Consider the following 121,973-nt stretch of genomic DNA (forward strand, 5'->3'; position numbering starts at 1 on the left):
TTAATTTACCATCATGCATATAACGATGTGGCAGGAGAAGAACTGAAAAGACAGAAACAATGAGATACTGTCTTCCCAGCGTGTCTGATGACTTACCACGTTTGTCAGAATGGGATGACTTATTGGTGGAAACTGCAGCTGCTGCCCAGGTGTGAAACTCATACTAATCTCAAGCAAAAAAGTGGATCACTAATCAACTGGATTGGAGATATTTTTGATAGTGTGATCATAATGATCTGGCCAAAGTTCCCACTGAAAGGGAAACAGATCTGGCACGCTAATCTTCTAAATTCTAAATGTCCAATTATTATAGTGTATTTTCAGACTAGAGAGTTTGCAATCAATAAATACAGTATCTTCAAAAAGTAAATACACCCCTCACATATTTGTCAATATTTTATTATATCTTTTCATGTGACAACATGTAGTAAGTGTATGGCCTGTATAACAGTGTAAGTTTGCTGTCCCCTCAAAATAACGCAACACAGCCATTAATGTCTAAACTGTTGGCAACAAAAGTGAGTACACCCCTAAGTGGAAATGTCCAAATTGGGCCCAATTAGCCATTTTCCCTCCCTGGTGTCATGTGACCAATTAGTGTTACAAGGTCTCGGGTGTGAATGGGGAGCAGGTGTGTTAAATATGGTGTTATCACTCTCATACTAGTCACTAGAAGTTCAACATTGTACCGCATGGCAAAGAACTCTGAGGATCTGAAAAAAAAAAAATTGTTGCTCTACATAAGTGCTGCCAGCACTGGGGAGCTACAGTTTATTGAGGAAACCATGAATGCCAACATGTACTGTGACATACTGACACAGAGCCCTTCGGAGATGTAACATATTCTTCCTCACTTTGCGGTATTTGCGCCCTGCGGCCGTGCGTCTGTATAGCGGACTCTTGCAACATGTTGATGGACGCGGGTCACTGCAGATCCACGCCAAATTATACCCCCATGTCCGCCCACGTTAATGACGACGTTGGTGTGCATGTGATGTCATGCGGGAGAAGCATGCACGATTTGGGTTAAAAGGCCATTTTTGGCCATTAAGAACTGTAAAGCACTTATTTAAACCCAAATTCCCTTTTTCTCTTTGCGCTGTCGTGGTTTCCTTAGTGGTTGTCCGAGAGTGTGTTCCTGAGCGTTTTTCTGGTTATTGACTTTGGCTTTGTTTGACTTCCCTGTATTCTGGTATCCCGGACTTATGGCTTTCCCTTATCGTTGAGTCCCATTCTGTATCCTCCGACCTCGGCAAGTATCCTGACTATTCTTTGGTGCATTAAGTCTGGCCATTCTAAGGCCCGGTAATACGTTGCCTTTTAGTCCTAGGTGTGACACAATTCTACGTGCTGGATCGATTAGTAATCCTGACAGGAGACTGGTCCGCAAGGCAGTATTCCAACATGATAACGACCCCAAACACACCTGCAAGACAACCACTTGTTAAAGAAGCTGAAGGTAAAGGTGATGGACTGGTCAAGCAAGTCTCCAGACCTAAACCTTATTGAGCATCTGAGGGGCATCCTCAAACAGAAGGTGGGGGAGCACAAGGTCTCTAACATCCACCAGCTCCGTGATGTCGTTGTGGAGGAGTGAAAGAGGACTCTAGTGGCAACCTGTGAAGCTCTGGTGAACTCCATGCTCATGTCTCAATTTGGACATTTCCACTTAGGGGTGTACTCACTTTTGTTGCCAACGGTTTAGACATTAATGGCTGTGTTGAATTATTTTGAGGGGACAGCAAACTTACACTGTTATACAGGCTGTACACTTGCTACTTTACATTGTAGCAGAGTGTCATTTCTTCAGTGTTGTCACATGAAAAGATATAAAATATTCACAAAAATGTGAGGGGTGTACTCACTTTTGGGAGATACTGTATATAATATTTAGAAGTTTTGCTTTTTTTTAAATCTTATTAGGCTAGTAGTCTGCCACCTTTGGTGTTAATCACATGAAAGCAGACCACCTAAAGTCCCATACTGATTTAGAATATATTTTTCTCTTTTTAGATTTATTTGGTCTGTGTACCATAACCATTATAGCTCAGTAGCATGTAAGTAACTATATGACAATACCCATGTGGATACAATATATCTCCTGGGGCAGCTGTGGAAAAAAAACTAGTTCAGATCCCTGGCGAACCCACAATCCCAATGTGAGCGACAGGTATGTTGAAAGTATAGGGGTATATTGCATGCAAAGTAAGATTTGGAGGAGTATGTATCAAACTGCAGATAAAGTGATGGTGTACTTGGCTAGAATGTCATCCCAATTCTGTAAATCCTGTATGTGGGTTGGGTAATGCAAACGGACTAGAAGTTATGACAGAATTAGATCTCAGACAGTACCATTAGTGTATGTTTGTATGGACAGGGCTTTAAAAGATTATTCATGCTTGGAGGTAAGCATGGGTACGCTGAGAACTATGTTACACCCAAACACTTACAGATTATCTCTCTTCATAAGAGTTTGTAACAGTTTAAAAATAGTGCAATGAAGAAAGTATTGTCAAAGACAGGGGCAGGCAACCGTTTACACTCCAGATGTTGTAGAGTACATCTCCCAAAATGCTCTTGCAGCCATAATGCCGCAAGACCATCAGGGGAGATTTAGTCTACAACATCTGGAGTTCCGAAGGTTGCCTGCCCCTGGGTGGTTTAATGTACCATACATCGTATGTAGAAGTAATACAAGAGTTGCATATTTCCCACATCACACTTAGCTGTCCCAAATATTTCCTCCTAATATCGTCTTACCAAATTCAATTCCCTCTACCTCTCTACTGCCGCTGTACTGCAAAACCACTTGATGTGTTATATTGTAACCAAGGTTAACATACCAAGTGCCTAAGCATGCAGTATTTAAGTGGAACTACAGGACTCATTACTACCCTATAGATAGACATCAATTTTATCTTTGTGAAATATAGAAGTGCCAGGTTGGACCTGTGGCATAGGTTCGCCATCACTGATCTACACCATTTAACTTGACTGAGTAGCACTGGAAAGCTACAATCTCTGAGTGTCTGTGTTGGAAATTTTCATATACCCCCAAAGAAAACAAGGAGATAAAAATAAATGCATGATTTCCTTGGGGTTATATCTACTAAATAGGGAGACAAACGCCCATGGAGTGTTCCTTTAAAAACAATTAACCATTTTTGGATGGAAATTTGAAAACCAATCACAATGACACAGAACCCATTTACACAATGTGTTTCTCTACATATACCATTTATTCTGTAGTCTGGAATAAAATAATCTGTTAAACAAAAACAATCATCTGTAATAAAAACAAAGCGTTTTGGAATATATAAAAACCTATTTCATAGATCCATTTGGATAGATAGAAAACAAGATATGTTTAACAGGTGCATAACATAATATAGTTTACCACCAGTGTACAATAGGTATAGGTATGCCTATAGCTCTAGACCAGTGGTTCCCAAACCAGTCCTCACAATCCACCAACAGTCCAGGTTTTCTCACTATCTCAATTGGAATAAAAAAAAAAGAAAAAGAAAATGCATAAATCCTGGATTATTTGTGGGCAATGAGGACTGGTTTGGGAACCACTGCTCTAGACTATACAATGTGTCTAAAGCTGCATTGTCCACCCAGTACTGATTACATATATACATGTTATATATAGCTGATGTACAGAATTACCGGGGCGATAAAACTCAACCAGGGTAGAACTACTCCCCAGCGCTCACTAGTCCTTATTAGACCGTTCAACTATATAGCAAGGAACACTATTCGAAGTAGGATGCTTGCGTTACATCAACTATTGTTTTATAAAGATAATGGCTGCTGACAAAAGTCTAAATAAATAAACTGTTTTTTAGTAATTCTAACAGGAATGGATCACGCAGAAAAAACAAAACATAATCAAATCACTAGTTGGGTTTTTGACCAGAACTGGAAAAATTCTGTACATCAGCTATGCTATTGATATTCACTTGAAATTCACACTTTAGTGTATAACCCTGTATGTGTTGTTGTGTATATCGCGCGGTGTATAAATACTCTGCAGGCAGTAAAGAGGTAACGCAGTATATTATATAGGAAGGCACTTGTCCCTGTAACATTAATTTGTATATATACATACAGTAACAGTATATATATATATTTTTATCTACAATGAGCTGCCGTTATAACACAATTAAAGCAGCTCTGTCACCTTCATGTTTCTTGTATGTAACTCAGTGTGTTGTGAATATTGTTAGTTTTAAAATTAACACAATGTACTCACAGTAAATGCTGCTGTAATCACTACTTGAAAATATGACCATTTCAACAAGAATTGGAAAAAGACATGCTCATGAGTTCATGGGAGTTAAAGGGACACTATAGTCACCCAGACCACTTCAGCTCAATGAAGTGGTCTGGGTGCCAGGTCCCTCAGGTTTTAACCCTGCAGATGCAAACATAGCAGTTTCAGAGAAACTGCTATGTTTACAATGCAGGGTTAAGCCAGCCTCTAGTGGCTGTCTTCCCGACAGCCACTTACGCTGGAGGCATATTATGCCTCCATCGCGCAGAGCATCCATAGGAATGCATTGAGAAATGCTTCCCTATTGACCGCTTGAATGCGCCGCGCATGCGCATTCGGCTCCGCTGACGTCGGCGGGGGAGGAGAGGTCACCAGCGCCGTGGGAGCCCGGCGCTGGAATAAGGTAAGCTGCTGGAGTTTTAACCCCTTCAGCGCCTTGGGAGGGGGACCCTGAGGGTGGGAGCACCCTCAGGGCACTATAGTGTCAGGAAAATCACTTTGTTTTCCTGACACTATAGTGATCCTTCAAGCTGATTAGGTCCCAGCACTACACAGGGAAGGGAAAATACAGTTTGTGGACTGCCTTTGCTATTAAAGTTCCTGGACTTTTGAGAATACAGGACAATATATATTACATATTATATATATATATATATATATATATATATATATATATGGCTTGCCCCTGCTATTGATTGCCACCTGCCTGATCCATCATTGTATTACACTGCTTCAAAGTGTGTCCTAACCACACTGCCTGGTGTAGTGTTTCAGCATGGTTTTAGACCTAGTTTAATGTCCTCTTGGGTGAGCCACCACCATACTTCATATATTATATATATATATTTTGTTTAAAAAAAAAAAAAAAACACCAGCTAAACAAACTCAAGAAACAGCCAGCTAAGAAAAAAAAAAAAAAAAAAAGTTAATTGGTGCAAAGAATAATAATTTAAAGGACCACTATAGGCACCCAGACCACTTCAGCTGGTCTGGGTGCCTGGTCCAGCTAGGATTAACCCTTTTTTCTATAAACATAGCAGTTTCAGAGAAACTGCTATGTTTACATTTGGTTTAATCCAGCCTCTAGTGGCTGTCTCATTGACAGCCGCTAGAGGCGTTTCCGCGCTTCTCACTGTGATTTTCACAGTGAGAAGACGCCATGCGCAATCAGGAGGAGAGTCCCCCGCCCGGTGCTGGAGAAAGAGGTAAGTTTACCCCTTCCACCCCCTAGAGCCCGGCGGGAATGGGACCCTGAGGGTGGGGGCACCCTCAGGGCACTATAGTGCCAGGAAAACGAGTATGTTTTCCTGGCACTATAGTGGTCCTTTAAAGGTCAATCTAAGCACTGTATACACTTTTTGTCCGTGCAACTTCATGGTGCTTAGAGTTCCCTGATCCCATTGTCTTTAATGAAGTTGGGATATACCGACAGTGAAATTGTAAAAATCCCCACAGTTATAAGACCGACCACCAGGGTTTTCAGTATGGTATTAAGAATGTTCTATATCTTTGTAACAATGTCAGGGAACACTACTTTTTACACATTTTCCATTTGTAGTAAACAATCTCATGCTATGAAATAATTTGCAGTATTAAAGAAGAGAAATAAAAATGCCTGGTAGAAAAATCCTTTGGCTCCAAAACGTGCAGGAAATGTGCAGGACGCATGGTTCACATTGGAATTTGATCATTAATCCATGTACAAAAAGCCATGCTGACAAATTGTCCCTTAATGCAAGACGTGACTGCCTAAATATCCGCCCTTTAACAGTGGTATTAAAATTAAACACATATCCAGGTGGTCTCATAATAGTACATCACTAGGTGTCCTAATAAATGGGTCCCCTCTTCACGAAATATAGTGATGTCTGTAAAAACTACAAGCTGTTTTTCCCCCTTCTGTTGTTGTTGAATGTAGAAGAATTGTCTGAATAGATTGTAGTCTTAGGACATGTTTCCACAATATGTGACGCACACAGGAAGAACAGGCGTGTGTAATAAAGTTCCATTGTCCATGTGGCTAGTTTTAATAGGAAGACAAGTTGGCATTATATTTTGTTGCATGTCATATGAAAAATTGGGACCTTACAGTATCTTCACAGGGTTCAACCTGAAAAAGAAAAGGCGAAACAACGAATTTTAGTTATACATTTTAAAACATAAAATAATTTTTAAATACGCTGTAAATAAATATTTAAAGGGACACTTCAGGCATATAGTTCATCTCATTTAATGGTTATAATGCATGGAGGTCACTAGCCCTATCCTTCACTTCAGTATTAAATCACTATGAATGGCTTTAATGGGATGTTCTAAGCACAAAAACTGTAGCGAATTTAAGCAGTTTTGGTGTATAGATCATGCCCCTACACTACAGTCTCGCTGCTCAATTCTCTGCCATTTAGGAGTTAAATCACTAAAGTTTCCTTTTATACAAACTTAATCACACCGCCACTGGCTGTGACTCACAGACGATATAGAGATATAGTTTCATTTTCAATTAGGACTTACAGCATAGTGTTTACTTTAAAAGGCTGAATTTGATGCACACGTCTCTTTACAGCATATGTAACTGTGTAGCTGGAGGTAAGAAATTCTATATTGAGCAGAGCAGGGCTAAGTTGCAGTAGCAAATAGAGAAGAGGCTGAAATGGGTTAAACTGAAATAGTGCTCCCAAATACAGTCTCTATACACTGAATACAACGGCTCCCCTAGTATAGAGCAGTAATTTGCTAGTCTTAGGAGCATAAATAGAACTAAAAAATCATAAATTTTATTGAACCCCCTTAGGGGATGAAAAAAGACAAAACGATCAAAAATAGAAAATAAGTAAACAGTGATATTTACAAAAAATTGTGAAAGAAGGGGTTAATCCACTAAACCGTGATATAATCACTCTTGAGGTTAGAAAAGATAAAGGCTATAGTTGATAGTTAGGATGAACAAAATTACCTATAGCAACAATGTTTAGTATAAATTGTAAACTAAACAGAATACAGTGTAGCTTGATAAGGGAGCGAATAACGGTAATCCCTTTGATAAAGTAACGTGCATACACTTGCACTTGTAAATGTAGCTTTGATGGGAGCCACACTGGCAATTAAATTGCTTCTTATGGTGGTGAGGACTCTAAAAGTCAATAATATACAAAGAGGGTGCAAAAAAGCATTTGGAGTGGAAGACGGCAATATTAGCGATCTCCACGCTTCGTCGGCACCCTAGTATATAGACTACCTAAATACAGTGAGAATGGGCAGTATAATAGGTCCGGCCGGACACTTATAAAAGAAAAACAAAAATCTTATGCCCTATACACTGCCTACAGTTTCCCCGTAAGGAGCATTTGTCAGTAATAAGGATTTGGTCATTGAATACTCAGATAGAAAGGAAGGTGCTCGGTGGAGTCAGTGTACCATATATGGGTATATTGCTCTTTTATCGCCAGCCTAAGTAGATAACAAAAATTCCAGCAATTCCCGGTATGTCAGTAGCCCGCACCCTACGAGTATAGATCTCTAAAGTAAACCAGTTCCTGAATATTACAAGTTATAGAAGTCCCCAAAACCAGACCGAAAATAGTGATAAAAGCGGATATCCTAATTAAAGTGCATAGTGTACAAGGTTAAACTCAACGCGCGTTTCGGCGCTAACCTGCGCCTTTGTCAAGAGCTAACCAGTTATGAAAAAAGCGCCACTTTTTAAACCCTCTACTGCCAGCCCCTTTTCCCGTGACGTCATGGTAGTCTTTAGATGGCACTAATAGTGGGCGGGGCTAGGGGAAAGATAAGCTAATTTCGGCATGAGGGGAGTTTAACCCCCACAGTGCCAGAGAGTGGTCTAACATATTATAGGTCCCAAACCAGGGGATCAATAGTATATGTATGTATATAGTTCATTTGTGGGAAAACAAATTAAGCTGATTAATAGATGTATATAGTTTTAAAGACTGAGTATAGAATGGATAAAAGGTGGATTATAGGTTGTAAATAAAACACAGATCATTGTCCTTGGTATCCAGTGTGGTCAGTATTGATAGGACTAAAACAGTATGGTAAGTTGTACAAGCCAGATTTATAATGAGTAAGATGTGATATTGCTCAAAGCAAATTCACTACATACAAATTGGTTACAACAAATATAAATATAAACTGGCCACTCAGATAAATGATCCATTCTATGAAAGTACTCAAGTCCACAGATCATACACTATATACTCAAAATTATTTGGATAAAAGGTGCAAAGGAAAAACCTTCATTTAGCCCATTGGGTTGTAAAGTTTTAAGACGGTAAATCCAGAAGCTTTCACGCTGTCTAAGGAACCTGTCATAGTCACCTCTTCTTTTATCTTGTTTCACCAATTCTAGACCACAAAACTGTAAGCCGTGTGATTTGCCTGAGTGATGTTCCCTTAGGTGGCGAGCTATTGAAGTTTCAATGCTAAGTTTAGGTGACCTGACGTGTTCCTTGATCCTTTCTTTGAAAGGGCGAAAGGTTTTGCCTACGTACTTGCAATCACATTCGCAGGTAAGTAAGTACACTAAGCCTGCGGTGTTGCAGTTGAAAAATTAGGTGTTATTAAAAATTGTTTATTCTCGCTGTCAGATACCATTTTAGAGTCCCGTTTGATGTACTTACAGGCGGCACATCGCCCACATTGGAAAGAACCAACAATTGGAGTGCTTAGCCATGTCTTCGTATTGATGCATTGTGATTGGAAATGGCTGGGAACTAAGAGGTCTCTTAGATGTTTTTCCTCTTCGTGCTGTCATTTCCACTCTGGGACCTAGGATCTTTTTTAGATGGGTGTCACCAGTTAGGAGGGGCCAAAACCTCTGGATCCCAGATTTCATATTCTCCCATCCTGCGTTGTAGGTTGCAATAAGACGTGGAGGAGGGTTAGTGGGTGTAGGTGGTTTATTGTCGGTCAAAAGTGTCTTTCTATCAGACTCCAAAGGTCTCCTGTATGCCTTTTTCAAACAACGGTTAGGATAACCTTTTTGTTTGAATTGCTGTCGCAGGATATTAGCTTGGATTTTAAATTCCTGGATAGTACTACAGTTCCTGCGTGCCCTAAGGTATTGCCCAATAGGTATACCAAGTTTTAAGGGCTTAGGATGGAAACTATCCCAGGTCAGGAGGCTATTGCACGCTGTTGTTTTTTTTTATAAAGTGTTGTCTGGATAGACCTTTGCTTGTCAATTGAGACTGTCAAGTCTAGAAAATTAAGAGATTTTCCACCAAATTCGGAGGTAAACCTTAGGTTAAGATTGTTGTCGTTAAGAAAAGTCACAAATTGGTCAAAGTCATTGGACGTACCTTTCCACACAATTAGGATATCATCTATGTACCTAGCCCATAGATGTATCATGGAGGTAAAGTGTGAACATTTTTCTGATCCAATGATAGTTTCTTCCCACTTTCTTTCATAACTGGTTAGCTCTTGACAAAGGCGCAGGTTAGCGCCGAAACGTGCGTTGAGTTTAACCTTGTACACTATGTACTTTAATTAGGATATCCGCTTTTATCACTATTTTGGGTCTGGTTTTGGGGACTTCTATAACTTGTAATATTCAGGAACTGGTTTACTTTAGAGATCTATACTCGTAGGGTGGAGGCTACTGACATACCGGGAATTGCTGGAATTTTCGTTATCTACTTAGGCTGGCGATAAAAGAGCAGTATACCCATATATGGTACACTGACTCCACCGAGCACCTTCCTTTCTATCTGAGTATTCAATGACCAAATCCTTATTACTGACAAATGCTCCTTACGGGGAAACTGTAGGCAGTGTATAGGGCATAAGATTTTTGTTTTTCTTTTATAAGTGTCCGGCCTGACCTATTATACTGCCCATTCTCACTGCATTTAGGTAGTCTATATACTAGGGTGCCGACGAAGCGTGTAGATCGCTAATATTGCCGTCTTCCACTCCAAATGCTTTTTTGCACCCTCTTTGTATATTATTGACTTTTAGAGTCCTCACCACCATAAGAAGCAATGTATTTGCCAGTGTGGCTCCCATCAAATCTACATTTACAAGTGCAAGTGTATGCACGTTACTTTATCAAAGGGATTACCGTTATTCGCTCCCTTATCAAGCTACACTGTATTCTGTTTAGTTTACAATTTATACTAAACATTGTTGCTATAGGTAATTTTGTTCATCCTAACTATCAACTATAGCCTTTATCTTTTCTAACCTCAAGAGTGATTATACATTCTGTGATTATATCACAGTTTAGCGGGTTTACCCCTTCTTTCACTACTCTTTGTAAATATACTTATTTTCTATTTTTATGATAGTTTTGTCTTTTTTCCTTTTATCTTCCCCTAATGGAGTTCAATAAAATGTATGATTTTTTAGTTCTATTTAGGCTCCTAAGACTAGCAAATTACTGCTCTATACTAGGGGAGCCATTGTATTCAGGGTATAGAGACTATTTGGGAGCACTGTTTCAGTTTAACCCATTTCAGCCTCTTCTCTATTTATTACTTCTTTGGGTTATGCCCTAATGCCCTTCAACCTATACATTCTTGGTGATTGACCATTTGGGTCATTTACTTCGACTGTACTATTTTTTTAAGTTGCAGTAGCATATCTAAAGGGGGGGAGGGGGGGGTACCAGAGCATGTGCCGTCCTTCCACGGAGAAGCTAAGTCAAGGCAGTCAGAGTCTCCCAAGTTGACTCATGAAGGTGCACCATGGTTGCCATGGGGAGAACAGCTGCCAGGACCTCTGATAATGAAGGTAGGAGGGAGAATTTGGGCTGAACAAAGTTCTCTGCTCCTTCTACAATATCAGAGCATTGCCGTGTGTTACCATGGTAACGCTATCACATATTACCAGGCGGTGGTTAGAAGGAACAGCCTCTGCCTGCAAATACATGCAGATTTAAACTGGTGAAGGAAGACACTAATACTGATACACATACTGCTATTGAGAAAGACCATCATTTTTATACCCTAGAAAAAGGTGAAAATGTAATTGTTTGTCTTCATATTCACCTTGGGAATGCAGCATGATTAACAATGAAGTATGGATGCTCCCAAGCACAGGGTTATATGATAGTTGTGTTAGAAAGCAAGTACGATTACCAAGCATTGCTCGTGTTAAAAATAACCTGTTATTACTGATTATACCTGTTGACTTATTTGTAATGGCAAGTGAAAAGAAAATACATATCTTTTTTTTAGAAAAATAATAATTCACATAAAAGTCAAACAACAGCTATGGCCTGACCTCTTACAAACCTTTCCGGTACTACTTTAAATGCACAACAATTTCCTTATTGTCTTATCAGTTGGTACAAGACTTAGGAACGAGCAGGTGGTTTAGATGCTTTAGAACCATACATACTCTTCACTTCTAAGTCTTGCCAAATATTTTCAAAAAAGACTTCCTTATCAGCATAGGTACAGAACTCTGTAGAGGTTAATATGCAAAAAGTTGTTGCAATTGTCTGATTATCTCAAACCATTTACTAGAGGTCTGATCAAAAATGGGTCTTACTTTAGCACACCGAGCCTGGCCCTCCTCTACAGCCTCGTAGATAAGGAAGAAGTTACTATTTCACATTACCCACCTTGTCAATGATAAGATGAGAGCTTGCAGCCTATGTCTGCCATCTAAGATTGCATGGCTTTGGTCAGATTATACATAAGTAACATTTCTGATTATCTGAGCAGCTACAGAGGAGATGAAATGTGGGTGTTGATTCATTATTTTTGTGTTTTCTTTTTAAACTGCTTTGAAACTGCTTTTACAGAAAATCTGGAAAGAGCATTGAAAGATTCACTGCACCATAATTTAACCAAATAACTAGTAGTTTGGGTGTACACAGTGTCCTTTTCATAGATGATCAATGTACAAGTTCTGGGTTCAGCTTGAATTCTGTAAGGTGTAATTTTGCATTGGATCTTACTGCTACATAGAGTTTAAAGGGACACTGTAGGCGCCCAGACCAGTTCAGCTCATTGCTGTGCTGTGTATCTTTTGCACTTAGTGTTGCAAAGTTAAACATTGCAGTTCCAGAGAACTGCACTGTTTACATTGCAGCACTAAGTCTGCCCTCAGTGGCTGTCTGCCAGACAGCCACTGGGGGCGCTTCTGGAATTGTAATTGACTTTTGTTCCGTTATCTGCTCTGCATGAGAACCTCCGGCGTCAGATTTTTCCCCATAGAAAAGCATTGATTCAATGCTTTCCTGTGGGGAGGTCTAATGCGCGTGCAGCATTTGTGGCGCATGCGCATTAGACCTAGCTCGTCACGGGGCAGAGGAGGGGGCGGAACTTCAACCCAGCATTGAGGGACATCGGCGCTGGGATCAGGTAAGTAAAACATGGGTTTTTAATCCTTTATTTACTGGGGATGAAGGGGGCAGGCAGAGGGATGGGTAGTGCCAGTACAGTATTCCTTTAATTATTCTGAATATTACCATTTGTAGAAAGTGTAATTCTTATTTTTAAAAGAGTGTAACTGCTGCCTACATGTAACTACAACTCTTAACTTAGTAGACAGGTCCCTCTCTGAAGCTAGAATTTATAATTACAGGAGTACCAAAATACACAATGACCAGCTAACAGCACCATTAAAAAGCCTAAACTGCTGTGTTAAAACATTAGCCCCGTCATATACATTACAATCTGCTTTTAATACAAACCGCACCTTCTAGCATAGTCCATCCACATACAATCACGTTTAATATTTGCCTAATACTAACAAGAGGTTAATTAGTAACCCTCAAGTTCTCTCGTGTGGAGATAGGTAGGGGCGTAATACAAGTGGAAAGAACAGATTGCACAAGCAAATTTAATGCAGTTCGCTTTATTGTGAGAAGTCACGCAGACTTTTGGATCAAATTAAATATGTATTCTTGGCCACTTGAGCGGAAACATTGAAATCTTTGGATGTGGCTTTTTGCTGAGTGCATCATGCCACAATTGTAATGAGTAACCTAAGTGTTGGTTACAACTTTTAGCATACCTACCAAGTGTCCCTATTTAGAAGAGACAGTCCCTATTTTGGGCCAACAGCCTAATGCCCTTATTTTTTATGAGCTCCATATTGTTGGTGTGTGAGTGTATAACAGAACTTTACAGCAATGATACTCACAGTAACATACCTCCCAACACTGGTCCTCTAAAAAGCAGGTTGGGTGGGCAGAGTCCTGACAGGGTGTCACCAGTGATGCAAACTGTGTCACTAGCGATGCCCACAATGGGCAGGCCGCCTTGAATAGGGGGCTAATCTGATCCAAAATGGGGTGGGTCAGCTTGCCACCTGACAGGCTGTCTTGTCGACTTCCAGCTATTAGGATCATGCAGAGAGCGCTGCTAAAGCATAGTCCTATGCAGTGTGAGCGCGTCTAACAATACACACACGCGTTGCTGTTACCAAATGCGAGACACCAGGGAACTAAAGCTGGAGGCCAGAACAGCACTTTAAATTGTCACTATCCTGCTAAAAATAAGACACTTGGGAGGCAAGCAGTAATGTATCTTTACACTACAATAAATTTGTTCAGAAATCTGTCTGTGTAAATAAAACCTTATGTTCTTGTTCTAATTTACATTTTATTTGCATAAATTATTAAGTTACCTAAAATTTCTCAGAAAAGCTTCGCCCCTGGTCACACCTGCATTCATACCCCTAAAATGAAAATTTCCCTCTTTGTCCATTTGAAATGTTTGGCGTATAATTTAAGTTCCCACATACCTAGCAGCTCTAAACATGCCGCTCGATGGATTGGATGTTATGATTTAGGGGCATCATCCACAGGTTTCTGAACTCCGAAGGCCGTAATGAAAATGTTTACAACAACAATAATGAATACGAGGCCCGTGGCGGCATTGTTGAGGTCATCCAGTTTAGCGTGTTTAGCTGGATTGTTAAGGTCATATTTCACTGCAAAATAAAAACATGGCATTACTCTTAAATTGAAAAAAATTCCAGTGGTAAAAAGCAATACTCTGAGAATGGACCGATATGAAACTAAAGGCACGCTAAGAAGTAAATCTGCATGAAAATGTATCAACAGTAAGCATGACATGACACGAGTGGCAGTCTGAAGTTATACAACTAAATCTATACACTGTATTATCCATATATTTATCAAATGCATAGATAATGTATAGATTTTGCCCCTCAATGGATATTATAAAAGTACTATAGTTCAAAAACATCGGTGTGGTTGCAATTTAAATCTGTTGGCACAGAGGTATGAGCTTCAAGTATGGTTGCCATATCTTTCAATCCACACAACAGGAAGCTCTTCCATTTTTCACATTACATTTTAATATTTACCTGTAATAGACCAAATTATGTCCCTGTGCTTGAATTACCTAGAAACAAGACTCTCGATGGTGTACAAAAAAAAAAAAAATACATTTGCTCGTGATTTTAATGGCCATATACCTTTACAATCAGCTCCAAGGCAGGATACACAGAGTTATTAATTAAAGTGTGAATTCAAATAATCGTTCAGACATTGACTTTTTTTGCTGTAATATTTGAAATTCAGCCTTCAGTGAATAACCCTGTAAATATACATTGAATACCAAAAATAAACAGACACGTCCATGTAAAAAAATGTTTTTTTCACTTTAGCGTCTAATGATAAAGCAGAGGTAAAAATAAATCAAAATAATATGACATTAACCCCTTAAGGACACATGACATGTGTGACATGTCACAATTCCCTTTTATTCCAGAAGTTTGGTCCTTAAGGGGTTAAAGTCCTTCTAACATGTATAACTGCACTTGCATTTCAGACACCATTCTGTCAGGTACATATAGAGAATGTGTGAGTTTATGGGAGTCTAGGGGTATTGCATTTGGATTAGGTCAAGGTTGGTAGACAATAGACAGACAGATTGATACCAACCAATGAAGATTAGGAGAACGCCCACCACAATTTGCAATACGAGTGAGAGCGATATAAGGACGATGAGGGGGACGTAGAAGCTGAAAGTGGGTCCTTGATCTATGACTGCTTTCAGCTGGGAGGCGTTCGCCATGAGGAGAGCTATATCCAGCATACTTTCTGCTGCACTTTTTTTGTTTGCGTAATGATTCATGTTCAGCTCTCTGTGACGTGTAATGCGGGAACCCTGAAACAAATATAAAGGAAACACATTAAGTCATAATACATTGAGTAGAAGTTTATCAGACACACGGTTAGAGGTGATAACTAGCAAGGCAAAAATGGGGGCAATGGGCAAAGTAAGGAGCAATCGCCATGGACGTCAACAGAATGTTTCACAACATAAAGCTCCCCCCCCCCCCCTATTAATTCTGTGGATCGCCTCTGCACCATTTCTAGTTCTGCAAAACTGGTGCCCAAAATAGCATCACATATGCAATGTTGGGTTCTACACCCTTTATTCATTAGCAGAAATGGGAAGTGATGGGAAAGTGACGAGTATGAGAAATAATCATATATTGCATCAGACCTGCAATTGGTAACAGATAGGAATGTATATCCCATGTTCTACAAGCAGATTAAATTTTACAGCAGCAGGCTATTAAAGAATTCGGGGATTTTTACTTGCAGCTTACAAAACCCCTTTGAAAATGTCAAACACTTTTTACTGTAAAAATAAAGTTAGATTGATACCGGAGAAACTGACGGAAGCCAAGCACAGAGAGATGGACACAGGTTTCTTCAGGAAGGAAGAGATTCTTTATTGGATCACCGATCGGGACTCAGAGGGACTAGCGTCACCAAAATACAGCAAAGTCTGAGTACTGAATACATAGAGTACATTCCTTATATAGCACTGTAGCTCCTCCCACAATTAACTACACCCACACATACCCTTAACCTATTTAATAAATAGAGTCTAAACTCATCCATCCGGTCTAACCACGTGGCTCATCTGATACAAAGGAGAGGGACGCGTAATTCCAGTTCTTACATTCCTGCACCTGGTCAGTACAGTGATAACAGTATCTTAGCTACGTGTAATTAACTAACTGATACTACAAACACATATACATACATATGCCTTGTGGCAATCTTAGCCTGCTAAACTTGTATTTTACTGGAATTACATCACATTCCCCCCTTTGATGCCTCTGATATTTCACAATTACTTGAGGCATCACTTAACCTTGGTTTGCATATACCTCAGGTTACCATGAACCAGACCAGACTTATCTTATGATGTGAATCTTTTAACACTCATCTTCCTGCATTGGTTCTCCTTGATCTAGAGCCTTATACTTATATATCGCCATTATCTGTGCAGCAGCCTTCCTCTCTGCTATACTTCCTATCAGGCTTTGCACAGACCTAACTACTAAGGGTATAAGACACGGTAGGAGTAGACACAACAGTAAAATCAGTAGGACTCCACCTACCACTGCCTTAAGCCCTCCAAACCACTCATACCAGCTACCAAACCAACTACTTGGATTGTACCCTTTCCATACCTGAGTAGGCACATGCGCTAGTTTAACCATATGGCTAGTAAGCTCAGCTATTGCTTGCCCTTCGTCATCTATTTGAAGACAGCAATTACTTAGGTTAAACTTCCCACATACACCTCCCTCTACTGCCAAAAGGTAATCCAAGGCTAATCTATTTTGGTACACTGCTGTCCTCATCCTGGTGTTATGCTTCGCTAGAAGATTGAGCGCTTGTGATGTCTCATTTGTGATAATCTCAACCACCGCCTGTAATCTTATAATACGGTTGAGCATATAAATAGGGGTTCTATAACCAAAGGTACCATCCTCAGCCCACGTGGCTGGCCCATAGTAATCTATAATACGCTGGGGAGGCCATTCATCATCTTCCCAGGCGCCTATCTCTATGGGTCCCCTTTTCTTCCTATGATTCACATCATACACTTTAACACCTAAAGTCTCACCTGTTTCAATCGGTAACAAGAAGAAGGATGGTTTGAGCATACCCAACACACATGCCCCTTCCCAGTCCTGTGGCAGCTCCGAATAGGCTTTCTTACCACAGATCCAGTACAAATTTGCTGGGGCTCTCCAAGTAGATGTGATGGATAGATCAAACCACACATCCTTTAAATTGGCATATCTAGCAAACGGGTTAGATGGTTCTGAGACATTTGAAGCCGACCACCAAGTTGTATTCTTTGTATCATCATCATAAGCTTTTTGCCCTAGACAAGTTAATTCTCCTACAGAAGTATTATACATTATTCCTTTCCTTGCTATGCAAACATAACCTATGATGGAGGTCTTTAATCTCCACTCAGATTTACCTCTAACACTCAAATGATAATCGGCTTGTGTAGATATTAGTTGGTCAACTGCCTCAGAACCGGACATTACCTCCTTTGCTTCCCAAGGCCATTGGTCTCCCATGTTAGTACCTCCACACACATAGCAGTTGGTAACATTAAGACTACCGGCAATACTTTCAGCTAGGTCAATGAACAGGTTTTTAGCGTTATGGGGGATCTTATTATCTATACTCATCTCTTCATAAAAGGAATGGTATACTTGATGAGTCTGGGAGGATACCGTATCAGTCTCTATTCCTATAAACAATAATGTCCCAGGATCTAAACCCGTCCCGTATATTTGAAACTTATCTAAGAACTTGTCGGGGTTATTAATGAGTATATGGACTGGGTTGCATTCCATAGACTTACAATAAGGGCTAGTCGGCAACTTAGTCACTATCATGTCTTTGTCTACTGTCTGTCCCCAAGTTGCCCACCCCACACAAGACCAATATGGGCAAAAGTTATAATCTCTATTTGGGCATCTAGGACTTACATATTTATTTTTGCTACTGGGACAAATATATTTATCGTTAGACCCATACGTCCTCTCCCATCTAAGATCCCCACATACATTCCACGGCTTTCTACCACTCGATATCGCTTTACACGCATCAAATAGCAGAACACCCGAAGAATGTACGGATTCTAACACCGTTTTATTAATTAGGGTCCCCTGAGGATCTCCATTCCTGAGAGTCAACCAAATTGTACGAGGCTGATACTCCGGACTGAAGCACTTAGGTTCTCCTACTCCTAAATGGCACACACTATAATCTATATTTAAGTATCTACATCTCGATACATCTCCTTTACATTCGTATTGTGAATGCCAAATTAGGGTTTGGGAAATATGGTTACCTGTTCTCGTAGTCTTAATGCATACCTCACAGCTAGGAGTGTCGGTACCTCTACCTTCCTGAATATAAAAACACATATAAATAAACACTATCAAAAGCACATCTTTCGCCGTCATCCTCAGTCTTCGTCCGTGCGATGGCGCCTCAGCTTCCAGGATGTGAGGGGCTGCAGGGAATGGAGTTCTGCTCATCTTCACAGGTGTCCCTTCGAGACTTTCCTGGCTTATACACTATGTGTTGGTAAGCGGACAGGCTTTATTATGGCCTTCTCACTCACACCTGTAACAATAAAATTTGTAATCCACAATAATTCCTCGTTACTCCGACTGAGTAGTGCGTTTTAACCGGATCTTGCAGGGATTCTCTGGATCTGCTGTAACTTGCCAAGAATCGACTGCTGCTGGTTTAACCCTGGAGTGATGTATCCACGGAGTTACTTCGGCTACTTTTATCGCTGTAGGGGTAGACAAAAGAACAACATAAGGACCTCTCCACTTGGGCCCTAACGGTACATTATTCCACTCTTTAATCCACACTTGGTCTCCTGGATGATAACTATGAACAGGGGGATAAATATTCACAGGTAATCTATCTTGTACCCATTTCTGTACCTCCTCCATAGTCTTACCCAACTCTACAACCTGCTGCCGGGTAATTCCTTCTCCCAACTGACTCAAGTCCCCCCTTAAGTTACCAAGTACGGGAGGTGGTCGCCCATACATGATTTCAAAAGGAGAGAGGCCCATCCTTCTGGTAGGGGTACTGCGGATTCGCAATAAAGCTATGGGTAAGAGAACGTTCCACTTAAGTTGGGTTTCCTGACACATTTTAGCCAACTGGTTCTTTATAGTTCTATTCATTCTCTCTACCTTACCAGAACTCTGGGGTCTATATGCAGTATGAAGCCTCCACTTTATACCAAGCATATGAGTCAGTTGTTGTAGGCACTGATGAACAAAAGCTGGACCATTGTCCGATCCTATAGAACAGGGTAGTCCATATCGGGGTATTATTTCTCGTAGCAGGAATCTCACAACTTCTCCTGCTTTCTCTGTACGAGTAGGACATGCTTCTACCCAGCCTGAATAGGTGCACACAATTACCAGCAGGTAACGATGTCCACCCGATTTAGGCATCACTGTAAAGTCTATTTGTAGATCGGACATGGGGAGTCCCCCCATAAACTGAACTCCTGGTGGCTTTACTGGTCCTTGTCTTGCATTATTCTTAGCACACGTTACACATCTGCGTACAATGGCCTGAGTCAAGTTGGACAATCTTGGTATGTAGAAATGTTTTCTAAGAGATTCTTCAGTACTGTCTCTCCCAGAATGTGTCCCGTTGTGATAATTTTGGACAATTTCTACCGCTAGCGATGCTGGTATAACTATTCTTCCATCTTCTAGCTGATACCACTTGTTCTCCAGATACTTTCCCGGTTCAGTCTTTAACCACTCCTCTTCTTGAGCTGTATAAACTGGAGTCCATTGGGACAGTGGAGTTGGTATAAGAGCAGCTATATGCCCTACATACTCCTGTCTTCCTGATTCAGCAGCACGCTTAGCTGCACTATCTGCCATCCGATTTCCCTTGGTTACATCACCATCTCCTCTCAGATGCGCTCGACAATGTATGATACCGACTTCTTTCGGCTCCCACACTGCTTCCAATAGTTGTAGGATTTCAGCTGCGTACTTGATTTCTTTGCCTTCTGAATTCAGTAGTCCTCTTTCTTTATACAAAGCTCCGTGGGCATGAGTGGTTAAAAACGCATACTTAGAGTCCGTATAGATATTTACTCTTAAACCTTCAGCCAATTGTAACGCTCGTGTTAGTGCTATTAATTCTGCCTTTTGTGCTGATGTTCCTTTCGCCAGTGGCCGAGCTTCTATCACCTTGTCTATTGTTGTCACTGCATATCCTGCATAGCGGATCCCTTCTTTCACATAACTACTGCCGTCGGTGTAATATTGAACATCGGGGTTCTGGATGGGAAAATCACGAAGATCTGGTCTACTTGAGAATACTTCATCCATTACTTCCAAACAATCATGTTGACTTTCAGTAGGTTGTGGCAAAAGGGTAGCTGGATTTAAGGTGTTTACAGTCTCTAAATGCACTCTTGGGTTTTCACACAACATTGCTTGATACTTGGTCATACGGCTATTACTAAACCAATGATTTCCTTTGTAATCCAACAACGTCTGTACTGCATGTGGGACTCGTACATAAAGTTCTTGACCCAGAGTGAGTTTATCGGCTTCAGCTACTAGCAGGGCGGCTGCAGCTACGGCTCTTAGACAAGGTGGAAGTCCGCTGGCCACTGCATCCAGTTGCTTAGACATGTAGGCAACAGGTCTTTGCCATGATCCCAAGTACTGTGTCAATACTCCCACAGCCATTCTTCTTTGCTCGTGTACATATAAGTAGAATGGTCGTGTGTGATCAGGTAGACCTAATGCTGGGGCACTCATCAAAGCCTTCTTCACATCTTCAAATGCCGTTTGCTGTTCTTGGGTCCATAAGAAGGGGTCGTGCTCTGTACCTTTGATAGCTGCGTACAGAGGTTTTGCTAGTATCGCATAACTGGGAATCCATATCCTACAGAAGCCTGCTGCCCCCAAGAATTCTCGCACTTGTCTTCTATTCTTGGGTATTGGTATTTGGCAGACAGCTTCTTTTCTCTCTGGCCCCATAATTCTTTGACCTTCAGAGATATGGAATCCTAGATACTTGACAGTTGGCAAACACAACTGAGCCTTCTTCCTGGACACCTTGTATCCTGCCTTCCAGAGAATATGTAGTAGATCGTGCGTTGCTTGCTGACATTTTTCTTTTGTAACTGCTGCTATCAACAAGTCATCTACATATTGTAACAATACACATTCTCCTGGGATAGACTCGAAATCCAGTAGATCTTGACTTAGAGCTGAACCAAATAGGGTAGGTGAATTTTTAAACCCTTGGGGCAGTCTTGTCCAAGTCATTTGGCGTTTTGAGCCCGTTACAGCGTTCTCATTGGAAAGCGAAAATACATTGGCTTTCTGCGGCAATTCGGAGGCAAAAGAAGGCATCTTTGAGATCTAAGACTGTGAAGTAAGTAGCCCCGCCCGGAATTAAAGCAAGCAGGTTATATGGATTGGGTACAACTGGATGTATGCTAACAACCGCATCATTGACTGCTCTTAAGTCCTGTACAGGTCGATACTCATCTGTACCGGGCTTTTGAACAGGCAGCAATGGGGTGTTCCAGGGGGAAGTACAGAATTTTAGGATACCATACCGTATGAACTTATCCAGATAGGATTGGATGTTCTTCTTAGCCTTCTGCGGAATGTGATATTGTCTTAGGCTCACTGGATAAACCCCATGTTTCAGTTCAATTTTTATTGGTGGAATATTGCGGGCCAGTCCTGGTGGGTTGTTCTCTGCCCAAACTCCTGGTATGTTAAACAATGTCTCATCACTCCTAGGGTTTTGGCTAGTCAACACTGTATAAAGTCGCCACTCTTCTTCCTTTGGTACGGATAAAGTCATAATACCTGAAGGTCCATTAAACTTTAAGGATGTTGTTCCATTTGGTAGGAACGTAATCTGCGCTTGTAATTTTGATAGCATATCACGTCCCAGCAATTGGACTGGACATTCAGGCATATAAAGGAATTGGTGTTTTACTACGTGGCCTCCCAATGTACAGAGTCGACTTTTAAGAACCGGTTTTTCAGCACTTCTTCCAGTTGCTCCTATCACAGTAATAGTCCTTCCAGATGGAGGAGCAACTAGATTAGTCACCACTGAATGTTCAGCACCAGTGTCGATCATGAACGCACTCCTTTTCCCCCCTATTGATACATCGACCATAGGCTCCGCTCGACCAAGGGGGATGGAGCCCGGTCGGTATCAATAGTCCTCCATGACAGTGTCAGCCAATCCTACAAAGTCCCTACCTTCTCTATCGCGGGACCTTTGCGCTGCTGGAATATACCTGTCTTCCCTAACACTTCCTCTGTTCCCATTACTCCCTCTATAACCATTACTCCCTCCGGGGCCTCCTCTACCTCTCGCTCTACCTGTAAAGTTTCCGTAGCCTGCCCTGGGTTGGTCTCTCTCGTACTGCTCTCTTTGCGGACATTCGTTCCTCCAATGCCCTTCTTCCTTGCAATACGCGCATTGATCCCTACTCAAAGGCTCCCTACTCCATCTATTATTGCCTCTATCTGGGCCCCGTTTATCTACGCCTGCGATCGCTACCGCTAGCATATCAGCCTTTTTACGCATCTTGCGCTCTTCCTCTTTCTTACTTTCTGTATCCCTGTTCATATAGACCTTATTTGCTACCTCCATTAGTTGGGTGATGGACATACCTGCAAACCCTTCTAACTTTTGTAGCTTGCGCTTAATATCTCCGTATGCTTGGCTGACAAAGGCGGAGTTAACCATTCGGGAATTGTCTGCGTCTTCCGGATTAAAGGGGGTATACAAGCGGTATGCCTCCAATAATCGGTCATAAAAGACACTGGGCGCTTCATCGCTTTTCTGGATCACCTCAACTGTCTTCGACATGTTAATGGCTTTCTTTCCTCCGGCTTTCATGCCAGCAATTATAGCGTCTCTATAGGCTCTGAGTTGAACCATATCAGCACCATTTACGTTCCAATCGGGATCGGTGTTGGGATAGTGTGTCGCGGCCCATGCTGCTGGATTGGCTTGGTTCAAAGCACGGGCTCTATCCTCTAATGCTTTAATGGCTGCTTGATTTATTCTTGTCCTTTCCTCATTGTTAAATAAAGTCATTAGTAACTGCTGGCAATCAGCCCATGTCGGATTATGCGTCTGTACTATTGAGGTGAACAGATCAGTCATAGCTTGTGGTTTCTCAGTATACGAGGAATTATGGGTCTTCCAGTTTAAAAGATCGGTTGTGGTAAATGGGACATATACGAAGACTGGGTCAGCGTGTGCCATTTGACCTGCGGCATCGATATAAGCTGACCCGGGATTCAGACGAAGAGGCATCTGATAGTGCTTTAATTGTTGGGCACCAGTCAACTGTCGGGTTTGGATGGGGCTACGTAGAGAGGCGTCAGTCATGGGTTCCGGTCGGGGAGAGATAGGGTATGGGGATGTGGGAGGTCGGTTTTGGGAAAAGGTCGTAAATAAAACACTTCGAGCCGAGCTAGATGAAGCTTGACCGGAAGTCTGAAGTGGCGCCAAATCAGGATATTCGTTTCTAATGGGGGTGGATTCTGGTTCCGGAAGGGGAGATTTAGTACGAGGGGGGGTGGATCCTGTACTGGAGGAGGAAGCGGAAGTGGATGAGGGTAATGAGGGGAGGGGTGCAGGACTTCCTGCGTTTGCGTCACTTCTTCTTAACGGAAAGTAAGGGGGCGGCAAAGGGATCTCGGACTCAGGGGGCGTGTCCAAAATGGGCCTAACACCAGTCCTAGTGGACGAGCAAGTCCTAGCTACCATGAGGCGACACTGCTCCTCGTGGCATGTCCGGAGCCATTTTGGCGAGTCATTTACGGCCTGTCTCCAACAATCAATATAAGGAAACTGGCCGTAAAGTTCAGGCCTACCTGATACAGCCACGTGTAAGCGCTGTACCAGAGTTGGATCCAAACTGCCACGTGGCGGCCATGCCGCAACCAAAGTAGGCCACTCCCTAGTGCACAAAGTGACCAAACGTACAGGGGACATCTTAACCCCAAAATCACAAACTTTGAATCCCTTTTTAAAATTCTTAACCATACATCCTAAGGGATCCGGAATCGTTGACTGCGACGCACCCATATTTAACAGTGGAACGTCGTCGACAACGATTACTATACACGCGTACTATTCAACAGTCACACCCGTTTCCTCTGGCAACAGCACCACGTGGTACGGTTACCAAGTGAAACGTACACAATAACAATAAACACTCAGGGAATTCCCGTACACACACAGCTGCTACACCAGTCACTATATAATCAATATTATGCCCTTTGGCGTAACTATACAGTCACCCACGCTATAATTCTCTATATACGAATTACCCGTCTATAACACACCCCAGTAACATCGTCTTTTACAAATAGCGGTTACAGTACGGTTAGCATAGGTCAAAGCACAAGTTAAGGTCACAATACAATTATTAGTGGTTATGGTGTTAAACATGCAATGGACGACAATGATTAGTACTTATTATATAATGTCAGTAAATATACAGGGTTATGGTACCGTGCACTATAATACAGCAACACACTATTAACACTCTCGCTAGACGGCTGAGCTCGCGCTATCTAACAAGATATACACTTTACTAAAACAATCGTTAACACATTTACAATTCCCAACTAAACTATTGGCCAGTACCTTGAATGGACTACCTAAAACTATATACACCCGTTTTGGTTAGCCACACTGCCCAATCACCACATATACATAGCGAGCTAGAGAACCGAATTTACACAGGCGCCTCTTAGTCGCACTATACAACGAGCTAGAGATCCGAATTTACACAGGCGCCTCTTAGTCGCACTATCAAAAGTCTAGTGGGTTCCAAATTTACACGCCTTCCCACTTAGCCCAGATAGGATGAGAACTAGCGAACCGAATTTACACAGGCGCCGCTTAGTCTCCCGGTCCCTCCGACCTAGCGAACGTAATATACACCCTAGAACGCTAGTCTAGACAAGACACCGGTGTCCGGCTAGGGCTATCTTACACCAGGACCCCGCCTGACTAACCAAATCAAACGGTCTGACTAAAGAGCGTTCGATCGAGCGGTGCGCCTTCGCTCCTTCCCTCCGACAGAGGGGGCAGATACACAGATTCAAAACCCCTTTGGGCCTACCGCACAATCGGTATACCCCTAGTGGGTCCTGCCGTCTAAAACAGCAGTTGTCTTACCTCCTCGTTCCTGAACCTGAGTTCACACTCATCGACGGGGACACCCCAGCACTTCTCACGTAGAGGCCGATGATCTCCTGGACAACAGACCAGTGGCGCCGAGACGAAGGGAGGTCCACGCAGAAGTTCAGGGGTGCAGCCGTAGAGAACGTGGGCAAAGATAGACCGTCTCACGCCTCTGCCTCTCAGCTACCGTTGAACGATGAGCTTCCCGGCCAACGCACCAAATGATACCGGAGAAACTGACGGAAGCCAAGCACAGAGAGATGGACACAGGTTTCTTCAGGAAGGAAGAGATTCTTTATTGGATCACCGATCGGGACTCAGAGGGACTAGCGTCACCAAAATACAGCAAAGTCTGAGTACTGAATACATAGAGTACATTCCTTATATAGCACTGTAGCTCCTCCCACAATTAACTACACCCACACATACCCTTAACCTATTTAATAAATAGAGTCTAAACTCATCCATCCGGTCTAACCACGTGGCTCATCTGATACAAAGGAGAGGGACGCGTAATTCCAGTTCTTACATTCCTGCACCTGGTCAGTACAGTGATAACAGTATCTTAGCTACGTGTAATTAACTAACTGATACTACAAACACATATACATACATATGCCTTGTGGCAATCTTAGCCTGCTAAACTTGTATTTTACTGGAATTACATCACAAGATATCCACATGATGGACTTTAAAATGTGCTTTTCTTTGAAGCGTACATAAACTCAGCAACTGCAATGTTCACAGTTAAAAGGGGTGGCTAAACTTCATGTCTCTGGGAGCCTCATGCTAAAATTGTGAAATATTCAAGACCCACAATTTAATTTATTGGAGAACCAATTTCATTCCCCCCAGCCACCCCACATGTCTCATTTACCCATTCCCCCCACGTCTCATTCCCCCTCAGCCCTTCTATGTATTTCATTCTCCCCCAGCCCCCTTACGTGTCTCATTCTCCCCCAGCCCCCTTACGTGTCTCATTCTCCCCCAGCCCCCTTACGTGTCTCATTCTCCCCCAGCCCCCTTACGTGTCTCATTCTCCCCAGCCCCCTTACGCGTCTCATTCTCCCCCAGCCCCCTTACGTGTCTTTCTCCCCCAGCCCCCTTACGTGTCTTTCTCCCCCAGCCCCCTTATGTGTCTTTCTCCCCGAGCCCCCTTATGTGTCTTTCTCCCCCAGCCCCCTTATGTGTTTCATTCTCCCCCAGCCCCCCCATGTGTCTCATTCTCTCCCAGCCCCCCCATGTGTCTCATTCTCCCCCAGCCCCCCCATGTGTCTCATTCTCCCCCAGCCCCCCCATTTGTCTCATTCTCCCCCAGCCCCCCCATGTGTCTCATTCTCCCCCAGCCCCCCCATGTGTCTCATTCTCCCCCAGCCCCCCCATGTGTCTCATTCTCCCCCAGCCCCCATGTGTCTCATTCTCCCCCAGCCCCCATGTGTCTCATTCTCCCCCAGCCCCCATGTGTCTCATTCTCCCCCAGCCCCCATGTGTCTCATTCTCCCCCAGTCCCCATGTGTCTCATTCTCCCCCAGCCCCCATGTGTCTTATTCCCCCAGCCCCCCATGTGTCTCATTCTATTAACGCCCCATGTCTTATTCACTTAGCCCCCCATTTGTCTTATTCCCCCAGCCCCCCATGTGTCTCATTCTATTAACGCCCCATGTCTTATTCACTTAGCCCCCCATTTGTGTCTAATTCCCACAGCTGCACATGTATCTCATTCCCATAGTCCCCCATGTCTCATTGCCACGTGACTCATCTTCCCAGCCACCCCATGTGTTTCATTCCACCATTCCCACCCCCATGTATCTCATTCCCTCATGTATTTCAGTCCCCCATGTGTCACAGTCCCCCAATGTATTTAATTCCCTTAGTCCCCCTATGTGTCTCATTATTCCAGCGCCCCTCAAAAGTGGGATAACAGAAGCAAAGTTGGGATGGCAGGAGAGGACCAAAAAATAATGACTGTCCCGCTGATATTGAGTATGTTGGGAGTCATGTAATGGTGTTATATAATCTATACATTTATTAGCAATCTTTGAGTAGATGAAATGTGATATAATTTCATAATAAAGGAACACTCCAAATCCCTAAAGCAATTTAGCTTGCTGAAATGCTTTATGTGTGACGAGTGTGTCCTCTTAATCATTTTGCAAAACGAGCAGATTTCAATAGAAATTGGCCCTTTTAAAATTAACCTGGTACACCCCCATGGCTTTCAAGTAGACTGCTAGTCCTGTTACTTCCTGGTTTGGTTAGCTCAGAGGAGTTAAACTCAAGAGGCAGCAATCGCAAAGACTTCTCATTGCGCTGCAATGGAAGTCTGTGATTGGACAGCGACATAAAGCATTGGCTGGCTTAGTAGGGGAGGGCTGGAAAAGGCTTCAGGCCAGAGATCTGCAGATTTTACAAGCTGTTTTTAGATATACATGCAATAAAACAAAATGCGTTTTTTCATTTGGGGTATGTAATGGATCCCATATACATCGACTGAGTATATCTGTGAAGAATCTCCCAAAATCCAGGCATAGAAGAAGTTGTAGTGATTATAACTCAATTCCCCAAACATGAGCCAAGACTTCATGAAGGGATAAAGCAATGTGTTTAATGGAAGCCAAAGCTGGCCTTTTATGCAGGTCCCTATGCAAGGGGCACTCCACCCGGAGAGGGGACAGCAGTACAAAACAATCACACAATGACATTGACTCTCAGGTCCAGGTCCAGGACACTCCCACATACAACAGTATAATTCCTCCTCTGTACCTGGGAGATAATTGGGTTAAGTTCTGTATTAAACTCAACTATCTCCAGGCACAGAGATTATTTACTTTTTCACAAAACTCACAAAACACTTACATAAAGTCATATTTTGCATAACCGAACCCCCATAGTCTACACATCCCCAGATAGCTTGGATCTGAGCGCCCAACATATCCGAAAAGCGCTCAGATCCCACGAACATAGTTGAATCGCTCCTGGGGTGAAGATTTGACTGACCGCTCTGGAGATGTTTACCCAAAATAGTTCCATAGTTTTAGAGGTAGCGGTCGGTCTAGTTTGAGAGTTTTTAAACAAATAAAAAGGTGAATTGATAAAAAGGTGAACGGATCCTCTGTCTCATAGGGCAGTGTTTGTTCGGGAGATTCAGTTGAACAAACCTGCCGAACAGCGCTCTCCTGGCTTGCCGCGAACAGAAACAGGCGTTCGTATGTTTTCACCAGGGTTTGGACCGTCGAGTGGCCGCCTCAGAGTTCCAGGCACTCAACGACTAAGTCCCGCTGACTGCTTTCGTGCGACAAGATGGCCACCGTTTTCTCCACCATGTGGCGTTCAGTTATATAAACGGTGGCCACACAAAGAGAGCACTGAATTCTTGTGGTTTGTTTGAACTTAATGAGCCAGGGCAGGTGTTCAGGTCGGTGTTGGGTACTTAGTCTCTTTGACTGGTATCAGAATAGAGGAATATTAAGGAAGTGTCCGAACTGAGTAGGAGAAGGACTCTGGGGAAAGCAAAATAGGGATTTTGTCAAAGGGTATATCTACTAAACAGTGATTATATATATTTATCTATTTATTTTGGGAAGTGGAATGTCCCTTTAAGTTGTGTAACATGACGGATACATTTTAAGTGGTAAAAAATGATCAAATAGAAAATAGCATGGAAAGAAATCAGAGCTCCCCACTAAATTAGCAGCAATGTACATTTTTACATCCTATATAAATGAGCATGTTACTTAATGTACATCTACTATATGCTATTACTTCTGCATTGTTGAGAGCTAGTGAGTTTCCTGTTCCAGATATAAAATACAAAAAATCAACATAAAACCAGAAAGAGTAGCTTCAACGAGGTTTTGTGCAACTGTGAAATTTGTAGGTTTCCTGTCGTGCATAGAAAGGGCAGCAAGTCTAAAAATTTAGAAGTCGCAACCTCAAACAGGTTTTTCGCAATTAAGAGCACTATAAGAAAACACATTATACCCAAATATCAGACAAAAGGGGAAGGGGTTGAAATGAGGGTGGAGGGGAACCTAATGACCATATAGTGCCAGGCAAGCGAGTTTGCTTTCCTGGCACTATAGTGGTCCTTTAAGGGGCGGAGCCTGGAAATGGTTAATGGTTATTTGGTTTTGGTTTAAAGTGATAGTTGATTATTATTAATATTATTATGGATGTTTAAATTGGAATTGTGAAATTCGTAATAAAAGTCACGGCCATTCGCTAAATGTTTTAAATTATCAAAATAAACATATTAAAGGTTGTTTTGTGTTTTATTTATACTTTGCATCATTAAGAATGCAACATTCAAACCCCATGTGCCCTACACACTACATCCCTAACCCACCCCACACTGTGTCCTACCCATGCTACATCCTTATCACCCCACACTATGTGCCCTACACCCCTATCCCACCCCACACTATGTGCCCTACACACACTACATCCCTATCCCATACTATGTGCCTTACACACTCTACATAACCTACAAACATACAAACTTCATCCATATCCCACACTATAGTGTGTTCCCTATATCCATATCTCACACCACATAACCTACACACTACATCTCTATAATGTTATGGGCAAGTGGGAATATTACAGGTTTTAGAATGAAATGTTGTATTTCTTAAACTGTGTACTTTGTCTTTAAGAGGTGTTGCAAACTGACAAGGTGTTAGAAATGGAACATATTGTTTTTCATAACTGTTTCTTTAAGCAATAACCTCAGTGCATAATATGTTTGCGCCATTTTGTCCCAGACGAATTACAATAACAATAATGCATAAACAAGCTTCAAGGCTATTCTACGAGTCTTTCAGTACACAATATACTGTGGTAACCCCAAGTTAATGGAACTTCCCCAAATCCGGGAATCTACCACGACTGTGCACTTACGTCTTAGTATAAACAACAGATAAGCTATTCAGACTTTAAGATGCCATCTTGAACTAAGTCAGGAAAATTTCCATGACGTATACACCCTTTAGTTATGGACTTGTATTTTTGCCAAGTTAAGGGAGGTCCTAAAATTAATAAAGTAAAAAAGTAACTTTTTCATATATGAACTACAGTGACCGTAAAATGGCGACACCTAAGGGATAAATAGGTGTACTTTTAAAATGTTAAGACACAGAGGAGAGACTTAGAGACAGATGCTGCTCCATCTTAAAATGACAGAGGCTGACATGATGACATGTTCAGAAGGGTATGTTAACCTATTAATGATATTTGCAAGCATTTAATTTCATCTTATAAACTCTGCTATAATGGATTTGATGTGTCTATATTTATATTTTTATATAATAAATATCTAAAAGACAATCTATTGCTTCCAAGACAATCCTTATTTTATATTGTATTCTCAATTATTTATATATGTAAGTAGAGGATCTCTTACTAACTATATAAAATTATGGCTAAGATATCTGTATGGTTAGCCCTACTAAGTTCTATGCTTTAAGACATTATAGTGGTAAATAAGGGAACCGCCAGCGGTTACAATTGGCGACCACGAAGGGACTTGTACTTGGAAGCTTTAACTAAAAAATAATAAATACCTAGGTAACCTCTTATACGTAAGAGAAGACACAATACTTTTGTCATGGCACAAGTCTTGAAATATCAGGAATCTATTGAGCTATTTTTGTCCAGACTCAGAGAGAGATCTTCATCATGAAGAGGTGATTGTAATGTGAACTTGTACAAGGCACTTCAGGTGCCAGGTACATTGTAATTAGCATACAATGCTGAAATTTTGTGGATCTTAATTAATATCATAAGAGAGCAAATGTACATAGTTGGTAAACTTCCTAATATGCCTAATACACCAGCATAGCATGGTCCATTAGTTCCAGGACAGTGGATTGCAGGCAGGGGGATATGTTCTCTTTGTAGCTGCTTAGTATGCATGCGCAGGAAAAAGATGAATGCAAAATGTTGTCAAAAGAAAAGTGAAAAGACAGAGCGATGACATTTGAAGTCTAATTCCAAGACTGCAAAGAAAATTGCATTATGGCTTAATGAAAACATTCATGACACAGAAGCGACAGACAGACAGTCCACTATATAAGAAAGGTTTTATAAAACAGTGATAATTTCCATATTGTCAGTTACGCTAGCTGTTCATTAAAAAATCAGGAATTATAACAGTATAACTATTTTTGGAGTCTGGAGTCTCCAGCCAAGGTTGCGGAGATACAGAGACATGTAAACATTCCAAGGAATTGAGAAGTCGTCGTTTTTTTATTCCAAATTATGAACAACATTATTACATACAGCCATAAAGAGAAAGACATGGCTTTTAAATAAATTCAGTGCAGTACAATGCAGTACACTGCAGCATATAGTTTAAATACTATATGCTAGCTAGCTTATATTTTTCTTAAACAGAGTTGAAATTATACTACCCTCCTAGAAAAAAGGGCAACAGGTGGTTATACATGCCCTGCAGAAATAAATATTTATAAAATAATTAAAAATAATATATATGTCAGATTAATCAGGGCAAAATAAAATTGAAAATATATAGGATCTCTGATAACCTTTAAACTGAAATTATTAAAGGCTTATTTAAATAAAATGTTAAATACATTTACAGCTTTAAATGTGACCAAAAGATACTAAATGATGTGTTAAGCAGCCAGCCCTATTTACTAGAATAGCATAAGTATTCAACTATTGAACGTGCACAATTCCTGCACATAATGACTTTGCTTACTCAGGTACAGTCTTTAGTCTATTGCAGGGATAGGCAACCTTCGGCTCTCCAGATGTTGTGGACTACATCCCCCATAATGCTCTTACACACATAATGCTGGCAAAGCATCATGGGAGGTGTAGTCCAAAACATCTGCAGAACCGAAGGTTGCCTATCCCTGGTCTATTGCAATGGCAGGATTAAAGTCCACCAATTTTAAAAGGGAAAGCTTACTTAAATAAGTGGAACTATCCCACTGTACCTGTAGTGCTAGCAGTAAGGAAATTAGAACAATGATATTGTACTACTGACTGTAATCAGATCAGACACATGTAATCTCAGTGAATTTCATAAGCTAGGTTTTCATAAAACATAAAATAAGATTAAATATCAAAGTTGTTTATATATAAATGTATATAGACTAGGTAATAAGAGCATTTACATGCATTCAGCAGCCTGCTCTCTCAGAGCCAGAAACGGATTTATACAAAAAAAATAGTGAATAAACCCATCAAATCACTGTACATTGCACATTTAATAGTGTTTCTGAGTTTCTGAAGCAGGATGATGCCAAACTACTGAGGAGTGCTACAATCCTAGAGAGAGCCCTTAACTGGGTTACATAATGGGAAATCCCAGCATTATCCCAGCAGTACGCAGCTGTTTAAATAATACCATGGTAACACTAAAATAGTTTGCCATAAACTGCTCAGGTTACATAGTCTGGGGCTTTGTAATAAGCAGACGGGCGTTACCCACTACTGCATTAAGTCATCCAGCATCTCTGAATTGATACTGAAACTGCAATATCTTGGTAAAACGTTACACGTTGTTGTAAAACGGACATGTTATTGTCAGAAAGGTCACAAAGTATTATATTTATAAAGGAGAAAAGGAAAGCATTGGATTCACAGATTCCAGCAGCATAAAGTAAAACTTAGGATGCAGCATACAGAATAAAAATAATTTTAAAACTATATTATTGCCTGCTGCTTGCCCATACCTCTCTCCAAAAGCCTGTACACAGAGAGCGAGATATGGACTCAAACATATCAGACAGGCCTAGCAAAGTGGAGCACCATAACCACACCATAACCACATTCTGCTAGGTGTTTGGTACCAGTGTTAATTTTGGCGGCAAATTTCAATTTAGTTTTAGTCGACTAATTCTCCATTACATTTTAGTCAGCACCACTAAAATCTAATGGGTTAGTTAAAGCCTCTATCTGCATCTTTTGCCCCTTTCCAAGCCCCTCTGTGTATCTTTGTGCTGCCCCAGGTGTCTCTCTTAAAAGCACTGGTCTGTCTCTTTTGACACTTCCCCAGCCCCTCTGTATCTCTGTGTCCCCTCAGCCCCTCTAGGTGTCTCCCCATTTAGTTTTAGTCAATTCAATCTCCAAAATGTTTGTCGACTACTTTTGACAAAAATATTCGTTGACAAAATGAATACTGTTTGATACCGTTTACCTCTAAGTTTAAAAGCAGTTGCAGAGACCAAGTATAACTATCATTTTATTTTTCATAAAGTAGAAACCATAAGGTATTCATCTAGTCCAAGCATGTCAAACTCGCGGCCCGCAATGAACATCTTTGCGGCCCGGCGAGCTGCGAGTACATGCTTAGTGTTAACACTGCTTTCTCCACATTGCAGGTGCCTACTCTGCTAAAATGTACCCGGCAAGGGAGGGGAGGTCGCTAGAGCTGCTCAGTTTTCCTGCTCCTCACTGCTCCTTCGCACGCCCTGTCTGTAGTGATGCCAGGTGCAAGAATATGATGTCATATTCTGGCACCCGGCATCACTAAACTGCACGCGAGGGAGCAGTAAGGAGATCTCCACTGGACCCTAGGGAGAGCCCGCACACCAGCTCCCAAACGTAGGGAGCAATAAATAAACTGATGTGAATGTGTGCAAGAATGTGTAAATGTGTGTGCCTGTCTGTGTGTGAGTGAGTGAGTGAGTGTGTCTGTGTGTGTCTGTCAGCAAGTGAGTGTGTGTGTTTGTGTGTGTCAGTGAGTGTGTGTGTGTGGGTCAGTGTTGCCATGGAGTACCTGCCATGGAGTACCTGGAGGTGCACGGAGGCTAGAGGGGGGTGCTGGGATTTAGTATAGGGGGAGGACTGGGATTTTGTATATGGGGAGAACTGGGATTTAGTATATGGGATTAAGTATATGGGGGGGGGAACTGGGATTTAGTATATGTGGGGGACTTGGATTTAGTAGAGGGGGGTGTTGTGGTTTAGTAGAGGGGGGTGCTGGTTTTCTTCTACTGTACTTTTAAAAATAAACCTACGTTTCTATGAAAATGTAAGGTTGTTGTTTTTTTGCGGCCCACATAAACTTAAACCTTGTTTATTTGGCATGTGCTATACTTTGAGTTTGACATGCTTGATCTAGGCATACATTGACACCTTACATATTGACACCTTGACTCATCCAGCTTTTTTTTCAGCAACAGTCAATCATCTCCTCATTCCCTTGACATGGTATTAATCACTGAAGTCACACTATAAATACTGCCATCACCTGCAATTTCCTCTGCTACCTCTTGTCTCATGAGATGTTACACGACAGATAGATACATAGCCATTTAATTTCAAGCTTGGACTTTTTGAACAGATTAATTTGTTAAAACTATGTCTTTGGCAATAGGAATGGTCATACAGTCCTTTAAGGTTTAGATTTACCCTTAAAGGACTGTATGACCATTCAGGGCTTTAAAGGAACACCTTCAATCTCTGCAGTCGGTTCAAAGGAACCTTGAGGACACTCCTGCCCTCCTACATGATGGCAGATGTGGTTGGTTTGGCAGTGGCCATGTGGCAGGCACCACCCACTGAGCGTCGATGGGATGCCTTTTATTCCTTATTCTCAAACTTCTGACTGATGTTTGAAACCTCACAAGAGTCTGCAAAACGAGCACTTATACCCCAGCAGGCCATGCTGACACTTTACCCAGACACAGGACCTAGACCTACTACAGCAGCACATGATATACCAACGCTTCAAAGCAAACACCACTGTAGTTCTGTGAGAGAGCTTTCAAAGGGTTAATGCCCTAGCCCCACCTCCACTTTACAGAAGCCTACGCACATTGTGCTTTAGATCACCCATTAGCCTAGTGGCTGGTTAGTGGTAGCTTCCTGATATATTTACCTCTGTGGAAACCTGGGACTCTCGAGGCCAACTTGGGGACCGACATGGACTCATCTCACATTTGGGAATTGGCTGATCTCCTGTATGGGCCAGTGGCAGCTATTTTCATTGTGCATACACTGTACCACTCACTGGACTCACCGACTTTTATTATGCTCATCTTACTCTGCAGATTTAACCTTTTCTCTATGATTTTGGATTTATGCAACCCTCGTGATATAGGTTTTCCTGTCTGAATTGATTGTCAGTATAACTTTCTATTCATAACTAGCGAACCGCTTAATACTTTTGCATCCTCCATGTCTCCTTTCCTCTGCATACATCTATCCAGTCTAGCATGTATACATGTTTTCTTATGTTTATTCTTTTCTCTAAAAATAGTGCTGTAATTTTGACCTATGCTGATATAAATCTTCTATGACCAGTATTTATCAGAAGTTATGTCATTACTTGCTTGTTGTCTGATGCATGCAGTACCAATATAAAGAATGCCAAAAAAATAAAGACAATTTCTAACCCATGTTTTCAGGCTCAATATGTATAGTGTTGTCTATCCTTTTCATAGTTGCATAGGCTAACAGAGCAAAAGAAAGGAAATTCTAAATTAAACATACTGAGCAATAAGGGAATCTAAAACATTATAACTGGTTTCCAAGAAGGGCGTAGGAAAGCTGTGTGGGTTTTAGACATGGGAGGAGTGGCTAGGTGTGAATAAACAAAAGTGATTTAACTCGTAAGTGGCAGAGAATTGACCAGTGAGATTGAGGGCCATGAACTACACCTAAACTGCTTAAGATTTCCTTATTGATATATGGAATTCTACTGTCACATTGTACATTGTTTATGTACTGGAATCAAATTTTCTATGCACGAAAATGTGTTCTAAAAAAATAAATCAATAAAATAAAAAAAAGGTAGCCAAATATTCTGATGGTTCTTAAATCTGTCCTTATAACCAGCAGTGGTTTAGGTGGTTTAAATCAGCCTCCATACAGGCGATTTAACCAGGATCTCTCCATTATCAGGCCATGCAGCGTCTGAAAGCTCAATTTCTACAAAGTCACCCCTCTTACAACCAGATGGTTCCACTCACCTCAGAAGTCAAGGAAGAACTCTGATGGTGGCTCCTCCACATGTCCGCTTTGAACGGCAAGGCAATCTTCAGCCCCACTCCGGACTTCATTGTGGAGTCGGACGCAAGCCTTCAGGGTTGGGGCGCGCCAGGCCCGACCACCTCCAAGACCGGCCCATGGATGTCGGCGGAGAATACTTTCCATATCAATTGCCTGGAGTTGATAGCAGGCATCTACGCTATCCACAGCCTGGCCGGCCATCTCTCAGACTGTTGCGTTCTTCTGTGAATGGACAATATCTCTGCAGTCCAATATATCAACTGCCGGGGCGGGACCAGATCATGCACTCTCTCCGGAGTGACAAAGGACATCTACAGATTTTGCTTTAAATGTAACAATACTCTGCAGGCCGAATGCTTTTACAGCAGACTGGTTTTCCAGACATTGGAGGGATGCCAGCGACTGGGGACTTCTCAGGTCAATTTTCCTCCACATCTCACAGTTGAGGGAATCTCTTTGCATCTCAGACGAACCACGGTTCTTCAGCTGGCTCCCGGACCCAGAGTGCTTAGGAGTGGACACCTTCCTGCAGGACTGGCTGAGACTAGTGGCTTACGCTTTTCCTCAATTTGCAATGATTTTCAGGGTGCTCTTACAGCTTTGCTGACAACGGGTCTCTATCGTCCTCCTCTCTGGCAGTGCCAAGCTTGGTTCACAGATCTCCTGGACCTATGGTGGCAAGATCCACTCCTCCTACCTTCTAGTCCAGACTTTCTCTTGGATCCCTGGGGACAACATTATCCCATGATGGCACAAGGCCACCTACACTTAGTGGCTTAGACTCTTTCTGGGGAACTCAGAATTTCAGCGAACTATCGCAGACATCTAAAACACAGCCCAAATGCACAGTAATTGTTATTTTTCAAAATAACACTTACCCCCTCCTGCCATTTAGCCACATTGGATTGGCTTAAAATCGGCCATTTCAATTATGTCACAAAGGGGGCGGGACCAACACAGGTGGACCCGGGCGGCGCTGGAAATAAGGTGAGTTTTAAACTTTTATAGGGGGGCTAAGGGGGGACAAGCCACCTATATGGTGGGTTTAGCACTATAGGGTCAGGAATACATGTTTGTGTTCCTGACCCTATAGTGATCTTTTAAGCTCCACAGCAGCATGATCACTATAGGGTCAGGAACACAAACATGTATTCCTGACCCTATAGTGTTAAACCCACCATATAGGTGGTTTGTCCCCCCTTAGCCCACCTATAAAAGTTTAAAACTCACCTTATTTCCAGCGTCGCCCGGGTCCACCTGTGTTGGTCCCGCCCCCCTTTGTGACATAATTGAAATGGCCGATTTTTAGCCAATGTGGCTAAATGGCAGGAGGGGGTAAATGTTATATTGAAAAATACCAATTAGTGTGCATTTGGGCTGTGCTTTAACACAGCCCCTTACCATTCGGTCAAACCACACGTTACATACATATATACAGCTTGACTTTTTTTTTTTAGCTGATTTTATGACAAAGTTCTCAAATTATGAGTGTCAGACAGGGCCGGCCTTAGGCCATTAGGTGCCCTGTGCGAAAAGTCTTCACGGTGCCCCCCCTCCCCCTCCAGGTTGCCTGTATACAGTCACACACACAGGCACAAGCAGACAGTCACATAAACAGTTACAAGCAGACAGTCAGACACACTCAGTTACAAGCAGACAGTCACACACACACACAGTTACAGACAGACAGTCACACAGCCAAACACACAGTTAAAGGCAGACAGGCAAACAGGCAAACAGTCACAGGCAGACAGTCACACACACTCCATTACAAGCAGATAGTCATACACACTCTGTTACAGGCATGCAGACACTCACGCACAATGATAGGCACACACACACTCAGTTAAAGGCAGATAGTCACACACAATGGCACAGCTACAGCGACACACACAATTGGAGTCACACACAGGCAGACAGTCACAAACACACACAGGCAGTCAGACAGACAGTCACACACACACACACAGGCAGTCACGCACACACACACAGGCAGTCAGACAGACAGTCACACACACAAGCAGTCACACAGACAGACAGTCAAACACACAAGCATTCACACATAGGCAGGCAGTCAGACAGACAGTCACACACACAGAGGAAGGCAGTCACACACAGGCAGGGAGACACATGAACAGGCAAACAGTCAAAGACGTACCTCTTTCCATTAAGGCTGGAAGGGGTAATGGATGCAGTTGGTTGTTGGGGAAGCAGGGACGCCTTCCTGCTTCCCTATTCTTGTGCAGCTTCAGGTAGGTATTACCAGGAGCTTCGGGTATGTATAAGCCCCGCCTCCGTCTCTTGATAAGCCCCGCCGACTCGTTTTTTGTTTTTTGTTTTTTTTTAATAGACCTAAGTGGAGAATAACGAAATCCTCCACCCAGGTACCTGTTTTAGCTCCCCTGACAAAAGCCATGTGCGAGCTGTGTCAGCTGTCAGGGCGCCCCCTTGTCTATGTCGCCCTGTGCGGCCGCACAGCTCGCACACCCCTAAGGCCGGCCCTGGTGTCAGATGTTTGGACATTGCACGTAAGGGGGGCACTTTCAGTAGACACGCCTCTGGACACTTGAGAAGTATACAGAAATTGTGACTGTGCGGTTGCATCTGGGACAGTTTGCAGATATGATTACACAACCAAGAATCTTCCATAGAAAATTCACAGTAAAGAAGAACTCATTTAGTAAGACGCCACTAAATGCTATGTATAAAAAGAAGGCCCCCCTATAATTGTAGTATAACCGCAAAATTGATTTTAAATTCTCTGCATATCTGTTTAGTGAATAAACCCATCAAATCACTGTACATTGCACATTTAATAGTGTTTCTGAGTTTTGAAGCAGGATGATGCCAAACTACTGAGGAGTGCTACAATCCTAGAGAGAGCCCTTAACTGCGTTACATAATGGGAAATCCCAGCATTATCCCAGCAGTACGCAGCTGTTTAAATAATACCATGGTAACACTAAAATAGTTTGCCATAAACTGCTCCGGTTACATAGTCTGGGGCTTTGTAATATGCAGACGGGCGTTACCCACTACTGCATTAAGTCATCCAACATCTCTGAATTGATACTGAAACTGCAATATCTTGGTAAAACGTTACACGTTGTTGTAAAACGGACATGTTATTGTCAGAAAGGTCACAAAGTATTATATTTATAAAGGAGAAAAGGAAAGCATTGGATTCACAGATTCCAGCAGCATAAAGTAAAATTTAGGATGCAGCATACAGAATAAAAATAATTTTAAAACTATATTATTGCCTGCTGCTTGCCCATACCTCTCTTCAAAAGCCTGTACACAGAGAGCGAGATATGGACTCAAACATATCAGACAGGCCTAGCAAAGTGGAGCACCGTTAACTGTGCATTTAGACCACATTCTGCTAGGTGTTTGGTACCAGTGTTAATTTTGGCGGCAAATTTCAATTTAGTTTTAGTCGACTAATTCTCCATTAAATTTAGTCAGCACCACTAAAATCTAATGGGTTAGTTAAAGCCTCTATCTGTATCTTTTGCCCCTTTCCAAGCCCCTCTGTGTATCTTTGTGCCGCCCCAGGTGTCTCTCTTAAAAGCACTGGTCTGTCTCTTTTGACACTTCCCCAGCCCCTATGTGTCTCTTTGTGTCCCCTCAGCCCCTCTAGGTGTCTCCCCATTTAGTTTTAGTCAATTAAATCTCCAAAATGTTTGTCGACTACTTTTGACAAAAAATATTAGTTGACAAAATGAATACTGTTTGATACCGTTTACCTCTAAGTTTAAAAGCAGTTGCAGAGACCAAGTATAACTATCATTTTATTTTTCATAAAGTAGAAACCATAAGGTATTAATCTAGGCCTAGCATGTCAAACTCGCGGCCCGCAATGAACATCTTTGCGGCCCGGCGAGCTGCGAGTACATGCTTAGTGTTAACTGCTCAGTTTTCCTGCTCCTCACTGCTCCTTCGCACGCCCTGTCTGTAGTGATGCCAGGTGCAGGAATATGATGTCATATTCTGGCACCCGGCATCACTAAACTGCACGCGAGGGAGCAGTAAGGAGATCTCCAGAAAGGAGATCCCCACTGGACCCTAGGGAGAGGCCGCACACCAGCTCCCAAAGGTAGGGAGCAATAAATAAACTGATGTGAATGTGTGCAAGAATGTGTAAATGTGTGTGCCTGTCTGTGTGTGAGTGAGTGTGTGTCTGTTTGTGTGTGTCTGTCAGCGAGTGAGTGTGTGTTTGTATGTGTCAGTGAGTGTGTGTGTGTCGGTCAGTGTTGCGATGGCCACTGCTAGACAGTGGAGTGCCTGGAGGTGCACGGAGGCTAGAGGGGGGTGCTGGTATTTAGTATAGGGGGAGGACTGGGATTTAGTATATGGGGGGGGGAACTGGGATTTAGTATATGTGGGGGACTTGGATTTAGTAGAGGGGGATGCTGGTTTTCTTATACTGTACTTTTAAAAATAAACCTACGTTTCTATGAAAATGTAAGGTTGTTGTTTTTTTGCGGCCCACATAAACTTAAACCTTGTTTATTTGGCCTGTGCTAGACTTTGAGTTTGACATGCTTGATCTAGGCATACATTGACACCTTACATATTGACACCTTGACTCATCCAGCTTTTTTTTCAGCAACAGTCAATCATCTCCTCATTCCCTTGACATGGTATTAATCACTGAAGTCACACTATAAATACTGCCATCACCTGCAATTTCCTCTGCTACCTCTTGTCTCATGAGATGTTACACGACAGATAGATACATAGCCATTTAATTTCAAGCTTGGACTTTTTGAACAGATTAATTTGTTAAAACTATGTCTTTGGCAATAGGAATGGTCATACAGTCCTTTAAGGTTTAGATTTACCCTTAAAGGACTGTATGACCATTCAGGGCTTTAAAGGAACACCTTCAATCTCTGCAGTCGGTTCAAAGGAACCTTGAGGACACTCCTGCCCTCCTACATGATGGCAGATGCGGTTGGTTTGGCAGTGGCCATGTGGCAGGTACCACCCACTGAGCGTCGATGGGATGCCTTTTATTCCTTATTCTCCAACTTCTGACTGATGCTCGAAACCTCACAAGAGTCTGCAAAACGAGCACTTATACCCCAGCAGGCCATGCTGACACGTTACCCAGACACAGGACCTAGACCTACTACAGCAGCACATGATATAACAACGCTTCAAAGCAAACACCACTGTAGTTCTGAGAGAGAGCTTTCAAAGGGTTAATGCCCTAGCCCCACCTCCACTTTACAGAAGCCTACACACATTGTGCTTTAGATCACCCATTAGCCTAGTGGCTGGTTAGTGGTAGCTTCCTGATATATTTACCTCTGTGGAAACCTGGGACTCTCGAGGCCAATTTGGGGACCGACATGGACTCATCTCACATTTGGGAATTTGCTGATCTCCTGTATGGGCCAGTGGCAGCTATTTTCATTGTGCATACACTGTACCACTCACTGGACTCACCTACTGCTGAAGGCAGGGACATATTAGCCGCGAGGCAAACAAGGCATTTGCCTTGGGCGGCATTTCCCCCCCCCCCCCCAGCATTTCCAAAGGTAAGGAGGCTGGGGGGGGGGTTACATTTAAAAAACAAATATGTGTTAAATATGTGAGTGTGTGTGTGTATGTCTGTTAGTGTGTGTGTGTCTGTTAGTGTGTGTGTGTCTGCTAGTGTGTATGTATGTCTGTTAGTGTGTGTGTATGTATATCTGTTAGTGTGTGTGTGTGTGTATGTATGTCTGTTAGTGTGTGTGTGTCTGTTAGTGTGTGTATGTTAGTGTGTGTGTGTGTCTGTTAGTGTGTGTGTGTGTGTCTGTGTCTGTTAGTGTGTGTGTGTGTGTGTGTGTATGTGTCTGTGTGTGTGTGTGTGTTAGTGTGTGTGTGTTAGTGTGTGTGTGTGTGTTAGTGTGTGTGTGTCTGTTAGTGTGTGTGTGTGTGTGTCTGTTAGCATGTGTGTGTGTCTGTTAGCGAGTGTGTGTTTCTGTTAGCTAGTGTATGCGTATCTGTCAGCGAATGTGTGTGTGTGTATTTAGAAGGCGGGGGAAGGGTTGGGTGGGGGTGGCGAGGGAAGGGTTGGGTGGGGGTGGCGCGGGCGGGAGGGGGGCGCCTGAGTTTTGTCCTGCCTAGGGCAGCACAAAACCAGGATACACCACTGGCTGAAGGCTTTTATTATGCTTATCTTACTCTGCAGATTTAACCTTTTCTCTATGATTTTTGATTTATGCAACCCTCGTGATATAGGTTTTCCTGTCTGGATTGATTGTCAGTATAACTTTCTATTCATAACTAGCGAACCGCTTAATACTTTTGCATCCTCCATGTCTCCTTTCCTCTGCATACATCTATCCAGTCTAGCATGTATACATGGTTTTCTTATGTTTATTCTTTTCTTTAAAAATAGTGCTGTAATTTTGACCTATGCTGATATAAATCTTCTATGACCAGTATGTATCAGAAGTTATGTCATTACTTGCTTGTTGTCTGATGCATGCAGTACCAATATAAAGAATGCCAAAAAAATAAAGACAATTTCTAACCCATGTTTTTAGGCCCAAAATGTACAGTGTTGTCTATCATTTTCATAGTTGCATAGGCTAACAGAGCAAAAGAAAGGAAATTCTAAATTAAACATACTGTGCAATAAGGGAATCTAAAACATTATAACTGGTTTCCAAGAAGTGCGTAGGAAAGCTGTGTGGGTTTTAGACAAGGGAGGAGTGGCTAGGTGTGCATAAACAAAGTTATTTAACTCGTAAGTGGCAGATAATTGACCAGTGAGATTGAGGGCCATGAACTACACCTAAACTGCTTAAGATTTCCTTATTGATATATGGAATTCTACTGTCACATTGTTTATGTACTGGAATAACATTTTCTATGCACAAAAATGTGTTCTAAAAAAATAAATCAATAAAATAAAAAAAAGGTAGCCAAATATTCTGATGGTTCTTAAATCGGTCCTTATAACCAGCAGTGGTTTAGGTTTTACCTGTAACTGCTTGGTAATCTTTAAATCCTTCAATGCTGCCAGTTTTCAATTTAAGGAACACTCTAAACAGTGAGCAAGTCATCCACATCTTTATCTGTTGTTTAATGTTTCCTGAAAGTCCCAAAAAAGAAAATGATTTCCTCAAACATTTTCTTAAAGTGGAAGTTAAAATGTTTGGCTAGAGCTATGGGTGAGGTTAAAGGCATTCATCTGAAAGTAACTGGAGGGGGTTATATACTAAATGGTAAGTTGTGATAAAGTGAATACAAATTTGAATTTTTTTTCTACTGTTAAAGGAACAATCCATGTACCATACCTATTCCAGTGTGATCTATAATGCCAGGATTGATTTAATGGAAGTAGTCAAACCGGTGTGACATCTTAACTGAGGTCCACCAGATGCTACTTGCTACCTCTACTACCATCTGAGTTAAGCCTAGTGGATCACGATTTAGGTCATTGGCTGAGTTTCACCAGTAGGAGCCTCTGGCTCTGCAAACAAGAAGAGGGAAAGCAAAGAGTGACCCAAGGAGAACTTCAGATTAAGAGAGAAAACAGTTTGCTGTGTGTGTCTGTGCATCTGCATGTGTGTCTGTGTATCTATACGTGTGTCAGTGTGTGTCATTCTATCTGTCTATCTGTATGTGTGTGTGTTTGTATTTGTATCTGCATGTGTTTGCATTCTTGTGTCTCTATACATCTGTATGTGTGTCAGTGTGCATATCTGTATGTCTGTTTGTGTGTCAGTGTGTGTATCAGTGTATCTGTGCAACTGTATGCGTCAGTATTTCCATTTATGTGCCTGTGTATCTGCATGTTTGGCAGTGTTTGTATATGTGTTTCTGTATGTGTGAGATATATATATATATATATAAATAAAACAGATTAAAAGGAATCCATGTTTAAAATGGAATGAGGCAAAAATGTGATTCTTTGTTAAACTAATTTGCATATGCCCACCCAGAATCCTTTGCGGTTGTAACATCACTGCAGATTTGGATTTCTGTGGGAAAAGCAAGTCTTATTTATGGCTCGACTGGTGTGCAGATTTCTGTTTAACATTGTATTAATTTTTTATATATATATATCATCCCCCCATGTTTCATATATATATATATATATATATATATATATATATATATATATATATATATATATATATATATATATATATTTGGGAGTCTAGCCAACTCCTTGGTTTTGCACCCCTCCCTGTTACAGGTGCCTCATCTCATGTCCCTATTTAGCCTTGTACTGCAGAGAGCCTCAGATGGAAATTTTTCCCAAGTAAGTGGGTTAATCTCATAAGAGCAGACATTAGACTGAGAGTAGGACCTGCCAAAGATGGGGTACATTGACGTTGTGGCAGGCTTATGCAATGTATGATCATATAATGTAACTAAATCCCCATTATATTTTTTTTGCCTAGATTAGGTGTTTTTAAAAAAACTTTTAAAAAACTAATAAAATCTGTCAACATTGAAGTTGCTGTTTAGTAGATAGGAGAGTGCGCTGGATCTTGTGTATTGTTTATTGTAAGATATGGCCCCCAGCAGCACCCCATTTAAGCATGTTCAGGTGAGTGCAACCATCCCCCATGTTTCATTGTTTATGTTATATCTGTATAATGCTTTCATATTCCCTCTGAGGCTGAATTTTTCTAAACTAAAGCGGTTTAAATTTGTTAACCTTTCTTCATAGCTAAAATGTTTCATTACTTTTATTAATTTTGTAGCCCATTTAATATATCCAGAATTATTGGTCAGCAAGTCATTCTTAAATAAATTGAGTGTAAGGAAAGGGTGATTAGAAAATATTTTTATATAGGAAATAAAATAATAATAATAATAATAAACTAGAAATGCAAAACTCTGGGTAAAACAATCAGGTTCTCTCACTATTTTTGTAAAACTTTTATTTTGCATGTTAAATGTATGTTTTGCATGTAAATCTCACCAAAAGCGTGTCTTAAGTAAATCATTTAAACTCTATCCCACTTACCAACTCAGTAAACCAAAACATTATTATCTAATGAAACATATAGAAATAGTACAAAAAAACTGAATTCTACAAAGCAGAGAAATGACTGCCTAGTCCACAGTCACATGTTCCGAACTTCTGTCCAAGAGTAAACAGGTTCTGTGATCAGTCCCACACATGCTCCCAGAACACAGAGGGCAACAGGGTAGGATCAGGAAGGGAGATAGGAGAGATAGGTGAAGGGGTAAAGAGAGAAGAGAGCATGGACTAACCCACTCCTATCAGCCCCAGTCTACTCTCACCTTCGGCACACCAATTACATGTAAAAGTGTCAGCAAAGTAATTGCCCCTGTTATTTTTTTAAATAATTGATTTCTATTGAAATCTGTACTTTTAAAAACTGTTAAGAAAAAAACTGACTACAGACACATAAAGTACTTCAGCAAGGGAGTAAAAGGATACTGAATGCGATTCCACTGCATTAAAGGGATTCTATAGTGCCAGGAAAACAAACCCATTATAGGCTCCTACAGTGCCCCCCTCACAGTTGCACCCGCCCTCCCCCCCCCCCCCCCCCCCCCCCCCTGTGCTGAAGAGGTTTAAACCCATTCAGTCACTTATCTGAATCCAGCGCCAATGTTCCTCAGTTCTGGGTCAGGTTCTGCCCACGCTCCTCCCCTGCTGACATCAGCCGTCGGGGAAGACGTAAAGTGCATGCGCAGCAATGGCCGCGCTCGCATTAGGATTTCCCCAATGGAAAGCATTATTCAATGCTTTCCTATGGGGAAAAATCTGATGCTGGAGGTCCTCATGCAGAGCGTGCAGATGTCCAGCATCAGATAACGGACCAAAGGTCCCTCTAGTGGTTGTCTGGTAGACAACAAATAGCAGAGAAGTCAATCCTCAGAGGTAATTATTGCAATTTCTCAGAAACGGCAATAATTACCACTGTATGGTTAAGGGACATGGGACATTGCACCCAGACCACTTCAATGAGCTGACATGGACTGGGTGCCTACAGTGTCCCTTTAATCATTATCACTTTGTAATGACCTAGACCTAGACTGCAATCTACACTAGTTAACTAAGTGTTAACCTATACCAGATTTAACTACAAACTGCCCAAAATACAAACTGTTTTATATATGCACTGCATCTTTTAAAACCAGATATTGCAGCATTAACATCCAATAAAGTTAAACAACAACAAAACAAACACCCACAAAGTGGGTACACAGTATCACCCACCACATCCTGTCCCTTTTTCATAGTAAATTCTAAAAACAAAACAAAAAACAAAACCTGTAGCAACTGGATTGTGTAACAATCACAATATATCCTTATCAAGTGACAGAGCAGCCCTGTTAAAACACACAAATAGTACTCACATGATGTTTAAAACGTAGCTCAATAAGGCAATATACTCCAGGTTGTTTTTGGTTGCAACTGGAATTCATACATACTTACATAGCTACCTTAACTAAATTAGCTAACACCAAATTAATGAATACATTTGACAATTTTCCTGTGGAATAAATCCTTAACCCCTTCAGGACCGGCCTGTTTTTGCGATGTTTGTACGTTAAGGACCAGAGCAGTTTTAACACTTTTGTGGTGTTTGTGTTTAGCTGTAATTTTCCGCTCTCTCATTTACGGTTCCCATACAAGTTATATATTGTTTTTTTCAGGACAAAAGGGGCTTTCTTTACATACCATTATTTGTATTATGTCCAATATTGTATTTAAAAAAAATAATAAAATATGGTGAAAAATTAAAAAAAAAACATGTTTTTGGACTTTTACTTGAAAAATCTTTTACTTATCTACAAAAGCTAATGAAAAAAACTGCTAAATAGATTCAGAATTTTGTCCCAAGTTTAAAAACACCCAGTGTTTACATGCTTTATTGCTTTTTTTTGCAAGTTATAGGCCTATAAATACAAGTAGGAAATTGCTGTTTCAATATATATATATTTTAAATGTATCAATAGTGACCTTGTAACACCGTTATCTGTCATAAATCCCTGAAACACACCTAACATGTACATATTTTTTTAAAGTAGACAACCCAGGGTATTCAAAATTGGGTATGTCCAGTTTTTTTTAGTAGCCACTTAGTCACAAACACTGGCCAAAGTTAGCATTTATATTTGTTTGTGTGTTAAAAATGCAAGAAACGCTAACTTTGGCCGGTGTTTGTGACTAAGTGGCTACTAAAAAAGGCTGAACATACCCCATTTGCAATACCTTGGGTTGTCTTCTTTTGCAAATGGTATGCCATCATGGGGCTAATTCTCATTCCTTGGCTACCATACGCTCTCAAAGGCAACCTAACCAATCCGACAAATTTCAATTAAAAAAAAAGTAAAATCAAGCCTTATATTTGACCCTGTAACTTTCACAAACACTATAAAACCTCTACATGTGGGGTACTGTTATACTCAGGAGACTTCGCTGAACACAAATATTAGTGTATCAGAACAGTAAAATGTATCACAGCAATAATATCCTCCGTGAAAGTGCTGTTTGTGTGTGAAAAATGCAAAAAACTTCACTTTCACTGACAATATCATCGCTGTGATATGTTTTACTGTTTTGAAACACTAATATTTGTGTTCAGCGAAGTCTCCCGAGTAAAGCAGTACCCCCATGTACAGGTTTTAGGGTGTCATAGAAAGTTACAGGGTTAAACACAGTGCTAGCAAATTAAATTATCTGGACTTTCGGCCTGGGTTGGCAGGCAGGTCCCTCAAATTGCAATCATTAAAATTACTTAATTAGGTAAAAATATTACATAAATACACATGTAGAATTTTAATATATATACATATTTATATATTTGACGTCTACGTGTATATTTATGAAATTATTTATGTAATTATGTATATGGACATATGTATATTTCGTATTGTTTTTATTTATTTATTTATACATAGATATATATATCATTACATTCTAAGTATATTTTGATATAAATATATATATATATATCTCAAAATACTGTTAGAATAAAATTGCATATATAAATATTTTTTTATAATTATTAAAAATTATTTTTATTTTTTGTTATTTATTTTTATTAACATATTATTTGTATTTTATAATAATATATATATACCATATATATAGCAATTATATATATTGTATATATTCGTGTGTAATTTAAATATAAGTGTATTTTTATATTAATATACGTATATATAAATATAAAAATACACTTAATATGACATTATATATATATATGATACATATACATATATTATATATAGATATAATACATGTATATATATCATATATATATATATATACACATATTATTATTATTTTTTTACACTGATTTTACACTGTTTTTTTTAACTTTATTTTTTTGATTTTTCACTTGCAGGGAGACTGCCTGTCAGCACAGACAGTCCCCCTGCAGGCAGATACACAGACACCTATTGCGGTCATGTGATCGAGTGATCACATGGCCGCAGGGTCCTGATCTGCCGAGGGGGGACTGCCCGGGCAGACAGGCAACCCCCCTGGACCGGGTGGACCACTGATCGCCGCCGTGGGACCGACGGCGATCAGGTAAGTAGCCCCAGACCGTTATGACGGTTCAGGACCGTCAGCGGTCCAAACGCATGTTTTACCGCTGACGGTCCTGAACCGTCAGCGGTCCTGAAAGGGTTAAATCTAATGAAGCAGTTTTGGTGTATAGATCATGTTCCTCCAGTTTCAATGCTCAATTATTTGCCATTTAGGAGTTAAATCAGTTTGTATTTGCAGCCCTTGTTACTCCTCTCTGCATGTAATCTGCACAGTCTTACTGCTCACCTAAATGTTTACTCTACCTTTCATCATTGAAAATTATGTTTATTTTGAATTTCTTATCTCCTGCTCTGGTAATAGCATGGTAGACCTTGCAGGAGCCTCCTGTACATAATTAAAGTCCAATTTACAGAGCTGGAGATAAAATATTTAAAAGTAAGTTACATCTGACTGTTTTCATGCAGGCTGTGTCAGTCACATCCATGGGAAGTGTGGCTAGTGTTGCATAAACAGTGAAACTGCAGGAGGTGTGATCAATACACTAAAACAGCTTCATTAGTGTCAGGTCCCCCCCGCTGTGCACTTAACTGGTTCTCCCTCGCCATGTCTCCATGCAGTCGGCTCCTCTATACTGCATGCCTCCCTGCATCGAGGACGGCATGCGAGACTTCCAGCAAGACTCCCTGGGCACTCACAAGCCCGTTATGCAGCACGCCGCCACATACCATGAGGCCAGGACTCCTCTTCAAAGACACTGCTGACACGCTGAAGGCTCCTTAGGGGCACGTGCGCGCACACCGTCTTTTAAAGGACTAGGGGCCTAATTTCAATTAAAGTGCCACACCACAGCTGAAAACACTGAGGAGGGAGGTGCCTCTTCTCTCCCTACAAAAGAACACCTGGTAGCCCTCCTCAGTGCGCAGATATACTGTGCTCACAGTACTATTGCCTACTATCCTGATACCTGCGTTCCTGATATTGATGCTCTACCTGATTTACTGACTTTCAACCTATGCTGCCTGAACTGACCCTCTGCCTTGTCTGACCTTGTCCCTGCCTCATCCTTGTTTGTACTGCAAAATATTTAAACTTGTCTACAGCTCTTGCTGCATCTAGGGCTCCCTCCGCTAAACCCTTACAATAGTGTACCTTTATGTTAAAAGTAGCCAAATTAAGAGCGGGGCCTGGAGACCGACCTGAACAGACGCACTTTAGATGAGCTCCTTGTCTGCATTAACGTTCCTGTTATCAGAAAAAAAAGACCATCAGGCACCTACCCAACATGGGTCAAAAATAAAAAAACAGAAACCTGATAGACCCAAGGTGCTCGTCAATATCATTGATCTTTTCCGCCGAGCACATGGCACCTATGGGCCCAAGATGGCCGTCGACCTCGAGGACTACTCTGACTCCTCAGAGGATTTTACCCTGTCTGACAACACAGGTGGATTGCTTCGATCTTACCGCAACCGGGCCCCAACACTGGAGATACAGATCCTGTGACCACAGCAACATTAAAAAACAAGCTCGGGGGGATTGCAGAGAGTACTTCAGGCACATATGGCCCAACGCCGCACTGACCTCATGGGCCTGACTGGTCACATGGGGGTGGTGGAGGCCTCCTCTGACAAACACTCGCAATCCATCACGGAGATCCAAACTGAAGTACAGACGCTCAAGATGCAGCAAGCATTGCACTATTTGAGGACCAACAATGTCACAACAATCTGAAGGTCAGAGGGGTATCTAAGGATATCCCCACAACTTGCAACTCATGCTGATGATAATGTTAGCAACTAAGCAAATCAAGAGAAATTGCTTTGGACACAGTCTTCAGGGTTCCAAAAACTCGGAGGGCACCAGAGTTGGCTCCTGGGGACCTTGTGCTATGGTTCAGTAGCTCTACAGATAAGGCAGCAGTAGTGACAGCTCTCAAGGGTACTACCTCCTATGACTTCGAAAATATGGTGCTGTCCTTCTACACAGACCTGTTGGGTGACACTTTGCAATGGTGAAGGTCCCTACAACCCTTCATGACGTTACTCAAGAAACACAATGTTCGTTATAGCTGGCGCGCACCTCGTGCTCTACAAATTCTACAGGGCCACACTGTACACTCTGTCACGATGTACAAGGAGCTGTTGCTCTGCTAAGTACACTTAACCTGCCAGAGGTCTCTCTGCCAGTAGCGGGCTTTTCAGAATTGATCGTTTGAAGGTTGTACCGTTTGTACCACGGGGTACAGGAACTAACATTTTTGCAGCTGCTTACACTTGAATCAAGGAACTTTTCTTCTACTATTACTCTTTATTAACAGGGGCTACTGTTGTTAGCAGTTCGAAGTTTCAAAGTTAGTTTATATTGTGTTTGGAACACTTATTTTATCTCAAATGTTATCTTAGTCCTCTTTTTAGCCTAATCTGTCCGCAGGGCTCCCACATCTTCCTCTCCCAAACCACAAGGCAAACCATGAAGAGCGTCTGGAGGTGTACATATGTTTAATACAGGGCCTGTTACTTTTAGTTGCATCGATAGCCTGTGCTGTATCACAGCAAGATAATGGGCTTCTAACATTAATATTGGAATCTCTGTTTGAATGCCTAATTTAGTTTTGATAATTTTTCATTTAGCACTTTCTGGCCACAATAACCCACGGTCGTGTCGGCGACCCACGACAGATACAACGTAATCGATGACATGATCATTATCAAGGTATCATAGTGGGATTTTGGCCAGAGTTAGAAGAGACACATCTGAATAGCACCTAGCTACACTAAAATACAAAACCCTCAGCTCCCCCGCTATGCCAACCTGAGATATATTATACTGTACTAATGTCTGTTTCTATTACTGATTGTTTGATCTGATATGTCCATCTTGATATATGCTGGAGGATTGAACATAAATAAAGAATGATAAAAAATAAAAAAAAATTTGCTAAATTAGAAGGCTTCTGCAAATCAGCTATGTTTCCAGGAGGAGACGGCTGGCAACCTTTGCCTTGGGAGGGCAAGTGCAGAAAGGAATGATTTTCCTGCAAAATTTACAGATCACGGTGTGGATAGTCCTGCTTGTCATACTCATCATAATCTGACAGCCATGGCAATCCAAGATATTGCAGTGCAACAGAAATATACTAGTAATCTAGTCCAGCTCTGGAGACCATTGAGAGCCACCAGTCAATCCATATTTACTGTGATATAGATTTAAATATATATAATAAAGGGATGAGATTGCATTAGGAAACGTTAAAAGAACCAGTCATACTTTTGGAAAATATTTATATAACAAGGGGCACTCCACTGTCCAAATATAAATATTTATTTAGTTAGTTAAAATCACTCTGTAGTGAATATACCTCAAATAAAAGCATGCATGCATTTAATTATGCTGTTTTTTAAATTTCGGTATATCTAAAAACAGCTTGCAAAAGTTGCAGTTCTGCCTTTGCAAGCCCCCTCCCCTTCTAAACCCACCCAGACTTTCTGTGACTGTCCAATCACAGACTTCCCAATGCAGCGCAATGAGAAGTATTTGCAAGGCAGGTGCTCTGAGCAATTGCTGCTTCTTAAATGTAGCTCTATTGAGGTAATCAAACCAGAAAGTAACAGGAGCCAATGGGGTGTAACCAGGTTAATTTATAATTTTTATTAAAATCTGTTCTTTTTGCTAAATCAAATAAATAAGACACACATATAGCTTCCCTGAAAGCTAATTTGCTTTAGGGGTCTGGAGTGTCCCTTTAAGCACCTATTACACCCTATAGACTGTAAGCTTGTTTGAGCAGGGTCCTCTTCAACCTATTGTTCCTGTAAGTTTTCTTGTAATTGTCCTATTTATAGTTAAATCACCCCTCTCATAATATTGTAAAGCGCTATGGAATCTGTTGGCGCTATATAAATGGTGGCAATAATAATAATAATAATAATAAATAATTTGCCTGTACACATATAAAAACAACCTGTGATGCAGATGTGTTTTATCTTGGCAAAAAGGAAACAGCTGGAAACCAAACATAGATCCAGCTATTTGCCAACCATTATGCAATGCTCTTACAATCAGCCTTATAGGATATATGCATAAGCCACATAAACCGCAGTTATTTAATTAGCCATCAAAGCAAGGTAGTGGGGCTCACTTATTCTAGAACGTGTTTGCTTCTTTTACTAGGTGCTGATTACACAGAGCTGTTATTTACTGCTTATTAGTGGGAGTCAACATTATGCTTATATGCTAGGCGCAATAAAACTCAAAAGATCCAAATGTAGTCCTCAAAGCCTGGCATTATGGTATTTAACCCCTTAAGGACACATGACATTCCCTTTTATTCCAGAAGTTTGGTCCTTAAGGGGTTAAATAACCTGTGAGTACAGAGCCAACAATTAGAATGGAGAATAGTTTTACTATAGGAGCATACTGTATAACATGCCAGGAACTTTTAATAACCGTACTGTGTTTGTTAAGTTTTTAAAATACTTTTGATCTATTTTATATTCCAGGAGCTTTGCAGCAGCTTTCCAACTTAAAAAAGGTTTAAAATAGTACATCTATTTATCTTTATTCCAACGTTTTTTCCTGACACTCCGCACTGCCCCTTGTGATGTCATGAAATCACATGACATTGGTCCAATCAAATGCATCTCGTTAAGAAGCATTGTGGTCCCTAGTGCACATACGAAGCTCTTGCCACAATGCACCAATGAAAACCATTTTATAGAGAATCATTGAAAGCAATAATCAGCTATTAGAAGTAATGAAAGCGTCACTGCGCATGTAAGCATTGCAGGGCCGGCGCGTCCATAAGGCGGCACAGGCGGCCGCCTTAGTGCGCACCGGCTCTGGGGGCGCCAGATTTCAGTGACCGGCAGGAGGGAAGCGCTCCCTCCTGCCAGGTCACCTTCTGGACCCCCGGCGGGCGGCAGTGTTCTAATGAGAGGCGGCGAGGGAGCTCTAACCTGTCTGCTCTGCTCCCTCGCGCGCCGTTTGCTGATTCTGCGGGAGCCGGAATATGACGTCATATTCCGGCTCCCTGCATCAATAGACAGCCCACGAGGGAGCAGACCAGACAGGTTAGAGCTCCCTCGCCGCCTCTCATTAGAACACTGCCGCCCACCGCACTGAAGCCCCACTGGACCCCAGGGACAGATCCACACCAGCTCTCCAGGTAGGGAGGCTGGGTGGATATTATTAATAATTTGTGTGTCTGTGTATGTGTTTGTCTGTGAGTGTATGTTTATGTGTGAGTGTGTGTCTGTGTGTGTGTATGTGTTTGCCTGTGAGTGTGTGTCTGTGTATGTGTTTGTCTGTGAGTGTGAGTGTGTGTGTCTGTGTATGTGTTTGTCTGAGAGAGTGTGTGTGTCTGTGAGTGTGTGTGTCTGTTTATGTGTGTGTCTGTGTGTGTATGTGTTTGTCTGTGAGTGTGTGTCTGTAAGTGTGTGTGTGTGTCCGTGAATGATTGTATGAATGTGTGTGTCTGTCAGTGTATGAGTGTGTTTTGTCAGTGTGAGTGTGTCTATCAGTGTGTGTTTGTGAGTGTCTGTCAAATCAGTGAGAGTATGTTTGTGATTGAGTGTGTGTCTGTCAATGAATGAGTGTGTGTCAGATCAGTGAGTCTGTGTCTGCAGTGACGTCTGTGTGTTTGTCATTGAGTGTGTGTGGCTGTTAGTGTGTATACACCACTGAGTGTAGCGTGGCGGAGCAGAGCGCAGTACAGGAGCTTCTGTTTTCTGTACCCGGCCAGACTGACAGGAAGTGCTCACTGAGAGAGCACTTCCTGTCAGTCCAGCCAGGTACAGAAAACGGAAGCTCCTGTAGAGGATCTGCTCCGCAACGCTACAAGACAGGTAGGAGGCACACCAGGAAGGGGAGTGTGACCGCTAAGAGGGTGGGGGGTGCACCAAGGGACAGAGAGGGGAGGGGAGAGAAACACCAAGGGACAGGGAAAAGAGGGGGGAGAGGAGAGGAACACTACGGGACTGGGAAGAGGGAGGGGCTGGTTAGGAGGCACATAGGTGAAGATGTTAATTTTAGAGAGGGGGGGGGCGGAAAAATGCATCTTCGCCTATGTACCCAAAAATCCTTGCACCGGCCTTGTGTGTGTGTTCACAAGAGGTGAGCTTATTGACAACGAGTGAAGGTGAGCTGAATTGACAATGGCTTGGGGCTTCTAAGCATCAACATAATAAAAATGCCCACCCCCCACCAAGGCTCTGCAACACAAACACACACTGCACTCATACACACACACACTGCACTCATACACACACTGTATTCATACACATACACTGCATTCATTATATACACACACTGTAAATAAATATTCAATTTTATTAAAGACACGGAGGCTCCTATTATGCATTCTCTTTCTTTATTATACTCCCAGCAGCAAGAAAAGGGAAGTATGAGAGAATCATAGAAAAAAGGAAACCATAACAATAGCCTGGTAACAGTAGCACCAATCAGCATACAGTATAATCCATATAGGTGTAGTGTTCCTTGACTCCTCCTCTTTCTTGCTGCTCCCTCAGACAAGTTAAGTACCTCATCTTGCTACTCCTGAAATTTTATACATTTACTTGTATTTAATTTTTACACATTAATTGGTTATTCACTAAATTGTGTGTAATACTTATATTGTGATATCATTATTGTTTGCTCCTGTGGTATATCCCCTTCTGGTGTCAGGAGAGTGCTTCTTGCCTGCTTCAGAGAGTGATTCCTCCCTGCCCTCACCTATTGTTTCCCTGTTAGGTGTCTGGGGCTTTTTTATTCTACCTTCTGGTGCTTGGCTTGCACCTCCGGTTTATGTCCGCGGTCTTTCCGCGGTTTTGCGGGCGGCCGCGCATGCGCGGTCCCTGAAAGTAATTTTCCCCTTTCAGCCCGGTCGCGCATGCGCAGTTGGTAGCTCGGCGGCCATCTTTTTGGTTTTATGTCGCCGGGAGTGTAACTTACACTCGCGGTGGCCATTTTACCGCGATTTCGGCGGGAATCTGCTGGGTTTTAGCTCCTACCGGCTTCTCCTACCCGCCAAGCACTCTCCTAAGACCCAGACTGGGATGTTATTACAGGTTATTGGCTGTCATATCTCTACCAAACTGTAAGTGTGGTGTGGAGGATTAATCTATCCTGACACCCTTCTTTTGTGCTGTTTTTTCCTCAAGCTAGTTCCTTTACAGGCTATATATATTGGCTAGGTACCAGGTGTATAGAGGATTTTACTGGGCCCAATATTTTCCACTATTTGAACTAGGGTATATATTTTCCCTGTAAGGATTTATCTGCTATGCAGGATCAGAGTGACAGACCCTCAGGGTCTATGTGCCCCACATCAGGCGTTTCCCCCTCTAACAAGGGAGGTTTAAGTGACGCCAGCCTCATGGCATCCGAGGAGTTTCAATCCCTCCTGGACGCTACCATGGCACAATCCATTAACAGAGCTTTAACCTCTGCGATGGGGGTAATGTCGTCCTCTATCACTCAGTCTATAACAGAGGCACTGATACAGACACAGACTAGTGGAATGCAGAACACACGCAACCCGATACCCACTAACGTGGCACAACCGGGACGTAAGGCGTTGGCAAAGAGCAGACATGTGACCTCCCCTCCAGAACTGCAGGCTCAGCCTGCATTGAATGACACGCCTCAGGCTGTCAAAGATGGCGCGATACCACCGCGCACTAGAGCCCCTGGCCGGGCAAAATCGGCCAGAACTTGGAAACGGGCACGTGCCCATGGGGATTCGTCCGATTCGGACCGGAGTGTGGAGGAGGAGTATGAAGACTCCTATATGAATCACTACAGCGCGGAACTTTCAGATTCCGGGTCTGACATCCAAACAGGCGTTGCTACCCAAAAGAGTACGGCTCAGGGCACTGCGCCTCCTGACTCTGGCGAGGGCGACCATTTGCGGGACCCACTGGGTAACCTGTTATTTGACCCAGATGATCTCCGTCACCCTCGCTCGGCAGCATGGGAGCCGCCTTCTCACATTGCGAAGTATCTCGCACTTCGGGTGCGAAAACCTTTATCCAAAGAGGGGCGTAATAAGCTACGGGCAGAATGCCCACGTCCCATCCTCCCAGACTCGGTGGAAAAGACACCAGACGTGGACCCTCAGCTGGTCCAATTCTTGAACAAGTCTGGTTGGAAACCAAGGAAGGGATTAGATTTTTCCCTCAGAAATTGTCAAGACAAATTCCTTGATACTTTGGGACCCATAACTAAACTATACGAGCTAGTGGAGTCCGCCCAATCGGGCGAAAGCGAATTTGATTTTGAAGTAGCGATAGGCTGGTTGCAGAGATTAGTCTGCATGGTGGGTAACGCCAATGCGGCTATGGCTACCGAACGCCGAAAGGCGATTCTCCTAAAAATTGAGCCCAAACTGACCAGCATGGCAACCAACGAGCCGGGCCCAGCGGCTAAAGGCTTATTATTTGGCGAATCCTTTATTAAGGATCTGGGGCTGTACGTTAAGACGTTCACGGCAATTGATAAGGCTCAGACATCTCTTAAGAGAGTTTTTTCACCACGGGTTTTTGGAGGGGCCGGCAGAGGAAGGAGCCGTCTACCCGGCCGTGGATTTCGAGGCTCAACCAGAGCCGGCAGAGGCTCCTTTAATAATCAGAGACCAGTACCAGAGAGGCACTATACCCCTTTCTTCCCTTCTCGGGGTCGGCCCTGGAGTTCCCGTGGACCACGGGGGTCTGTTTCAAGCAGACGACCTTATGGTGAGTACCGAATATCTCCGTTTTTCCCATGTAAAAGTGGGGGGCAGACTGGCATTGTTTCAACATGCTTGGAAGATTTTAACCGCAGATGTTTGGGTTTTAAATACGATACAAGGGTACATGCTGGAGTTAACCTCCCACCCGGTTCAGACACAGTTCCCTCGAGAACTAAATATGGCCAGCCAACACCAGATGATGATCTCTACAGAGATCGCAGAATTAGCGCCCAAGAACGCTATTCAACAAATCCCATGGGACACAGAAGGTTTCGTGAGCAACTTGTTTCTGGTCCCCAAGAAAGGAGGCGGGGTACGTCCAGTAATAAATCTCCGGCCCCTAAATGCGTATGTCCAGTACCACCATTTCAAAATGGAGGGTATTCATTGCCTTCGGGACCTCCTCATACCATCGGATTGGATGGTCAAAATAGACTTACGGGACGCTTATCTGACAATCCCGATCGCAGAAGCGCACCGAAACTTACTACAGTTTCAATGGCAGGGAACGAAGTGGAGGTTTGTATGTCTGCCGTTCGGCCTATCCTCCGCTCCATGGTGCTTCACAAAAGTGCTAAAACCAGTGATTGCTTTCCTGCGCACACGAGGGTTCAGATTAATAATTTATCTGGACGACATCCTTCTTCTGTCCCAATCTCAATCCCAACTTCGCATTCACCTATCCTGGACGATCCACCTTATCCAAAACTTAGGATTCTTGGTGAATTGGGAAAAATCAATTCTACAACCCTCCAGGCAGATGGAATTTCTGGGTTTCCAAGTCGACTCTGTTCAACAGAGGTTGTGTCTACCCAAAGACAAAATTATTTCGATCAAGAAGGAGATCAAACGGCTTATGCACCGTACAATTATTTCCCTCCGACAACTGGCGAGGATCATAGGACTCTTGGCATCGTCCATACAGGCGATCTTTCCAGGACCGCTACACTATCGTGCCCTACAACGACTCAAAGCCTCATATCTACGCTCTGGTCACTCATACGAAACCTGCGTCACACTGGACGAAGACTCCAGGGAGGAACTAGACTGGTGGCTAGCACACATGGAGGCATGGAACGGACGGGCGATATTTGGATCGACGCCGGACCTGGTCATAGAGTCGGACGCCAGCTTACACGGCTGGGGCGCGCATTGCGGGTCAGTTTCCACCGGTGGCAGATGGTCGAACGAAGAGTCCCTGTTACACATCAACTGCCTAGAACTACTAGCAGCGTCCTTTGCCATTCGCAGTATGACCCCCACAGGCATTTCATGCTCAATCTTAATCAAGATGGACAACATCTCAGCGGTACGTTATATCAACCATCTAGGGGGTACAAAATCGAAGGTTCTCGCTTTGATGGCTCGAGATTTTTGGCACTATTGCCTGAAACACAGCATTTCGGTAATAGCAGAATACATTCCAGGGCAGGACAATACAATGGCGGACTGGAACTTCCGATACCTTCGAGACGCAGGGGACTGGCACCTCCATCCAATGATTTTCCAGCGCCTCTCGCGGCTCTGGGGACCTTTCAGTATAGACCTCTTCGCGTCTCGACTGAACACCCAGCTTCCTCGGTTCTTCAGTTGGAGACCGGATCCAGATGCTCTGGCAACAGATGCATTCCTGCAGGACTGGACCAAGGACAGGAACTACGCGTTCCCCCCGTTCAACCTCATTTCTCGGACCCTGACGGTCCTTCGATATTCCAAGGGGACGCTAGCACTGATAACCCCGTTATGGAGGTCACAACCTTGGTTTCCTCAATTATTGGAAATGTCGATAGATTTCCCACAACTGTTGCCGGACATTCCCTACCTCTTAACCAACCCAGAGGGAATGAGTCACGAACTGGCCAACCAAGGCCTACTGCAACTGATGGCATGGCTCATTTCAGGAGATCATGGAATCTCGAGGAGGTTTCGCAGACGACACTCAGTCTCTTGGCAGAGTCATGGGCACCAGGTACCAGACGTGCCTACGGATCGGCTTGGAGAAAATGGTCTGATTGGTGCATGGGACAGTCAATGGATCCCATATCAGCTTCTACAGAAGCAGTCCTACAATTTCTGACTCTACTCTTTGAGGCAGGGAAAGCCTTTCGTACTATAAATCTGTACAGATCAGCTATATCGGCGGGACATATGGGGTTGGATGGCACCCCAATAGGTAAGCATGCCCTTATCTGTCGTTTACTCAAAGGCATCCGTCTTACTCGTCCTCCTCAAACTCGATATTCTTCCTTTTGGGATGTCAATGTGATGTTGCGATTGATCGAATCGTGGCCAATGAACCAGGAACTTTCACTGAAACAATTGTCGGCCAAACTGTTGATGCTGTTTTGTTTACTTTCATGTAAACGAGTCGCCGATGTCAGGGCGCTAGACTGGCATGCACGTGTTTTTACCCCAAACGGAGTATCCTTCAATATTTCACGGAGAACGAAATCCTCGACTAAGGAAGTTTCCTACCCAGCATTGCCGGACAACCCAAATTTGTGCCCGGTGTTATGTCTGAAGGAATATGAGCATCGCACGGCTTCACTCCGTCCAGGACAAATCCATCCACTGTTCATCTCATTCAAAAGACCTCACCTACCAGTATCTACTGCTACTTTAGCTCGTTGGATCAAGTGGTTGCTGTCAATGGCAGGCATAGACACCTCGATTTTTTCCGCACATTCCGTTCGCGGAGCTATGGCCTCTAAAGCGTCCATGTTGGGTTGTAAATTGGAAGACATACTACGGGCAGCCGACTGGTCGAATGAGTCTACATTTCGTAATTTCTATTTACGCCCAGTGCAACACATTTCGAATACAGTGGTTGCTCAGCTTTGAAATAGCATAATAGGAGCCTCCGTGTCTTTAATAAAATTAACAGATTTTACTATTAACATGACGTAAAGTCATGATTTTATTAATGACACGGAGGCGAGTATTATTCCCACCCGCCCTACCCAGGGTGGTGAGTGGATTACAACCCAGAACATGAAGCATTTAGGATGCCTTAATACGGTAAGTACAAGATCATTCATGACACAGGTGAGTGAGTAGTCTATGAATATGACTTATGTGATACATTTTGATCTAGCAATATGGCTGAAAAATTTCTTTTATATAGTTACATCGTTTGATTAACATGGTTTACGAGTTGTTGATTGCGGAATGACAGTCACGAGATTTCGATATTACCATATTTCTCCTCTCTTTTAGCTTGAATACAACTGGAGAGTTCACGGTTGAAACGGTTCTAGATTGAAGTTCCAGTTATGGTTTTTTGTTCGTGGATTCGTATTTATGGTTGGAATACTTGAATTTGCACTAATGGTCTTCAGGATCTACGCAGAAAGAGGAGGAGTCAAGGAACACTACACCTATATGGATTATACTGTATGCTGATTGGTGCTACTGTTACCAGGCTATTGTTATGGTTTCCTTTTTTCAATGATTCTCTCATACTTCCCTTTTCTTGCTGCTGGGAGTATAATAAAGAAAGAGAATGCATAATACTCGCCTCTGTGTCATTAATAAAATCATGACTTTACGTCATGTTAATAGTAAAATCTGTTAATTAATATCATTTTTTTAAGATCTAAGTTTATTTAGAAATTTACCAGTAGCTGCTGCATTTCCCACCCTAGTCTTATACTCAAGTCAATAAGTTTTCCCAGTTTGTTGGGGTAAAATTAGGGGCCTAGGCTTATATTCGGGTCGCTTATACTCGAGTATATACGGTATTTAATGGAGTTCTTGTAGTGTGGCACACCACACAAATATATTTTACAGCTACTGTGTAACAACTTTTCCCATCAGTATATCCTTTTTTTTCCACTAGCTTAAATGTTTATCTTTCGTCGGAATTGCAAAAGTGTCACCCTTCTCCCACTTCCTCTTGGAAACCAGCACGCCCATCTAGACCACAGCTACCGTGCGTGAACTCAACAGAAATCATCAAACTTTCCACTAATTCCGAAGAACTTCTTAAAGTATCTATTTAGACACATCCACAAGCTCAACTGAAGCCAAAACTGGAAATGACGGACATTTTTGCTGCATTTTGCCTGGGACAGATTTCAATAAAATTTTACTAAATGCACCAACTGTTACTTATAAAATGTTAATATTTTTAATGAGAATGTTAACCGACAACACGTATTCTGTTATTTGGACATTATCTACTACTATAAATCTTTGCTTTGTAAAAAGCCTATGTTGCTCTGCAGTAAAATTTCTGTCTCGCTCTATGGCAGGTTTTAGCATGTCTCCCAACATTTCAAAAGTAAAAGAAGGTCACTTTAATTTTAGGGTAGTTAATGGGGTGTGGGCAGGGGTAAGCTGTTCTGAGAAATTTTAGGTGACTTTCTTACAATAATATATGCAACAAAAATGTACTTATTTACACATACTGATTTCTTAATAATGTAATGTAGTTTAACCCCTTAAGGACACGACATGTGTGACATGTCAAGATTCCCTTTTATTCCAGAAGTTTGGTCCTTAAGGGGTTAAAGGGACATTATAGTCGCCAAAACAACTTTAGCTTATTGAAGCGGTTTTAGATCATGCCCTTGAAGTTTTACTGCTCAATTCACTGCCATTCAGGAGTTAAATCAGGGCCGGATTAACATAGGGGCTGATGGAGCTGCAGCTCCAGGCCTAGGCCCATGGAATAGGCCCATTTAAAAAAAAAAAAAAAATCATTTTTTTTTTTTACACACTACTCTTAGGTTTTCCTCCTGACTAGTATTTTAAGGCACAACCTGTATTTGAGGCTGCCTGGCCGTGCTGGTATTGCAGTATTACAGGCAATACAAATGCAAATATGTTTCTCAGTATAAATGGAGATTACTCTGCAATACCAGCACCGGCCAGTAGGTGTCACTGTGTATGAAGAGAGGCAGGGATAGGAAGTTACAGCATATCCCTCCCTGCCTCTCTCTAATCACTGATAAACAGGGGAGCAGCTACAGAGCACAGTCAGCGAGTTCAGACAGCAGCTCCCAGCCTGCAGAGACAGACTACAGCTCAGGGAAGTGAGGGATGAGGGGAAAGGCATCAGGGAGACGTGGGGACACTGAGACACATGAGGACCCTGAGAAAATAGGGGACAGTGTAAGACAAGGGGACACAGACACATGGGGACGCTGTGAGACATAGGTAGACACATGTCTCCCAGTGTCCCCATGCCTCCAAGCCAGTGTCCCTAGAGTATTAGTGTCCCCATGGCTCCCAGTATCTCCATGCCTCCCAGCCAGTGTCCCCATGGCTCCCAGTGTCCCCATATGTCTGTGTCCACATGTCTCCCAGCCAGTGTCTGTGTCCCCATGTCTCCCAGTTTCCCTATGTCTCCCAGCCAGTGTCCCTAGTGTCTCAGTGTCCCCATGTCTCCCAGTGTCTGTGTCCTGTGTTCCCATGTCTCCCAGTGTCTGCGTCCCTATGTCTCTGTGTCCCTAGTGTCTGTGACCCCATTTCTCCCAGTGTCCCCAAATGTCTGTGTCCCCATGTCTCTGTGTCCCCATGTCTGTATCCACAAGTGCCCCCATGTCTCCCATTGTCCCCAAGTGTCTCAGTGCCCCCATGTCTCCAAGTGTCCCCGTGTCTCTGTGTTCCCATGTATCCTAGTGACACAGGACACACTGAGACATGGGGACACTGGGAGAAATGGGGACACAGACACTGGGACACTAGGGGACTGGGTGACATGGGGACACTGACACTGTGATGCATAGGGACACTGATGCCAGGCTGGCCTTCCAATTCTTTGGACAGACATACCCCCTTTTTGGGCATGTTCGCCCCTTCTGGCAGTTCTGGTCATGTGATTTGCATGAGTTACCCCGCCCATTGGCTTCCTGCTTCACTGGACACTGCTGCATAAATTAGATAAAGAGATTAGCATAGAGTATGTGTTTTCTTATCGCTGCATCTTTTGAGTTTCCCTCCAACACCAACTCCATAAGATACATGACGCTTGGGAGATATGACTGTTTTAGTGTTTTTCGTCTATAAGGTTCTGTAATTAGGCCCCATCATAATTGTCAGCACCAGGCCCACTGGGCTCTTAATCCGGCCCTGAGTTAAATCACTTCTGTTTCTGTTTATGCAGCCCTATACACACCTTTGTCTGGCTGTGATGGACACAGCCTGCATGAAAACAAAATTATTTTATTTTTAATCAGGTGTAACTTACGTTCAAAGTTTTTATATCCTGCTGTGTAAATGTAGAATTAATCAAGCACAGGAGGCTTCTGCAGGGTCTAGCAAGCTATTAACAGAGCAGAAGATAAGAAATTCAAACTTTAACAGAATTTGCAATAAAGGAAGTGTAAACATTAGATGACTCTTTACAGGAAGTGTGTAGGAAGGCTGTGTAAGTCACATGCAGGGAGATCTGCCTAACTTATATCCTTAGACGGGGATTGTTCCGCCCATGCGTTGAAATACCTGAGCTCTGAGATAGATCAATTAAATGTGAGTGTAATCACACAAGGTCACACATCACACACTTACTGTACATACTGTATTGAACTATTATTGTTTCTTCTGTTTTATTTGTCCAATCCTTGTATAATTTCCAAAGACCTGTGTACGTATTAAGTTCTGTACATAATCCTGGGGCGCGGTTACTTTCCTTTTCTTCTTCTTCATGCAGGGAGGTGTGACTAGGGCTGCATGAACAAAGTGATTTAACTCCTAAATGGCAGAGACATTAAGCAATTACACTGCATGGCCATGATCTATACACCAAAACTACTTCATTAAGCTAAAGTTGTGTTGGTGATTATACTGTCCCTTTAAGAACTGTCACATATGGCTAGCTAAGCCCTGACCATGAGCTAAGATCTGTACCACCAGTAGAAGCCAAGAACTGTCATGCATGGCCAGATAAACCAGCACCAGCCAAGCCACAGGCATGAGCTAAGCCCTGCACCACAAGTAGGAGTTTGTTACTGGTGCCCTGCAAACCTCAGTGGTTTAACCACTTACATTGAGGTACCCCATGGTGCTCCTGACACCATAGCCTTTACAGTACACTATAATTAGTTTTTATGTCTTGAATGTTTTATAGAACAAGAGTTATTGTTGTCTGCAGAGTTCTGCTGACTTATGTGCCATGGGGTGACTGACTGATATAACTTTATCTTTTTCACTTGAAGGCACCTCTTTCCAACTTCAAAAATAAACACAAATGTTTTTTTCAAAAATTGTGTATGACCTTCTTCCAAGACCCATACTTAAGGTGATGTTCTTTAATTGGTTAAACAGATGCAAAAAATGTCATGTAAGGAGATGTTTCATCCAACTAGATATTTCCCTTTACTTAGCAGAAAAAGGGTTATTTACTAAACAGTGAAGTAAGGCCAATTGCGATCCAAACTGCAAACCCTGGAAATTCTTGCAATCTGCTTGTCAGTTCAGCTCAATGCACCGGTTAGTGGAAAAAACAAGACATTTTGACCAGACATTGGCACTGAATCTCCATATTAAACATATGACGTGATGGAGTGATTTACGAGTCTGATGTGTCTGTTCAATAGAAATGAGTGCCTTATCTCGATTCGGAAGTATGAGTCAGTAAAGGGAATAAAGGGACACTGAAGGCATCCAGACCACTTCAGCCCATAGACTTTTGGTCGTCTAAACGACACTGGACGACCTCACGCTATCAGGGCCAGATTAAGAGCCCAGTGGGCCTAGTGCTGATAATAATGATAGGGCCTAATTACAGAATCTTATCGACCAAAAACACTAAAACAGTTAAACCTCTCAAGCGTCATGTATCTGATGGAGTTGGTGTTGGAGGGAAACTCAAAGGATGCAGCTATAAGAATACACATACCCTATGCTAATCTCTAATGTATGCTTTCATCTTTCAAGTAAATCCATACCCCCTAACAGCAGTGTCCAGTGAAGCATGAAGTCAATGGGCGGTGTAAAAGGGTGGGGCACTGAAGTGAATCACGTGATCAGAACTGCCAAAAGGGGCGAACATGCCCAAAAAGGGGGCATGTCTGTCCAAAGAATTAGAAGCCCAGTCCCCTAGTCTTCCAGTGTCTCAGTGTCCTAATTTCTCCCCGTGTCCCCATGTCTCAGTGTTTCCATTGTCACTAGGATACTAGGGAACACTGAGAGACATGTGGACACAGTGAGACATGGGGACACAGACACTTGGGGACACTTGTGGATACACACACTGGGAGACATATGGACATTAGGAGAAAGATATTTCGGGACACTGGGAGACATGGGAACACTGAGACACTAAGGACACTGAGAGACATGGGGACACATACACTGGGAGACTAGGGGACACTGGGTGCCGTGGAGACACTGAGACACTAGAGACATTGGCTGGGAGATATAGGGACACTGGGAGTCATGGGGACACAGACACTAGGGACACTGGCTGGGAGATATAGGGACACTGGGAGACATGGGGACACAGACGCTAGGGACACTGGCTGGGAGAGACGTGGACACTGGGAGACAGATATTTGGGGACACTGGGACACATGGGGACAATGAGACTATAGGGACACTGAGACACAGACACTGGGAGCCGCGGGGACACTGGGAGCCGTGGGGACACTGGGAGCCGTGGGGACACTGGGAGCCGTGGGGACACTGAGACACTAGGGACATTGGCTGGGAGACATGGGGACACATGGAGACACTGTGTCCCTAGTGTCTCCCAATGTCCCTATGTCTCACAGTGTCCTCAAGTGTCTCAGTGTCCCCAAGTTTCCCTGCTGCCTTTCCCCCCCATGCTTCACTTCCCTGAGCTGTTGTCTGTCTGCAGACTGGGAGCTGCTGTCTGAACTCTCTGTGCTGTGCAGCTGCTCCCTTGCGGATCAGTGAGTAGAGAGAGGCAGGTAGGGATATGCTGTAACTTCCTATCCCTGCCTCTCTCCACACACAATGACCCCTACTGGCTGGTGCTGGTATTGCAGAGTAATCTTCATTTATACTGAGAAAAATATCTGCATTTGTATTGCCGGTATTGCTGCAATACCGGCATGGCCAGACAGCCCCAAATACCGGCTGTGCTGGTAAAATACCAGCCAGGTGGCAAACCCAAAAGTAGTGTGTACTTTTTTTTTTTTTTTTTTTAAGTACTTTATTTTTGCATCCTTCCGGACAAAGTGACATGATAACATTGCGCGGGCTTACGCAGAAGCCACGAAACATATTCAGTGTAAGTACATCCACGCTGACTGTACAGAAATGTTATAACAAGTCCTCATGAGCATTGATGTCATCTTTGTCACAGTCCGTCAGGGGATTTTTCCTTTATTTCCTCTTTACATTGTGCAGGTGTAACCATTGGGTGTGTACTTTTTTTAAATGGCCTATACCATGGGCCTGGGCCTGGGCCTGGAGCTGCAGCTCCATCAGCCCCTATGTTAATCTGGCCCTGCACGCTATGCATGGGGACCTCCATAGGAAAGCATTGAATGTTTTCCTTTGGGGAGGTCTAATGCGTGTGCGTGGCCAATGCCGTGCATGCGCATGAGGTCTCCCCCGCCGGCGGATGTCGGTGAGGAAGGAGCGAAGGCAGAGCCTGACCCAGCGCCGAGGGACATCGGTACTGGATTCAGGTAAGTGACTGAAGGGGTTTTAGCCCCTTTAGCGATGTCGGATGGGGGGGCGAGAGGGAAGGGGGCACTTTAGGATTCCACAGTGCCAGGAAAACTTTTTTTTTTTCCTGGCACTAGAGAATCACTTTAACCCCTTAAGGACCAAACTTCTGGAATAAAAGGGAATCATGACATGTCACACACGTCATGTGTCCTTAAGGGGTTAATGGAGACAAATTAATGTTCTTGGTTTTATGGTAATGATTTAATAGTTTTTTCATTGTTTTTTTTTGGGGGGGGGGACGACGACAACTGCCTGTTCTCATATACTGACAATAGAGGTTCCTTATATTTCATGTGTTCTTAAAGTGACACTACAGGCACCCAGACCCAAATGTTGTGAGTGCCATACCCATGTTGTCTTGACCCTGCAATTTAATACACTGCCATTCTGCAGGACTGGCAAAGTTTAAATTGCAGGGTTAAAATGCTCCAAAAGAGCCGAGCGAAGCTAATTTTTAGCATACAAGGACACAAATGCTCTGCACAAGTATATGCGATAAAAAAATACACATGCAGTCTAGGTTGAATTCTGCTTTGTGTAGAAGCCCTCAAAGATGACACATTTCTCCAAAAATTGCTCTATTGGGCTAATACATGCACGGGTTTTGCTTCATAACTCTCCATCACTGTAAGCAATTTTCAGGTTTCCGTTCAATTAAAAATAATTATATATAAATAAATAAATTACTTGCCATGAATATGTTGTGTTCTAGGAAAGTGGGAGTTTTGATCAGATAAGTGACTTATTCATATTACTAATTACTAGCTAATCCATGTTACTTATAAAAGAGTCCACAATGTTTGGCCTGCTGCTCTCTCAGCATGTTTTACAAAGCAGATTAAATTCAGGCCCAGACAAGGAAATCCCCAGCTTGGCTGGGCTCTGGTGTAGTGTGAGAAGTAAAATTAACACAGATATATACACATTACGTCCAATGCATACACAATACTAATTCAGATGAACACATTTGGACCAAATACTTTTTTAGTATATGACAATTAAAGTGGTATTGTCACATTTTGGGTATTTGCTCTCCTGAGCTAAATCCTGTAGCGCTAGCCCACTGACCGAGAGTCAACTGACTGCAAGGCTTAGTTTAGGAAAGTAAAAATTCATGCATAGGAGCTTCCAGCATAAGTAGTGGAAGCACCCACCGAACCGAAGAGCCACTCATTCCAGAACCACCTCGATAAGACACCACACATTTCCTGTTTACACAGACCACATTAGCTGTGCCACATATACCAGATTAACCCGCGGATCCCAGACCAAGGGGCTGCTGTCCTTGCCACCATACCGATCCGAACTCCGAGGTTGGAGTACACCGACCCCTCCACAGGGACCATACCCTGACGCAACCTGTACCACGGAAGACAGATGCTATCACCCTGATTTTACACAGCTGATTGACCCGACCTCAAGCTCCGCAGTCACAGACCGGTAACACCTCCCCACCACGACTCACCCAAACCCCCTGAAATGCCTTGATCACACTAATCTTACTTTAAGTCGCCAAGATGCCGAACAGCCCCCCACACTTACCACAGCTCGTTCACTGTTCGCTGTTCGATAGTGTAATGTATAAGGGAATATACCTACGTTCCCCCCCGGTTTAATGATCCGTTTGTGAAAACAGTTAACTGCACTTGAACTACCATTAGTGACTACTTGTTCCCTATTATACCTTCTAAGAGATGCCCTGTTCCTCGAGTATATCTGCTTATTGACATGCTTGATGTACAACCGCTTTAACCTATCTTGTTGCTGTTGTTCTGTATAACTGCATTTTACAACACCTGTACAACGTGAACTAAAATAAAGATTGTCAAAAAAAAAAAAAGTAGTGGAGGCAGAGAGTGGCACCAGTGGACCTCGGGTTAGAAGTCAAACCATTCAAAAATTGTATGATTACTTAAAATAGGGAAAGGGGGTGGGGTTAGTGCCAGGGCACTCCTGGCACCATAACTACTATAGCACACTTGAAGCAGCTCTTCCACCTCAAATGTACCTTTCTCTAATCCTTTCCTCTTCTCAACCTCTTTCAGAATCTGTTCTTTTTTTTATTTTGGATCAATTTATCTTTAAAAACATAAGACAAAGTACGGGCTTCTTTGTTTTCTGTAATTTCCCTATGCTTGACAATCTTCAAAAAGGGCAGAGCCTAAGTCAAGCTCACTCTCCCTCCAGTACTCACTACTATATCCAGTCCTTCCTCCGTAGCAGTGCGAGATATGGTCATGGGGTGTCAATGAAGGACGCCATATGACCGTATAATAGTGATGTCTACCGAGTATGCGCAGAAATTAGATGCTATGGGAAAGAATATTCTGATATTATTATATAAGTCTGGATTTCTTAAGAGGTAATAGTTCATTTGCTAGGACTCTGATGAGGCGTATAGCGAGGCAACCAAATAAAGTCATTTATGTACCAAACAGAGGTCTGTGGGAGACTGCAGGACCCTCCAATGAAATGATGGCATGCAAAGGTGCACCCACACCCACTAGCAAAGGCTCCTTGAAAATGACAACATTGATATGATATCTTAAAATGCTACATTCTTCACATCATTGATATGACAAAGAAACCCCTACTTTTGTCCAATATCTACTATTTTTTTTTTTTTTTAATCTTTTTGAATGACCTAATAGTGACTGTGTCAATTTAAACCAACAAATCACTGAGCTAATAGGTATCACTGACCTATACTTTGCAAAGACACATACTATACTGATGCAATGTGTATCCTCTGGTCTAGCAAGGTTATTACTAATGTGTGAATTGTCTGGAATTCAAGTGAATTTTAAAATAAAGTCCAAAATAACCAAACAAGAAGCATAGATGGCTTGGAAATGTGTAGTGAATTCAGTGAATTCGACATTTACGGTCAGAAGCGACAAGCTGGAAAAATTCTCCAACAATTCTCACTTTAAATAAACTTTTAGACACACATGTATTATAACAGAATTATAAAGGATATAGATATAATATATAAGTGTAAAGAGTGCACAAATAATACACAAATAAAAAATGCATATCATATCATACATACAATATGCTTAACCATACACAAACATATACACAGCATGTCACTATTAACACGTCTTATAAGTACAATACACATGTAATTAATGTCCCCAACACTGATATATCCTTCTACACAGTACATAGATATACACTGCACTCAGGAACTGTATGTACCAAGTATTCAGTACACAGACTCATATTAAACACATGGAAAAATATATACATTAACTATAAGAGGTGTACACAGAGCATTATACAATGTTGTAATGGTAGAGAGGGACACTTTGTATACACCTCTGCACTTTATATATATATCTCACAGTGATAGCTTATCTCTGCCCCCAGAACAGTGACGGAGACTGTCAGCCCCCCAACAGGCTGGAGAGCAGCACCTGCCCCCCATCCCCACCATGCAATGACCCCTAAAATATCGGGGTACATCCTCTGGCCAAAATCAGAACACATCTACTAAAAGCAGTAAAAGGGATGCAATTCGCACATCCCCTCGAAGCATACACTAACCTCCCCTTGAAGATTGGCGGTCTCCCCGACCCCATTGAGCTCCATATCTCCGGTGTGAGTCCCCATATTGAACGATCCAGAATAGAACACACAGCAGCTGAGAGCTCGGTCCAGACGGCCCCCAGTCCGGTGTCAGGGGGAGGATCTGCAGAGTCAGTATGGGAAGTGATTAGAACATCTCCTCCCCCTGGTGGCGGACACTGGAAGTGCATTCCAACCATTGCACTATGCATCCTCAGAGTACCGAATTCCTGCTACTAGTTATCAAACGATCTCACTGGCAGCGTCAATACTGGAAATTCCCCTGCATTCCCCTGAATTTTTTAATTCTTTACTTTTTGCTATTTTTAGCGAGGGTTGCCACATATGAGAATACAATTCACAACCATTTATGTGACAATACGCGTGTACAAAATATTGCAATATGTTTGGAACCTTGCATTTTAGTAACATTGCATTGGTATAACATTCGTATATATCATTTCGGAAATCACCAGTTTGGTGGCCTCGGGTATGTTGGTCATGGCTATAGTTGTGCTAAGATCTTATGTGAGTAGGGGTTCTGTTCTTGCACTCTAAAAGTTATCCTTTTGTTGTTTCTTGGATATGTGTTTCACTACGAGTTGGTTTAAGTGATCGATGCGGAATATGGCTATTTAAAGGTGATACAGACACCCACCAGTTAGTAATGTTCCCCAGGAATGCCAGCCAAGGGATCCCCCATTAATCTTAAAGGGACACTATAAGCACCAAAACCTTTACAACCTTTACAAATATAGGGGTTTTCACTAAACACATTTTGTCAGGAAGAACAAAATTTGGTCAAAATGAATGGATTCATTGTGAAAAATCAGCAATATCTAGCGGCACGCATTCAGTGTCAGCTTTGAAATCAGTTGTTTTTGCATTTGCATCCTATATAAAGTATTGGAGCAGGACATTTATAAATAGCAGATTTTTTTTTTTAATAGTTGGGAATTTTTAATAGTGCCAAATTAATTAATTAATTTGGGTTGAGTAACACTGTCAGAGTATCAGAGAATCTATCCTGCCAGCCCAAGCACTATCCAAGCACCGGCATTGCTGTGTGCCGTCACAGGCTGGTGGGAAGATCAAAGATCTCCCTTACTGCCTCCTGGCAGAGGAGAGGGAAGGAGAACCAATGCTTCTGTTGCAAACTCAAGACTGCCGGATCTGCGAGAGGAGTGAACTCTATATGTAGGAGCTGTAGGCTAGAGTCACTTAGTACCACTTTACCACTAGGGTTTCCAATGTCTCCCAAAGGTAAGAAGGGAGGGGGAATATAATGGTAATTTTTATTCATTGTTTAAATTAAATAAAAAAAATACATATTTGCTTACATTTCACCTCCCACACACAAAATAGGCCTTGGTCCTCCCAGCACTTTCAAACATTGCACCCCTTACACACATTGCCCTCCCACATACACTGCATCACTCACACACACACTGCACCCCTCACATACACATTGCACCCCTAACACACACATTGCACCCCTAAAACACACTGCAAACCTCGCATATACATTGCACCCCTAACACACACTGCAACCCTCACATACACTAACACTTCACCCATCACACAGACATTGTACCCCTCACACACATTTCACCCCTCACACACACACTGCACCCCCTTTACACATACTGCACCCCTAACAAACACACTCTGGATCCCCAACACACACACTAGATTCCCTGTATGCAAACACACACTACAATTCCTTACACTCTCTACACTCCCTACTCACACTACGTCACCTATACACTACAGACACTATAAAGACCAAAGGAAAAAGTTACTTGCGCATGAACCCAAAGCACTATGCACATTTAAATAACTGGGTTTTTTTAGTATCATTCCAATGACAGTTTAAGTGTAAGCTCACCTGCCACGTCAAGGCCGAGAGATCCCTGATTTGTATTACATCTCTTTAAGAAACTGTTGATAAAGAATCCTTGTACCATAACCACTAGGACAGTAATTTGGCCTGGGCACATTTTGATATAGACTGGTTTAGCCCAGCCTGGCCTGCTCTCCCCCTTGTGGCCCCTCATTGTTTGCAATGTGAGGGATTATAAAGGCTTATGTTACTTACTGCATGGGCCTCAGATACTTCAGTTTCAGTGTTAACGGAAATAGTGCAGGAAGCAGCAATGGCATTTATAACTCACATACACACACACACACACACACACACACATATATATATATATATATATATATATATATATATATATATTTAGGCTGCCTTTTTGTATAAATATATAAACATTGTGTCATGCTCAAATGGCAGATAAAACAGTTTTTTTGTATTGGACCTGATGTGTACTATAGTCATTGCTGCCGCCGTTGAGTAGTGAGAGTTTGAGCTCAAGGCTTAATTTTGTATGTTTATATTTGCTGCAACCCACCCCATGTGTTCCATATTAAGGTTTAAGAAATGTGTAGGGGTTTAGAAAAATACCCTCTCTTTCATAGCCTTCCTTTTGCCTTAGCTCAAAGAGGCAATGTGAATTGTTGTGAGTGTAGGACTCACTTAAGAGGTTTTGCCTTGACATGGCAGGTGAGCATACACTTTAATGGCCATTGGAGTGATACTAAAAACCTCCAGTTAATTAAATGTGTATAGGCATTTGGGATAGTACACAGGTAACATTTTTTTTGTCTATGTATTTGAGATAAAACTTAAAGGAACACTATAGGGTCAGGAACACAATCCTGTATTCCTATAGTGTTAAACCCATAGCGTTAAACCCACCATTTAGGTGGCTTGCCCCATCCTCAGCCCCCTTAGAAAAGGTTAAAATTTACCTTATTTCCATCGCTGCATGGGTCCCCCTTAGTAAAGTGTTTTTTTGTATGTGCAGCGATATGCAGAGTATTTGAATGTATTACAGACCTCCTCAGTGTTTTCAGTGTCATATCATGAGATGTGTGTTTTGGGCTTTGAGTTTTTATGAGTGATGTGCGCGGGATGTAGGACTGGTTGGTTGAGTGTGATTATGTATGGTGGCTGTATTTGAGAACGCTGAGTGTAATTGTGAGTAGGTATCTAAAGCTTTATGTTATCCCCATAATACAAGTTCTGTAAACACAGCATGTGATTCCCCCAAAAGTGGCAAACAATTGCTATTTTCATTGTGTATGACTTTGTAATTAAAAAAGAATTGTTCATTTAGTAATAGTTTTTGAGTAAATGCGTTGATCACAGTCATTTTGCATTTCTATTTATTCACAATGCTCTTACAACATATTATTAAAATGTGCTTTTGCTTATTTACCACTAGCGCTGTTTACGCTATTTAATTTATCTTCCGCGTTGGAATTAGTGTATAACCCACCGAGATTGGGGTACTGTTAAGTGGTGGTGGGCTTAACACAATATGGCCATATAGTGGAACTGAATCCCCATACTTGTTTGCTGAGATAGGTAATTTTAAGTAGCCTTATAGAATTATTTTTTTTTTTTTATGTGTGTGCACTGTTCCTTAATCTGTATTATACACTCATACTGACAAGTTATAGTGGTGATGGTTCTGTGAGTGTTCTTTTAATAACACAGACCCAGGAGAAGATTTTCCATAGATTCTATTCTTAGGCAAAGTGCTAACTTTTTAGAGACATTTATTGGTTTCCTTTTGAGATTGTTCCTTATTCAGCACTTTGGCCCAGAATAGAACCTGTCTTTCTTTGATAAATCATCTCTCCACCCCTTCAGTATTATGTAGCCAGAGACTGTGTAAAATCAGCTTTCTGTTGGTAGGCCATAAAACAAACTCTGAATCTTTATGGCCAGCAACAGATTGTGGTTAACTGTTACTTTAAGAAAGGACACCCTCGAAGTGTTTGTTGGGGAATTTTAAGTTCAGTGGCCATTTTGAGTTTAGTTGCAGTTGTCGAGTTGCTTGCGTCTTTTTTTCATGGGAGCCCAAAAAAACCTGCTCTGTGTACCTACTGTCCAGTAGTGCTTGTTCCTGCTCTCCACCGTAAAGGAACACTACTCCATGAAGCAGTATTTGTGTACAGATTATGCTTCTGAAGTCTCACTGCTTAATTCTCTGTCATTTAGGAGTTAAATTACTTTTATTTCTTTCCATGGCACTCAAGCCACACCTCCCTGGATGTGACTGACACAGTCTGCATGAAAACAAAATGGTTTAATTTACAATCAGATATTACTTACTTTAAAAGTTTTAATCTCCTGCTCTGTATATTGAACTTATGTATTTCTATATTTCTCTTCACAAAATCTTGAAATAAATAATAATAAAAAAAAAACACAACCATATATATGCATTATAATTAACAGTTATATACAGTCAACTTATTCTGCAGCACCGCGTGGATGCAGGTAATTGTGACATGTCATGATTCCCTTTTATTCCAGAAGTTTGGTCCTTAAAAGGTTAAGTATGAATGTACCAGGATCACCGTATGAATGTTCCCAATGTATGTTGGTCTCTTAGTTTATATGTATAAAGGTGAGTGTGTATAGCTTTGTCTAGATCACGGTGTCTACATGCATGTGTGAGTGTGAGCATCTGTGTCTGCATATGTCACTAGTAAGTGCACGGGTAATTCTTGGAGTACGGGTAGGATTATGACTTTTATTAGTGGTTTGATTGAGGGTTGGATTAGTGGAAGGCTATACATGTGGGGTGTCATTATCCACGAGAACAGAAGCAGGATACAAATGAGGGGTGTTTGCAGCAGTGGAACATCCGTGGTCTGTGAATTTTGCCAAAATAAAACATTGGAAAAAACACACAAAGAATTAACTTGTTTGATCTTGGTTTGCGATAAACTGGTTAACTGAACAGTGTCAAAAATGCTCTTAGTTACATAGCCTGGGGGGTGGACTTTCTACAACGATATACTGTACACTATATACTCTACTGTACTATATATTCTGTGTAGCGGTTTTGGATTCTGGGACTACTATAAAAGCTGTATTCTCCGAATGCTTTGCATTACTTTAAAACTTTAATTCATTCCTTGTAGTATTTTTTTTTATATAACTTCTAAAAATGAATTGAAATACTAGAAATATTGGACATTTACACAATCAGGACTAATTAGGGAATCTTGCTTTAGTTAGTTTTCGTTATTGGTGTGTAAAAACATATTAAATGTAAAACAGAATTTTTATTTTTATTTTAGGTGTTTATATGTGTAATAATATATGTAGTGATGGGCTAATTAAGGAGCATGGATAAATAGTGACAGGGCTGCTCATAACCAGATAGGCTTCTCAATTCTTTGTATAATATGGAGAAAATCTAGAAACAGCAGAGAAGCTCGCATGGTCTTTCACAGACCAGTGATTCCAAAAGGCCAAAGAATCTGTTACATTGTAACTTAGGTATTGAACACAGAGTAACTAAAGTCTTAAACTAACATTACTGTTTCAAAATTGCTTGTTTAGCCCTAGAAATATTGGAGATTGTAACAAAAATATATAAGGCTATGGTAGCTGAATAATTTATCGATTAGTAATATACTCCCATTTAGCTGCCATGGTGTGGTTCCACCAACGCAAGTACACAGACAGGAATATGTAACACTTTCATATACAGTCAGGGGATTAATTAGCAACTTCAAAATTAAGTTGTTATGGTGCCAGGAGGTCCCTGGGTGCTTTCTTACCTGACAGGGTTAAACAATTCTCGAATGTTTTAACCCCAAAGCCTGCATTCAGTGCCGGATCTCCAATAAACCCAGTGGCTTCTGAAATTTCTGAAATCTTACTTCTGCTTAATTAAAGGGACACTGTAGGCACCAAGACCACTTCAGCTCATTGAAGTGGTCTGGGTGCAATCGACCCATCATCCTTAACCCTGCAGTGGTAATTATTGCAGTTTTTATAAACTGTAATAATTACATCTGAGGGTTAACTCCTCCTCTACCAGACAGCCACTAGAGGGACTTCCAGCTTCACGCTCTGCATGAGGACCACCAGCATCAGATTTTCCCCATAGTAAAGCATTGAATAATGTTTTCCTATGGGGAGATCCTAATGCTAGAGCGGCCATTGCTGAGCAAGCTGAGCCAGCGCTATGGACATCGGCGCTGGACCCAGTTAAGTGACTGAAGGGGTTATTAACCCCTATAGTGCCACGGGAGGGGGGCCTTTACAAAAGGAAAATCTATAGTGCCAGGAAAACAAGTTTGTTTTCCTGCTACTATAGAATCCCTTTAAGCTAAACTTGTTTTGATACCTATGGTATCCCTTTAACCCCTTAAGGACCAAACTTCTGGAATAAAAGGGAATCATGACGTGTCACACACGTCATGTGTCCTTAAGGGGTTAAAGATGCTAGACTATTCTTAAACACTATGCCTCAGCCAGTATTACATATGAAAATAGGGGATTATATGGCATTCATATATGCGGTCATTTTCCCATGAATGTACACTGTCACATACTCTACCATATAGCTATGTGTGCATGTTACATAGAAACATATAAACATAGAATGTGACGGCAGATAAGAACCATTCAGCCCATCTAGTCTGCCCAATTTTCTAAATACTTTCATTAGTCCCTGGCCTTATCTTATAGTTAGGATAGCCTTATGCCTATCCCACGCATGCTTAAACTCCTTTACTGTGTTAACCTCTACCACTTCAGCTGGAAGGCTATTCCAGGCATCCACTACCCTCTCAGTAAAGTAATACTTCCTGATATTATTTTTAAACCTTTGTCCCTCTAATTTAAGACTATGTCCTCTTGTTGTGGTAGTTTTTGTTATATGCTCATACGCACACATACAGTCAGTGCAGTATGTATGTTGCTCTGCACTCCGTGCCTAGAAAAAAATGTCAGCACACTTTAATTGGGTGCCAAGTGTATCCTTCATTTTAACCCTTCAGTAAGCATAATCCCTGCCACTGATCAGATATATACTTATTATGACCACTAGATGGCAACATATATCCATGTTTTTATAATCTTCAGTGGAAGGAAAGGAAAGTAATCTTCAGATACTGTTGTTGACACAGTGTACAGTGCAGACATGAACTTTCAGTTTCATGCATGTGTGGTCTGTCTCTCTCTCTCTGATTTTCACTGTTCATGTGTCCATTTTGTTTCTTGTTTTTTTTACATGGAATATAGAGAAGATTTCTTCAATGTTACTCTCGTCCATTTTTTGTATATATTTTATCGTGGTGGAATGCAACTCTTGGCTGTATTGTTGTAATTTACACTAAACAGACACCATATTAGTATGTCTAATATTTCCTAGAGAGGATTAGACACAATCGCTGCGTTATTACTTTAACTAAGATATATTTCTGTAGCAGTGCTAATCTGTAGTTTATTTGGTTTAATTTAGCAGGAAGTTTTTGTCATGGAATAAAAGAGGTAATTGTTTCCCCAATGCTAATGGCTCATGAGGAGCAGTTAAAATGCAGATGCCACGTTATTGGTTTGGCGCTGCCTATAGCATTCGTACTGTAATGCAATCGCAACGTCTGCAAAATGACCTTTTTGATTGTTGTTAGCAGCACAATCTTGGGATTTCGTGACAATGATTACAAAAATTAAGACCAATTTTAAGCTGAGACTGATTTCTAATTTTGCTATCATCACTGGAAGAAGTTAGTTAAGACATTTTTGGATTATGATCCAACAAACAAATTAGTTCATTAACCTTTATCAAATAAAAACAAGTGTGGGATTGTGATACAAGCCAATGTTAATTCAAGTTGAACAAAAATGGTGATTTTATAACAAGACACGGAGGCTCATATTGCATATCCCTTTCTTTACTGTCCACCAATAGCAGCAGAGAATACAAACAGAATGAAAAAAGAATGAACATGTGATAACATAGGCCCCTCCCCGCTCAGGTCCCAGTATAACAGGCAGCACTTCCCTTCCATTTCACTCTTTCTTTGCTGCTCCGACTCAAAGATAAGTACATGTCATTTTCTCTCTTCATATTCTCTTAGTATACTGATTTTTGTTCATTGATATGTTCTGTCAATCTGCTTGCCACTTAACTTGGTAGCATCCTATTTATCTCACATTTATTTGTATTTATTTATCCATTTATTTATTCATTTATTTATTCATTTATTTATTTTATTTATATTTCTTTTCATTCTGTATTACAGTTTAATATTTTATCTCATTGTACCTTTGTCTTATCTGGTTTTCCGTTAGTCTCAGGGCCCAGACCTCCTCTGTCTATGTAGCCTTGTCTCCTGCCTGTATTTTTGCCCGGGCGCCATTTTGCGCATTTTGCGTTCTCTCCCGCCCGTGTATGCGCGTGAATTGAGCCTATTCGGCGGATTCGCCACACACACATCTCATTCCCCATTTGGCGAACATAGCGTTCGCATGTGTGCCGCGTCACATGTTCGGTAGTTTTACCGCGAATCTCGCGGGTGCCGCGAATCCCGCGAGATTCCCGGCGGCCATTTTCAGACTTCCTGTTCCTACATCTTAGTGTGTCACTGGTCTGGGCCCTGGTGAGAGCGTTTTTACCTAGCTTTGTCAAGCTGTTTGGGTGACTAACCCATAAGTTTTCTCTTCCCTACTACTCCCTGCTAGTTTTCCTCAGCATGCCTAAACCCAGACTATCCGCTGGGTCCACTCCCTCTGGGGAGTCTGATACCCCACTCATTAGGAGTGAGGCTCCTGCCACCTCAGACAACTCGCCTACTATGGCTGATGGAGCTACCCACCCTGGTGGGGCACAGTTTCTAGCGCTACAGCGCTCAGTAACAGACGCCATTATGGCAGCTATGGGGTCTACGTCCTCCACCCTCTCCCACACCATTTCACAAGCCCTCTTGCCACGTCCTTTAGACGAGCAACCTTCGGGCCTATTGACGCCCTTACCACGTCCCTCCACAAATCCCCAGGGAGAGGTGTTTAAAGAGAGGTTTAAAAAGGCTACCCGTAAGTCCAAGCATCCCTCTGCCTCCAGAAACACCATGACTGGCGTACCTTTGGTCGCCCCAGAATGCGTGTCCCATCCACGCAAAAGAGCCTTTCCGCGCCAGGCAGAACGGGCGCGGCTATGGAAATGTGCCAGAGCACAGCTAGAGAGCGACACCGACTCAGAAATCGGGTCAAATGAGGAGGCTATGAGCAAGTCGGATATCGACTCTGATGCGGATGCCGCCGATGGTGGTCTTGACCTCCTTTCCTCAGCTCAGGCAGAGATGCCCGGAGTCGAGACAGGGATCAGGAAACCCGCGGCTGCGAGGTCAACCCTCGTGGATCCTTCGGGTGTCCCACTCTTCGACCCGGATGATATACACCATCCGAGGTCGGCAGAGTGGCTCCCGGCTGACCACGTTGCCACATACCTGGATAATTGGGTCCGAAGACCCTTAAGTAAGGCGGCCCGCAACAAATTGAGGGCAGAGTGTCCTACGCCTGTGGTGCCAAGGCCCAAGCCTCCATGAGACGAGTATTCCAGGGGCGGATCTCTTCCAGGGCCGGCAGACTCAGGAGCCGTCTGTCCGGCCGCAGCTACCCCCAAACCCGTGGCACGGGAAGAGGCTCCTTCCAATACCGTAACCAATACCACGATTCTTCCCACCCCACGTTTTTTCCATCCCGCGTCCACGGCGATCCAGAGGCCTTCGGGGTAACCCAAGCTCAAGACGACCATACGGTGAGTTGCCTCATACCACACATTTCTTCTCCGGGTTATGTAGGGGGCAGACTCCAACATTTTTTCCCAGCCTGGTCACAAATCACTTCAGACCCCTGGGTACTAAACACTATTCAGGGTTTCAATATAGAACTCACCAATCATCTCATACACATTCCCCCTCCTCGACCGATCCGCTTTTCCCTCCAGGATCGCGGACGGATCGACGAGGAACTCTCAACCCTCCTTCTCAAAGGGGCTATAGAACAAGCACCCCTCAACCCCGCAGATGTCTTAAGCAATACCTTCCTGGTGGAAAAGAAGGGCGGCCAATTGAGGCCCGTCATAAATTTGCGCCCCCTCAATGCCATAGTCAAGTACCGCCATTTCAAGATGGAGGGTATTCACCTGCTAAGAGATCTCCTCCTCCACGGAGACTGGCTAGCGAAACTAGACCTAAAAGACGCGTACCCGACAGTGCCGATAGCGGCGGCATCTCGGGACCTCCTACGCTTTTACTGGCGGCACGAGACATGGCGGTTCACCTGCCTACCCTTTGGCCTCTCTTCAGCCCCGTGGTGTTTCACGAAGCTTTTACGGCCTGTTATGGCCTGGCTACGCAGTCGAGGAGTTCGACTAATCATCTACCTAGACGATATTCTCCTCATGGCTCAGGAGCGTTCCACCCTCCTCACACACCTCCGACTGGCCATAAACCTCCTTTCACTCTTAGGTTTCATAATCAACTGGGAGAAGTCGTGCCTGACCCCCGCCACCCGCTTGGAATTCTTAGGATTCCAAGTGGATTCGGGGGCAGCAACGCTGAGCCTCCCGATATCCAAAATTCGATCCATCCGCAGGGCCCTCATCCGGCCCCAACTCACCTTACGCCAACTTGCACGCCTCATAGGCCTGCTGGCCTCCTCGATTCAGGCCGTGTTCCCAGGTCCTCTCCTCTACCGAGCGCTACAGCGCCTAAAGATCGCTCACCTAAGATCCGGGGCATCCTACGCGGATCTGGTATCATCTGGTATCATTGGACAGCGAGACGAAAGACGAGTTGCGATGGCGGATTCTAAACCTGTCCGCATGGAATGGCAAAGCCATCTTCTGCTCAATGGCAGAATTCACGATCGACTCAGATGCGAGTCTCCACGGCTGGGGAGCCCACTGCGAGGGAGTCTCAACCGGGGGTAGTTGGTCGGAATCCGAATCCCGACTGCACATCAACGCCCTGGAACTTCTGGCAGGCTCCTTCGCCATTCGCAGCTTCGCCAAGGACCGTGCCCTATCATGTATTCGGCTCCGCATGGACAATGTTTCGGCGGTGCGATATGTCAACCACCTGGGTGGTACACAGTCGGTGGTCCTGGCCAGATTGGCGAAGGACTTTTGGGAATTTTTCCTGGAACGGAACCTGATGGTCTACGCGGAATACCTGCCTGGTCTGCACAACGTCCAGGCGGACTGGGGTTCACGTTATCTCTCAGACAACAGCGACTGGAGATTGGCCAGGGAGGTGTTCTCCAATATATCATATCTCTGGGGACCGTTTACCATAGACCTTTTCGCCTCCCGGCTCAACGCCCAACTCCTACGTTCTTCAACTGGCCAGACCCGATGGCGGAGGCAGTGGATGCCTTCCTACAAGACTGGAAGGGAGGCCTCCTGTATGCCTTTATGCCTATTGGCAACAGCATGGGCTCCCGGCACTAGACGGGCATATGGGTCAGCTTGGCGAGCTTGGGCTGGCTGGTGCATGGCTCGGAACGAGGATCCCGTTTCGGCCTCTGTAACAGTAGTCCTACAGTTCCTGACATCCCTCTTCGAGGCAGGACTATTAACCTTTACTGCTCTGCTATCTCAGCGATTCACCAAGGCTTCCAGGGCTGCCCCGCTTAACAACACCCCCTAGTGTGCCGACTCCTCAAGGGTTCTAGGTTTTCACGACCACCCAGGCCACGCTACTCCACGACCTGGGACGTCTCGGTTGTATTGGCTTACCTCTCATCCTGGCCCGCTAACACAGGGCTCTCCCTCAAACAGCTATCTGCCAAATTGGTTTGCCTGCTCTGCCTCGTCTCATGCAAGAGAGTTTCGGATGTCAGAGCACTGGACTTCGATGCCACGTCATATACCCCGGACGGGGTAACTTTCAACATCAGCAGGCGGACTAAGACTTCCATCAAAGCGGTATCCTACCCTAGTTTCCCTACCTCTCCTTCACTATGCCCAGTGGCCTGCCTTCGCGAATACGAGACTCGCACCAACCCACACCGCTCTACCGTCTCTCCTCAGTTGTTTTTATCTTTCCGTCCTCCTTTTCACCCGGTTTCTAGCACTACCTTGTCACGATGGGTGAAATGGCTGCTGTTCCAAGCAGGCATTGATACCACGATGGAAAGAGAAAAAATCAGCGCTAGATTGCCACACAAGAAAATAATAGTAAGGCTGCAATCCTTAAAGGGGAGTGCCCTATAATCCCCTAATGATAAGAAATGATGCAAAATAGAACAAAAAAAGGTTGCGCCTAAAATATACAGTAAAACATATAAGAGTGTATATAATAAATAATATAAAATAATAAAATTTAATATTGAATATTAAATGAAATATAAATGGATAATTGGCAATAGTCCAAAGCACTTATCATAAGTCCATAATGGTAGATGCCGTGTATAAGAACAGGGATCCTGAGGCGTAAAATGGGGTGTGTCTTCACAAAGGTGTCCTTGAAATCCAGTGAAGTAATATGTGAAGAAAAAAACAAGAGGAACTCCAATGGCCCAGTATATAGATGAATAAAATGGTAAATAAAATAAAATAAAAGTAGTCTTACTCACACAGATTTTCAGAGCTAGAACCTAGCTCTGATATAACGCACGTGAAGTGGAATAATCCCCACTCAAGGATATGCGGCGTAATATTGATTGGCGAGTATCTGGCTCAGATTCAACGTCCAAGTTGGTATTATTCGACCCAGGGAGATAAAATAAAGTATATAGTGCTCTCTGTATAGTAATTAAAAGGTATAAAAAGAGAATAAATATACTACTCACAGTATATAGAGCAGGCTTGTACTGCTCAATGTAGGCGCTTGGGTGGTATCATCCCCACCTAAGGATTCTTTAGGCTTCTCGTCAGGTAGATAGTATATGTATAGTCCGGTGAAAAAGAAATCAAAATGGCTATAAAATGTTTTATGCCAAAGTATTTTCTTTATTGTAAAATAATAAAATTAATATCTAAACGTGTTTCGCCGCAAGGGCTTCTTCAAGTAGATAATAGTAAAATGCTCGACATTATCAAAGCATACCAGTATCCCCCCATATTTCTTGGGGAGGCACCTTGAATGCTCTTTTATCTCCACTATCTCGTGAGTGCATCCATTTAAGCGCACATTTTCACTGTATATACTGTATCACACTATTGTTTTTTCTTTGTATGTTCCCCCCATAGACTGTACAGCCGTATCCCATTTCTGCTTGTGGTTCTTCTATGATGTCGGCAGGCGCACGCCTAGAAGACATTATGAGGACGGCTGACTGGTCTAGGGAGTCTACTTTCCGAGAATTCTACTTTCGGCCGGCCCCACATACATTCGCTGCGGTAATGGATCAGCTTTAAACTTGCAATATGAGCCTCCGTGTCTTCTTATAAAATTACATGATTTTGCTATTACATGACGAAAAGTCATGATTTTATTAAAGACACGGAGGCGAGTATTGTCCCACCCTTTTTTCGTTCTTACACAATTGTAATAATGTATTTCCCCCCCCCCCCAGAATTACTCATACCACTATACACCACATAGTATGGTTCAGTACGGTAAGTGGGGCCATCCTTAGACAATGTTGTTTCGGTAATGCTGGATATATCAATTGTTTTGTGGGACTGTGCATATGGGGGTCATTTCTCACCCGTGTAACCTTGAAACTAGTTGCAAGTATCGACTTTAACCTGTCGGCTCCTGTTCCTTTATGTCTTCATAGCTTAATCCGGCAAGACAGCAAGCAATGGTCAGATTATAGGACTCCTCCCGCTATTCTCCATCGGTCCTATGGCTTCTAGGGTCAAGCTTCCCAGTTATTGATGTTCTACCTTCTTCAGTTTGAGTTTTTTGCCTTGGGACTTTGTTCTCACACTACTCTCGTTCTGGACTGTAACGGAATACAGTACATTAGTCCACGATATCCGTTGGTATCCTCAGGAAATCCACAGTCAGAGCAGAAAGCACGGCAATATTCCCCATCCTCCCAATAACCGGACGAAACACAGTTTGGGAGTCAACTAACTCAGTTTATTCACAGGCTGGCATATTTAAGCAGTTCCCCATGCAAGGGGTTTCCTTACAGATAATCCAGGGGATTTCTCCCAACATGCATTGTTCTTTTCCCAGCAGGCATTGCTGCACGAGAGGGATACTCCCACTAAAATGGACGATTAAGTGGATTATCCCCTCGTGCAGCAGAACTGACAATTTACTTTAAAATACATATTTTCCACAATATTCGGTATTTTAAGATGACTGAACGTTCGGTAGATAGCTGGGGTCGAAGCGCATACTTCGTGGGAATACCGCTTTGATCCCAGCTGAATTGACCGAACGCCGCACAAAACACATTAAAACATTGAGTTCGGTTTAAAAGTACCGAACAGCTAGGGGGAACAGAATGTGCCGAACGCGGGACTCCCGAACGCTCTGGAAGTCCAGCGGTGTTCGGATCATTGAGTAGCCGTTTTCAGTTCCAGGCTCTCGACGACCGAACACCGCTGCAGAGACAAAGGATCCAAGATGGCCGACCGCCGCATGGTCGGTAGCCGAACGGCGGCCACCTAGGAGAGCCCTTAATTACCGATTGCAACATTGTTGCAATCGGTTAATTGGTGCCACACGACTTGTGAATGGGTGGTCTACCTGGGGAGCCCGCATTCGTACGGCGAACGGCCGGGATAGCCGTGTTTCGTCGAACGAATGCTTTGTATGCTGGCAGCGTACGGCTGCCAGCATGCGAACGGCCATAACACAGCACATATACAGGTAAGGACACACAGTATGCATTCAGCCTATGGACAACCTACAGTAAATATAGTTCAGAAGTGGCTAGGTTTGCCACAATGCTCCCCCAGAACCAAGCCGGCATACACAGTCTGATCCCAACGGATCGGCTTGGGGATGTCCGGGAGAGTACTCACAGATCACTTCTCGAGTTCAGTCTGTCTGGATAACCCGTCAGCGTTACCGTTTTGTTTTCCTGGCCGGTAATGGATGGTAAAGTCAAAGGGCTGCAGCGCCAAACTCCAGCGCAGCAGCCTGGCATTGTCTCCAGACACACGGTTTAGCCACACCAACGGGTTGTGATCTGTGAGTAAGGAAAAAGGTTGTCCATACAAATACGGCTGTAACTTTTTAAGGGCCCACACCACGGCCAGGCATTCTTTCTCAATGGCGGCGTAGCTCACTTCACAGGGCAACAACTTGCGGCTTAAGTAGGCTACGGGATGTTCTCCGCCATCGGCTCCCACTTGACTCAGCACTGCCCCCAATCCAAACATTGAAGCGTCTGTGTGGACAAGAAATCTTTTAGTTGGATCAGGAGCAGTTAACACAGGAGCATTAGTTAGGGCTGTCTTGAGTTGTTGGAATGCCTGCTCACACTCTGGGGCCCAGACAACCAGTAGGGGGAAGGTTCTTTTTGGTCAGGTCCGTCAGGGGTTTGGCCAGGGCGCTGTAGTCGGGTACAAATTTCCTATAATACCCTGCAGTCCCTAGAAACGCTAGCACCTGAGTTTTGGTCCTTGGGGTAGGCCACTTAGCTACGGCCTCAATTTTGGCTGGCTCGGGTCTCTGCTGCCCACACCCTACTCGGTGTCCCAGATACTGCACTTCGGCCATACCTACGTGGCACTTACTAGGTTTTAAAGTTAACCCGGCTTCCCCAATACGGTCTAAGATCGCCCCTATATGGTGTAGGTGATCTTCCCAGGTCTGGCTGAAGATGGCTATGTCATCCAGATAGGCACAGGCATACTCCTGAAAGCCGTCCAGTAGCCGATCTACCATCCGCTGAAAAGTAGCCGGAGCATTTTTCATTCCGAAGGGCATTACCTTAAACTGGTACAGGCCAAACGGAGTGACAAACGCCGACTTGGGGATGGCATCATCGGCTAGAGGAATTTGCCAGTATCCCTTACACAAGTCAATGGTAGTGAGATACTGACCCCGTGCCATCTTATCTAGCAGCTCGTCTATCCGAGGCATCGGGTAGGCATCAGGCACTGTCTTGTCATTCAGCCTCCGGTAGTCAACGCAGAATCGGGTAGTGCCGTCTTTTTTAGGCACCAGGACTACCGGCGATGCCCAGGGGCTATCTGAGGGTTCGAAAACCCCTAGCTGCAGCATTTCATCTAGCTCGGCCTTCATATGGGTCCGGACTGATTCCGGAACCCTATATGGAGCCTGTCGCATAGGTAGCTGTCCCGGGGTTTCGACTCGGTGGGTGGCTAGCGGAGTGTACCCAGGTAAATTGGAGAAGGTAGCCCCTTTAGCTACGATCAGCGCCTGTACCTGGGCACGCTCGTGAGGGCTTAGCCGCTCCCCCAGCTGGACTCCCCGGGAGGGCTCTATCGGTTCTTCCGGTTCTAGTAGATCAGGTAGTGGCAGGTTCTCCTGATCTTCTAAGGCGGAGGCACAGATTGCCGTCACATCCTCTATCCTCTCATGGTAGGGTTTGAGCATGTTTACGTGGAGCATGCGTCTCTTCCCTACCCCTGAGCAGGGGCCGATCACATAGGTAGTGTCGCATCGCTGCTCTACTACCTGGTATGGGCCTTGCCAGATGGCCTGCAGCTTGTCTGTGCGGACAGGTTTTAAAATCAAAACCTTCTGTCCCACTTGAAAGCTGCGGTCCCTGGCTCCTCTATCGTACCAGCGTCGCTGACGTTGCTGCGCCGCCTGGAGGTTGGTGTGCACAGCCTGAGTTAGCGCCTCCAGACGGTCTCTGAACTCCGGTACATATGATACGATAGGGGTTTCGCTAGCCGTACTCTCCCCCTCCCAGTGTTCCCTAATCAAGTTCAAGGGTCCCCGTACCCTTCTCCCAAACAATAGTTCAAATGGGGAGAACCCGGTCGATTCTTGGGGAACCTCTCTATACGCAAAGAGCAGGTGAGGCAGGAACCTCTCCCAGTCTTTGTGGGTTTCCCCGAACGTCCGAAGCATCTGCTTCAGCGTCCCATTGAATCTCTCACATAGTCCATTGGACTGGGGGTGGTAGGCGGAATTGACTATTGGCTTAATGCCACATACCTTCCACATATGTTGGGTGACCTCGGCAGTAAATTGGGTGCCCCGGTCGGATATTATTTCTTGGGGGAATCCTACCCTGGAAAACACTTTCATTAAGGCTTCAGCTACGGTTTCAGCATGAATGTTAGTGAGGGCCACCGCTTCGGGGTACCTGGTGGCGTAGTCCACCACGGTTAAAATATACTTTTTGCCAGAGGGACTGGGTTTTGGCAGGGGCCCTACTATGTCTACCGCTACCCTGCTGAAGGGTTCGGCAATAATGGGTAGGGGGCATAACTTGGCCTTGTGGCGATCCCCTCGTTTACCTACTCGCTGGCAAACGTCGCAGGAGGTGCAATACTGTCGCACATCCTGTGAGATTCCGGGCCAGAAAAACGCATGCGTCAGGCGGTATCGGGTGCGGGTCATCCCTAGGTGTCCCGACAAGGGGATATCATGAGCAATTCTAAGCAGCTCCTGCCTATACTTCTGTGGTACCACTAACTGTTTGTTAGTCAAGGTGACAGATCCCCCCACGTCCTTGGCCGTGACACGGTACAATAACCCTTTCTCCCACGTGTAATGCTCCCCCTCTAGCCCTGTCTGGTCAGCTTGTGCCCGGTCCCTATAGACTTGTAGAGTGGGATCGGTCTGTACTTCAGTGACAAAGGTAGTCGGGGTATCCCAGGACATGGGAGTCGGGTGGGGGTCATGGTTTCTTACCTGAGCCTCAGAGTGTATCGGTGTAGCCGTGGTGCGAGCCTGTTGCCGTGTGGTTACTGGATGGGCTTCCTGGTAGGGAGCCTGTGGAACAAAGGCAGAGGTCATCTGGCCCAAATCATTCCCTAGCACAACATCTGCTGGTAAGTTCTGCATTAGTCCCACTTCTACTGTCCCCTCTCCCGCACCCCAGTTCAAATGTACTTTCGCCGTGGGTAGTCGGTATATGGCTCCCCCGGCTACCCGAACGGCCACAGATCCACCAGTATGCGTGCCCTCCGATACCAAATGGGGTGCTATCAGGGTTAAGGTAGCTCCCGAATCCCGCAGTCCCTGAACCTCGTTCCCCTCAAGCGTTACCAGCTGACGGTGATGTTGCCGGTTGTCGGTGGCTCGGACCGACATTACCTCGTGCAAGATACCCAGGGGCTCCTCCGCATGAACACTCCACAACTCCTGAGTGGCTGGTTCCCTCTGGTAATGGTGAGCAGCCGCCCTGGGTACGGGGCTTGGACGCCCCTGATTCCAGGTGGGCCTGCCACGATTCTGGGTGCATTCTCGGGCCATATGCCCCCATTGTTTACAGGAATGGCACTGGATGTTGGCCCGCCCGTTGTATCTGGAAGGGGGCGGTACATGTCCTTGCGAAGGACGGAACGGGGTGGCTGTGGGCGCTAGAGGTGGTGGAGCGCTAGGTAGTCCTGTGGGTCGGGAGTAGCTTTTGGCTACAGGTCCCTGGTGCCTCCGGGCATCAAAGTGTTGATCGGCCAATCTAGCTGCTTCAGGTAGGGTGAGGGGTTTCCTGTCCCGCACCCATTCTTGAGTCTCCGGGGATAATCCATTAAAAAATTGCTCCAGCAACATCATCTGACGCAATTCCTCCATGGTGGTGGCGTTGCTGGCCTGTATCCACCCTTGGGAGGCTTGATCCAGTTTGTGTGCCCATTCGGCATGCGAATCTCGCTCTGGTTTGCGTAAGTGTCTGAACTTGCGCCGGTATGCCTCTGGGGTAATGGCATACCTCTCCAAGATTGCGCGCTTTACTTTTTCGTAATCTTTGCTGTCCTCACTGGGCACAGCACGGTAAGCTTCAGCTGCCTGACCTGCTAGTTTGCTTGCTAGCAGTTGCACCCATACTGACCGTTCTAGCTCATGTAGATCACACAGTCTTTCAAAGTCCTGCAAGTACCCATCGATTTCGTCCTTTTCCTCGCAAAAGGCTCTGAAGGCCTGGTACGGGAGCTTGGGCTTTACCGGGTTGTAAAGGGACCCTGTGTTGGACTCGGTTCGAGTCAAGGCGTGCTGCGGGCTGTGTGCCATTACGTATTCCTGCACGTTGGCCATCACCATATTCAACATGGCATCCGATATAGGCTGCGGCAAAAATGCTAGCCTGGTCCTCATCTCTCTTTCATAGAGCGTTTCTTCCATAACTACTGGGGGTGTAGCGCTGCGGGCTTGGTCTCCCTCCATCAGCTCGGCAATTAGTACCGCCTTGGTTTTGCTGCTGGCTACTTTCCCCCTGGCTTCCAGTAGTTCTTTTAAAGTCTGTCGTTTCAGTATGGTATAATCAATCTCCATACGAATTGCCCTTGCTTTCCTTGTTCGGTAGTTCCAGTTACACGAACTCTGCTTTTCGGCTGTAAGGTTCGGATCCCGTCGCTTGCCACCAATTGTAACGGAATACAGTACATTAGTCCACGATATCCGTTGGTATCCTCAGGAAATCCACAGTCAGAGCAGAAAGCACGGCAATATTCCCCATCCTCCCAATAACCGGACGAAACACAGTTTGGGAGTCAACTAACTCAGTTTATTCACAGGCTGGCATATTTAAGCAGTTCCCCATGCAAGGGGTTTCCTTACAGATAATCCAGGGGATTTCTCCCAACATGCATTGTTCTTTTCCCAGCAGGCATTGCTGCACGAGAGGGATACTCCCACTAAAATGGACGATTAAGTGGATTATCCCCTCGTGCAGCAGAACTGACAATTTACTTTAAAATACATATTTTCCACAATATTCGGTATTTTAAGATGACTGAACGTTCGGTAGATAGCTGGGGTCGAAGCGCATACTTCGTGGGAATACCGCTTTGATCCCAGCTGAATTGACCGAACGCCGCACAAAACACATTAAAACATTGAGTTCGGTTTAAAAGTACCGAACAGCTAGGGGGAACAGAATGTGCCGAAGTCCAGCGGTGTTCGGATCATTGAGTAGCCGTTTTCAGTTCCAGGCTCTCGACGACCGAACACCGCTGCAGAGACAAAGGATCCAAGATGGCCGACCGCCGCATGGTCGGTAGCCGAACGGCGGCCACCTAGGAGAGCCCTGAATTACCGATTGCAACATTGTTGCAATCGGTTAATTGGTGCCACACGACTTGTGAATGGGTGGTCTACCGGGGGAGCCCGCATTCGTACGGCGAACGGCCGGGATAGCCGTCTTTCGTCGAACGAATGCTTTGTATGCTGGCAGCGTACGGCTGCCAGCATGCGAACGGCCATAACACAGCACATATACAGGTAAGGACACACAGTATGCATTCAGCCTATGGACAACCTACAGTAAATATAGTTCAGAAGTGGCTAGGTTTGCCACATGGACATTTTACTTTGGTCGCATCTTCAGAAAGAGGGAAATGGAAGGGAAGTGCTGCCTGTTATACTGGGACCTGAGCGGGGAGGGGCCTATGTTATCACATTCCTTTTTCATTCTGTTTGTATTATTTGCTGCTATTGGTGGACAGTAAAGAAAGGGATATGCAATATGAGCCTCCGTGTCTTTAATAAAATCATGACTTTTCGTCATGTAATAGCAAAATCATGTAATTAACTGCCGGAACAAGTGCATACACATAAATTGAGCTTTTCCAGCTGGCCTAATTTTCAGAATAAAAAAAAAAAACTCAGCTCGTCTTTTCAACGGAAGAAGACATTGACAGATCTTCTTCAGGATGCCATTAATTTAGTCCCAATAAGATAGCTACATTACATTACGCTACACAGACATATAGGCTAAAAAAAAAGACTCAAGTCCATAAAGCTTAGAATTCCACATATCTGTGTTACTGTTGTTAATCCAAAAGATGGCGAAACCCCCAATGTGAAACAAATTCCAATATTGCCCCAAACTGACTTCTTGACTTCAAAATGTCAATCTGATTTCTCCTTGGAATCAAAAACTGTTACATCACATTTTTTTTTTAAATTATTATTATTTATTTTTGTTCGTGATTAGCAGAACATACAAGCTTAGAGTTAAATTACCAGGAGTAATTATGACAGTGTTCAAATATAGGAAGAACATGGAATGTCAGGATACTGCGCTTTTTTGTTGTTGACTAAAAGCAAGCCAAACGTGTCAGATAGAAACTTTAACTGACAGTAGTAATAACTAGCAGAAGAGAGATACCACTGGTTGCTGGAAGATAAACTACAGTTGCTTGCCAATGTAAGCAAAGCAATAGAGTATAAAAATCATGGATATAGTGAGAGAGGCTGCAAACATAACAGCATCGCTTTAGTGAGACTATGTTACATCACATTAACACTTATCTCCTTGAATATTTTATTTTCCCCCCAAAAAATTGAAAAAAACATTCAGATCTGTACAAACGTGCACAACATCTGATAAAGCAGTCTCCTTAAAGAGAACACATAATTTTTTTTTGTTCTTACTGTAATCGATCCTTTCCTATACCACAGACAAAATCTCCCCTCTTTAAATTTAAATGGATAACCTCTTATCTTATTAATGAACAGATTGCCAGAGAACTGTTTGTACTGGCCCTGTATTTATTTCCATAATGTTATCCTATTCCCTCAGAGTTGCCTTTTTTTTCTAAATTCAGCAAGTTTTTAAACTTTGTTTGTAATTGAATTTTTCCATTCCCTTAATTAATTTTGCGACCTGCCTCTGCAATTTTTCTTCCATAAAATGATTCTTTAAAAAAGGTGCCTAGAATTGCACCGCATGTTCAAAGTAAGGTCTAATCATTGACTTATATTTTCTTGATACATATTTTTGACCTATGAGTTAATTATCCTTGCTATGCACTACAATACCTTATTGGCCTTATCAACTGCCAGCTGACAATCCACATTGTTGTCTAGTCTGTTGTCTATAAATATTCACAAGTCCTTCAATTGTATTTCTTTTTTTCCATAACCTTAGGTTACCAGTACCATTTAGATTATAAATTGTATTCTTAACCTTAAAATGCATAACCAATTATATACATCAAATCTAGTTTGTCACTTTACTGCCCAGTCCTCTAATTTGTCCAAATCCTTACTAAATTTTGTTTCAACTGCAAATACTTGCACATAATATATGATGATAGACTGTGTGGTGGAAAACCAACACCAGTCAACAGGTGGAGCGCTTAAAAATTACACGTAAATGACTCACCTCCCCCTCTCTTGGGTATATTTGTGATAACCTAGAGGTGGGGATTGAGATAAAGAATACAATCGTGTGATACGTTAAACAACAGCGGAGTGATGATCAAGATATATAGATCCACTCACATGGTACTGAGCCTCAGCAGGACAGGCCACTTCAGTCACTTAACTGGGTCCAGCGCCGATGTCCATAGCGCTGGGTCAGCTTGCTCAGCAATGGCCGCTCTCGCATTAGGATCTCCCCATAGACAGGACAGGCAGATGTGTATTTAGAGGTAACACGAAACCAACAGTTGGTGAAATTCATACTGTTCCTTTAAAAGGTGGTAAAATACACAGAACTGCTCACCTTGTTCAGAGCCTGTAACCCTGGCTCTGAATACAATAATGTATGTGCCAATAAGGGGGCACAAACCCTATAGATGGGTATTAGGAACACTACTTACGTCCACAGGTAGGAGTTGAAAAAAGTAAAATGTATTTAAATTTTAAAAAGCTAATACAAAATAAAAATTACTGTATTGAAACAGTAATACAAATGAATCTTCAATCCTCCTGGACACCCTGATCTGAGCCTGATCTGAGGACACAGTAGCTTGCACCCATAGTACCACTAATCAAAAAAAAAATGACAGGCAGAGGCAGGCCACCCCTCAGGAGCCGTCGTGGTCGTGGTGCTGTGATTCCCTTTGGCCCTAGAATAATGCCCAGTGTTCAGAGGCCACGTACCCTGAACTCGAAAAGTTCTGAGGACATAGTTGACTGGCTAACACAGGACACCCAATATTCTACAGCTTCCGCTCGGAACCTTGACGCACCATCCTCCTCCAGCTTAGCTTCGGGCACCTCTCAAGATACCACTCACCCGCCTGCCGCCACCACGAACACTAGCACCACAGCCGCTTCACTTGATCTGTCAGAGGAGTTATTTACAGATCATTTGGAAGAAATGAGTGATGCGCAACCATTATTGCCAAAGGATGTAGATAACAGGGATATGTCTCAGTCAGGCAGCATTACACACATGGACGTACGGTGTGATGATGATGATGTTGTATCCGCTGCTGCTTCCTTTGCTGAGTTGTCAGATACAAGTGAAGCGGTTGATGACGACGATGCGTCCGTGGATGTCACGTGGGTGCCCGCTAGAAGAGAAGAAGAACAGGGGGAAAGTTCAGATGGGGAGACAGAGAGGAGGAGGAGACGAGTTGGAAGCAGGGGGAGTCAGACAGCATGCATCGGCACCCGGGGTCAGCCAGACAGCACGCCAATCAATGCATGCTGTTGCCACCACCAGAATGCCGTCATTGCAGAGCTCAGCAGTATGGCATTTTTTTTGTGTGTCTGCCTCTGACAGCAGATATGCCATTTGCAACCTGTGCCAAAAGAAACTGAGTTGTGGGTCCAACACCCACCTAGGTACAACTGCTTTGTGAAGGCACATGATCGCACATCACAAACACCTATAGGATCAACACATGAGTACAAGCAGCACACAAACTCAAAGCCGCCATCCTCCACCTGGTCCAGCATCTTCAGCCACGTCAACCACTGCTGTCCTCCTTGCCCCCTCTCAACCATCCGGCACTCCGTCTCTCGCCTTGAGCAGGCCCTGCTCATCTGCCCACAGTCAGATGTCTGTCAAGGACATGTTTGAGCGTAAGAAGCCAATGTCACAAAGTCACCCCCTTGCCCGGCATCTGACAGCTGGCTTGTCTGAACTCTTAGCCCGCCAGCTTTTACCATAAAAGCTGGTGGAGTCAGTGGCGGATCCAGAGGGGGCAACGGGGCAATTGCCCCCCCCCCGATATTCTCCCCTGCTGGCTAATGCAGGGCTGGCATTGCCCAAGTGCCAGCCCTGCAATGTGCCTGCGGACCGGGGAGGGAGATCTCTGATTGACCACGGCAACGCTCCCAATCTCGCGAAAGTGAACCCTAGCCCTGTAGCTGGGCTAGAGTTCACCTCACCACCACCGGACCACCAGGGAATCCCACTGGACAACCAGGGAACGAAATATGTCCCTCCTCATCAATAAAGGTAAGAAGGGAGGTGGGACATAAATATATTAATTTTAATTACATTTTTTTTAAAAAGCCTCCCTACCCTCCATACACACACTACACACACTGCCCCAGAAACACTGCCCCCCATACACACACTACACACACTGGCCCCATACACACACTACAAACACTGCCCCCCTTACACACACTACACACACTGCCCCACAAACACTGCCCCCATACACACACTACAAACACTGCCCCACAAACACTGCCCCCATACACACACTACACACACTGCCCCATACACACACTACACACACTGCCCCACAAACACTGCCCCCATGCACACACTACACGCACTGCCCCACAAACACTGCCCCCATGCACACACTACACACACTGCCCCCATACACACACTACACACACTGCCCCACAAACACACACTACACAGACTGCCCCACAAACACTGCCCTCATACACACACTACACACACTGCCCCACAAACACTGCCCCCATACACACACTACACACACTGACCCACAAACACTGCCCCCATACACACAATGCCCCACATACACTGCCCCCATACACTCACTACACACACTGCCCCATACACACACTACACACACAGCCCCACAAACACTGCCCCCATACACACACTGCCCCACAAACACTGCCCCATACACCCACACTGCCCCACAAACACTGCCCCCCATACACACACTGCACACACTGCCCCACAAACACTGCCCCCCATACACACACTGCACACACTGCCCCATAAACACTGCCCCCATACACACACTACACACACTGCCCCACAAACACTGCCCCCATACACACACTACACACATTGCCCCACAAACACTGGCCCCCATACACACACTACAAACACTGCCCCCATACACACACTACACATATTGCCCCACAAACACTGCCCCCGTACACACACTACACACACTGCCCACAAACACTGCCCCCATACACACACTACACACATTGCCCCACAAACACTGCCTCATACACACACTACACACACTGCCCCACAAACACTGCCCCCACACACACACTACACACATTGACCCACAAACACTGCCCCACAAACACTGCCCCATACACACACTACACACACTGCCCCACAAACACTGCCCCATACACACACTACACACACTGCCCCACAAACACTGCCCCCATGCACACACTACACACACTGCCCCCATACACACACTACACACACTGCCCCACAAACACACACTACACACACTGCCCCACAAACACTGCCCTCATACACATACTACACACACTGTCCCACACACACTGCCCCCATACACACACTACACACACTGACCCACAAACACTGCCCCCATACACACAATGCCCCACATACACTGCCCCCATACACACACTACACACACTGCCCCACAAACACTGCCCCCCCACACACACACTACACACACAGCCCCACAATCACTGCCCCCATACACACACTGCCCCACAAACACTGCCCCCATACACACACTGCCCCACAAGCACTGCCCCCATACACACACTGTGTCATGCCTTAATTATAATATCCTCTTACTTCCTGGTTCCACGGAGCTTAGCCACACCTCTTTATAACACGGTCTCCCTATTTAATCTGACCGCACCAGCTGATCGACGCTGGATTATTGAACTACGTTCCGTACTCACGAACCGGCTGCAACATCGTTGTGAAAGCCCTCTATTACCGGACCGGACTGGAAGACTTCAAGTTCCCTTCACCTTTCCTCATCCACGGCTAAAGCTGAACTCTCTCCATTCAGGATAAACCGCCTCTGAGGAGATCTCGGGAACCAGTGTTCTATGTGCCGGAAGCTAAGTAAAACCTCTGTGATAAGCGTTGCATCTCAAAGCTGTTATTTCCTGTCTCCAAAGTTCTTCGTTAAAGCCAACCCGTTACAGCTAACTTCAACTCATACTTTGTCTCAGTTAGCTGCATCTGTCTTACTTCAGTTAAAGTCTATGGAACAGCTATTGTAACTTCTTATCACCTAATTAATTAATACTACTAAAGGACTCTTTCTGATTCAGTCACCGTTTACTAATTAAAGCTACAGTGCATATATTTGTGGACTTCAGTCACCGTTTACTACTTAAAGCTACAGTGCATATAATTGTGGACTTCAGTTATCGTTTACTACTTAAAGCTACAGTGCATATAATTGTGGACTTCAGTTATCGTTTACTACTTAAAGCTACAGTGCATATAATTGTGGACTTCAGTTATCGTTTACTACTTAAAGCTACAGTGCATATAATTGTGGACTTCAGTTATCGTTTACTACTTAAAGCTACAGTACCTGTAAATTGGAATTAAAGTCAATACCTTTTACTTTTTATAATAAATATTCAAACTATAAGAAATCTGCAGTTGTGTTCCTTCATAACAAATGTTTAGACGTGACAGAATAATCCAGCCATTGTAATGGATCCAGCAGATTTCGATTCTACTATAACTACGCTGAATCAAAGAGTTGATACACTAGCCCAAGGTGTGCAAGACCTGCAAGTTACTAACGAAAGAATTCTCACTTATGTCAGAGATCTACAAACTCATACTCCTCATACTATTCTGCACTCGGCTAGTGATCCTGCTGTATGTAACCCAGAAAAGTTCTCTGGAGATCGTTCAAAATACAGGGAGTTCCTCAACACCTGCAAATTACTAATTGCTTTGAAACCTCGATCCTATCCTACAGAAAGAACTAAAGTTTGTTCGGTTATTTCCTTTCTAAGAGGTGAACCTATGTCATGGGCCCATTCCTTTCTGGAAAACGATGACCCCATCTTAGACTCACTGGATGAATTTTTTGAAGCCATGTCTCTTCTCTATGAAGATCCTAACAAACAAGCTACAGCTGATTTAACAATCAGAACACTACAGCAAAGAAATAGACCCGTTGAAGATTACATTGCTGAATTTAAAAGATGGGCTGTAGAAACGCAATGGAATGACATCACATTGCGCAACCAATTTCGAATTGGGTTATCTGAAGCTGTAAAAGACGAACTATCTAGAACAGAACTCCCTACTACTTTGAACGCTCTAATTCACTTATCAATCAGCATTGACAGAAGATTAAGAGAAAGAAAGGCAGAAAAAGCCCTTTTTCATTCTAAAGACCGAAAACCTTTTATTCCCTCAAAAGCTCCAGAAAAGACTTCCTTACCCAGTGAACCTATGGAAATAGGGGTAATAAGAAGTCCTCTTACTCCTGCAGAGAAGAACCGAAGACGTCAATTAAACCTATGCATGTATTGTGCCTCTCAAGATCATCTGGTTTCTGATTGTCCCTTATTAAAACGGACAAAGGCCGGTAGACAAGCCTATACCTCTGCTATCTTCAGTGCACTCCCCTCAACTCCGACCACTCCGTTCACACCTATATCCCTTGTAATACAGTGGGATAAGGTGAGAATTGTTACTGAAGCTCTCATCGATTCAGGTGCACATGGGGTATTCATCGATTCAACTTTTGTAACAAAGAATAAAATTCCTTGTGTTCGAAAAACCATTTCTGTTCCTATTAAAGTGATTGACGGCTCCTTTATCTCCTCGGGACCGATTCTTCATGAAACCATCCCTCTAAAGGTAACCACTAATCATATACATACTGAATTTCTAGTATTTGATGTTATTCCATCACCTCTCTATCCCGTTATAATAGGGATCAACTGGTTAGGGAACCACAACCCTCAAATTTCATGGTCTCCTTTCTCTATCACCTTTAACTCACATTATTGTAAAGAAACATGTTTACAGCAAATTCCTATTCTTCAGATCTCCAAAGAACCAACCATACCTTCTTGTTATTCAGACTTTTCAGATGTCTTCAGTAAAAAAGAAGCTGAAACACTCCCACCTCATCGTTCCTACGATTGTCCTATAGACCTCATACCTGGTGCCCCTATGGATAATGCAAAAGTCGATTGTATCATCAACTGGCCTGTTCCCTCTACAGTAAAAGAATTACAGCGATTTCTAGGGTTCGCCAACTTCTACAGAAAATTTATTAAAAACTACTCTGAGATTGCTCATCCACTCAATCAACTTAACAGTAAAAAACATCCCTTCAATTGGAACGAGAAGGCTCAAACTGCCTTCACTGAATTAAAGAGAAAGTTTACAACAGCTCCTATACTTCAACTTCCAAATCCTTCATATCTTTATGTCCTTAAAACGGATGCTTCGGAAATTGCAATTGGAGCTGTCCTTTCTCAACACAAAACTCCTCAAGAACCTCTTCATCCTGTCGCCTTCTTCTCACGATCATTGTCTCCTGCCGAAAAGAATTATCCTACAGGAGAAAAAGAATTATTAAGTATCAAAGTGGCTTTAGAAACCTGGAGACACCTTCTTGAAGGTACTCAGAACTCTTTAATCATTTATACTGACCATAAAAGTCTCGAATATCTTCACTCCAATAAAACACTGTCTGCACGACAAGTAAGATGGAATCTCTTTTTCTCCCCGTTCAACTTCCAAATAGTCTTTAGACCTGGGTCTGGAAACAAAAAGGCTGATGCCCTTTCCAGGATCCATAAAGACACTAAAATTGAACCTCCTTCGCCTAAAGTCATTGGAATCTTATCTTCTCTTACTGACGACATTAAAGATCTCAGTGAAGATGCTCTCGAACTTCCTAAATCAATGAAATTATCCAAGAAAAACGGTCTCTACTATTTTAAAGACCGGATTTACGTACCTCCTTCTCATCATCATACCAGCAGCAAAATGACTCCATCTCTATCCAATTATGGATTTCATCCTTCCTCATTTCCTGCTCAGACAGTTTCATCATCGAATCTCTCCGATTCGAATCAAATCTCTCATATGTCCTCTTTATTCAAGAAATTGCATGAGAATCTAGAATTGGCCTCCTCCAATCAAAAGAAGTTTTTTGATACAAAAAGACAACCTTCACCTTCTTATCAAATCGGTGATCTTGTCTGGCTTTCCTCAAAGAACATCTCTACAAATCGTCCATCAAAGAAGTTAAGTTCTCTTTTTCTTGGTCCTTTTCCAATAATATCGGTTATCAACCGTAATGTTGTTAAATTGAAACTTCCACCAACTTTAAAGCTACATCCTGTTTTTCATGTGTCATTGTTGAAGCCTCATCATCCTGACCCTTTCCAAAGAAATGTCACTACTTCTCCTGATCCCATATTGGTCCAGGGTGAAGAAGAATACGAAATTCAAAGTATACTGGATTCAAGGATCCATCGTGGCTCCTTACAATACCTCATCAGATGGAAAGGATATGGAATTGATGAAGATACATGGGAAAACTCCTCTGTCGTTCATGCTGACAAATTAATTTCCAAATTTCATAAACGTTACCCTTCCAAGCCAAGTCAATAGCACCCAGAGGTTGCTCATTAAGGAGGGGATACTGTCATGCCTTAATTATAATATCCTCTTACTTCCTGGTTCCACGGAGCTTAGCCACACCTCTTTATGACACGGTCTCCCTATTTAATCTGACCGCACCAGCTGATCGACGCTGGATTATTGAACTACGTTCCGTAGTCACGAACCGGCTGCAACATCGTTGTGAAAGCCCTCTATTACCGGACCGGACTGGAAGACTTCAAGTTCCCTTCACCTTTCCTCATCACGGCTAAAGCTGAACTCTCTCCATTCAGGATAAACCGCCTCTGAGGAGATCTCGGGAACCAGTGTTCTATGTGCCGGAAGCTAAGTAAAACCTCTGTGATAAGCGTTGCATCTCAAAGCTGTTATTTCCTGTCTCCAAAGTTCTTCGTTAAAGCCAACCCGTTACAGCTAACTTCAACTCATACTTTGTCTCAGTTAGCTGCATCTGTCTTACTTCAGTTAAAGTCTATGGAACAGCTATTGTAACTTCTTATCACCTAATTAATTAATACTACTAAAGGACTCTTTCTGATTCAGTCACCGTTTACTAATTAAAGCTACAGTGCATATATTTGTGGACTTCAGTCACCGTTTACTACTTAAAGCTACAGTGCATATAATTGTGGACTTCAGTTATCGTTTACTACTTAAAGCTACAGTGCATATAATTGTGGACTTCAGTTATCGTTTACTACTTAAAGCTACAGTGCATATAATTGTGGACTTCAGTTATCGTTTACTACTTAAAGCTACAGTGCATATAATTGTGGACTTCAGTTATCGTTTACTACTTAAAGCTACAGTACCTGTAAATTGGAATTAAAGTCAATACCTTTTACTTTTTATAATAAATATTCAAACTATAAGAAATCTGCAGTTGTGTTCCTTCATAACAAATGTTTAGACGTGACACACTGCCCCACAAACACTGCCCCCATACACACAACGCCCCACAAACACTGCCCCCATACACACACTACACACACTGCCCCACAAACACTGCCCCCCATACACACACTGCACACTACCCCACAAACACTGCCCCCATACACACACTACACACACTGCCCCACAACACTGCCCCCATACACACACTGCACGCACTGCCCCACAAACACTTCCCCCATACACACACTACACACACTGCCCCACAAACACTGCCCCCCATACACACACCACCCCAAACACACACACACTGCAACTCTCACACACACTGCCACCCTCACACACACACACACTTCAGCTCTCTCACACACACTGCCCCACACATACACTGCCCCCTAACACACACACTACAACCCTGACATACACTGACGCCCTCATGCACTCGCACTTCACCACTCACACACACACTGCACCTTTCACATGCACTTCACCAATAACACATACCACTTCTCCTATGCCCAATATCCCAGCAGACCCCAGGTAAGTTGTCAAACTGTTCTTAAACGGTTTGACTACTTACTCTGGGATGGGATCCTGGCACTACTGGCGCCATAACTACTACACTGAGCTGTAGTGGTTATTGTGTCTGGATTATTTCTTTAAATAATCTACAAGTGCCCCTCCCGAGATCAGGTTCTGGATCCGCCACTGGGTGGAGTCTGAGGCGTTCCAAAAATTTGTAGTGGAAGGTACCCGGACTAAATTTATTTGCACAAAAGGCAATCCCCAACCTGTACTCGATTGTGCAAAAGGAAGTAATGGCATGTCTGGCACACAGTGTTGGGGCAAGGGTCCATCTGACCACTGATACCTGGTCTGCAAAGCATGGTCAGGGCAGGTATATCACCTACACTGCGCATTGGATAAACCTGCTGACGGCTGCCAAGCATGGAATGCGTGGCTCTGCAGAGGAGTTGGTGACACCGCCAAGACTTGCAGGCAGGCCTGCTGCCACCTCCTCTACTCCTCCTACTCCATCCTCTTCCATAACCTCCTCGGCTGAGTCCTCTTCTGCTGCTGTGTCTTGCTCCACATCAACGGCACCCCCCCAGCTCCCCAGGTACTATTCCACATCCCGGATACGGCAGTGTCACGCCGTCTTGGGGTTGACTTGCCTGAAAGCAGAGAGTCACACCGGACAAGCACTCCTGTCCGCCCTGAACGCACAAGTGGATCAGTGGCTGACTCTGCACCAACTGGAGATCGGCAAAGTGGTTTGTGACAACGGAAGAAATTTGTTGGCGGCATTGAATTTGGGCAAGTTGACACATGTGCCGTGCATGGCACATGTGTGTAATCTGGTCGTACAACGCTTTGTGCATAAGTAATACCCAGGCTTACAGGATGTCCTGAAGCAGGCCAAGAAGGTGTGTGGCCATTTCAGGCGTTCCTACACGGCCAAGGCGCACTTTTCAGATATCCAGCGGCGAAACAACATGCCAGTGGGGCGCTTGATTTGCGACAGCCCGACATGTTGGAATTCAACACTCCTAATGTTCGACCGCCTGCTCCAACAAGAAAAAGCTGTTAACGACTATTTGTATGACCGTGGTGCTAGGACAGCCTCTGCGGAGCTGGGAATTTTTTTGCCACGTTACTGGACGCTCATGCGCAATGCCTGTAGGCTCATGCGTCCTTTTGAGGAGGTGACAAACCTAGTCAGTCGCACTGAAGGCACCATGAGCGACATCATACCATTTGTTTTCTTCCTGGAGCGTGCCCTGCGAAGAGTGCTGGATCAGGCCGTAGATGAGCGTGAAGAGGAAGAGGAAGAGTTGTGGTCACCATCACCACCAGAAACAGCCTTATCAGCATCGCTTGCTGGACCTGCGGCAACGCTGGAAAAGGATTGTGAGGAAGAGGAGTCAGAGGAGGAATGTGGCTTTGAGGAGGAGGAGGAAGACCAACCACAACAGGCATCCCAGGGTGCTCGTTGTCACCTATCTGGTACCCGTGGTGTTGTACGTGGCTGGGGGGAAGAACATACCTTCAGTGAGATCACTGAGGACGAGGAACGGGACATGAGTAGCTCGACATCCAACCTTGTGCAAATGGGGTCTTTCATGCTGTCGTGCCTGTTGAGGGACCCTCGTATAAAAAGGCTGAAGGAGAACGACCTGTACTGGGTGTCCACGCTACTAGACCCCTGGTATAAGCAGAAAGTGCCTGAAATGTTACCGAATTACTGCAAGTCGGAAAGGAGGCAGCAGTTCCAAAATAAATTAAAAAGTATGCTTTACACAGCGTATAAGGGTGATATCACAGCACAACTGGAATCTAACAGGGGAAGAGGTGAAAGTAATCCTCTTCCTCCCACGACCACGCCGGCAAGGACAGGATGCTTTACAGACGTGTTGTTGATGGAGGACATGCGGACCTTTTTAAGTCCTACACATCGCCACAGCCCTTCGGGGTCCACCCTCAGAGAATGACTCGACCGACAGGTAGCAGACTACCTCGCCTTAACTGCAGATATCGACACTCTGAGGAGCGATGAACCCCTTGACTAGTGGGTGGGCAGGCTGTGGCCTGAGATATCCCAATTCGCGATAGAACTTCTGGCCTGCCCCGCTTCAAGTGTCCTGTCAGAAAGGACCTTCAGTGCAGCAGGAGGTATTGTCACTGAGAAGAGAAGTCGCCTAGGTCAAAAAAGTCTAGATTACCTCACCTTTATTAAGATGAATGAGGGATGGATCCCGAAGGGACTGACAGTGGGCGATACATTCGACTAAAAAAGGCCTGATAAGGGGGACGTAACAGGGATTAAACTGATCAGAATAGTACTACTTAACACACCACTGCTATCTGGTGGCACATTAGATTACACCCGCAGTGCCCCAAATTTGAAGTAGGAGGACCAACCAAGCATCTTTTTCCATCTCCCGGTTCCTAAAATAGATGCCATATACACGTCCCCTGATAGGGGACGTAACAGGGATTAAACTGATAAGAATAGTACTACTTAACACACCACTCCTATCTGGTGGCACATTAGATTACACGCGCTGTGCCCCAAATTTGAAGTAGGAGGACCAACCAAGCATCTTTTTCCATCTCCCGGTTCCTAAAATCAATGCCATATACACATCCCCTGATAGGGGACGTAACAGGGATTAAACTGATAGGAATATTACTACTTAACACACCTTATAATAACGCAGAGAGAGGCAATGCAGAGAGAGGAGTCTGAAGAAGAGGAGTCAGAGGAGGAAGACAGCTTTGAGAAGGTGGAAGACCAAACACAGCAGGCGTCCCAGGGGGCTTGTTGTCACCTTTCGGGGACACTTGGTGTTGTACGTGGCTGGGTGGAGGAAGAGACCTTCAATAACATCAGTGAGGGCAAGGAACGGGACATGGCTAGCTTGGTATCCAACCTTGTGCAAATGGGGAGTTTGCGGTTGTGCAAATGGGGAGTTTGCGGTTGTTTGCGGTGCGTTAAACGGGGAGTTTGGTCTGTCACTGTGAAGCGGGCGTAACCCTTACACTACCTGATCAATACAACATCATACCTGATGTTTTAAAGCACGTTATTCCAAACAATTTAGGAATGTTAGGTGATTTATGCCCTTTATGGATTAAAACCAGACTCTGCATCAACTATGTAATTTTCCATGGGAGTTTTGCCATGGATCCCCCTCCGGCATGTTACAGTCCAGGTGTTAGTCCCTTTGAAACAACTTTTCCATCAGTATTGTGGCCAGAAAGAGTCCCTGTGGGTTTTAAAATTCGCCTGCCTATTGAAGTCTATGGCGGTTCGCCCGGTTCGCGAACATTTGCGGAAATTCGCGTTCGCCGTTTGCGAACGGAAAATGTTATGTTCGCGACATCTCTAATGAGTATTGCTAACACTTACACTGTTGCTGCTACCACCTCCACCACAACTTAAAGTAGACTAATGTAGAAGTTAGCCTCAGGATACATCCTATGTACCATCCAGAAGGCAATTGGATTTTTCTCAGCCTATACATGCTGCAATAACTTGTACTTCCACTTCTACTGGCACTGCAGCTCTTTCATCACAGCTAGTTCAAGCATTACAGCTTCTGTATTTATAGTGGTCGGAAACAAGGGATCAGTGAAACTGGTGGACTTGTTGCTGTTGCCCTCTAATTCTTGTAGCCCTACTCAAACTAAGGAAGTACTCAGCAGAGACCTTGTCAGTGTGTCACGCTTTAGTTCGGCTGTAGAAGAAGACGATATGGATAAGACAATATTGTGTACAGTAATTTCTTTACTGGCAATATGTAATAGCAGAGACAGAATCATGGGTCCATGAGACACACTTACTTACACAGAAAAAGATTAGCAATATGTAAGTACACACGCACCTCAACAGATAGATAGACCCCCTTTTGGTTTCAGAAGGACTAACAAGACAATATCAAAGAGTTTGAGAACTGACTTTGAGAGGGAAGTGAAACTAGGAGAGTCCAGCAGCAGCAAAGAAAATAGCCAGCAGTGGTTTCCTAGCAAGAAAATTGGGGTATGGCTGTATAACAGCCTGGGATCAGGCAACTTTAAAGGTTGTGTGGGAACAGAAGGGAAGGAGAGCCAAGCCGGGCCAAGTCGATTCCCATGGTGTCTCTCTGAGAGTCAAACTATGAGGAGGTAGAAGATGCAGACAAAGCTTAAACCTGTTGCGGAGTGTAGCCACTTGAAATGAAGAACGCTAACTGCATCTTTGAGTCTGAGGCGCTTCCGGGACACAGGTTAAGCATGCAGACTCAATAAGGTGAGCGCAGAGCATTCTACCATGAAAGGTTTTAAATTGGCAACACTTAAAGAGACAGTGTTCATTATACCCAACAGCCCTAATTATGCCAATAAAAACTGACATAGTACTCTGCTTTACTGAAGAGGCAGAGCAGAGCACCCAAGTTGGGTCCCCGATGTTTGGTCTAGTGAGGAAGCTAGTGATCCTTATATAGCTGCTTCCCTTACCACTCCATATATTTGTTTAAGTATATCCTATGAGGAAATCAACTTATATCATCATAATACCGTAAAGAGGAATTAGGTAGCAGTCCACTATTTTCTGCACCTGCTGTGCACTCGCCACATTGTCTAAGTCCATCTCTATATGCAGTAGAATCACCTTATTTAATAGAAACGTTTGATCATCTCCTACCAGTGCCAGACATAACTCACCCAGTGACATTATTATTGACACCCCCACCTCCCCCCCATTAGCATCAGTCAATGCTAAGGGTTGAGGTTTCCAAACCACTGGAGCAGAATGCTCTCCCCGGCTGTTCCCACCTCCTATAACCTCTGATCAAGTACTAGCATAATACTGTATTTAGCATACCACAATAGGAATTTTATTTCAGTACCGAAATTTTGCTGAACCCAACCATTGCATGAATTAAATTATGCAGACCTAAAAAAAAAAAAAGACACAGTGGTTCAGAATAACCAAAACTATTAAGCCTGCACAAGTCTACTTCATAAATACTAATAGAATTGTATGAAATGCCATAGTAAAATTCGAATGGATAATTTCCACTACAACAACCTGTTCTATACCCCTACTAACTTTTTCATAGAACGCAGTTATATTTGTTTAGCATGCGCAGTCTTTCATAAACTGCAGTTGATAACTACTAATCACATGCACAATTAATTTCTTCATATGATCCCTTAATTATCTTTCAAATAATTTCACAACCACAGATGTTGGTCTCACAATTCTGTAATTTCTGGGCAGATATTTTAATCCCTTCTTAAATATGGGCACATTTGTTTTTCTCCAATCCTTCAGTAACATTCCTGAAAAAAAAACAATCCTGAAAGATTAAAAACAGAAATTTGGATTTTACTACTTGCTGATCTTTAATTGGTAGGTACCATCTGGCCCTGGAGCTTTGCATATATTAAATGTATTTAATTGCTGTGGCAAGTTGTTCTGAGTTATCCAATCACGTTTGAGTAACTTTTTGTTTTTTGTAGTAGCAGTGATATTTTTTATCTAGTGCTATTAGTTCTTCTCTGCTATAGACCAAGGAAAACAAGTATTTAACATTTTTGCTTTTTCATTCAACCTGATATGTTAACACAACTATTTTTATTTCTGTGAATCATATCGTTCATTATCATTTATTTATTTTTTTTCAGAATTTTGGCCTGGCTCTGTTTTGCTATAATTTTTTTTATTTTCTAGTGAACTCAACTAATTGCCCTTATAATTGCCATCCTTATATTTTATATATGATACTTGAGACTTAAATGGTGTAATTAGAAAAATCCATTTTTTTTTGGACTGACTAACCTAGTAAGCAGAATTGATCTTAAAGGGACACTATAGTCACCTGAACAACTTTAGCTTAATGAAGCAGTTTTTGGTGTATAGGACATGCCCCATGCAGCCTCACTGCTCAATCCTCTGCCATTTAGGAGTTAAGTCCATTTGTTTATGAACCCTAGTCACACCTCCCTGCATGTGACTTGCACAGCCTTCCGTAAACACGTCCTGTAAAGAGAGCCCTATTTAGGCTTTCTTTATTGCAAGTTCTGTTTAACCCCTTAAGGACTGGACTTTTTTTGCGATGTTGTACATTTGCGACCAGGCATCTTTTTACACTTTTGTGGTGTTTGTGTTTAGCTGTAATTTTCCGCTCTCTCATTTACTGTTCATATACAAATTATATATTGTTTTTTTCAGGACAAAAGGGGCTTTCTTTACATACCATTATTTATATAATCTCATGTAATTTAATTTTTAAAAAATGAAAAAATATGATGAAAAATTGAAAAAAATACATGTTTTTTGACTTTTATGTGAAAAATCTTTTATTCATCTACAAAAGTGAATGAAAAAAACTGCTAAATAGATTCAAAATTTTGTCCTGAGTTTAAAAATACCCAGTGTTTACATGCTTTTTGCTATTTTTTTGCATGTTATAGGGCTATAAGTACAAGTAGGATATTGCGGTTTCAAAACATATATTTTTAAAATGTATCAATAGTGACATTGTAACACTATTATCTGTCATAAATCGCTGAATAACACCCCACATGTACATATTTTTTTTAAAGTAGACAACCCAGGGTATTCAATATGGGGTATGTCCAGACTTTTTTAGTAGCCACTTAGTCGCAAACACTGGCCAAAGTTTGCGTTCATATTTGTTTGTGTGTGAAAAAAGTAAAAAACTAAATTGAACGCTAATTTTGGCCAGTGTTTGTGACCAAGTGGTTACTAAAAAAGACTGGTCATACCCCATTTGCAATACCTTGGGTTGTCTTCTTTCGCAAATGGTATGCCATCATGGGGGTAATTCTCATTCCTGGGCTACCATACACTCTCAAAGGCAACGTAACCAACCTGGCCATTTTCAATGTAAAAATATTTGACCCATATATTTGACCCTGTAACTTTCAAAAACGCTATAAAACCTGTACATGGGGGGTACTGTTATACTCAGGAGACTTTGCTGAACACAAATATTAGTGTTTCAAAACTGGAAAATGTATCACAACAATTATATCATCAGTAAACGTGCTGTTTATGTGTGAAAAATGCAAAAAAAGTCACTTTCACTGACAATATCATCGCTGTGATATGTTTTACTGTTTTGAATCACTAATATTTGTGTTCAGCAAAGTCTCCCGAGTAAAACAGTACCCCCCATGTACAGGTTTTAGGGTGTCGTAGAACGTTACAGGGTAAAATACAGTGCTAGCAAATTAAATTCTCTAGACTTTTGGCCTGGGTTGGCAGGCAGGTCCCTTAAATTGCAATCAATAAAATAACTTAATTATGTAAAAATATTACATAAATACGCACGTAGAATTTAAATATATATGCATATTTATATATTTGAAGTCTACGTGTATATTTATATAATTATTTATGTCATTTTGTATATGGACATATGAATAGTTCGTATTCTTTTTATTTATTTATATATACATAGATATATATACAATTTCATTCTAAGTGTATTTTGATATAAATATATATATATTAATATCAAAATACAGTTAGAATAACATTTCGTATAGATATATAATTTTTTTTAATTTTTATTATTATTTTTAATTTTTTAAATTTAATTTAAATTATTTATTATTCGTATTTTATAATAATATATATATACAATATATATATAGTTATTATATATATTATATATATATATACGTGTGTAAATTAATTATAAGTGTATTTTTATATTAATATATGTACATATTAATATAAAAATACACTTAGCATGACATTATATATATGATATATAGACATATATTATATAGGTATAATATATGTCTATATATCATATATATATACACATATATAATAATATTTTTTTTTTATTACCTTTCACTTTAAATTTTTTTATGATTTTTCACTGGCAGGGAGACTGCCTGTCAGCACAGACAGTCCCCCTGCAGGCAGAGACTAGGACACCTATTGTGACCATGTGGTCGCCCTGATGGGCGATCACATGGCCCCAGGGGTCCTAATCCGCCATGGGGAGACTGTCTGGGCTGCAGGCAGTCTCCCCACACCGGGAGCACCGCTGATCGCCGCCGGGGGAACGACGGCGATCGGGTAAGTACATTTTAAATTTAGGACGGTTCAGGACCGTCGTCGGTCGGCAACGCAAAAATGCCGATGACGGTCCTGAACCGTCTTGCGTCCTTAAGGGGTTAATTAAGATTTTCTTATCCCCTGCTATGTTAATAGCTTGCTAGACCCTACAAGAGCCTCCTGTATGTGATTAAAGTTCAATTTAGAGATTGAGATACAATTATTTAAGGTAAATTACATCTGTTTGAAAGTGAAACCAGTTTTATTTTCATGCAGGCTCTGTCAATCATAGCCAGGGGAGGTGTGGCTAGGGCTACATAAACAGAAACAACGTGATTTAACTCCTAAATGACAGTGAATTGAGCAGTGAAATTGCAGGTGAATGATCTATACACTAAAACTGCTTTATTTAGCTAAAGTAATTTAGGTGACTATAGTGTTCCTTTAACCCCTTAAGGACCAAACTTCTGGAATAAAAGGGAATCATGACATGTCACACATGTCATGTGTCCTTAAGGGGTTAAATATATTTTATATTTATTACCTTGTTGTATATGTTGTGATGTGTAGACTGTATAGGCAAGTTTATTATCTGTTTTGGTCATAGTGAGTATAAACATGTAATATCACCATTTATTTTAAAAGGACACTATAGTCTCCAGAACAACTACAGGTTATTGAATTTGTTCTGGTGAGTATAATCATTTCCTTTGGGCTTTTTGCAGTAAACACTGTCTTTTCAGAGAAAATTCAGTGTTTACATTACAGACTAGGGATACCTCCACTGGCCACTCCTCAGATGGCTACTAGAGATGCTTCCTTGGGCAGTGCTACACAATGTGACTGTGACTGACTTTCAGTGTTTCCACCCTCTGCATGGAGACATTAAACTTTTCTTATCTCTATGAGGAGATGCTGATTGGCCAGGGCTGTGTTTGGCTTGTGCTTGCTCTACCCCTGCTCTGCCTCCATGACAGTTTTAGCCAATCCAGGAAAGCATTGTGATTGGCTCAGACCACCACTTCTGGAGACCATATCGTTAGAAGCATATTGATACTTTAGAGAGAGTTCAGAGAAGGGCTACTAAACCGGTTCATGGATTACAGGATACAACTTACAAGGAAAGGTTAAAGGATCTTAACATGTATAGCTTGGAGGAAAGACGAGACAGGGGGGATATGATAGAAACATTTAAATACATAAAAGGAATCAACACAGTAAAGGAGGAGATATTTAAAAGAAGAAAAACAACCACAAGAGGACATAATCTTCAATTAGAAGGGCAAAGGTTTAAAAATAATATCAGGAAGTATTACTTTACTGAGAGGGTAGTGAATGCATGGAATAGCCTTCCAGCTGAAGTGGTAGAGGTTAACACAGTGAAGGAGTTTAAGCATGTGAGGGATAGGCATAAGGCCATCCTAGCTCTAAGATAAGGCCAGGGAATAATACGAGTATTTAGAAAATTGGGCAGACTAGATGGGCTAAATGGTTCTTATCTGCCTTCACTTTCTATGTTTCTATGTCAGCCACGCAGGCAGATCAGGGGCAGAGCCAGCAGCACAAGACTGGAATAAAAGTAATATTTTATTATATTTAGATGGACAAGGGGGGCAGCAGAGCTAGAATATTTGTTCCTGACCCTATAATGTTCCTTTAATGTTATGTCTGTCCTTATCTGTATGAAGTAGACTATCATATGGAATGTCTACGTAAGGTTGCCTACTGAAATTCAAACACTAGATGTCACTCTTCTACTAAAATATTATAACCCACTTGGGGCACGTTATTAAGACAATAAAGGATTATTTGTAGGCAGGATTGCAATCTGTAATCAGTGGGCTCCTTACAAAACTCTTTTGTGCACCCCTGGTGAACACTCCCGGGTATGTACACATTTACAAACTCAGATATACATGCACATGATCAGACATGCACATGGACATTCTCACTAACATACACACACATTCCTAGCTACACATATGAATTTAAAAACAAACACAGGTACACATATATACATATACTGCCACATCTACACAATAATTTCCACACAGATATACTTCCAGAGAGACAGATATACACTGCGACAAATACACAGAAATATGCTACACCATGCATGGACGCAGGGCCGCCATCAGAAATTTTGGGGAGTGAAATGTTGCCATGTTTTTATTGAACACACCATGTAAACATTCACAGTGCAGGTGGAAAAAGTATGTGAACCCTTGGATTTAATAACTGGTTGAACCTCCTTTGGCAGCAATAACTTCAACCAAACGTTTCCTGTAGTTGCAGATCAGACGTGCACAACGGTCAGGAGTAATTCTTGACCATTACTCTTTACAGAACTGTTTCAGTTCAACAATATTCTTGGGATGTCTGGTGTGAATCGCTTTCTTGAGGTCATGCCACAGCTTCTCAATCGAATTGAGGTCAGGCGTATTTTCTTCTGTTTAACCCCTTAAGGACCAAACTTCTGGAATAAAAGGGAATCATGACATGTCACACATGTCATGTGTCCTTAAGGGGTTAAGCCATTCTGTTGTTTATTTACTTCTATGCTTTGGGTCGTTGTCCTGTTGCAACACCCATCTTCTGTTGAGCTTCAACTGGTAGACAGATGGCCATAAGTTCTCCTGCAAAATGTCTTGATAAACTTGGGAATTAATTTTTCCTTCAATGATAGCAATCCGTCCAGGCCCTGACGGAGCAAAGCAACCCCAAACCATGATGCCCCCACCACCATACTTCACAGTTAGGATGAGGTTTTGATGTTGGTGTGCTGTACCTCTTTTTCGCCACACATAGTGTTGTGTGTTTCTTCCAAACAACTCAAATTTGGTTTCATCTGTCCACAGAATATTTTGCCTGTACTGCTGGGGAACATCCAGGTGCTCTTGTGCAAACTGTAAACATGCAGCTATGTTTTGTTTGGACAGCAGTGGCTTCCTCTGTGGTATCCTCCCATGAAATCCATTCTTGTTTAGTGTTTTACGTATTGTAGATTCGCTAACAGGGATGTTAGCATTTGCCAGTGACTTTTGTAAGTCTTTAGCTGACACTCTAGGATTCTTCTTCATTGAGCAGTCTGCGCTGTGCTCTTGCAGTCATCTTTACAGGATGGCCACTCCTAGGGAGAGTAGCAGCAGTGCTGAACTTTCTCCATTTATAGACAATTTGTCTTACCGTGGACTGATGAACAGCAAGGCTTTTGGAGATACTTTTATAACCCTTTCCAGATTTAGGCAAGTCAACAATTCTTAATCGTAGGTCTTCTGAGAGCTCTTTTGTGCGAGGCATCATTCACATCAGGCAATGCTTCTTGTGAAAAGCAAACCCAGAACTGGTTTGTGTTTTTTATTGGGCAGGGCAGCTGTAACCAACACCTCCAATCTCATCTCATTGATGGGACTCCAGTTGGCTGACATCTCACTCCAATTAGCTCTTGGAGATGCCATTAGTCTAGGGGTTCACATACTTTTTCCACCTGCACTGTGAATGTTTACATGGTGTGTTCAATAAAAACATGGCAACATTTCATTCTTTGTGTGTTATTAGTTTAAGCAGACTGTGATTGTCCATTGTTGTGACTTAGATGATGATCAGATCACATTTTATGACCAATTTGTGCAGAAATCCATATCATAAAAATAAATAAATTCCAAAGGGTTCACATACTTTTTCTTGCAACTGTAGATAGCGATATTCACTATCTATGTGTGCAGAGAGGGAAAGTGGGGCCTGGGACTGCCAGAGCAGTCCGGGCCCCCCAGGACCGCCGGGCCCGTGACAGCCATCATGGTTGTCACTCCCTGATGGCAGCCCTGCATGGACGTGCATGTGTTGACACACACATATACACTGCAATATACACACACTGCTACACAAATGTGTACATATTTCTATCTCCCCACCCAGACCCATTGTTTTAGAAGACCCATGCCTCTTACCTAATACCCTGACCAGATTATGGGCTTTAATGTCGGGATGGTGACTCTTTCGGTAGGGCACTCTGCTTTCAATAGAAAAGAGAGCAAGAGGAACATCTTGCTAATTCCATTAACTGCTCAACTTGTATAATTTGTCCCGGTATTATTGCTTTAACCTAGTTGTATAAAGCACTAATCTGATTGTTGTAAATACATTTTTTTTTTTTTTTTTAAACAAAGTAACTGTCTTCATAGATTAGCATCTATTTCATGTAAAATAAATAGCAAGGTAATATCATTCTGCTTGCTAAAGAACTCCTAGCTTTTTGAGCAATCTTGGAGAAAGAAATACTTTGCCGACTAATCCGTTCTGAAATGAAACCCTAACCCTTTCATGCTAAATCTAACACAAAGGGGCACTCTGGGTTTAATGAAGCCTTTCCATTAAAGGTGAAATTGGCAGAGTCTACATATTGTTCTTAAAGCAGATTTATTTTTTGTTTTAAATACCTTTTCAATTGATCATTGTTTAAATTGGCCATGAAAGCACAGCTATTGTATCAATACTACTATTGTTGTGTGAGAATTTTGTAACTTGAAAAATGAACCTTTTAAACCCTTACTCTTTGCAGTTCCCATCTTTTCCACAGTAAATGTATCAAGCTTTAGCCTTCCCTATTGGGCTGTCCAAGTGTTTGGTCAGCATTAGCATGTTCACACAAGGGCAAGGGAATTTACCCCCTCAACCCAGATTATCTTCTCCTGCCTTTGGGAAGCCAAGGTAATAGTTTACATCAAACATTGTAGCATTTTGGTTTAGTTTACAATATTAATTGACCTAAAATCTATGTTTGTAGAGGGACAAGTTTCAGCCTTTTTTGCATTAGGTGCCAAGGATTAGGTCAAACAATGGCCAAATCACAGCTTGCCTTGATGCCTATAAAAAAATATAACAAAGATAATCATAGACAAATTACTTCAATGATATATATATCACGATTCCACGGGAACGCACACATTCCAGAGAGCAAAGGGTTAATGTAGTGGTTGCTGTCTTAGGATATTTAGTATCATTCCAGATCATTAGAAGAATTATATTTTTCTGCTTGTGCAAGATTTATTGCGCTATTACTAATATTATGGATATTCTCTAAATGTATGTTAAGTAATTCCAGATTTACTTTCTCCCCTATTATCACATTGTGGTTATTAATTCACAGCTCTTCCCAGGCTTCTAAATCATTTTTTTTTCTTCAGGTATAAAGTTAATTATGCACACTTACGAGGCTAGTATAATTAATCTAGATGTTCATGTAGCTTTATTAATTTCAATTTTTTTTTTCTTTTTTTTTTTAAATAGAAAATGGCTGTTGCTTTACTGTTGGCTGTTGTCTGAAACAGCAGGGTTCCTTTAACACTTAGTACAGGCAAGAACCTAGCTTAGAAGTATTGGAAAGAAACAGAAAACCATATATAGCAAGTCCTTAGGATTGCTTGGCTTAACAAAATTCCGCCAGGAAAGAAAAGGACCCCGTAAGAAGTCAATGCATGATCCGAATAATTAGCCAAAGTCACCACTTTGCAGAACAGTCCAAATGATGGGCCTACTAACATGCAAAACGGGCTTGCATTTCTTTTGTGCAGGGAGTACTTAGCTGGCTAATTCCCTCACATAACGAAGTCTAGCTATGAGAACCAGGTTCTATGGAAGGACTATGACTGATCCTGCAAGGCCACTGTTAGGGATTTCACATGGCCTCCTCAACCTTGGTCACCCATTGTTATAGAATGGGCACACATTGTTTCTTCCAAAGGTCAGGTATTTGCCCTATTTATTTATTTATTTATTTTTATTTATAAAATATTTTACCAGGAAAGATACATTGAGATTTCTCTCGTTTTCAAGTATGTCCTGGGTCCACAAATCATTGCATTGTTACAGTTAGTGTACAATAAAATACAAAATTAATATACAATATATACAACATTTAACATAGAACAGGTAGGAAATATATAATCAACCATGACAGGTACATTCTGTTTTGAGGTATGTAGAGAAGGATCTCTTAAAGGACTTTAAACTTAGGGAAGATTTTAATTTGTGCGGGAGGTCGTTCCACAAATGCGGTGCTCTGTAGGAGAAGGAGGATCGGGCTGCTTTCTATTTATATTGAGGTAGACTAAGTAAAGTGTTGGTACTGGATCGGAGGTTGTAGGAAGTGGGAACAGCCGGGGAAAGCATTGCGTTCAGGTAGGGTGGGAGTTTCCCAGAAAAGCTCTTAAACACAAGGCTAGAAAGATGAAGGGTGCGTCTGGATTCCAGCGACAGCCAGTTTAGTTATTTTAGCATGTCACAATGGTGGGTCCTGTAATTACATTGTAGCACAAATCGGCAGAACGAGTTATACAATGTGTTGAGTTTATTAATGTGGGATTGCGATGCAGATGCATATACTACATCCCCATAATCAATGATTGGCATCAGCATTTGCTGTACAATCTTTTCCTTTACTGAAGGGCTTAGGCAGGACTTGTTTCTGTACAGGGCACCTAGTTTTGGATAAAGTTTAGATGCAAGCTTTTCTATGTGCAGGCCAAAAGATAGATTGGGGTCTAACATCATACCCAAGTATTTGAAAGAGTGGACTGCGGTCAGTGTGCCATTTGAAATTGTTTTGATGGATAGGTGAGAATTGTGTAATTTGTGTAATTTAGGTACTGTTCCAAAGATCATTGTGACAGTTTTGTCAGTGTTCAGGAACAGTTTGTTTTTTGCGATCCACTTTTCTACCTCTGTAAACTGGTCTTGGAGCACAGCCTCAAGCTGCGGTAGATCGGAATTGCTCGCATAGATTACCGTGTCATCTGCGTACATGTGTACATTTGAGGATTTGCAGACATTAGGCAGATCATTTATAAATAATGAAAATAGTAGGGGGCCGAGAATGGAACCTTGGGGAACACCACACGTGACTGGGAGAGGGAGGGAGTCGCTGTCAGAAATGGACACATATTGCGAGCGTTCCGATACATACGATCGAAACCAGTTTAGCGAATGATCACCAATACCTGAGTTTTTGAGTTTGTGCAGTAGAATGTCGTGGTCTACTGTGTCAAAGGCCTTAGCAAAATCAAGGAAAATAGCTCCAGTTAGGTCTCCGTGTTCCATGCCAGTTTGGATGTCATTGCAAACTTTTAAGAAGGCAGTTGTAGTGGAGTGATTCTGGCGAAAGCCCGATTGATCAGGGGTCAGATAGTTTGATTGTTGGTAATACTCACATAGTTGCGTATGGACAAATTTTTCTAAGATTTTTGACAATACCGGGAGCAATGATATAGGGCGATAGTTAGAAACCAAGGTAGTGTCACCACTTTTATGGATAGGCACTACTCTTGCAGTCTTCCAAAGTTTGGGTAAGTATCCAGACACCAAGGATTCATTAATTAGAGTTGCGACGGGTTTAGCAATTGCCGGTGCACTGAGCTTCAACAGCATTGCTGGGATTTGGTCAGGTCCGGACTGGTTTTTCATTTTTAGATTATTAAGATGTTTTTCAATGACACTAACAGGTACAGGTCTAAAAGTGAACTTATCTATATTGGGTGTTTGCAAATTTAGTGAGACCTGATCCACATTTGTAGTTTCAGGATGTGTGCCATTTATTAGCTTGGCAATCAGGGCAGTAGAGCATCCGACAAAATAATTGTTAAAGGCATTTGCTACATCTAAGGGAAGTTTCAGGGTTTGGTTATCCACTTTGACAGTGGAGGGTTGGGAGTGGATTGGGGGAGTTTGTAGTTTATTTATGACTTTCCAAAAGTTTCTAGGGTTTGAGATGTTATTGTTCAGATTGTCATAGAAATATTGGGCTTTGGCCAATTTTGTTTGTTTTGTGCATATATTTCGCCATTGTCTATATGCACAGTGATCATTCATAGAGCCAGTACGCTTAAACTTTGACCACAAAGAATCCCGAAACTGGTACATTTGGATGAGGTCAGCTGTGATCCAGTTCATATGTGCTCCTTTTACCCTCAACTTACGCAGCGGGGCATGCAGATTCCAAATTTGTAGGAGTTCAGACTGAAAGAATTCAACATCACAGTCTAGATCCGGGATAATGTTTAATCTGTGCTATGGGAGGTTCTTGATGTCCTTTAGAAAGGATTCAAGATTAAATTTTTTGAAGGACCTTGTTATTTTAACCTTGGGAGCGGATTTAATAGCCTTAATTTTGCGCACACAGTACACTAAACAGTGATCACTGAAAGTGTTTGGGAGAACACCGGCCTCCTGGATTCTATCAGGAGAAGTAGAGAGAATCCAATCTAGTAGGGTATGGTTAAGGCTTTTAATATTTATGCGAGTTGGGGAGGAGATTAATTGCGTTAGCTGCAAAGTCTTAAAAAGCGTGCACGAACTATTATTTTTAGGATTCAGCCAATCAATATTAAAATCTCCAAAGACCAACAGTTCACTTTTAGGGTTTTGAGCAATGGTTTCACTAAGGAGATGGGCTATGTCAGAAAGAGTATGCACAGGGGAGCTAGGTGGGCGGTAGATTCCTGCAACAATGATTGAATTACTGCACGGGATCTCAATTGTGCCAGAGAGGAAATCAAAGGTTGCAGGAGGATTAAGGTTTTGTAAAGGGGTAAACTTTATGGAATTGTCAACATAAATAACAATGCCTCCTCCTCTCTTTGCTCTGTCATTTCTAAAACATGAATACCCCTGTATTGCAATGGCGGTGTCTGGTATTTTAGTTGTTAACCAAGATTCTGAGAGCACAATGATTTGTGGTTTGTAATGGGAACACCAGGCTTGCAGTGCATCTAGTTTAGGGAGTAAACTACGGATGTTGCAGTGCACAAAAGAGAGGCCTTTTTTAGTGGGGAGATTAGGACTAGAATTAGCTGTGGGACCTGGGTTAGGAATAGGAATTTGGACATAATTTTTGTTTGGGCACATAGTGAATGGGATACTTTATAATTTTGTGAGGTGGGGGTAGGAGGGCTATTTTTTAGAACTCTCCACCAGCACTCAGCAGATAAGTTACAGGAACAAAGCATGCCATGGTGTATGATAATTTGTTTTCCAGTGTGCTTATGCTGGTAGTGGTGTGAACAAAATTGAATTGAAAAAAGGGTTATTAAGAATATCAGTATGGTTATATTTGGATTCATGTTAGTGGTATGAGGTGTGTAGTTGAAAATGAAAAACAGAAATTGTGAAAAACAAAAATTAAACAAAAAGTATATAGTATTAGTGTGTGAGATATCTATTTGTAGGGAGAGAGGGTATGTGTTCTATAGAGTTAAAAGATTGGAAGGGTGTGATGATCAGTGTTTGCACCTGTCAATTTCAAGAGGTTGAAAGTTGTGTGGGAGACTATCTATAAATGTAGAATTAAGCATGGGGTGGGTGGGTGAGGGGTAGGGTGGGAGGGGCCCAAGTCTTCCAGAAGGCTACCTGTTTCAAATGGCCATGGAACAGCTGATGGAGCTCTGAGTTCTATGCTGGGCTTGGTATGTTTAAAAATCAGACTGTGGGAGAGAGATGTATATTAGGGTCAGATGGGCTAAGAGAGTGGGGGGGGGGGGGGGTACACAGATGGACATTTGATTTAAGGTCATTTAAGGAAAAACAAAAGCTAAGATTGAGAATTACAGAGATAAGACAGAGGTATTTAAGTAGGGAAATAAAACCATTAAACAAGGAACAAGAAAGATATATGGGCCTGAGCTGGTTAAACTAACTTAACATGATGGACAAAGACAAAGGTGATAAAATACTTTGCATGATTAGCACAGGCTATAGTTACAAAGACATGAAAATGTATACATTGAAAATAATAAAACTAAATAATAGTCACGAAATATAAAAACATTACACATTCAACAAAATTAACAGGTTATGTAGATATAGAATGAAATGTGAGTCTTCCAGAAGGCTACCTGTTTCAAATGGCCATGGAACAGCTGATGGAGCTCTGAGTTCTATGCTGGGCTTGGTATGTTTAAAAATCAGACTGTTTCAAATGGCCATGGAACAGCTGATGGAGCTCTGAGTTCTATGCTGGGCTTGGTATGTTTAAAAATCAGACTGTTTCAAATGGCCATGGAACAGCTGATGGAGCTCTGAGTTCTATGCTGGGCTTGATATGTTTAAAAATCAGACTGTTTCAAATGGCCATGGAACAGCTGATGGAGCTCTGAGTTCTATGCTGTTAAGGAGTGTTTTACTAGAGGATGCTTATATTTTGAAATCAGGAAGTTTGATTGATAGCTGGAAGGGAAATTTCGACCCACTATCTCAACATGTCAACATGAATCAGTATCCAATAAGTAATGATCAACATGAATCAATATCCAATAAGTAATGATCAGTGGACATTTCCATTGCACATGCAAGATGATTCCAACCGTTCCACTGCACCACAGTGCGTATATATATATATATATATATATATATATATTCCTAGACTTCTGCATGTGCTATTCACCAGCAGTCAACAAGGTCAAGGCAAGAGAGCAAACACTTTGCTGATTTGAAAACAACCCCTGTTCTTATTAATTCATATTTGGGGGACACAGTTTGTAGGTGGTAGAGTTACAGAGTTTAACCCATCATTTTATAAATGATCACCCCAGGGTGTTTGTAGCAGGGGAATCATTCACAGCTCTAACTAGTATTGTCCCCACAGTGAGGTTAGAGGAAGCTAGAATTAAGAATCTTGGTCAATCCCAAGACCATATCATACTTGACCATCGCATAAATCTGATATGTCACTCGTACAGCCAACATTCCAAAATTCGTTTTGGGGGGACTTCAATTAGTATAAGTTGTCAGTGGCTATGTGGTTTTTGAGGTTTTCCTGTTGATTATTGCAGAATGCAAGTGTTAGATAAAGTTATACCAGGAAATCTATTTTTATAGTGATACTGCATGAGTTTCGAAACCTACCACACATGGGCTGTCCCCTACTGATAATGTCAGAGTTCCCTGATACAAACATGTTTTGTATACCAGATGATGATGCAAATTCACCTTCCTGATGATGTTATTGGCCTACTTGGTTGAAGTACCAGTTAGATTAAACTAGATAATAGCCTTTACCTATGAAAAACATGTTTTTCTGCACTTTTAATTTACATTTTAAAAACATATCAAATTGGGTAATCTGTATTCAAGTTTGAATTAGAAGCGACATTGAAAGAAAAATTGTTAACAGAGAGGAAAATGAAAATCTCCTAATCCTTCCTGTTTAATCGTCTGTAATTATCACGCTTCTTGCTACCCGCAGTAATGGGACAGAGCAGAGCCTGTTGTTAATTGAACCATTCTATTCCCAGAAATCTTTGTGCTCATACTGGACAAAGAGATTCTCAGAACACACATATTATGCTCCTGCTTTGATGCCTTAGGTATTTGTATCCCTCAATACAGCATCCTCCATTTCTCTTATTCTACCTCCTATAAGTCAACAACATACACATGTTTTTTAACTATTTCATATTTTAGAGTAACTTATTAAATGGTATGTTGAAAGTACTGTTGTTGTGAGGTTACATGTATATGGCTGCAGTACATCTCTTCACGAGTGTCATTCTTGTGCCCGTTCTGACACCGTGTGCACTCCTTGTAATAATTTTGACGCCCAGTGCCCTCCTCGCATACATGGTGTTGCCGTTTCGATCTCTGCATTGGGTTACCTGTATATGTTTGCAACGCATCTCTATGTGAGTCATTCTGTCATTACTTTTGACATCATATGTCCTCTTTGCGTCACTTTTGATGCAGCATGTCCTCCATGCATGAATGGATTAATGGTGACACCATATCAATCCAAGGGCATCTGACAGCAGATGATCCATACCTGCATCATTTTATAAGGCTTCTACCATGTGTCATTTTAATAGTGCCGAACAACCTGTGTAATTCCTTTGGCATCATACTGCATGTTCTGACCACGCAAAAATTATGCAGGATCTCGTTAGCTATATATACTCAAGTCCATGTGCTTTGCCCTGTTGTGGTTCTTGTTTAGTCCCAGGGCCGGACTGGCCCACCGGGATACCGGGGAAATTCCCCGTGGGCCGCGGCACCTGGGGCCGGTCTGACAGCCCTGATCAGCCCTGTCAGTCTCCCAGCACAATTAACCTTAATTTGGTCCGCATGCCCCGCCTCCGCACACAAGCCCTGCCTCCTGAACATAGCTCTGCCTCCCTCACGTAAGCCCCACAACCACACACGTTGCGCGCCGGAAGGAAGAGGCTACAAAAGGGAAACGTCACCTACCAGGTAAGCTTCAGCCATGACAGTGATTGTGTGTGTGTGTATGTCTGCTAGTGAGTGAGCTTGTCTGTGTGTGT

The 121,973-nt window shown here is 42.8% G+C and overlaps 1 protein-coding gene across 1 annotated transcript; it reads right to left on the bottom strand.

Moving 5' to 3' along the window:
• Positions 1-5,789: 5,789 nt before the first annotated feature.
• LOC134568354 (ninjurin-1-like) lies at positions 5,790-70,848 on the bottom strand. The gene is made up of 4 exons (XM_063426907.1): positions 70,712-70,848; positions 15,168-15,393; positions 14,000-14,188; positions 5,790-6,389 (listed from the first exon to the last, which is right to left on the bottom strand). Exons 1-3 carry the CDS (start codon positions 70,775-70,777, stop codon positions 14,037-14,039), a joined length of 444 nt encoding a protein of 147 aa, XP_063282977.1. The 5' UTR covers positions 70,778-70,848; the 3' UTR covers positions 5,790-6,389; positions 14,000-14,036.
• Positions 70,849-121,973: the final 51,125 nt, after the last annotated feature.

The sequence above is a fragment of the Pelobates fuscus genome, chromosome 7 (genome assembly GCF_036172605.1).
Source record: "Pelobates fuscus isolate aPelFus1 chromosome 7, aPelFus1.pri, whole genome shotgun sequence".
Lineage (NCBI taxonomy): Eukaryota > Metazoa > Chordata > Amphibia > Anura > Pelobatidae > Pelobates > Pelobates fuscus.

Excerpts from the sequence above, each read along its gene's own strand:
- LOC134568354 (XM_063426907.1), bottom strand. The coding sequence starts at position 70,777 with ATGGGGACTCACACCGGAGATATGGAGCTCAATGGGGTCGGGGAGACC. Across the intron at positions 15,394-70,711 it reads CCGCCAATCTTCAAGGGGAG|GGTTCCCGCATTACACGTCA; the intron begins GTTAGTGTATGC and ends TATTTGTTTCAG. Across the intron at positions 14,189-15,167 it reads CGTTCTCCTAATCTTCATTG|TGAAATATGACCTTAACAAT; the intron begins GTTGGTATCAAT and ends TTTATTTTGCAG.